Consider the following 142,038-nt stretch of genomic DNA (forward strand, 5'->3'; position numbering starts at 1 on the left):
CAACAAGGAACTTCTGCATTTAGTCTCATCTACTAAGCTGAGCACAAAAATACTAAATAGAAAAACAATAACAGATACAATACAGTGAGAGAGACTCCATTGGACTCATGGTGCTGTGTGTGTTGTAGTGACACATTTATCTCTTAAGGTAGATGAAAGGGTCACTAAGGGCCATTTGGATTGTGAGTTATGGACCATGACATAATGTATTAAATATTTCTATTTGACTAAGACCCTCATAGAGTTGTGTGTTTTTAAAACAGTCAGCCAGATGAGACGAGGGGGCTTTCAGCAGCAGTGGCGTGTGACGGGACGCTGTTGGGCTGCTGACAGTTCGGCTGTAGATACACACTCTGACAGAATATTTCCAGCGGGACCAGTAAACATAAATGTCCAGCAAAGTGCTCACTTTCTTACCCTTGAGTTGATGATTAGATGTAGTTTAAAAGTCTCAGACAATATAATAGTGTTGATGACTATGTTATAGCCAGTCCATGTTTTACCTGTTTAATACCCTTTTAAGGTTTATCAGGATCTAAAATGCAGTATTTTAGCAACTCTTAGCTAAAGCGTTTTTATATTATTGGAACAAAATATGGAATTAGATCAATTATGCATATTTTCAATGCTGGAGAAGTACTCAGATCCTTGCCCAAGAAACACAATGCTTTAATAAAGATTCCTGTTGATGTGTTTGACTCTTTCCATCAGTCAGGCCTGGAGAGATGATTCAAAGAGCACGTAGTTGTTGTTTGTCTGTGTGATGCTTAAAAATTCAGCATTAACTTCTGCTGTCATAATCAATATTTGGCTTTAGAAGCTGGTGATTGCCCTCTTGTGTTACTGTGGCAGAGAAAGCAGTATCTTTGATTGTTACTGATTGTTACAAAATTGTAAAGTTGTAATAAAGCAAAACTCTAATCCAGAACAATACTTCAAATTAGTTTCATTTTGTCCTGCCTGTTCAGAAAAGTGCACTACTTAAGTAAATGTATAATGATTTAACCATCAGATCATTTTCATTCTGAATCTCTTAGACTCTTTAGGCTGAAACCTTGGGAACAGGAGGGTCGTCGGTTAACGTCCCGTTGCGGACCAAAATACAGAAGTTGGTCTGGTAGCTGGAGAGGTGCCAGGGCACTTCCCGAGCACTGCCGATGTACCCTTAAGCAAGGCACCGAACCCCCAACTGCTGGTGCACTCCCTGCATTGAAGTGTGTAGCAGCCCCACTCTGACATCTTTCCACTTATGCATGTCCACAGGTCTTGTTTGTGCATGTTTGTAATTTGGGCCTATGTGTGTGAGAAGCATGTCACTCAATAACAGAGATACCTTTTTATTCCTTTTTTCCTCATTTAATTATTTTTACATTATTTACATCATTACAAAATGTTGAAAACTCAATAAGCATATTGTTGAACAGTAAAGAAAATAAGACTCTTTTAGACAACCATGTCTTATTCATCACTCCTCCACCTCCTCCTCTTCCTCTTTGTCTAATAGGGATGCGTATTCTGCTTCCTGGCCTGACCCTGGCCCGTCTCTCATTAACGCTTGTACATGCTTCCATGAACCCTGATGTGGGCCTTCTTCACGGTACACGAGATAAGGCAGTGGTTGTAGTGATAGGCCTTCTCATGTCAATGTTATCAGGGAGGCCCCATGAATGGGCCCGCATAGTTTCAGTGAAAATGCAACAATAACACACCTATCATATCTATTCCCTCTCTCTCTCGCTGTCGGGACGAGTGTGAAGGATAAACTGTCAAACTATCTCACAGAGATCAAGTTCCGAAGCACAACATCCAGCTACAAAAAAAATCACTGAGCAAGATATTGCTTGCATAGTAGATACAGTACATTTACACAGGAGACAATTACTCCAGCAACTGTACAAGGTACATTCTCCCAGTCAAATTAGATTGTTTTTATAATGACAGCCAGACTTTGCTGAATGTTGTTTAAAGCTGTGTATCAAAAGCAGCTTACATGAAGTCCAGTTTCTTCTCTCCTGCTTTGCCACTCTGTTGCCCAAGTTCTTACCACCCTGTAAACACTGGCAGGAAGTGATTTCACTAAGTGGATCTTTTTCTTTCTGTGGAGGAGTCAAACTCACATATCCTCAGGGAAGAGACCTCTGACCTCTCTGTGCAGTCAACCAGGAGGCTCCTTCTCCGTGCTCTCGTTTTCTCACTATTTCCCTCCCCAGTTCACTTGTTTTCCTACTGGAACCTCCAACTCAGTATGCATCCCACAGAACAACACTGCTGGCTTTTCTCACAGTGTTACTGTGTTGTTGATGGAAATAATGACAGGTGAAAAGGGGAAATACGACTAATTCTGCAGGAGAATTGAGTTTTCCCACTGTTCGGGACCCCCATCAGGATTGTATGAGCGTGTGTGTGGGAGAAGGAAGAGAGACAACTTATGGTTGCAATTTGAAGATGCTTTTTTTAGTCGCTCTTAAATGTGGGAAGTCAAAGTCATTGAGCCTGCGGCGTCTGTGGGAAGGCAAGCCTGAGATCTGGGAGAGAGGGAAGTTTAGATCTCCTGGTGGAATTCTCTCACTTTCGACTAAGGGGGGCTTTCGGTTTGTGGGGCCCTATAGGTTTGTTGAAAGTTAGGAACGCTTATTTACATTAGATTGATTCAGTGTGTCACAGTAAAGAGGCAGGCATACAAAGTTAATCGGCAGGAAACGGAACACGCAGCCCACGCCACATGCAGTTCTCTGTAATGTGGGAATCCTGGACCACATGATGCTGTAAATGCTGGAAGAAGGCCTGGAACAGAACCACAGATTATAGTTTAACCAGGGGGTAAAAGTCAAAAACCTTTGCAATTTGGTGTGATCTCGCTGTGTGTTTTGAGTGTGAAAGAAAAAGAGCGCGAGAGAGGAGTGAGCAGGGGAGAAAATAAAAGAGACAGAGACCATGCATGCAGGCTTTTAATGGTGTAAAGAACATCTTAGCCTTTCGTGCTGGTTCCCAGAGTCTGAGCCAGCTGGATGGTTGCTGTCGAGTCTTTGCTCCACAGCTGCCCTCCAAACTGATTAGAGAGAGAGCTGGCTCACTTCACCAACAACCATTGTGCCCTTCCTTTTCAATCTAAACCTGAAGAAAATCTGCAAATACAAAAACAGTTACCTCTGTGCTGTTTTTCTCATTGTATTGCACTTTGAGGATATCACATTTGGCCGGACAATGAATCCTTGACATGCTCGTGAGTGATTGCCGTCTGTGGAGTTAGCATGCTATGAGTTTGTAAACAGAGGGGATTAGTGTGAAAAATGATGCAGGGGGAAATGCAACTTCAATAGAATATAGTTGACAGATGTGACAGTTGACCAATGACATTGCTGAAATAAATCCGTTGTGTGCATGACGTTTTAAAAAGTGGCTGAAATGCAATCTGCCCATCTGTACAGGGGCCAGAGAGCCGTCTGCTCTCGCCGGAACACAACACGATGAAAAAGAGCATCAAATCAGCGTGGTAATTCACAGTAAATCCTCTTAAAAGACTCCGTTCCTTCCTGTCACTCACACACATACAGGGGTCACAACCTCCAGAGTGTGTGGCTGCAGAGGTTTTAAAAACCAGAACCAAAATGTCACAGTCCAGCCATAGGTCCCAAGCTGCGGCATAGGAAACAAGATACCAGCACAACGGACCTGCTGTGGAAAAAAAAACCCACACAAAGGGGGTTTCAGTCTCAGGCATGCAGATAAGGAGTCATGCTGAGAAGGGAACGTGAGTTGAAGTGATGTGAAGGTCACACAGGCTTTGTTGTAGAGAGCAAACCTGTGCACAACTGGGTGGCAGCAGGTGGGGAGCAGATTTGGTTACCTGGAGCGGAAAGCGTTCATGATTTCAAAGTGCAGGGCAATTGTCCTTGCCAAACAATAAAGAGGGGAAGGACTGGCTTTAAACTTCCAATGACACAAAGTCCATCGGGCACTTGAGTCGGCTCTTGTGATATATTGAGTTTGATTGATTGATTCTAAATTGATTCTAAATGAATAAACCCAATTTATAAATTTAAAATTACATGAACATTACAGACAACAGATGATTATTTGGGGCGGCAGTATGGCAGTCTGTAGGGAATTTGGATGGGAACAGGAGGGTCGCTGGTTCAAGTCCTGGTACAGATCAAGTGTATGGAAATTGGGACTGGATGCTGAAGAGGTGCCAGTTCACTTCGTGAGTAATACCGAGGCTGCTCGTGTCGCCAGTCCTTGTACAGTCTCCTCACTCTGACATCACTCAATCAATGCATGTCTTCAGGTCCTGTTTTTACTTTTGGGTCGACTTGTAACCAGCATTTCTCACAATAACAGAGTGACAGGTTGTAATTTCCCTTGAGATCCATAAAGGGTATAAAATGTAATAAAATTAAAAAATAATAAATACCTAATCGGTGAATACATTTAATAAACATATTGACTTTTCACATTGCCCTTACAACCTTTGTAATGTGGCAACAGAGTAAATTATGCATTTGTCAAGTTGTGGTGGGACTCTAATTTTCAGGCTCATGCTCTGAGTCTTTCCATGACATGTCCACTATCAGCGTGCATGGTTGGTTTCAAGTTGGCTAATCAGATTCAGCGTTGGTCAAGTTGTGTTATCTGGGCTGCCACGGTCCACCAGTCCGCCCATTCTGTGAGCTCTTAGTGGGAGTGCAGTTTCCATGCAGTCATGAACTATAAAGGGGAAGTCGTGTTGGTCTCCTGCAGTACTGTGGGAAAGTGCAGCTCTTGCTTCTTCTGCTTATTTGGACCAATCTGGTTATAAATGGACATTCACAAGCAGGCGGCCCTGCAAGGACAGCCCAGAGCGCTCCAGTCACATTAGCCTCTTTAATATGCCCTATCTCAAGAGACCAGAGTTCTGGGAGAGAGGTGCTGGGGGGGCAGCATTTTTCCATTCAAGAGAGCAGAAAAAACACTTCTATGTTTTGAGTGGACTTTTAACCAATGATGTCTACAAAAGTTATTTAGACTGGTTTTATGAAGCAGTTAGTCCCAAGAGCTTTGTGTTTGTCAGATTTCTCATTTAACCTTTCCTTTTCAAGAAGTCTTCCTTTTCCTGTTACACTCCTTTATATATATATGTCTAATAGTTTATGAATGTTTTATTCAGTGGTTGAGAGAGTTCAAGAATATTGTAGTCAAGTAAGAAAATAAATTATATCTCTCCTGTGAGTGCAGTGCAAACCAGAGTTTGACTAAAGGAATACCTTTGTAATAAGTTGCAATGCAACAGGAAATTTTGGATGTTATGTGGAATCATTACTCTCGCTATGATCCTGGACTTTCATTTATCAGCCTATGAAAATACTTTTCCTTTATTTGGGTCAGGCATCAATACGAGTCAGGCCTTTAATTGTTTTCAAATAAATCCTGTACAGAGCAAAGATGGGAATGACTATTATATCCAGAATCAATACCCAAAAGAATACTAAACTATACACAAATTTAGAACATAGATAAACAAATTAAATTACAAATTATTAATTTCATCTTGTTTTGTTAGACAGCCCAGGTCAACCTGCTGCACTGTAAGGAAGAGAGACACTTATATAATCACTAACGATGGCTGTGCTGGCCGATGGAGCAGTCAAAACACATAAATGTCTTTAGTGGTTTAAAGTATTTGACATGGCGGTAAAATTCTGTGTATTATAATTATAATTTAGTGTGAGAGATTGATTTACAAAGTTAGTTCAATATTAATATTCATATCTGAACCAGCACAAGAGTTGTCCCCGTCCCTCCTGTCATTCACTGAGGTCTACATTTCTTTAGTATTTATTCAGATCATCATGCAGGAGACGCTGAGAGGCCGTGCTCACATCCTGTAGATGCACACACTCATATGATTCTCCAGATGATCTATAACCTTCTGTCTCACACTGCTAGCATTATTCAACATGTCTTGGATAGATGTTGAAGTGCATCTTTATTTTTTGTGTTTTGTTTTTTTTATCCTCGTATGATTTCAAAACTAAATGCATAGAAGCTTCTAATTGAAACCTAACTTTTTTTTTGTCAAAACATTCACCAACACCAGGCTAGTAAAAGAGAATGGTCTTTTAATTGGAATGGGCTTTAATTTGAAGTTTTACTGGTACAAGTATTTCATACATTTGATCAAACCATGTAAACAGCTCTACTGAAATATTGTCTTGTTTCAAAAAGGCCAACAGGTGGATTATTGCTCCCCAGTGGAAGGAAACATAATCTTTCCTGTCATCCTAAAGACATATGCTGAAGCCAAACTGGCTGCTTAAATGTGGCCAAGGATTCACTTAATTGACTTCTGGATCATCCTAAACATTACTGGTGCTTTCAGATGGGTCCTTGTTTGAGTCTGGCTCGTCCATCTCCATCTTCAGAGAGGAGCATCAGCAGCAGATCTTCTCCAGATCTATCCATGCTCCTGCTGTCATTGTACGCTTAAGCCAATCAACTTGCCAGTTTCATACAGTTAATAGAAAGCTTGGATCTCATTTTTTCCTTTTTAGTTTGTATTTGTTATTCTCAGTAATGGATGCTTTATAGAATGTAGTAACAATACTTACAAATACCTAGATAAAAGACAATCACTCATTCTAAAAACTACACAAAAAAGCTACTCAACTACAGTAAATATAATTTAATTTTACTTTTCACCCCTGGTTTTATTATTATATTTACATGTTCTTACTTTTGCGCACTTGCACAGTCTCACACTGCAGCCCTGTAGGACTGTTATGAAGCCAAGTGTTCTTGTGCAAGATGCATTCCTGGACCCCCTAGATCACCAGAGACATATTCCATATCATTAGATTACAGGCCTGCTGAGGTCAGAGCACCCACAGAGGAGCTTCATTGTTATGTGTGGTGACAGATCAGAAGCCAGTGGGTGGGGATGGAGTGGGTCCTGGCCTCTGTTCCTGGCGAGGGTTCAGATTGGACCCACAGCTGCACAGAATCCTGGGCTGAGCTGAGCCCTGACAGGTGCTGCATTAAAAGTGCCCCGAAACCGCTTTCTTTGGCTTAACTGTGATCCGCTCTTGCAGACGCCCGTGGAAGGACACTGTCTTCAGCATGCTGTTAAACCCAACGCCTATCTGTGACCAAAGCAGATTCCAGCATAAGGTCAGCTTGTAGAGGGCGCCTAAAGACCAGAAGGATGTACTCGGGACAGAGGTGGAAAAAAAGAATGACACATTAAGCAGAAAAGTGATGCTGGAGCAGGGATAAGAGTTGATCTAAGGTTCATCTTTATTACTTTTTCCTGTCTCGTTTTTTAGATGTCTGACTAGGCAATGTCCCCTCGGAATGATTTACCTAATCTCTTGCTTGCTTTTTCTCCCTTTCCTAATCTTGTTCACAGTCTAATTTACTCCAACTACGACTTGTCACATCAAGGCAGCACTGAAGCTATGGAATGACAAAAAGAACTAAGAACAATTCCCCAGTCTTCTGGAGAAGTTTTGTTCGTGTTCCTAGAATCCCTCGTTTGGATGCAGTAGTTGCAGCTGTCACTGTCGCTCTCTCTCTCTCTCTTGCCTGGCGCACAACAGCATTATACTTTTAATGGGTGATTAGTGTCAGATATCTGGCTTTTGCCGCCTGGGCTTGAACTGTGGGAAATAGTCATGCTGGTTGCACCTGATGGCCTCAGTTTAGAGTTTCCTCCAATGTAAGGAGGAGCAGAGGGATCCAGTGCACACAAAACTCCGACTTAGAAGATCAACTCTACAAAATGGGGTTTCATTAGGATAAGGGCAACTCTGCCACTCAGCTGGAGCCTCTCCAGCCCTCACTGGGCAAGGGGCAGAGAAGACCAATCATATTCAGCCCCAAAACCCCCATTTTCATTATAAGAAATGACAGTTTGGCTATCCTTCTCTGTTTAACAGAAGAGGCCTGCCAGGAGTTATTGTGTGCATGCAAGGGTCAGTTGAGGGGAATGTTTTTTGGCTGTGCATGAATTCATAGCTGATGTCCATGATGAACAAAACCCAGACCCCCTAAAAAATGGAAATAGACACTATTTCAACATGGTCTGTTCATCATAAGGAAATAGAAGGGGCATTGTTCACAGTCCTGTGTGGCAATTTCTTTTAGTTTCCTTTTCGTTTTAAGCACAAAAAAGTAGGAAACTGTCATCATATAAAGCAGCACTCTTAAAATATGTGTCTTTCCTTTAAAGTTTACGTCTCACTTGAGATGAAACAATGGTGTTCCATTGTCTTTCTTAAATTCAGCATTCAACAACTGTCTGAAATAACTGTCTAAAAGAACAATGACACAGATACTCTGCTTCCACTTATCTACTGTATCAAATTGACTGGATTTGGCTTTCTCCCTTTCAGTATTTCGCAAGGATTTGCAAACACAGTCCTCCAGTGTCTCCCTTGCAGCAGTGGTACATGATGAGGACCATGTGGAGCAGCTATGAAAGCATCACCAGCCAATCATCTGGAAGTGGCACAACTGAACAACCAACAAACAAACAAACAAACAGATATTAACAGTAGAGTGAAGTAATGCACATGCTGATTTTTTTTTTGGCGCTCGGCTCAATAACTCTCTTTTAAGCTTCTCTCTCTCTCTCTCTCTCTCTCCCTCCCTCCCTCTGTTTCTGACTATACTTGCACAGCAGCATGTGAATGATTCCCCTCGCCGCAGCTAAGAGCCGTGGGTAGACGGCTGTCTGTGTGACGGCTGTGGTGTCCTCACTAAGACAAAGAAAACTTGGCAAGCTGCTAGGCTGCGGCTGGATCAAACAGGCCTTGTTTATTGGACCTCTCCCTCTTTGCTCTGTGCTCATCAGAGGCTGTGTATGAGACTGCAGTCTGAAGTGTCTGAGAGATCTGCTCACTCCTCGAAGACGGGAACCACTCAGACCACACACAGGGCCGCTTCATCGGCCACAAAGGAGGGCCAGAAAAAGAAGCCGACACTCTGTGCATGTGCTCTCTTTACGACTTCTTCAAGTTGCTCAGTTTAGATCTGCAAAACAAATATCAGAAATCAGACTGATGACAACATCTCTTCCTTCTAATTTTTACATATTTATTTTAGTTTGAACCACAGTGACCTATGGTTTAAGTTTTCCTTTCTACAGTTTTTAGCTCCCCTCATCAGCCCCCTGCCTTCTTTCTCTCAGTCCCTACACTCACTCTCAGAACAATGTCCTCGCTCCTGCTCTGTGTTTTCCCATGGTGCTGAGCTGGAATGTGTGCCTGTTGAAGGTGATATATATTCGCTATCAGGCAGAGCGAGAAGACCTTCATTACTCCGCAATGCCGATAGAGGGAAAAGAGCCGAGGTTAAACACCAGTTCCCAGAGGCATTATTCAGCAGCTGTCAATCTGTGTTCAGAGATGACATCTGAGAGTGCTACAGTTAAGGCCCTCAGTGGTACATTCAATAACATGACAGCAGAAAATGGTGGAGAGTGAGTATGATAAGTGAGAGATAATGATCAGCTTCATAAATTTGAGTTTAAGATCAGGATGGAAGATCACGTATTGACAGGTTCCTGTCTTATCGTCACATCTATACTGTTGGGTTCCCAGGGAGTCAACAGCACTCGAGGCTGACACACGTTCAGCTCTTAAGATTTAAGGAAAAATGTACAACTTTAGGGAAGAAGAGATCGGGGTGCCTTCCCCATCTGTGCCTCTTTCCCCTGAATGTTATGTGTTTGACTGACGGACAGTTTTCATTCTCCCACACGCTCCTATTGCTGCCCTTGATTCCCACGCTAAGCACCAACACTGATGGGAAAGACAAAAAAAAACAGGGAGACTCTTAAATTCCAGGAGTCATGTTTTGTACAAGTTTGTCACACAGGATTTTAAAATTGAAAGAAAGAGGGTGAAAGTGGTTAGATGAAGGAAAAAAAGTAAATGTAATTAAAGTTTGACCAGCTCTGGAAAATTCAAGACATGCCAAATACACACAGTTGTCTTTGTTTCTAGGTTTGATTAAATACATTTGTTTTGCAAAGAGAAAGTTAGCTTTGAAGGAATTGGAGATAGAAAATGAAGCCATCACCTTTAGCTTTGTTGCAGACTTCTTAGAAAAAAAACACGGCCTCAATGACTTTTTTTTTTATTTGAGCAATTGTTATTTTTGGCTGTAAAAGATTGTGGAGTGGTTGTACTCAGCAGTGACACAACTACATCTACAACCATAAATTGCACAATCAGGTTGATTTAGACATCATTTTTGGAAAAGACAAAATATTGACAAATATATCTTCAAAATTTGCCAGAAAATGTGCTTCTTGTGCACTCCTCTTTTTGCAGCACAGGGCTTTTCTTCTTTCTTCTTTCAGCGACTTCAGAAATGACTTAAAAAGGTAGAAATGCCTCAAAGAAGGAAAAGATGTTCATGCATGCTCAGTCAAGGCCACAGAGCTCTCTTATCTTTCCCTCATCAATCCCAGCAGTGAAGAGCAGCTTTTCCCACACAGAGTCCCCTCATCCAGCAGCATAAACAAATACGCACTGCCTCTCATCAGCTTGTGTTACACACATAGACTGTCTAAACAGTGGTCAAAGCCGCTGAGACTCTAACCACTGGTTTGTCATTTGCCTTCCAAAGCCTCAAGTTTTGCAGTTTGGCCATCTACCATGTTGGTTTCTCTAGCTAGAAATGTTCATTTTTGGACAAGCTGGTTACGCAGGCTAAATGATCAAATCTATCTTCATAAAAACAGTATTTGCCTGTGGCCCTTTCATTATACCTGACAGATGCGTAGTCAACCATTATATAGTATGCCCCACAGAATTAAAATGTTTTAACAGGGTCAAAATTCTGTAGCTGTTAATTTATTTGATTAAATAAGCTACGACACCCCGTAGAACAAAGCTCACTCCTGGCACACAAAACAGCTCTAGCAACTCTAAATATCAGGTTGTCTCATCACCATGGCCCACCTATTCTCTGCCAGCAACAACACTGATTCCCATGCAAAGCGAGGTCACTAACAAGAGGACTAGAACTAACAAGAGGTATGAAGACTGAGTAGGGTTACCTGTCAAGTACATCTTTGTAAATTCATTTACATTTAGGGTATGTTAGGGTAGATTAATTAGGGGGGCAACTTTAGTTTAGTTAATTCACACAAACAAATAAAAATTAACATATGTTGATGTTTTAATTAACATCAAAACATATTCAGGTTGGAAGACCGACCAGGCTATTTCAGTTACAGTAACACTGATAGTGTTGGATTGGACATCTGCAGGGTGCAAGACAAAGTTGCCATAAAGCTAACCAATGGCCCAAACAGAGCATGTGTTTCTGTCATCAGGAGGATTGTATGCCCTGTGTGCCTGTCACTTCAGGAGTTCTTCTTGCTTTGAACTAGCCAGTGTTCAGGCCATAGGCCCCACAACAAAACATGAGATGAAACAGCTTTTAGCCTTGTTAAAGCAGGGGCTTAGATTTTGTGTGAGGCACGTATGTGTGCATAGAAGACCAAACATCCAAATAACTTAAAACACAGAGACTGAAGCAATTAACCCTCACCTGTTTGAAGGTTTCACTCAACTGTGTCAAGGTCAAGACTATTCGTTTCGAATATCACGTTCATTAAAATCCGAACACTGCTCTGGGTGTAGTTCTAACTTCAAATGATACAATTCAGCAGCAATGTCCGTATGTAAGACATTATTTTCTTAGTTATTTAATTATGCTTGCACAGGTCCAAAAGCCAATCGTGGTATTTTTCAACCTCACCACAAACTAATTCAGCTGCCTGCTTCAAGGCTTCTTTGTCCAACACATGACATTATGGGGAAAAAAGTATTTTGCAAGGGCTTTGCTGAAAAGGAAATCCAGGCATTAGTCACTCAGGCCCCTTCAGTGCTGTCACAGGAGGGACTTTCTGACTCAGGATAAATGAAAGGATTGCTAAGGACTTGACAAATGTTGTACTTCTTTGATGTCTTATTCTGCCGTGTCAGATCTGATCACTATTTAAACAGTACTGTACATGCCTTCATTTAGCCTTGATTACAGCAACCACAGAGGTGGTGGAGCCTAATTGAAATGTGGTTTGCTTCATTAGGAAAACTATTACAGATCCTGAAATTCAGCTCAGCTTCTCTTTGCAATTTTCTTTATTGTCTGCTGTGTTTGAAATGTACTCCTACTACCATATCCAGATCAATCCTACACACTGTCACTGAGAGTAAGATTACACATGGAAAAGTTTGAGTTGAGGGCAGAAGCAGCAAGCTCTAAGGAATGAGTTCCTTACCAAGGACTCAGGTTTCAGAAAAACTTCAAACAGTCTGGGACTGGAGGCCAGTTTGCATAAAACCACAAAAAGAGCATACCCCATGTGAAGAAGAGAAATTTTCTTGTCTATGAGGGCGTGGGCAACCCACTTCCCTTATTTGCGACCCCCTCACTCCTGTGCCTCAAGCCCCACTTTGATTGCATTGACCCTTTTCCTTCTTGTTCCCCTAAGGCTGCGCTTATTGTAGCGATGTGGGGCTTCAGTGCTTCCTCCTCCCTGTTTGTCCTTCAGGAGCTTGGGGGGACAAGGGAATTAAAACAAGCTGTCGAAACAGCACTTTCATGGGAGTGCAGGTCAAAGAGACCCCCAAGATGGCCTTTCTCATATACGAGGGAAATCCAATTTCAAAGCCCACAGCTAAGCAGAAAGAAGTCTGTCATCCACAAAGATTTTCAAAGAAATATTTAAGTTACACTAGTCCAACAAAGGCTAAAGGGAGAATACGTTGTCGCTGAACAGCTATAACATATGGATAGAAAAATGTGATGGTGTGCAGCAAATCGAAAGAAAACATACAGTTGTCACCTCTGACAAGACATTGGGAATTTTTGGTGTTGTTTTGGTGACAATCTGAGCTGTTTACAGTATATTCAACATGTTATTATTGTACCATGTCTAAGTGCATGTATGTCCAACAGGAGACAGGAGAAGACAAATAATTCAATTGGCATCCACTAAAAGAACGAATCCTAGTAATCATGTCCCATAACGAAGCCAATAGTGTAATTAGAGGTTAGTACGGAGCAGATTGTGGCCCACATCTAGGATCCCTGTGGGACTTGTTGTCTCAACATGTTCACCAGAGTGTGAGAACCTTTGCCCATAAGCACACCTAAATATACAGAGTCGCTTCAAATACAGAACCACATCAAGATCCTACAAGACAAGTTTTATGTCAAATGATAGAGTTTATTTCTAAAAAAAATGCCCAAATCTTTAATTCAATTTCTGTCATAGTTGTAACCTTTCATTGGCAACCCAAACACAGAGTTTTTCTGTTTCCTTGCTGGTTTGGGTATGTTGGGAGGAAGCCTGGGCACTGTGAGAAGCAGCCGAGACATGGGATCTCATGACACATAGTGCCATCATCACTCTTTGCTTTGACTGAGGGCATATGAATGAATCAAGCAACAGGTGATTCCAGGACTGTTTTTCTCCCTAAAGCAGCAGGTGCCTACCAAAGTCCAAACAACCCAGCAGGAGTCTTTGCTTTCCAGTGTGAGAACCACAAAGAAGGTCCAAGTATTCACTGCCTTCTGACATTTCCAACACACTGATCCCATTTTGATAGAGTTTGGCTACAAGACTGGTAGATTTGAAAACAGAGTTTGTCTATAGATCTCTCTATCTTTCCATAAATCATTTCTTAATGTTTTAACTTTTTTGTTTTCAAGAAAAAGGGAGCAGAGCTCTCTGTGCCAACAGAAAGTCACGAGCCATTAGACAAGAGGACAGTTTTTCTCTAATTATTGGGGATAACCTATTTCATGTACTAACGAAAGGTTGTTTTATAATTAAGTGAGAAGTAAGAGAGAGATGAAAACATTTAAATTACACACATTAGCACAGACTGGATCTTAGTATTTTAGGGTGCCCAAAGGGTGTAGGTGCATTTCTCCATAAGGATCACTTAAATCGTTCTGTTTTTACTGCTGGGGCATAGGGTGACCATTCCCTATCCTGTAATTTTGTCTTCATCTTGCTTGCCACAGGTGTTCTGTTAAGAGTCAGAGCGACAAACTTGGGAAGGGTGATAGGGGGCATCAGTGCTCTTCGAACACCCCACCCCCACCTCCTTACCCTGCTTTGATGGCTGAGGGTTTGCAGGGCCTGACAGCTGCTCTTAAATTAGAGAGTAGGAGAGAACACGACAGGACCAAGGAATGTCTGGATTGTCTGGATTGCCTTTCTCTTCCGTAGTGTCCTGGGAAGATGGCTGCAGCTAAGTAAAAGTTTTGTCAGGGTGCAATACCTAATCCAATACATCGTATCTATGCAGAATACATTCCAAACCTAATATTCTCAACATTCCTTTGGAAATACCAGCCAGCCCCAAAGCTTCAGGGGGGCAGATATGCAGGCGATGAATATTAGAAGAGTGATATGACTGAACAGCAGGGACAGATGAATTCAACAGTCATTTGTGTCTGGTTTACTGGTGTCTGCCTTTAGTCCAATAGTCAGGCCATCCTGAGGTGAATCCTCCTCTCTCATGCATTATCACACCTCCTTCATTAGTTGCTGGGGAGACAGTGACCAGGTCACCAGGGTCAGTGTGGCCAGAGGCACGGTTGTAAAATTGCAGAGACAAAAAAGGCAGCCACAATAATGGTGTAGTGGCCATTCAGGAGAAATTAGCACTACACAAAAACCTAACCACCCAGGAAAACAACCTTTACCTAAAGCTGCAGGAAACTGGGAACACACAGAAGACAGGCAGTGAGGGAGGAGCATCTCAGAGTTTCCAGGCTGCAAATCTTAAGGTCTTGCACTTGTGAGAGGCTCACATGAGGTGGGTGAACATAGATAGTAAGGCCATGAGAGAGGAAATGGAGGGACAAGAGATTGATAAAGTGAGGACAAGAGGATAAGAGGAGAACAAAGGAAGGAAGAGAGATTAAAGGAGAGGGCTGAGAAGTGAAGCCTGATCGGACAGCTGTTAGAGCTACAGTAGATGGAGGTGGCTAGAGAAGATGTGAGGAAGGAAGAAAGAAAGAAAGACACTTTTATTAGAGCATAGAGACACAAGCTTCCAGATAGTGAGAGGGAGGTAGGATCCAGCTGTCATGCTGATTTTCTCCTCCTCCTCCCAGAGACCAGCATGTTGTTTTTCTTCAATGTATTTTAATAAAAGTGGAATTACTTCAAGCCCTCCGCTCAACTCCGCCCCTGGCTTGGGTGGTGTGGAATGTCTACTGCTGTCATCCACTCCCTCTACTCCACATCCAAACCTTTATGAAAAGGGCTTCAAATACAAGACATTTCCATTTATAAACTCTGAACAGTGTCCAGAGGTTCAAGTCAGAGCATTGCTATTCCGTACATATACCACACAAGTGAAGATTGTGTGTTCAAGACAGATTCCCAACAACTGGAAATATCTTTTTTTGGTTGTGTTTGGTTTAGGTGAGGGGTTGCGCTTTTGTAAAGTGTGCAGTAGAAGGACATCCCTAATGGTATCTGTTTATGTGTTGGACATTTTGTTGAAGTAGCACATGAGTAGAGTGGCATATTTGCTATAAAAAAAAGATTAAAAAAGAAAATATCAACCATCCCTGTCACTGTGAATTCTACAATTAACTCCATTCACATATTCCTTCAATCTGACCTTAAAAGTGTTCTTTTCTCTTTTGCCCTGTTTCTCTGAAGAAATTGACAGGAAGGATGTATATCATATGATCCTGACAACAGTAAACTGAATGAATTCAGAATTCATAGTCCATGTTTCATTTCAGTATATGACTACAGAGCAATTAAAACTGGATTATCCGCATATAAATATTATTTCAGTGTTCTTTCTCAACCAGAAAGGCTAAGAAGATCCTGTCAAAAGAGATAATCTATCTGAGTAGTTTCTGGCTGAGCGTGCAAGAACGTTGTATTTTAAATGAACTCCAATCACAGCGGTCAACAATCCTTGAAGAGCTTCCTTTTAAAGACGGCTGGTCAGCCCTCAGGCACAGAGCACTTAAGCCATGTCGGCCTTTAACACTTCACTCTTGTCGAAACCTGTCTTATTTCATTACTTCTTAGTCCAAGTGTGCCTCCAAGTTAAACCATTTCAGTGGGGTTAGACAGAAGGGCCATTGGCTTCCATGATGGATTTAGTGATCAGACAACAAACCAAGCAGGCCTCTTGGTTTTTGGCAAGAAATCAGTATTATATTGGATAGCATTGGCAAGATTCATGCCAGACACTCACAAATAGCTGCTGTCCATCTATCGAGCCAAACCATTAGAGAAGCATTCATCAAAAATCAGACAACAACAATCATATCGATTGCTTACCAATTTGCAGTAAAACATTGAAAGAATGAAAATGTTTCTTGTATCTCAAAGGCAAAATGTCCTTATTTTAAACCACATGCATGTGCAGATGGAGCTGATTTATTTGGGGGGTGGGGGGTAGGCAGGTACAGGGTAATTATCCCTTTCTTGGCTGCTTTAGTTGTAATTATACCTTAGTGGTGTACCGGCATTGTTAGTTATGGCTGCTGTTTTGATTGCGCACTAGTCAGGTTTAGTGTTTTCTCCCTGTTCTTTTCTTAAAGAAGCTCCTGGCTCAGGAGGGCTCTGCCGGGACACGTAGAGGCACAGGTGGGGTTGCGGGTGCAGCCTCTCTCACCTCAGTGTGTAAGTGTGGGAACCTCTCAACCATCAGTAGTGCACGAGTAACAAGGACCCTGAGGGAGTGTGGCGTAATCTCCTCTAACGCTCAGTCAGTCAATCTCTTACTTTAACATTTACTTAGAAGACTGGGTACACTCGTGCATTTATCTCAATCAGCACGCATTAGCAAACAGCAATCTTCAAATGAAAGCTCCTTCTTAATTCACGTAACACAGACTATTTGTATTGTAAATACAGTCAAAGCCATAAAATCATACCTTTAATGTTTCCATTGTTCTCAGAAATGACGGAATTTTGCTGAAGGTGCTTGCAGGTTAAATCACTGAATAAATGATGAATAAGATTAGGCCTATCAGCATCGTGGTTAAACCCTGTTTATGAAATGCATTTCACCAGATTGAACACTTTACAAAAGCAGTTGACTGCAGACAATTTGAACACATTATGTTTGAGTAATATCTTTGCCTCTTGTCTAATTTCAGATAAAAGATCAAACAAAACTCTGGTGGCTGGCAAAGGGTAACACAATTAAATATTGTATGTATGTTATTTGCAAAACCATGATCAACAGAAAACTATAAACATGAAATTGTACACATTAACTGGAGTATACTGTGTCCATGGAGAAATTTGATGTGTAATGTGGTCATCCTTGTCCAGGAATGTGAAGGAATGACAATAAATTGCTCTTCTAATACAGATTTTATAGAGCTGTGTTGTTGGGGTGGTTGGGGGCAGTGGGCTGGCAGCTGTTGCTGCTGTGCGGGGGCCCTCAGGTCTCGGCCTACCCCTAATGGCCAGACCAGCTGTCGTAGTTCTGTCTGTAGTAGTGCGGGGTTTCAGGAGGCGGGGAGGGCATGAGAACTTCCACCCCCCTGTCCTGGGGGGCGGGTCCCCGCCTTGTCTGCCCTCCTCTGAAAGGGGGTGATTGATGGCGCAGGGTTGACACCATGCTTCCCAAACAATTGACTCAGGAGGGACAGAGGATGAACAGAGAGCTTAGGACCCCTCCATGTCTTTCTCTTTTGGTTTTCAGAGGCAAATGTGGGATCAGTTGCAGTCATAACTCAGTCATTTTTCTTGTCTTTTATTTGACAAATTTGGTGAAACATATGCCACTTGTAACATTTTCAAGGCTGTCACCGGAATAATTCTGCAGAGAAAAAATAATTATTTTTGGCTTTATTTGTCAGATTAGATGGATTTGAACATGGTTTTGTGAAATGGCTTAAATGACCCCTCTGCCTTTTGTTAAGATAAGCCTTCTTGTTGAAACAGGCCTTCAGTGCCCTCTCTCTTATACCAGTTCAATTAATCCTCACCACAGAGTTGAGATCTACGGTAACTCCTGCATGGAGTGGTGCCCCCAGTCTCAAGCGTGTGTGTCTGGTCATCAGCGGTTATCAGCACAGAAGTCTCAGCACAGGGCCTGCTAACACAGACCTGACCTTTTGCACTACACTCCAGGATCCTCCCTGGTTCCCTTTCAGCAAGTCGCCAGCACCTCCGTTCTCCTTCAAGATTTACAGCTCCGTGGAGGGAGAGAGGAGGTGGAAGGGGGGGCTGGGAGAGGGGGCACTGTCCGGCAGCTGTTCGCAGTGGTCTTAAGTAGCTATTTCACACGGAAACAGAGTCATAGCTTTCTGAATTCCTCCAGCTGGCCAGTCTCCAGCTCTGTCTGAAACACATTCCTACACAGAGATGTCTACTGCACTCTCTGCCTTCCACAGTCACTGCATAGTGGACCATCCTGTGTCTCACTCTTCTGCACCCAAAATTGATTAAAATCCAAAAGGTAAGAAAGAAAATAAAATTTCCATTTGGAAACATGACTTTCATGATGATACGATCTTTGAAAATAAGTAATAAACCTTGACAAATTCCATGAGAGACTGTATTGTCCCAATGTTATCTAGGGCAACAATTGAGCGAAATAGGTAAAATTCTATGTCCCCTCTTTTCAGTGTCCTTCATCTCTGCAGAGATCCAACTTGTGTACACATACTGGATTTAATAGCCATTTAGAGAGCTTGTGTGAAAGTCAAACACTTTTTCCCACAATCCCAAGAAAGATCCATCATTCTCATGTGTTTACTTTAGGCAAAAAGCCCCAGTCTTTAAGTCAGAGTGTGTGTGTGTGTGTGTGTGTGTGTGTGTGTGTGTGTGTGTGTGTGTGTGTGTGTGTGTGTGTGTGTGTGTGTGTGTGTGTGTGTGTGTGTGTGTGTGTGTGTGTGTGTGTGTGTGTGTCCTAGAGAGGGAAGGAAAAGAAGAAAAAGATCATGGTGTAACAGGATACAGGAAGAATGAATACACACACAATACCAGTAGAATCCTTTGTTGTTGTTGTTTTTGTCTTTGTGTGTGCACGTGATGACAAATTAATTGATGAGAGACTGGGAAGGACAGTTTAAGCAAGCACAATGTCCTTCTTATTAAGCACACAGAACCAGAAATTTTATTGAAGTAAAGTTTGAAGACGTTTGAAGAGTCAAAACCATTGATGATATTTCACGAGGTAACTGAAATAAAACCACTTTTCCATTACAGCATCAAAATGCATAAATCAACATACCTCCTTGGAATATTAATTTAGGTTTTTTTAAATATTGATAAAATGAACATAGAAACCACAGAGATTTCTTTGCTGTGTTTTTTTGAGTAAATCATTTTTGGCAGATGTGAAAAGGGGCATAAAGAAACACGTGTGTAGAATCCTGGGAAAGGCAGAGGTGTTCTTTCCCAATAAAAATTTCCAGCCAACCAGAAACAAAGAAGAGGTTATCTTATCACTGAGAGATACAGCAGTGTGTGTTCTGTTTCAGGGGGTGATGCTTGGGCCTTTGTGACGAGCACAGACAACATCAGAAGTGTGCCTATACCATCTCCTCAAACCTCAAAAGCCAACTGCACTTGAAGCTGCATAATAAAGAGATCATACAATTATGAAGCAACGATAAAGGAGACAATCGAGATCATCGTGCTAAACACAACGCTGCAATTGGCCCCGACATCTGTCCGTAGGGGGTCTCTGCTGCTGATTGGCCATGACCAGTTTTGTAGAGGGGCTTCTAATCCTCTCCACACTCTCTGTGGGTGCTCTTAGGGCTTTTCCCACATAAATCAGTCTGGCCTGGGTGGTAAAGTCATCACGTCCACTGTGTCCACAAACACTGCCTGTTAGCACCCCTATCACAGGGAGTGTGCAAGCAGCAAAGGGGCCACGGAGCGTAAAAGAAAGGTGCTTTCTGACCATAGATTTAGGCTCTGACTGGCAACTTTACTTAATACTGTACTTTTGTAAGGAAAAAAGGATTATTAAAAACTTAATGATCTTAACTCTTAAGAATATGGTATCCAATCTCAAATTAATGGGCAACATTATGTTGTTGCTCTATAAAGTTAGCCTTTCAGTCTATAGACACATTTCCCAGCCTTAGTGCACAAGCAAGGACATTAAAAGTAGATATATTACTTCACACCTCACCCATGGGTGGTCTTCACTTAACGTCCTTTGGTCAGCTTTCACTCTTGACACAGCAAACATACAGTATCATTTAAATGCAGCCCACGATAAAAGCCTTTCTTGTTAGAAATAAGCGTCACTATAGTGCATGTTTTCCAAAGGTATCAAATGCACAATGGGAGAAATGACAAGCACTTAGTACAGCTGAGTATACAAAAGCAGAAAGGTGGTGCTACAAAGACAGTTTCTGCTTTAAAAGTGTAAACTCAGATGTCTTGATTAAATGCTGTCCTGCTATTTCTTCAGATTTGCTTCCACTAAGTATGAGCAATGCCAACAACTGTTCAAAGTGAAGTGACGCTCTCTGTCCAACAGAGAACTAAGTTATAAATCCTGACCTGTCACATCTTTGTTTGTATGATTGGAGTTTCCCCCTGAGTCCTGCGCGAGAACTTTGTCGCCAGGGCTTCCACTCTCACACTTTCTCTCAAACAAACAAAACATTGACTGATTTCTTCTGTGATGTGTGTGTGTGTGTGTGTGTGTGTGTGTGTGTGTGTGTGTGTGTGTGTGTGTGTGTGTGTGTGGGTAAAGAAGGCTGAGTGACAGAAGAGATAAAGAGACAAACATGTACCATGATAAAGAAATCACTACTTTTTAAAAGCTATAGTACAAAATACGCCCCACAAAGAATTGCGTTATGCCAAGTCATAATGCAGTTGTTCACACAAGATTAGGTTCACTGTTCTCTCTTTATTCCTGAAACAATCACAGAAAGGTCATATTTCCAGTGGGAAGCGCTGGAGCAATCACTTCCACTAACGAGATCCGAGAGAAAGAGGACAAACTGGAATTTTCTCATTGGCTCTTTATTTTCTGGAGTCAAGCGGCGCAGATTTTAATCCTCTCAAACAAAGCATTTCAGATGGTGAGTCAAGAAGATTGAAGGTCCTGCAGGCCTCTCAACAGAATTCTTTCAAAATCTGATTACAGACGGGTTAAGACAAATTCAATCAAAACAGAAGACTTCAAATAACTGAATTAGCTTATTCCTTTTTCTTTGTACTGAGTTCTTTTTTTAAGTGATATTATGTTGATTACTCTGGGCTCTTCAACAAACAGGAAGATACACACATCTACTATCTCCATGATAAAGTTTAATAAAGTCAGATTAAAAACACTTTCTTTGAGCAGTTTTATTGCAAAAGGTTGTTGATTGATAACAGCCTCAGTTTGGGATCATTTTGCAGTGAACACATTGTCAGACATGACGTCAGTATCTGTTTTTCAGGGAATGATCGTGGCCTTCAGATCTTCGGAGGAGGCACAGGAGGCATTTGTAGACTCTGAGTGCCAAGATAGCAACGTACAGTAAATACAACTGTCTGTCCCCTGAACACAGTGAGAAGTCTCTCCCAGGGATCTCGTCCAACTGGAAGCCAGTCAAAACACTGCCAACACCTGCCTGATTGAGCTGGGAGTGCTGCACTGCTTCCCCACGGGTGAAAAACATATTTCACAGCCAGACGGAAAAACAAAACAACTTGTTACAGCTACTTGTGGTAAACATAAACTCTATTACACCTCCCATCCTTGCCCTTTTAAAGCGTTCACTTGTTGCTGTAGTACAAGAAAACAACATTCACACATTTGAATTTGGATGGAAGCCTACAAAAAGTTTGCATGTTTGGTTGAGATTTTAAAGAGGATTTTCAAATAGTTGCAGTAACATCCAAACCTCATGGAAATGAGTGTTCAAATAAAATAATGCAAGCACAATGTAACAATTCCTGTTTGAATCATGTCAATGCACACTAAAAGCTGAATCCAGCTATTGAAAACTTTGCACTTCCAAACTTTCATCACACTGTGGGTGCCAAATTAAGCAGGTGTCTGTGAGGCTAACAAGCTCTTTTCACTAACCCCTATAGATGACGTCACATGCACTAACGAACCTCACTCCAAACCAGCCGGCTACATTCATGGCCCTACCCATGCCTGTAATTTATTCAAGGCCAGGAGAAGGAATATTGTGATGGAAAGGGGGAGACGGTGTTGCAGGGGCAGTGTTCTTGCATATTAGTGTGCTGCCCTCCCCTGCAGAGAGAAACTGTGTCATAATGCCGGACTCCTTTTATGATTCAAATCAAGGCTATTGTCTCTGTAAGCGACCGGCTCCGCTCTCTGCCACAGAACAACTAAGGCACTATACACCGGCTGCAGAAAATGGGTCCATTTCTATTGGCTGAGTGGTGCTGGCTGATAGAGCAGGACTGCAGCTTAGGATGTGGGATAACAGGAATGGCTGCACTCTCTACTATCATGTAAACACTTCTCACACCCTCTTATCTGCAACTCATTAACTGTAAACATACAAACAAACAAGAAGGCTTATACAGGACTGGACACATTCCAGCCAATTGCCATAATACAGAAGCTGCTTTTTCTTTAGCTAGGATTCCTCGTCTGTTTTCTTTTTTTTACAAATGCAAAGCTATTGTAAATATTGTTTTGAAGGGATAATCCATGTGTCAGTGTGTCAGCATGTCAAGGCTCTGCAGTACATTCCAAAAACAATTTCAGCCCACATGACTTACCATTGAATTGGTGAAAACCAGTCTACAAAATAAACAAAAACAACAAAATCAAAATGACTGAGTATATTGTGCATTATCCCCCCCAAGATTTTCCCAACCTCCAGAGAGCAGTTTGTATCATAACAGACCTCTCATCCTTCATGATTCACAGAATAAAAGCAAAAGTTCTCAAGAAAAACAAAGATTTTATATATAGCCCACTTTTATAGCCCTTTCTTTCTTTATGTTTCTTTCACTTGTAGAACTGATTTTTCCAATTTGTGTAATTTGTAACAACTTTAATTGCACTCTAACCAATACATGTATTTTCCTGCTGCCATTCTCTCAATCCTTATTAAGTAAATTGAACAATTCCCCTTTGGTGTTCTTGTGTGTGTGTGTGTGTGGGGGGGGGGGGGGGGGGACTTAATGCTGGGAACGGACTATCTCGCGTAGGGGTGAGCGAGAGAAAGAGAGAGAGAGAAAAAGAGAGAGGGAGAGAGAGAGAGAGAGAGAGAGAGGGGCGGAGTTCAGTAGACGCTGGGACAGATCGGGAAGAGAAACTTTTTCAAAAGTTTCAGGAGGTTAACCAAGAATCACAGCAGCCGTGGCCGAGCTGCGGAGGTATAACGGGATTGGAATTACGCTTTTCGGCTGACTATATGAAAAAATCCCCATCGATTTTGGAGCCTTTATTTTTATGTGAACTTAAAAAAGGATGTATTTCTACTAAAAGAGCGACTTGAAACGCTGGAAACTTTCCCACCGAAATGGAAGGGAATATTCCATGGATTATTTTTTCATTTTTATTGTTTATGCACCACTGCGAAGGTAAGCCTTGTTAATTAATTTGATCAAACATTACACGGCTACTGCTGTGCTATATGTTCATATGTAAAGTGGACATGTCTGGACAGCGCATCCTTTGTAAGGTTGCTAATAACTGCTATTGACTACACTCTACCACAACGAGCTATATTATTTTTTCTTCACTTCAATTGTTTTTAATCTTTATATCTACAAGTGATATGCTTACATAAATAATTGTCTACAAACTTTTCCAAAGCTCTGCTGGCAGCGCAAAATATAGGCTACTGGCAAAATGTAACGTAAACTACCAAATAGCCTTCAATCATCTCATACTGAAATCACACTCACACTGGAGTTTCTGTGAATACATCTCTGTCACACTGCTCCATGAAGAAAATTAAAACCTTCACTTGATGTTTATTTAGAGTGTTTTATGTTCAAAAGAAAAGACAGCATCTTTCTGCATTGGTTGGCTCTCTTTTGTTGGAGACTGCTCCTCCAGCCTCTTCTCAATTCTGTTCTCCTGTTCCCATCTCAACCTAAAGTGTGGAAGCACAATTTTAAAAGTTGGTCTGAGGAGCTTAGCCTCATACAGTGATGTTTTAATTGATATGTGTCCTAAATTGAATCCATTGTATGTGGAAGAAGGGGTTAACATGTTCGGGCTTAAACAGAGAGTGATGAGTCGATGTAACCCCCTCCCTTTTGAACAAAGACCTTTAAACAACTGAATATTCTTCTCCCTGGGAGCCCTTGAACAATGACTCTAAAATAATGTGAATAAATCCACAAAGACAACTGTCTTGCAAGCAGAAACAATCTCGTTATGTGAGTATGTTGGCTATCTCTAACAAACTAGATTATGAGCAAATAACAAACATACCATGGTGTGTCTGCTTGATGCTACAAGTGGCAAAGGCCTGCCATCTGGACAGACATGCTTGAAATCAGTTGAAAGGTTCATCTCCTATGTTCTATTACCATAATTTTCTACAGAGGGTTCCAAAATTAGTAATCCTATAAGGAATATTTTTTTCTGGAATTTGCAGCTTGTTTCATTTAAGATTAAAGTGGATGGCTTCAAATAATGTCAGTTTTCTTGGTATCTAACTATTGTCTTAATTTTCCACAGGATTCCGTTGCACGGATAAATACAGACCTTGTGAAAATGGGGGGACATGCTTAGATTCACCATCTCGATGCATGTAAGTGGAACTTATGTAAATATGTTCTAAGAGCTGTGTGCCAGAGTTTCCTTTCAGCGTTTGAAAGGCCTTCAAACAAAACATGTCGACAGTGTGTGTTAATGGAATTACACTGGCAGTTGTTTTTCTGTTGTTTCTTCTAAAGTCCAGAGGATAAATTATTTCACAGGTTGATACTTAGTCTGAAACAATCAAGGTGATATACCCTCTTTATTTTTTAATGTTTATATCCCGTTGGCTGTTCATTTACACAATCACAGGAAAATGGTGAAAGACAGGAGAAATTGATCTGGGCCAGTGCAGATGATAATCAACGAGCCTCAACATGTTTGGCTGCATGCCACATCATCTCTTGCACCTGTTACAAAAGCTTTGTCAGACATAAATCACAGCGTTATGTTAGACATGGCATGGGAAAATATTTTCTCCCATTTTTTCAGTTTTCACATTACTTTTTCTCCAAAAGTCCTAGCTTTGTGTTGTACTTTTACTGAGAAGGAGGATTAATGTTAAGTCTTTGAAAACACTTTTTTGAGGAATTGTCTTCATTTCCTGCCTGCTTTGGGCATTTTTCAGGCTTCACATCTTCTGACAGTGATAAGGCCTTTGTTTTTCAAATTTTGGCGGGGGGTTGTGTGGGCTCCCATTACAATGGTCAACTTAAATAGCCTACAGTGTCTTGCCCCGGGGTCATTCGTCCTTTTAAAACCCCTTTAGCTAGGGAAACATGCCTGAGTGTTAAGATAGAGGAGGAGATACAGTCCTTGGTAGAACAAAACGTTCTTGGAGCCAGCTGCTTCCCTCCAACACTGGGAATTTATTATTTTATTGGAGTTATTTGCAGTTTACAATGCTGCACGGGTCAAAGTTGGGCCAACATCATGGATTACCTTCCACTAGCAATGCTATGTGCATATCATTTTTTAAACATTAAAGTAAATGAATTGTCTCCAAAGTGATAATTCTGCAAATAGTAGCCAATACCATTAAACATTAGCAAATGTGTAACTCAGCTGCATGCTGGACAGGTAACCACCACCCACATTTTTTCAATCATTAGCTGGATGCATGATGGGTTAGTGTTGGGAAGTTAGTAAATGTATAATGTAACCAGATCTTTTTAAAAATTTCTGAGCAAATCATTTATTTCCAACCCCACACAGAATATGCACTTGCCTGCTAGTAGTAAAAATCGACACAACACTCTCAATACTCTAGCCTAGTGTGTACCTTCATCTGAAGATCTGTTGTCATTACATTAAAGGGGATGTATTGTAGGCTACTCAGAGACTCCATTAATGTGCCCTTCCTGTTGCTTCAGTGTGTTTTGCTGTGTACATGTATGTGTACATATGTTAGGGGTGTAGGGCTTAGGCACGTGTTCACCCCTGGTTGGTTCAGAGCCAAGAAAAAGAAGCAGTTAAAAGTGCAAAAGAAAGGAGTGCTAACGGAAAGGGGACATCAAATATACCACACTGTGTAGAAAGAGTCCCTTAGCAGGGCAGAGCAGTGAAGCGGAGCGTGGCCACATGAGAGTGGTCAGATCAGTCGTAGACAGAGGTGAGTGGTGGAGCCACCCCACCCCTTCTCCTGGGAGCCTACAGAAACAGGAGATCCAAAACAGCAGAAAAGATCCTTTCTTCTACCAGATACCTGCCTGTAACCCGGCACCATACGAACTGGGCGTAGGGAGGTAGAGAAGAAAGGCCACAGCAATGTGAGGCAAATAGAGAGTCGAGAGACAGAAACAAAATGCAGACACAGATACACGTTTTGGCATTTGAAAGGAATTTGGAGAACCAGGAGAAAACAACCTTGCTTGAAATGTCCGCTGTTCCACAGAAATACACACATTGTTGTGTGTAGAGAGTGTTCCTCTATTCCTGCTTATCCAACCACAGTGTTATTTTATTTTCTCTTCTAGCAAGGACCTTCTCAGGTGACATTAATACTGTGGCAGCTACCATTGTTACTGTCCCAAATACTGATATATCCTCTAACATGTTGGCAAACACAGTTATGATACTATACTCTATGACATGCAAGAAACCTTTCTTTGGTAAACTTTTCAGCTGAACAAACTTTGTATCAATATTTCACTGTTTTCAGTGAATTCAAAAACAGTTAATTCTTTATATCTAATTAACATTTTCATTCTCACCTGTTCTCATCACCTTGTTACCAGCCTAAACTGTAATAGATAAATGCTGCAACAGTTAGTCAGCCGTGAACTGAACATAATATAGATATGCATGCACAAATGTAACGACCACTGTATCCTCATCAGAGTCTGAGATGATTTTAAGAAATGTGTAACTGCAGTCGCAAACCATGGGCTTGTGTGGAAAGGGGAAATACCTCAAATAGGCATACTGAAAGTGTCATACATGTTTTTTCTTTTGGGGATTGTCAGTAAGAGGAGTTTGATAAGGATAAATGCTCTGGCGGGAGTTCGCTCTTACCAACATAAACTTTGGGTGTAAAACAAATTCAAAATAATGTTGCACTGTGGCCCAGAGTTTTGAACTTGACACTGAAGGTTGATAGTGTCACAGGGAGTGTGGTTTTTTAGGTGTGCAGTCATGATGTCTTGTCCCTCAGCTTTACCCTGTTAGAGAGGGCCACAGCGGCGTCGCTGGAGGACGGATAATTAGGCAGATTGAGAGGATGTCATTCAGAGGGGATCCAGCTGGAGGGATTGGGGGTAGGGAATGGGTATATGGAGGCTGGGAAGGAGAAGGGGGGGGGGGGGGGGGGGCAAGGGGGGCTGCGTAGAGGACAGCTGGTGGATGTTGTGATGGTAATCCAGTGAAGTCAGATCTTGACAAAGGGGAAGCATAGGGCCAGGTGCTGCCATTGAGCAGTCAGCCGCCCCCATACTGTGAGAGACAAGCTTGTGGAGGAATGAAGCCGGTAGCTCACAGTCCCTCTAGCACATGTTGCCTCTCTCACACTGCAGCGTCAAACAGGTCCACTTTTTTTTTTTTTCTATGCATGTTGTCTCAGCCCTAGGAGCTCATCCTCAGCCTCTGTCTCTGAACACAGTGGCAAAATCTCAGATTATGGCCAATTCCCCTTCCTCTCATGTCCTCTAAACTGAATGGAAATAAAATCACAGCTTCTCTGTGGATGGATCCAGTGGTTTCCTTTATAATATAAATATGTTGCCCTGGACCTCAGTAGCAGTTAGCACATAAATTGTGAGTGTTTTGTCATGTCCCTGTATCAACTCCCAGTCTCCTCAAGCATGAAAAAAGAGGACACTTGAGTTTGATGGGAAGCAGACAGTCCATAAAGTGTGGAGCAGCACACTTTCTTTTAAAATCTTTGTATTTTTAGACTGTCTCCCATTTTTAGAAGATAGAAAAAAGCTGTGTTTAAGTCACATCTTCTTTTATTATGAAGATTGCATTTGTCTGAACCAACCTTTCAAAGTGGGAAATGTAGCACCTGCAAGCTAAATTGTCAAAAACAGTTGAAAACTGCATTGTCAAGGAAAACACTTCACAATGAAGTGGAAATATGCCAATGCACATATTTACTGACAGACCGTAGCGAAGGGGCAGATTATATTGTTGGCTTAGTTCAGAGCACCTCAGGGCTAGTGTTTTCTTTGGCATCTTTACGGTGGATTAGAAAGGAATGCTTAGTAAGATTCCTCCTGTCCCTCTGGTGCGTTCAGGTTATTGTCCGTACCTCCCATCCATTCACCCTGGTAGCCCCCTCAGGAATGCCTTTAACAATACTGTCAGCCTTGTCTCATTGAAAAGGGGATGTTTGGAACAACTTGTTTGATTTGCAATTAGTTACATTGCAATTTTGTGAGGCCACATAACCATTATCACTCATGATGTTCTGACAGGAAGATTGAGCCATTGTCATTATAAAAGAAAGTAACTGAACTTTTACAGTCCCAGTGTGGTTAAAACCGACCAATAGAAGAAAGCTGGATTAACCAATATTAGATGAATTCCGTCACCATCATTGGGAAGAAGGTTTGGATTTGTTGTCCCTTCTTCTTTATGGGTTATGAGTGGTGACTGGGAGCTGTGGTTCCCAGGCTCCATCACAGGAAGTGGTGCCTTCTGACCTCCTTGCTACGCACATCCTGACTTATCAGAATGGCTTAAGGAGCTTACTGAGTGTGCCGGTGCCTCCATGCTCCTCAACTTTCCCATCTTTTGGCTCATTTTGTTTCACTCAGCCTTTACACTACATGACTGCAGTTGTTTCATCATTTTTTTATTTGAACTTTCATACTTACAAATGAAAAATTGGGTTCATACTCTGACGTCACAATTCAACAAAACTAAAACAGTGATTTTATATTTATATTCCATTTGAGTTTAATGTATTAATTAACCAAATTTGTGTGCTAAACAGACTTGTAAAGCACTTTTTTCATTTTCTGACTACTTTAGGCGCTTTTTACACTACAGATGTCATTCACCCGTTCACACCACAATCACACTGATGGCACACATGCTTCTATGTTTAGCAACCAATCGCCTTACAGTACTATTCCAATTTCAATTCACAGCACATGTCACCTGCAAAGCAGCAGGATCAGTTTGTAATATGGTGTCCTCTTGCCCACTTGCAGAGCAATTGAACCAGCCACAGTCTTGTTTAAACATATCTATAAAGTCTCATACGACGATGACTTCTGAAGAAGGCCTGATTGGAATAACTGAGGTCTGCCAGCAAAATTTCCCTCATCCCTCCCTCCCCTTTGGAAGAGGAAGGGATGGGTCCATAATTAAATGATTCAGGAAAAGACATTGACTTTTCCATGAGGTGCACTTGAAATCTTGCCCAGGCAGCACTTGGCCAATGTTTAATTATCCTTGTTTCATTTATCTTGTGTTTCGGGGTCTTAAATACTTAGCCACATGGAAACAAAACTAGAATGTGAAGCTATAATTTATAAAGTATTGTATTATACTTTCACTAAGTGTTTCATCAAGTGGGACTGACACTCACCCTTCTTTAACATTTTACTTTTACTCTCCATCGTGGCTGTGGACGGCAATTAAGATAATGGAGTCTCCTGCCATCACTTAAAACCTTTGCCTGTGCTCCTTAAACAAGTTGCATTCTTTCAGGACTGTTAGCATGCAAAAGTCTGCAGTCTAAGCCAATCTCTGAAACTGTTTCTGTTAATTTCAAGTTTTTCTTCAGATGCCGTTATGTCGTGTTGTCAACTGAGAAATTAAAAGCAACGCAGGCCATTTGAAGAGTCTAAAATATTTTGTTTTTAACGTCAAGGCAAACTGAAGACAATACAAAAGCAAAGCTGTTTTATTTAATCTTTCATGCTACGTTGGGTATGGGGTTGTTTAAATTTCAGTTTCAAAGTTAAAGGGAATCTGTTTCAGTTTAGGTGGTTGGGTGGGGTTTTTGTGGTGAAGTTCAGTGGAGAATGCTTTGACAGACCTCGTCCCTGGGATTCATGCAATGTGGTTATGGGCAAATGTGTTGCTATTTAAAAAATGAAGAGCAGTATTCTGCCAGATTTCTGTTGAGAATTGAGGCAAAATTGGTTTGTTGGTTTGATGGTTCTTTTCATAATAACTGAGTCATTGTTTCTCTTGGTGCAGAAGCACTGAGCATTTCTCACTGGATTTTTGATTTATGTTCTTTTATATGTAAATCTTAGTATTTTATATAAGATGATCTACTAATGCTGTTTTCCCTCCAGAGGAAGTTAAATGTTCTGTTCTTCACATGTTTAATATTCATGCTCCAGGGGTGCTCCTAAAAAACCCACTTGTAGATTTTTCAATACCTCATCGATTTTCTAAGTAGCCTACATGAAAAATTGATTTTTAAACTATAAGACATAACCTTACTTAATTACCATACTGAATTGGTCAAATTGCTAATTTCTACCTGCATATGTAGGCAATCAGTCCTCTGAAGACCTCCAACTGTCCTTATGAAACCCTGTCTCCCAACACCCCCTTTTTCCCAGTCTAGCTCTCCCTCACCATGGGTTACTGTTGCCAGGCTACAGCCTAGGCCTGTTCGTCCGTGTAAGCCCAGGCCTGAAAGACTAGCTGTTTGGGTCACTGCTCCCCCCCAACACTTCATACAAAGGAGTTCTGACTACTTTAGCTCTTTTATTTGGGCCACAAAACGCTCCCCAACCCCCAATCTGGCTCTTTGCTGAGAAAGGGAGAGCCAAGCTGAGGAGAGCAGAGCAGAGGAGGCTGTTGGAAGGAGGGGGATGTGGATGGGCTCTGGTTGGCAGTATGGTGTCAGTATGGACTCACATAAAGGGGTAGAGCTGATTCCTGCTTGCTTTTGGAAGGAGGGGTTTGGGGGAAGAGGCAGTGCTGTAAGAGGTTTCCCACAGACTAATATTTTTTTTTCTCATAACCCCAGGTTCAAAAGATTTTTTAAATCTTCCATTTGCTCTTGTCATGCAGCACAGCACTTGAAATCTTGCCCTGAGTAAAATGATGTTAGTCCTTTTATTGTTGCTCTTCCTCACCATTAGCCTCAGGAAATACCCTCTATGATTGGAGTACCCTTTCTTGTGTTTCTTTGTGGAGCATGACTGTGTGTATGAACCGTGTCAGAGATTACAGCCTCTTTGTTCACAGGTGAGCCACCCTTTGACCTCTGGCAGAGTAGCTCCTATTGTTTAGGAAAGGATGAGCTCAGGTTACCCTGCATCAGTGACCCAGAAAGCAGGGAAACTGGACTTGTGTTACAGGTGACAAAAGTCAGTCAGTTAAATCAAATAGTTTTAGTCAGAACACTTCCATACCTGTTGCTGCAAAAAGGAGAAATCACAAAACACTGCTGATATGTCATATCTGAGTTATTTGCACTCTTCTCCATAGAAATGTCAATTGCTGTCTTTTTCTGGCATCTTCTATAATTTCTCTCTGGATCTTGTCTTTCATGCATTCACAATACTATCCCTCCTCAGAGGCTGGCACTGATTGTAAGTTTCTTTTTACATGTTTTTGGCTTGTAGTGATTGTTGCATGACTGCTGTGTTTCAGTGGTGCCATTGTTTAATGATTTCAGAGTTAAATGAATTATAAGTGCATGTGTTTGTGAAGTATGGCCACATTTCTTGAGTGCTGTGAAATGGCTTCAGTGTGTGACTGCATGTGTTGGTTACTGGGATTGTCTCATGAGAGAAACAACACAGTTGTTTTGACTTAATGTCTGGCAGGAAAATGGTTGCCTACATCTAGAGGTGCACTGACAGATGTGGACAGATGCATGGTGCCGAGGATGCAGCTGGCAGAAGTCCTCATATGTGTTGACACAAAGAGATTACCCTCTTTTGCCATCCCTCTGCTGCACTCAAAGACCTCCTCCTCATCTGCTGCACTCTCTTCCTCAGAGGTCAAAAGTCAGTACTCACTAAATATGACTCAGGGGCCCGTTGCACAACAGCAGACTGCACCTGCCCTTCACATCCTTTACTAAAAAGGCTGGGCCCAGTCAAGGCACAGTTCCTACCATGCTTTTCCCAGAGGCGGCGGAATTCACAAGGTTGTAAAGAGCCTGATAAGGAGACTCTAAGGTTCATAAAGACAAACGTGCACGTTTCCAACAGTCTCTTTTCACTGATAGCACTCAACTTTTGTGTAATGTGGGAGTCACATTTTGGCAATGAGACAAAAGAATGTGTTTTGCCTGGTCAATTTAGTGTGCATTTAAAAGGAAGGACAAATCATTTATCAGGCATACCAGCATCATATCACTCACAAATAAGCACAAACACATTTACACTAGCAAACACTGAAAAAAGAAATTGCACTTTGATCTCATTCTTCCCAACATTATCAACACTCTTTGTGTTTTAGTCCCTTAAGTGCAAGAAAAAAACATGCATTTGGACACACACTACTTTGTGGAACTAATTATGCAGGAAGTTGGAATTGTAGTCAGAAAACAGTATGTTTAGATGTCCTTATGCTTTCAACACCTATCAAATCCCCACAATATGCTCAAGGCTTTGACTGCCAGCCTTTGTGGTGATTTCAGCTCAATACGCAACTTTTTTCTCTGTCCTTCCAAAGCTTCTCTGTGTGCCACATAGTGTTCAATTTTTTAGTGGCACCCGAGATTCCAGACATAGTCAATTTGCCTCTAAATAAACCCAGCCAAGCCATGACAAATAGCCATGGGGACCAAGGGTGGGGGTTGGGGACGGGTGATTGGGTGAGTCTTTGGCTTGCTTGTTCATCTGTGAGGTTGCTAGGGCAACAAGGAACGCACTAATGTGTGAACATACTGTTTTCAGAGCAAGGGACGAGGGATTACAGGAAATATGACATGACATTCTTTATGGACCAGACCACTGTCTTCTCCTTTTGGTCCCACTCTCAACAATTCTACCTTCGGGTGACATTCTCTCCTGCAGAGCAGCCCCACCCCACGCCCTGCAGCCTGAGTGACATTATCATCACAATTAGACGGGGGACCTCTGACATCTGACCTTTCAGCACTTGGGGTGGGGGGGGGTTAAGCTTGCGTTCGTGGGGGGAAGTGTCGTTGGAAGAAGAGTAGCTTCAAAAACTGTGAAAACTCTTTTAACAACTAGTTCCACTGCTGATTTATCAACTCTCAGATTCACTATAAAATTGAAACATGGGCTTTTTAACTTTTTCTTCACTGTTGTCCTTTACAAGCTGGGAAATGTCTAGGGGTCCAATGAATTATGTTGTTTGTCTTAATTGTGATACCTTTGGTTTAGGTATTGGCCAAAATAAAGTACACTTTTACCAGTGTTTTAACTGATAAGCTGTACCCCTTACTGCATGAAAAAGAGTGAATTATTCTTCCAAATGTATGTGAAATGAGGCTCAACTTCAAACTGTCTTTCCTAACTTTGTTTAATAACTTTAAAAATCTTGTAGATAACCAGTCATTTGAGTTAGTATCAGACCAAGATTCAATATTAGTATTGGATGAAAGATGCAAACAAAACTGGCAAAAACTATCTGAAAAACTCATTGTTGATCCTGCCCTGGGGTTCCTCTCCATGAGAAAGAAAGTGCCCAAGGGCAGGCCAAACCCCGTCATCGCTGCCTTGTCATCAGCATCAAACAGCCTGTTTGAAGAGGGGGGCTTGTATCCAGTCAAGGGCTCCACTGTGGGTGTAGAGTTACCAGCTCACAGTGGACCCCTTCGTAAGTGAAAATCTTGTCTAAGCTTTCATAGGACATCTCCACAGGGCAATATGTAGCCCTGTTTATCTGTTTATTGCAACTTTTTCTTGGAGCAAGTTAGGTCCATCTGACACAAAATCTTCCCAGTGTAGAAAGGTGTACATTATATGTATATATGTTCTCACACACAACAGCACAAGTAAAATATGAGCCATTATATGACCTGTGTTGGCAGATGTGTTGATCAATTTAAAAACTGTTCTGTCAGAACAAGTGAAACTGAACACAGAAAAACTTGGCTAAAAACCATTCTGCATATGCAAGCTGTTAGTGTTTCATCAAGTTAATGAGCTTTTCTTTTAGTATACATACTGGGAGAAGGATGTGTTCTTTCATTCCAACACCACAGCTGCTTCTTCCATTTGCTTCATGTTTGCTGTGTGTAGTCCTCATTTTTCTCATGACTATATTTATGGCAGTTGTTAATTTTCCAGACTGCTGTTTCTGGGTGTGTTCCTTTAAATATGAGTACAGAATAAGAGTTGAGGTGGGGAAAAGTGTAACGGTCAAAGAATGTAATCTGACATGGATAAAAGTTTGGCTTTCCATCTGGAAATTACTGAGTATGTGCTTTATGAAACCAATAAGAAAAAGAGAGATGGTGTCCCTACATCTTCACATCTTAGAGCTAGCTTGTTTGTGTGTTAGTGTCTTATTCCATGAACAGTGCAACACATGATTAGACTTTATGGGGTAAGCTGTGTTAGTACAAATTCAGTCAAGGGCATAAAATCATTACTCAAGCCAAAGAATGAGTCAGACGGAAGGCCTTGCCAAGGTCTCATTGTGCCCTGATTGTAAAATCTAAAACATGAGGAAAATAGGGCTACATTGGACTTCGATTGTTACAACTCGGTCTTAGTTGCCTGGCTTGTCAGTTTTTGACCCATTTGGACCCAAAGACATCCTAATGTGTGTTTTGTGTGTGTGTTTGTGTATTAATGTGTGCCATTGCATGAATTTTTTTTATTAGATGTCGCCCTGGATTCATTGGTCCTCTCTGTCAGCAACTGGATCCCTGTCATCGATCCCCATGTCTGAACGGAGCAGCTTGCAAGAGCCAGGTGGTCAATGGTATCCCACAATACACCTGTGTGTGCCAGAGAGGGTTCAGAGGTATGTATTTTGCAATTGGTTTTGATTTAAAGGTCATATCTGAGAAGGGAGAATGAAAGTTCTTAGATTAACCGAACACAATTCACATTTAATCCCCAGGCCAAGACTGCTCCCTCATTGATGCCTGTGCCACGAGTCCATGTGCCAATGGGGCACGTTGTGCCAATTGGAATAACCACTACAACTGTTCCTGCCCACCTGGCTTCCAGGGAAAGAACTGCCGCAATGACATTGATGAGTGCCGCAAGCCAGGCGCGTGCCTCAATGGTGGCCTCTGCATTAACACCCATGGGTCCTTCCGCTGCCAGTGCCAACCTGGATACAGTGGGCGCACATGTGAGGTGTCCACTCTGCCATGTGCCCCATCTCAGTGCCTTAATGGGGGCACCTGTCGACAGACCAGTGACCATTCCTATGAGTGTGCTTGCCTTCCAGGTAAGATAGCTGTCTATCATCATGTTCATAATAGAACATGTGCAAACACACACACACACACACACACACACACACACACACCCCCACACACACACACACACACACACACACACACATATAGACACATATCCACACAGAAAAACATCTTAAGTGTCAAAGTTCAGGCCTACTGTTTTCCCAGGCCCCAAGCAGTGCTTCAGAAAGACAGATTCCCCAGCCTGATGACGTAGCTGTTAGTGTTGTAGCTGAGATTCACTCCTCTCTCAGGTCAGCTTCCTGTCTGCTATTAATAGCTACAGATGGGAGATGGGATGGAGGGAGAGTTGGAGTAGTAGTCTGCCGGCACTCTGGAGCACTGTGCTGTGTTCACAACAGAAGGAATTTAGTTTATGGGCCTTCTGGTTTCCCACTAGGGAGCTGACAGGAAATATCTCTTGCCAGAGAGGAAGTCATTGAAACTGTGAGAGATTATAAAACAAGCAAACACTGAGGGGAGTGTGGACCTCTCAAGCAGACAGGAGTCATGGCTGTTTGCTGGCATCGTGTGGGAACCATCATAGGAAGATGTAAACATTCAGACACCCTCTGAACCTTTTTACTGCCCACATTGCCCTTCACCTCCTCCAGTGTGGGAAATATGACTCAAGGTTACACTTGGAAATGCTTAGAGGCTGGAACCAGGGGGACCACTGAGTGTTTAATAAACTTTCAGTGTTTGTGTGTTACTGTGTCTGTGTGTCATAACTCTGTCCTTCTCCATCTGTTTCAGGCTTTGAGGGACACAACTGTGAGAATAATGTTGACGACTGTCCAGGTCACAAGTGTATGAATGGAGGAATTTGTGTAGATGGAGTCAACACCTATAATTGCCAGTGTTCACCAGAATGGACAGGTAAAGCTCTATTAACCTAACATTTTAAATATATTTATTAATATAACAATATTGAGTTTGTCTGAGCCAATATTTTGTCTCTCACACCAGGGCAATATTGTGCTGAGGATGTCAACGAGTGTCTCATGCAACCAAATGCCTGCCACAATGGTGGAACTTGCTTTAACACCATCGGTGGTCATACCTGTGTCTGCGTTAATGGTTGGACCGGAGATGACTGCAGTGAAAACATTGATGATTGTGCCATAGCTGTTTGCTTTAATGGTGCCACCTGCCACGACCGTGTAGCGTCTTTCTTCTGCGAGTGTCCTGTGGGAAAGACTGGTAAGTGGGTTTGTTAAATGGCACCTGTGATCCTATTTGTCCTAACAGCTAAAGAATTAAACCTTGCATATATCTTTGTTTTGCCTCTTAACAGGTTTGTTGTGCCACCTTGACGATGCATGTGTAAGTAACCCCTGCAATGACGGGGCAGTGTGTGACACCAACCCACTTAACGGGCGCGCAATTTGTACCTGTCCTGCTGGCTTTGTTGGCGGTGCCTGCAACCAGGACATGGATGAGTGTTCAATAGGTACGTCTGTTTTTTGTTTTTGTTTTTTACAATTCTTAGTGAAGGGATCATATGCTCATATGGTCCGCTTTATCCTTGAGTGTGTTTCATTTAGTGATTCCAAACTCCAAACTTTTTCATGCAGGTGCCAACCCATGTGAGCATTTTGGAAAATGTGTGAACACAGAGGGATCCTTTCAGTGTCAATGCGGTCGTGGATATGCCGGCCCGCGTTGCGAGATCGACATCAACGAATGCCTTTCCATGCCCTGCCAAAATGATGCCACTTGCCTGGATCGTATTGGAGAATTCACATGCATCTGCATGCCAGGTAACATTAGGTTGTATTGTATGCCCATAAAACCATACAGAAGTACTCTGTTCAGCCCCATGCTTTTGACATGATACAGCATAAACCAGTAGAAAAGTAGAAAAACAAAATATATAAACTTGACCTTCTAATCTTAATATTCTATGTTGCCATACTAATTGTCAGTGTAGACTGTTATGCAATATATCCCCATTGATGTGGCAGCATTGAGGCAGTGCTCTACTCTCAGAGTACTATACAGCCAGACAGGGTATTACTTTGGACTAAATGGTGGTTTGGACACTGAGTGACAAAACACAGTGAAACTCTCACGCACAGTCCTACATGCATCCTGGGGTTGGGGGAACTATACAAATTAGAGCTGGGAGTTTGGTCTATAGGACTGGAAGTGAGAGAGGGCCAGCAGTAAGGGGGAGGAGTGTGCAGTGAATACTAATGAGTAGTGGAGTGGTGGGAATGGAGCAGAACAATAGGGCCCCTCTGTGCTCCACTTTGCACCCCTCATACACACAGAGAGGGAAAGAGGCCTTTTCCCAGAGCCTCTACCCCTCCCCCTTAATTTCCAGAGACAGGCTCTTCCTCTTCACCCTCCTCATCGTCAGCCAGCCTGGCAAGGCTCATGTGGAGCTGCTGATTATTTCTGAATCTACGCTAGCCTCTCCCCAGGGGCAGCCCACTGATCCACACTCTGTTTCACATCAATGACGAAGCCTTACATAGTTTACTCACACAAAGTGCATAACATGCAACTGGTGAATAGGGGAATTACCCATGGAGAGGAAATGCTCCACGGACAGTAGTGTGTGGTGATTTCAGGTCAGTAGAGTGGGAACACTGGAGATGTTCTTTTTACTCCATGCTGCAGATCAGCGGAGACCACTGGCCCATCTTAGAAAAGTTTCCCACAGTTCCGTACCCCCTCACAAAGAGCACAAACAATTACATGGACTCCATGTGGGCCTTGAACTGACATACCCCTGCATAAAAACTCAACATAGGGAGTCTACTTGAACTGCAAAATGTATTTGAATTCACTTTGAACTTCTGTCTTCCAGGCTACATGGGGACTTACTGTGAGATTGATGTAGATGACTGTGAGAGCAACCCATGTGTGAACGATGGCATCTGTCGGGACATGGTCAATGGCTTCACGTGCACCTGCCAGCCAGGTGAGATTTTAACTGACCCTTATTATTTCATGTGTTTATTTCTATCTATTGTAACAACTCCAACTCAGTGGCAGCAGCAGTGAGAACAAAAAGCAAAGTTTAAATGTCCCAAGCTCCAGACGAGGGAGGGTCAGCCTTGCTATGTCTGCCTGCTAGTGTGCAGAACCTCCACTCATATAGAGGACAGAACCAAAAGGCTGCCTATCCTCTACTTTCGCCAGAACAAAGACACTTTTGTGACCCTCGCCCCCCTCCTCTGTGGAATGTGGAAGGGACAGCAGTCTCCCTCACCCTGCCGTGGTGATGGTGGGGAACAGCAGTCCTGTTAATGAGATTCTTTTCCAGGTCCGCAATTTACATCTGGGACAGACGTCTCCCCTCCACCCCCCATCTCGCTTTTGAGTCGGTGGTGCTGATGCAGGAAGGGGTGGGGGCTCCCTAAAAGAGAAAACAATCCCACTGTCTCCTCTCCCCTGCCCCCTCCCCCATTTGCAGCCAAAGCACCAACACACAGACTATCTTGACACTGTTAATCAACTGAGCAGTGTGCTACCAATGCACCAATTCACCCCTGTCTGGGCACTGTGCCCACTTATTTCCAGCCTGCACAGTTTCTCAGGCTATTCAAGTTACAGATCTTCAGTATTACTACAAATAATAATGATGATAACAATAATAATAATAATAATAATAATAATAATAATAATAACAGAACAGAAGTAATTCAATATTATATCATATTTGTAGTTTATGAATATATTTTCAAAAATCCACCTTCTATGAACTACATAAATCCAAAACTTTTCAAGGTCACAGCCTTTATATTGAATTATGTTAGTGGTCATCTCAGCATCGGCCCAAGTGCACAGATGATGCATTTTTAACCAGTCAAGATGCTCCTAAACCCAACCTTAGCCCAGAGTCACTAACCTATCCTAGACCTCTGCCCTTCTTAGAAGGGACAGAACTGCCCTCTGACCTTAGCATGGACCCTTCCACTGGACTTCTTTCTGACCCTTCACCTCTATGTTTGTATGTCCCAGGGTTTACTGGCACCATGTGTCAGATCGACATAGATGAGTGCGCCAGCACACCCTGCCAGAATGGAGCAAAATGCTATGACCGGCCCAATGGGTTTGAGTGCCGCTGTGCTGAAGGTAAGGACTTCTCTACCTAATAGTTGTCAATCAATAGTTGTTAGAGATTTCTTCACAGGCAGAAGAGCAGATGATGCTTAACCACTTGTTAGGCTGTGTTGAGTGTTTTGAGATGTCAGCTATTTCTCTGGATGTCTGCTGGCTGTGCAGACTGCCTTGAGGCCCCTAATCCCACTTTCCCTCATCAGCATTAAGGATCATGGGGTCACTGACGACCAGCAGTTACCAAGAACTGAGTCTTGGTCATCACCCCGACATCTGTTCATCTTTTAAACCCCCACAGACAAAACCACCTTATGCTTTATCTTCACTTTCATTCCCTCATATTCAGTCATTTTCATGTTTGAAAAAAAGTCAAGATTCAGTGAGCTATCGTAAACTTTGTTACTTAGGCTGGATGTAAAAACTGTCTCTATTTACACATCGATATTTAACATGTTTGTGTGGATCTATGCCTATGAAATAGCCTGCTCCATTGTTTCAGTAGCCAGCTGCTTGGTATTCTCTGTGTTTGTGGGCCCCTTCTGTTAAGTGAAGTGGCCCTGTTTGACGTTGTGCAGTCTATTGTTCCTTCTGCCACTGAGAACAAAAGCAGGACTGGGGGCCTATGTAGGGCCCTTCTTTACTGCTTTACCAGACTCAGCACTGCACTACACACACTACACAAACTCAAATTTACTTTCCCAGAACACAAAAACTGTTTACATGGCAACCACAATGATCACAACACAAAGCCATTGAAGATTTTATAAACCAAAACAGGCAAAGGGAGAAAGTCTAACAAAACCATGTATGTTTAGGAAAAAAGGGCAGTTTCATGACAAACGGCTTGTAGGGAAAAGGGAACACAAAGGGATTAGATTTAGAAGGAAAACCATGAAGAAAAGCATTTTTCGTTTGAAAATTCAACAACAGGTTATCAGGCACCAAATGCTACTTCAGATGACTTGATAAGTGCTTTAACACCTATTTCCATTTATCTCCCCCTCTCTTTAGGTTATGAAGGGACCCTCTGTGAGAGTAATATCAATAACTGTCAGCCTGATCCATGCCACCATGGTACTTGTATAGACGGTATTGCCAGCTACACCTGTAACTGTGACGCTGGCTATACAGGCTATCGCTGTGAGAACCAGCTCAATGAATGCCACAGCAACCCTTGTCAGAATGGAGGCAAGTGTGTGGACTTGGTTAACAAGTACATCTGCCAGTGCCAGCATGGGACCTCAGGTAAGACAAAAACCAAACAATTGGACATTCACATTATAGCCTTTTAGATATAATTTTTTTTTAAATCCAACATTTACTACGCCTGTAAGATTAATCTTGTTGTAAGCACACACTGAAAATGAAGTTGCTTTCAAGAATGATAACAAAAGATCTAACACGAAAATGTTTTTTTTGTCAACCCAGGCACAAACTGTGAGATAAACTTTGATGATTGTGCCAGTAACCCATGTGACTATGGCATCTGCAAGGATGGCATCAACCGCTATGATTGTGTTTGCAAACCTGGCTTCACTGGTAAGACCCTCTGAAAATTAAACTGCAAATTTGAGATAAAAAAAAAAGAATCCTCATGGAAAATGTTGCACATTTTGATTTTGTCTTGCATCTGTCCTGCTAGGTCCCAAATGTAATGTGGAAATAGACGAGTGTGCATCTAGCCCCTGTAGAAATGGGGGTACATGTGTAGATGAAGAGAATGGATTTCACTGCCAGTGTCCAGAGGGCTTTAAGCCGCCGTACTGTTACTCCCAGGTGGATGAGTGTGGCAGCAGCCCTTGCGTCCATGGCTCATGCAGGGATGACATCAACGGGTATGAACTGTTACAACTTAAAATCAAAGTGATGCACATGGGTCAGTGTTATAAATGGGAAACTTCTGAATCATGACTGAACCTCTGTATTTGCAGTTACCGCTGTGACTGTGAGCCTGGATGGGTTGGAAAGAACTGTGACCTTGATAGAAACGATTGTTTGCCAAGTCCCTGCCAGAATGCTGGCACATGCATTGACCAGCTCAATGGCTTCACCTGCAAGTGTCGTCAAGGTTTCAGAGGTATGGGGGTGCACAACTCAAAGTAACATCAGCCTCAACATATACAATACAGAGATATAAACTTAAATATACACCACAAGCCTGCATTGTAATTATACATAAAAAGTATCTTACAGACTGTGTCATCAAATCATTCTTTCTGTAGTTTCCATCTGCTGTTTAGATCGATCATGTAACTCCCCCTAGTGGTGTGCTAATAATGTGTAGATATATGCACTAGCGTCAAACCAAGCCTCAGACAGAAAATTCAGTTCTGTAATGTATTTCTATTCTTGTTTTTCTCCCTCCAACAGGTAACCTCTGCCAGGTGAACATCAACGAATGTGCATCAAGCCCCTGTCTGAACAAGGGTACCTGTGTGGATGGTGTGGCAAGTTTCACCTGTCTCTGCGAACTGCCCTACAATGGACCCACATGTGCTGAGGTCCTTACCCCCTGCTCCCCTAACCCCTGTGCCAATCATGCCATTTGCAAACACACACCGGACTACTTGGGATATCAATGTAACTGCCAGCAAGGGTGGCAAGGTAAGGAAATGTTGTACTTGGAATCTCAGTGCCAGCTCATCTATTGTAAAATAATCTGTCTGGAGCCTTACAAAAGCCCTTACATTACAGATTCTGAGATTCAGTCTAATATTATTGTACCCCTCTCTACCTACTTCAGGTCAGATGTGTAACATTGATGTGAACGAATGCATCTCAAACCCCTGCAAAAACCGTGGGACATGTGCTAACACACGTGGAGGCTTCGTGTGCTCTTGTCGAGCTGGATACTCTGGGCTAACCTGTGAAACAGACATCGACGACTGTGCCCCAAGTAAGTGGTCTTGAAACTTAGCATGCTTAAATCTTGAGACTGTCTATTACTGTCAAATAAACAACCATATCCAACAACCAAATATCTCCTCTGGGGATCTATAAGGTATCTTATGTGCATTTACAGTACTTTACCAAAGTGTTTCTCTCCTTTTGTGTTATCAGATCCGTGCCTAAGTGGAGGTTCCTGCACAGATAGTGTAAACTCCTTCCACTGTAGCTGCCTGGCAGGCTTTACTGGGCCTCGCTGTGCTTTAGAGATCAATGAATGCCAGAGTTCTCCCTGCAAAAATGGAGGAACATGCACAGACTATGTTAACTCCTACACCTGCACCTGTATGCCTGGCTATACAGGAATCCACTGTGAAACCAACATCCCCGATTGCACTGAAAGGTGAGCTCATATATTTTTGAGTCATGGAGCATATCTCATATTGTACTGTGTAGGGGTTTATATATTCATCAATATTACTACTGAATGTTACATACAATTCAAATCCGTACTTTCTCTCATGTCCACAGTTCTTGCTTTAATGGAGGGACATGCACAGATAGAATCAATGGGTACTCCTGTACCTGTCGTTCAGGCTTCACTGGTTCCCACTGCCAGTACGAGGTCAATGAGTGTGACTCCCAGCCCTGCCTCAACGGAGGCATTTGTCAAGATGCTCTGGAGTCCTTCCGTTGCTCATGTCCAAAGGGCTACACAGGCAACCGCTGTCAGGTACACAAACCTTCATGGAGACTCTTAAACACTTTTGCTAATTCTTGACTCCCCATAACTTTAGTTTTTAATAAATAAATAATGACATTTTTCCATTTCACTATTGCCTATCAGACACCAGTAGACTGGTGCAGACGTTCATCTCCTTGCCAAAATGGAGGACGCTGTCGCCAAAAGGATGCTTCCTTCATCTGTGACTGTAGTAACGGCTGGTCTGGACGTTATTGTGACATCCCAAGGGTCTCTTGTGAGACAGCTGCCCGCCAGAGAGGTATTTCTATGTTTTCTCCATTATGACATTTGAACTTTCAGCCTTTATTTGTATAGTAAGTCATTAGACTTGAATTTTTTCCCAATTTTATTTTTTATTACAGGACTCCAGACAGATGAGCTTTGCCACCATGGTGGTCACTGTGTCAACACTGGGAATGCCCACTTTTGTAAATGTCCCTCTGACTACATGGGAAGCTATTGTGAGAGTCAAGTGGACCACTGTGAAGACAAACCGTGCCGCAATGGCGCCACCTGCAGGGGATATGTTGGAGGTTACCAGTGTGATGTAAGTCCTTACTGTGTTGATGTTGTGTGCTTCTCTATCAGATTTCGAGGAAGTAAGTTTTCACTTGGGTCATCTTTGTGGAGATAATGTAACTGCAATATGTATCATCACAGTGTATGCCAGGATATACTGGGCAGAACTGCGAGATAGAGATCAACGAGTGCCAGTCTCATCCTTGCCAAAATGGAGGCACCTGCATTGATCTAGTGGGACATTACATCTGCTCCTGCCCTCCAGGCACACTAGGTATGCAAGCAGCACATGTACAAAACAAACCTCTCTCAATCACTTAAGAGACTCAACTGTATGTTACTATAAGATGACAGAAGTTGTACTTAGTAATCCTCTCTTTTAAAGGTGTTCTCTGTGAGATCAATGAAGATGACTGTGCTCCACCCCTGAGGCCACGCAGTTTTCCTCCTAAGTGCCTAAACAACGGCACCTGTGTGGACAGAGTGGGTGGATACCGTTGCAATTGTCCCCCTGGATTCACAGGAGAAAGGTGTGAAGGAGACATAAATGAGTGTCTCTCCAACCCCTGCAGCCCCTCCAACAGTCTTGACTGCATCCAGTTGCCAAATGACTACCAATGTGTCTGCAAGCCTGGCTTCACAGGTTAGACCGCTCAGGGCTCTCTCTGGCCTCTCAATGTGAATTATCCTTGTTTAAAACTACTATCTGTAAACTGTTGAGCTTAACAATCAATGTGTGTTTTCAGGTCGGAGGTGTCAGAGTCGGTACAGTGTATGTGAGTCTCAGCCTTGTCAGAATGGAGGAGCCTGCTCTGTATCCAGCAGCTCTGTAATGGGATACATCTGCACGTGTCAACTCGTAAGTGGACATTTACATTAGGGTGTTCAAATCCCAATTTTGATGTTGTAGTTTTTGTTTTACTGTTTTTAATGTAGGCATTTGGAAAGTATGAGTCCACATTGCATAACTGGTGTTTTTCTTTAGGGTTATACTGGGCCAAATTGTGAAAGAAGCATGTCCTGTCGCGAGCTGTCCTGCTACAATGGAGGAAGCTGTGCACTTACCACAAGGGGGGCGCGTTGCACCTGTCTGCATGGTTATGGTGGGCCCCAGTGTCAGCATCGCAGTAACGAAGGCTGCTCCTCCCAGCCTTGCCGTAATGGAGGGTTGTGCACGGAAGAGACCAGCTTCCCGTTCTTCCACTGCCAGTGTGCCAGTGGTTGGACTGGTAAAAGGTGCGAGCAGAGCAGCGGATCCTCTGAGCCCTCAACACCCTCGTGCCCCCTAGCAGACTGTCACAGCAAAGCCAATGATGGGGTTTGTGACAAGGAATGCAACACATTCGCTTGTCGCTGGGACGGTGGTGACTGTTCTCTGGCTGTCAACCCGTGGGCCAGTTGTGCAGACCCTCGCTGCTGGCGTGTCTTCAACAACAGCCAGTGTGATGAATCCTGCAACAACGCTGACTGTCTGTACGACAACTTTGACTGCAGAAACAAGGAAAAAGTTTGCAAGTGAGTTACCTCTTAAACTTTAAACAGCATCATCCTTGAATGTACAATGCTCAGAAATCTGAGAAATGTTGGCTAATCTTTCTATTTGTGTCTTCTCCAGTCCAATATATGAAACCTACTGTATTGACCACTATGCCGATGGACGATGTGACCAGGGCTGTAACTCAGAGGAGTGTGGCTGGGATGGCTTGGATTGTGCAAAAAATGTTCCAGAAGACATTGCTGACGGTTCTTTAGTTTTGGTGGTCCTACTGCCTCCAGAGGAGCTTCTCCGCACCAGCACAGCTTTTCTGCAGAAATTAAGTGCCATCCTACACACAACACTGCGCTTCCGTCTCGACCGCAATGGAGAAGCCATGATCCGCCCCTATACTCGCCGAGAGGCACGCCTCAAGCGTGAGCTGCAGCCTCAACAGGAGGTCATCGGGTCAGTAAAGAATACAGTAAACATAAAACGTAAAAATAAAACCAAAATCTTTTTTTCACAACACTAAACGCTTGCCTTTCTTCTATTCCTGTAGCTCTATAGTGTACCTGGAAATAGACAACCGTCTGTGCTCTCAGGACCATGACAACTGTTTCCCTACAGCAGACAGTGCTGCGGACTACCTGGGAGCCCTGTCCGCTGTCGAAATGCTCCGCTTCCCTTATCCCCTCAAAGAAGCCCGTGGTGAGTAGGAAAACATGGAGAACACAGAGTGAACTACGTAGCTTTATAACTGTAGGATGTGTGTTAACTATGTTGTCTTCTCACCACAGGCGAAAGGTTACCACCTGATGTCTTCATCCCTGAATGGGGCAAACTGATGTTGGTTGGGATAGCGTCTCTCTTCGTTTTCGTCATCCTTGTGATAGGCATGTTGATTGCCCGCAGAAAGAGAGAACACAGTACCCTATGGTTCCCTGAGGGCTTTTTCCTTAAGAAGGAGCCCAGTAGCAACAAGAACCGCAGGGAACCCGTCGGCCAGGATGCTCTGGGAATGAAGTAAGTTACAAATGTGTTGATGTTGTTTATTTCAAATGAATGATGAATTTGCTTTCTTGTGCTAGCTTTTTTTTTTAACATTCTCATCTTCAAATAGACACATGACAAAAACTGTGGAGGAATCCCTTCTTGGAGACCACAGTGACCAGTGGATGGATTCAGACTGCCCTGAGGCAAAAAGGCTAAAGGTCAGTAGCACAACCTATATATATATATGTATATAGGTTGTATATAGGTTATATATATATGTATATATATGAGTATGAAATATTTCCAAATCATTTACGAACATCATTTCCAAATACAAACTAAAGTAAGACTGTGTGTAAATTTCACAACAAGATGATATTAAGTTCTCTGGTTCTTTGACTTCAGGTTGAGGAGCCCAGTATGCTCTCAGACAGTGAAGATGCAGTGGACAGCAGGCAGTGGACGCAGCATCACCTTGCTGCTGCAGACATCCGTGTGCCTCCCACCATGGCCCTGACACCGCCTCAGGGAGAGTTTGAAAGCGACTGCATGGATGTTAACGTCAGAGGCCCAGGTGGGATGATTTTCTTAATATGGTTAATATGATTTTTATAGTTGTGCACTTAATCGGACATTAAACTAAGACATGTCTGTTTTCATTTCCTACTAGATGGTTTCACACCACTGATGCTGGCATCATTCTGTGGAGGCGGCTTAGAGCCTGAGATCACAGAAGAGGAGGAAAGCGAGGAATGTTCAGCCAACATCATATCTGACCTGATCTACCAGGGAGCGTCACTTGCTGCCCAAACAGACCGCACAGGTGAGACAGCGCTTCACCTGGCCGCCCGATATGCTCGTGCTGATGCTGCTAAAAGGCTATTGGATGCTGGGGCAGATGCTAATGCTCAGGACAACACAGGACGATCACCACTTCATGCTGCAGTGGCTGCTGATGCACAGGGTGTCTTCCAGGTAAAAGAAAAACATCATCATATATTGTTTAATGTCCATATCAGTGGAAAAAATTTACAATTTATAACACATTTGAGCATGTATTAATCAAAATGTCAAACCCAACCTTTCCATCCTCTAGATTCTGATTAGAAACCGAGCTACAGATCTTGACTCCCGTATGTATGACGGCTCCACTGCATTGATCCTGGCAGCACGACTAGCAGTTGAGGGCATGGTAGAAGAACTTATCACTTGTCATGCTGATGTCAATGCAGTTGATGAATTGGGTAAGTGTGTGAACTTTTTCAACTAAGTGTTTGTCCTGATGCAGGTGTTGCTGTTTTATGCTAAGGTTGAAGTAAACCATTTGTAATCTCATTGTTTTGTCCTTTTTAGGTAAATCTGCCTTGCACTGGGCTGCTGCCGTAAACAATGTGGAAGCCACTGTTGCCCTGCTGAAAAATGGTGCAAACAAAGATATGCAAGATCTCAAGGTATGATATCCACTTGAACTGTTGTAACCAAACATTTGTATCAGTGTAGATTAAAGGGAGTTATATTGGTCCCTAACATGTTCTCTATTTGTTTGTTGCTTCGTTTTGCAGGAGGAGACCCCTCTGTTCCTTGCAGCCCGTGAGGGCAGCTGTGAGGCAGTGAGGGTGCTGCTGGCTCACTTTGCAAACAGAGAGATCACAGACCACATGGACAGGTTGCCAAGGGATATTGCTCAGGAGCGAATGCATCACGACATTGTGCAGCTTCTTGATGAGTACAACACAGTAAGGAGCCCCCAGGGCCATGGAGGACACCACCTCACTGGGGGGCACACTCTGTCTCCACTCATGTGCCCTCCCAGTGCCTTCCTACCCAGTTTGAAGAACACCCCACAGGGCAAGAAGAACCGTCGGCCTGGGGCCAAGGGTTCTAGCCTTGGGGGCCAACATGCTGCCAGTCTGAAGGAGTCAGTCAAGGCCCGCAATAAGAAGCTGACCTTGGACATGCAGAGTGCCTTACTGGAGAGCTCAGTTACGTTGTCCCCAGTTGACTCTCTGGACTCACCCCATGGGGGAGCTAGCAATGCTGGCTACATCACAAACCCAACTTCCCCTGTGGCGATGCCTTCACCAGGTCTCTTTCACTCCTCCATGTCAGTCCCAAACACCCCGATGGTACATAGTAGCATGCTGGAGGGAGCAGGCCCCTTTGCTGTGTCTCTAGCACAACTTAATGACCTCGGAGGAATGTCCTTACAGGGTCGTGTCTCCATGGCTTCAGATGTCAACCATGGCTATGTGCTGAGTACAGGCCAGATGGGGCTCAACATGGGCATGGTCAGTCCTGTTAGTGTGCCGTTTGATTGGCACAGCCGGATGCCCACTTCCTCTCAGTGTGGTCAAGTTGTGAATCTTGTGCAGAGTAGCCAGGCAGGCATGCATCCACAGAGCCCAGCCATGCAGCAACAGAACATGCTTCTGCACCAGCAGCAGATCTTCCGTAATGCCATGTTACAGCCCACTCCTGTTACCTCCACACCCACTATCAGCCCTGTGAAGCTTCCCTCGATTGCTGAGCAGCAGAAACAACAACAGCAGCAGCATCAGCTTCTAAACCACTCCATGGCCAGCCAGCAGGCCATGGCCCGCATGGGCACCTCCACGCCACCCACTCCCCAGACCTCCCAGCCCCCACCATCCTTCTTCCAGCAACAGCAGCAGATGTCTCAGCAAGCCTCTCAGCCCCAGCCTCCTGCTCAGCCAACACAGGCAGCTACATCTGCAGCCCAGTCCTCTCAGGCTCTCCCCCCTCAACCTAGTGGTAGCACGACAGGAACAGAAGATTACCCAACCCCTCCTTCCCAGCACAGCTACTCATCCGCACTAGATGCCACACCTAAGCATTACCTCCATTTGCCCAGTGAGCACCCCTACTTGACCCCATCCCCGGAGTCCCCTGAGCCCTGGTCCAGCCCTTCCCCTCACTGCGTCTCTGATTGGTCAGATTCCACACCAAGCCCAGCAGTTGCTGGTCCTGCCCAGACCCAAATTACTCAAATCCCAGAGGCCAATGGCAAGATGCAGGTGTTTGCATGAAGATCTCATGGGCCCTGCTTGAAAAGGGACCTGGGGTAAAAGAATTTGCGGACTGGCTCTTTGGCCTGTCTGTGTTTATATGTCAGCCTGTTTCCAAGATTTTCATTGGATTTGGATTGACTAAGTTTATCACGAGGACCGTCTGCTAGTGATTATTGCAGAGAAAAATAGTAAAGGGAAATGTGTGTTGTCTGAAAACAGCAGACAATTTAATGAAGTAATTCTGTCACAGATGGACTTGTTTTTTATTATAAAAAAAGTATATGAAGAAAACCAAGTCTTTCATTTCAAAGACTTTGGGATGCTCTCTTGAAAACTAACAAACGTTTAAAAAGTAGATTTAAAAAAAATGTTAAATGTTGAAGGGAATACATTTATTTTTATTTATTGTTTTACCTGCTTCTGTAGATGTTTTCACCCTGTTTCTGTCCTAGCTTGTTACGTAATATTCCAACCCTTCCTGTCTTATATGGACCACCAACATGTTTTTATTTAACCCGTATGTTAAGTGATTGTAAAGCAATATAATTCATTCTTCAGAAAAGTGAACAAACAGAAAGTGGAATTCCTCCTCTGATTGATATTTATCAAGGCAAACAAAAACTGTCAAGGATGATAAACTGAATATGGCAAATATTTATATAAAGAAGTGCTCAGCAGTAGTAAAACGTTTTGATTTGATTGAATTGTGGTAACAGATTACTTTCCATATGAGTATTATGCATAAGAATGTAGATGAGTGTCTCTGAAGCACTTCAATTGACCCGCCTCAAAGGGCAGGTGTGAGTGAAAAGTAGTTTAAATAAGATGAATTATTTATATGTTGGCAGCATTTTTCATATGGCCTTTCAAAAAATGTCAGCAGAGTTGTCACTGTAGTGCTCTCATTTCAACTGTACGTTCTCATCGACTCTACTGGACCGTTACCCGATGTGCTCTTAGCACTGACACAGCCCGTTTTGAACCTTAACCACTTTAAGAAACTGTTTGGAGCAGATGATTATTTTGCCTAAAAAACAGCCTTTCACTGCCCTTTTACTTTTGTTTTTGTTCTATTCGTTTTATACTCTGTATATTTGTGCAAACCATGGATACCTTTTTTTTAACATCGATCCAGATGTATTAAGCTATGCTTATCAGCTGCTATTTTATATCACCCTTCACTGCATTCCTCCATTTTTGTCTTGTGTGAAGATGTGCATTTCAACAACATCCGTGCACAAAGCAGAGGCAGATGCACACAGGTAGAAGTTTCCTATCTTGAGTCTGCATCGTGTCCTTTTCTGGATTAAATGGAAAAAAGTCTTGGATTATCTGTGACAGTTTAGGTTTTGTTCACACGCTCACGTTGTCTCTGGTGGAGTAGTGGTCGGGGTGAGTTCGTAGCTGCCGGACTGTGACTGCTTTTGCCCTGTTACTCCTCAGGGAGGTGTTTTATGGCATGCAGTGTGACCGTTTCCTCTGCATCGACAGCAGCTTCCAGTCCAGCGGCCAAAGAGTTGCATCTTAAGATGATTGTTTGAAGAGAATGAAGGAAACAACACTACCATGTAGTGTGGTACCCTTCAACCTTTTGACAAACTTCTGCGATGACGCTTAGTTATCCAACTCACACCTTCCTACTCTTCATCACCACCACTTGAGTATGTAGGATGGAGGTCATCCTCTCTTTAACAATCTAAAGACATTTCATAACGTTTATTGAAAATAGTGGAATTTTGAGGAAGTTATTTTTGCATTTTAATCTTGCGGCATCACGAACAGGGCATCACTTCTACTTACTACTTTGTGGTTACCTAACACTGCCCATGGCTGTGTCAAAGACTGATTTCATTTGTCATTTATTGTTTGATCCTGTTCACCATAGATTTAGCTCGTTTTGTCAGACCTGGGAAACTTGTTCACAATCCAGTTCACATTTTTTACAAGAAAAACTGCCTTTTTGTTTGTTGTTATTTCTATATATAATGTTGCTTTCAATTTCCCTTCCAGGTCGCACTAAGTGTTTTGTACATTTTAAACTCCCAACTTGTGTTTGTAAATATGTTTGTTCTGGTTAGTTCTTTGCTTGAGAAGTCTTATGTTTCTATTATGATTGTTATGTACTAAAAAGGACAAAAATAAAACGTACTTCATTTAGCATTCTTTGAAGCTGAGACTGTGACTGATATTTGATTGGTCTTATGTGTGTTTAGAACAGTCATAGACATTTTCTATCAATAATAATTTCTATACTTGTTTAAAAGTAGTTCAAAATCAGTGTACATACATCTTTCTACAGTTTTTCTTTCTACAGTAAAACATTTGTAAAATAAGTTACAGATAATAAAAACTGTAGGGAACTACATTTCTGTGTCCTTGTGTTCAATGATTTTCCATCTTTTAAAGAAAGATGCTCATTGATTCAGGTCCTAATAAACATAACCATTTCAATAAGCTGAAAAGGTAGTTAACTTAAAATGAATTATTCAACACGTTTGTTGTTTTGTTACTTGTTCTGTCCTAAACTGCAGCCCAACAACAAATACTGTTTTGTAACTCTCTTGTTTCATAATAAAAATGTGATTTTTGAAATAAGAGCTTTTGGTAATAGTGTATTTGACTTCTTTATATTCTCCGATGTCGACATTCTGCATGCAGACAAAGTGTTCAGCCTCAAAAGTTAGGAAATGGAAAAACACCTTCTGGTCTGTATGAGTCAACAACATGTCGTACACTCTACATGAGTTGTATTAGCTTCTGGATTATTTCATTAGATTGTTAGGTGTTCATAATATTATGTGAATCCAATGATGGTCTATAATATTAGACAGGTTGAGATTGACTAAAACCTCAAACATATGCTCCTCTGTGTGAATAAGAACTGATTTATACCTCTGATCTTATTTTCAAATGTTACCAACAGCGTCTAACCACAGTCTATCAGCCAATCAGCACGAGCGCCAAGAGAATCGTGAAGGCAGTATACTGCTCATGTGCCTTTAAACACAGACTCAATAAGTGATGATACCACTGTTAGCAGGTATCCTAATATGGATAACAATGAGTCATGGTTCTTAACAGCAATCTTGAAGGTTTTTCTGGGGCTTTATATGTTTAATTAAAATACTGTAGCACAATATCACAATACTCAGAGCAAGCCTTGTGCTTTAAATACAAATATATAAACACAAATATAATACTGTATAATACATATAGGTATTTATGCTAAAGCCTTCTGAATTATACGAGTACTGTATGTGTAATGCACATTATTTAATATCATAATATTGAGCCTTGTACATTTATTTTATTGAGCAAGAAATGGTCTGAGTACATCCCTACATTCAGTGTTTCAACATAATTCATAATCATAGTTTCATTTACAAAAGAAAAGTCAATTTCATAAAAGAGAACCCGTTTGCATTGTTCACTCAATTCCTATATAGTCACGTTAAATGTCTGAGAGCATTTCTGTCAATACTTTAAATCACACACAGTGTGGCACTATTATTGCTTACTTTACTAATGCAATAATAATATTCCATTTGTTGGAGGCCAAAAAAATGCAGTCCCATAATGAATATATTTTTTGATATTGTTAATACCTTGTTCTCGTTTCCAGAAAGTTCTGGGTTTAAACATTCACTGCTGTTAGTTTATAAGAACAGAAAATGGAAGAGTGCCTTTTACAACCTGTACAATACATAAGAAAGTTTAAAAAAAAAGGTTAGGTGGTTGCAAAGGTAGTTCATAAATAGTATGTGCATATTTACATACGATAAGGAATCAACTCGATTTTTGGATTCCCTGTATTTTGCAGACCACATCCTTCAGCCTGTGCCAACATTATACCTAGAATGTGTGACAATAGCTGTAGCTACAGTTAAATCACTATCTCCCTAAAAAACAACATTTACTGTCTGTGAAACTTGACAGTGAAATCCTCATCACTTTTTTGCTCTCCTCTGCAGCATGCGCAGCAGCCCGAGGGAAACATTGAACACTCTGTCATGATTAAAGGTCATCTTGTAGAAGGTGTCCAGAGACAGCCGACCAGTGGGGTCTGCATGCTTCAGAGCGGTCAGGGGCATGTAGAGACGGTTAGTCTGGCGACGCAAAGGAGGCTCCTTGGCCGTTATCACCTTAAGGGTTTGCTGTTGAAGAAAACAAAAACAGTTAAGGAGAAGCTTCCTTGTATTTCCCCCCGGACAAAAGTTTAACAATTGTAAGATTCTGAAATCAAACAGAAACATAACTTTCACTACTTGCCTCAGCCACTTCCTCAGGTGTTTGGCCCAGTGAGGCAAAGATCTTTTTAGAGTACGGCAGGTAAACTTCACGGAACATTTTTGCAGTCTCCTCATCTGTGCCTGATAGATCCATCATTTCGGCATCGTCGTACACTTTCCTCTCAAACTCCGTCACCACAGGGCCAGGTTCCACAAGAGTTGTCCTTGTGGCAGAGAAATAATAAAAAAAAAATACAGAGAGACAGAACACGGCCATTATGGTCAACAAATCTGACCCAGCAACCAGGAATTTAAAGTGTTTGATGTGGGGCGTGGCTGGACTAGTCACAGCAAATGTTTTTGTCAATGAATGTAATTACTTGATGTTAAACTTCAGCGCTTGTACTGCCAGACTTTCACAAAATCCTTCCACAGCAAATTTGGAGGCAGAGTAGACGTCATTGAACAGAAGCCCTGTGTGTACAAATAAGGAAAACCTGTTAACAACTGTCTTTCAGTTGCTGCTCTTGTAATGTCACTGACACAAACAAACGCACCTTGAATTCCCATAACGCTGCTCATCACCACAATATGGCCGCTCTGCCTGCGCTTCATGTCCGGCAGCAACTCCTTCACCAGCCGTGCCAGGCCAAAGAAGTTTGTGTCGAAGAGATCCTTCATGGCAGAGATACTTTGGCACTCCAGAGGTCCAATCATGCCAACACCAGCATTGTTCACTGTGACGTCAGAGTACCACAGATTATTGTAAGACTGAGATGAGATATGAACATCAATGTTTATGACATGAACGAGAGGAGACAGACCAAGAACATCCACCCGTCTGTCCGGCAGGCTGTCGACACACTCTCTGATGGAGGCTTCACAACAGGCATCTAACTGTTTGATTTCCAGCGTTTTGTTTAGGGAGTCACCTGCCGCTTTTTCCAAGGGTCCCCGCTTACTGAGGTCCCTCATTGTGGCAACCACTGTCTCAGAAAAAAAACAAACAATGAACACACCACATCTGCCATTAGCTCTGACTTCTATCATCTACTCTGGTTTTGGTTGAGTAGAGTCAATGGCTGACCTTTAAATCGTCTTAGCTCATCCTTGGCCAGCCGTGCAGCTACAGCCAAGCCAATGCCAGAGGAGCAGCCGGTTACTAGCACCCTCCTGGTTCCCATGGTGCTTTGACCTCTGACCCCAAGACTCAGGGGGACTCTGAGAGATCCGTTAAGATGCTGTTAGCAGGAGAGTTTAAAAGAAAATGACAATAAATATTAGAAAGAGAATAAATGTACAATCAAATCATTGTTTCTTTAAGATTAGTGTTTTAGTGAAGCTATGTTTCTGCAGTGTAACATCAGTTCATGATTGGATTGCACTGGATTATGGTCTAATGACATTGTAGTAATTGGAGAAAATGGGTATTTCTACATTGTTTTTTCAATGATTTGTTGGTGTGATTCCAAAAGTTATGAGTGGATGCTGGGGCATAGCAGCAGGTATTCTCAGTAGCTTTTATTTTGTCTTTGTTGTTTTGAACCTGTTGGTGTTGAAGTGGACACGTGTTTCTAACAGGGACACGATTCAATGACTAGTTTTTTACTTGGACAGAGAAATCAAAACTCCACAATCAAGCGACTGACTGAACTGTGTGATCCTCAGCTGAGGCCAGTTCAGGACTTGTTCAAAGATTATTTTGTCTCTAATCTGATTTAAGTATCTTGGAATGTTTAGCGGCAACAACAACAAGCTGAATGCTTTGTTCAATGGAGGCCCATACTTGAACCTCTACCAGGTATTATTGCAATGACTACTCATACGATTCATATGTTGAGGTATTTCACATTTTGTACACGATGCTTATAATAGGTGAGTGATGTAATGTATGTTAATAAAGAGCATGATAGACTTTATTACAGTGTATGGGTGAGCACTATTGACACTAACCCTATTGATGGTAAAAGTAACTTTAATTTGAACCCAAATGACATAAATCAAATCTCTTCCCTTATAAAGTGATAGATTCAATACAAAGAGAATAATATAGTATGTTATTATTTTGACTTTGTGACTTCAGTCCTACTTATTCTCCTCTCAGTAATCGTCATTTCGGAGCTGTTTTTACTTATGGTACGAACTGAAAGTCCAACTTGAGTTAAAGTCTGCATCACTTCCACTGCAGTTTGAATTTAAAGACGAATCTTGACAATTCTGTGAATTCTGCAGCACAAGTGGTAGTAAAGGTTTATAATCTAGATACAAATGAGGGACCAGCATTAAAATATCTGCTCTAATAACACAGATTATTACCAGATCAAATGTATTAAATGTACAGAAAGTCCCTTTCATATTATTATCATGTTGTATTGTTATCCTTGATATCGTAGCCCATGCTGATAACTGTTTTTTATTTCTAACCTGACTTCTTCAACTTTTGGATCTGAATTCAGCTTTTTGAAGTTGTGAAATTTAAATAAAGATTTTGGAATTTTGGGAGCTTGCATTTATTTTCTATCCCTAAAAATATTTGGGGTAGTGAGACCTTTAAAAAAAACTTGATCGTTGTCAATGAAGCTCATACACACTGCAACATGTCTTATCGTAGAAATGAATGAATGGAGTGGAGGGGAGAGAGGAGGGGGCTGCTTTAAGTCAAATATTTCAGAGCAGTCAGTTGGTTAAGTCTTTATGCCATCATTTGATTCCACAGAAGCTAAAAACCTGTTGAACACTAGACAATATAGTGTGTATGCATCAGATGTAAATACATTATTTCAATATTTATATCTATAAAAGCCTTCAGTCAAGAGCAGGACCAAATTGAACACAGACAGCAGAGACAACCCTGATGATGGAATGGTCACTATGAGTATTGCAGACACTCAGTCCCTGCAGTTCACAACATCAAAGTGAAGACTTAGAGGCCTGTAAGTCTACTTCAAACTAAATCCACCAACCTGTAGAGCGAGCTGTGCGTCCTCCCTCACAGAGATATGGAAAAGCGCAGCACTAAAGCCGTTCGATTAACTTCAGCTCAATGCTCAGAGAGGAGGGACGCATCGGGACACATCGACACACACAGGCTGCTACATAAGCCCAACGATTACCTAAATAGGACACTGGGCAGATTTAGTATGGGAGTTGTAGTTCTTTAAGCGACTCAGTTTAAAGCATATAAAATCCTGCTATGGGCTGCACTCCATTACAACAAGTGCTCCTACGTGCCTGTGTCCGCCACTAAAAGAGATTTTAAAACGTGTAGCATTTACAAACATCAATAATTAAAATAAGTGTATGTTTTTCTCAAACTAAAGAACAAGTTATAATGGGCTTTTATTGTGACCCCGCGGGAAGAACAAATTCTTACATTCTTACAATATCTTGATTGTGTATAAAATGTTTTAATAAGTTTCTCTAAGCATTGCCGGAGGTTTAGTACTGTTAACGTCTGTTTTGATCAGTTTTTAACTCATTAAACATTTTGCGCAATAAACTATTCATAAGTTAGGCCTATTCATTTAGTAGGCTATATTTCGTGTATGTTAATAGCGTATTGTCCTATAACTTTATAAAGTGTTGCACTTTCTCAATGTGACACCTTGAGTGCTTTTTATCGTTTGTACAGAAGATATTCAAAAAGTACAACCTTTAGCAATTATATGATAAAATCAAATTTTGATAGTCATTAATAATTACTATTATCAGTTCTAAGACCGTCATCTGGCTCACAAACAGATTATTTGTTTTATAAAGTTGTTTTATCTTGAAAGTATGAACCGGAACTGAATGGGACACATTCGTCACACATTTGAGTTATAGCTGTACATCTGGCTTGAGTATATTTCACACGTAAGATGTGATATGATATGGTATTATATTATATTATATTATATTATATTATGTTATGTTATGTGATGTGATGTTATGTTATGTGATGTTATGTTATATTATATCATATCATGTTATGTTATGTTATGTTATGTTATATTACATTACATTATATCATATCATATTCACTTGGACAAAGTTCTTAGTTTAGTCTGTCAATGAAATGATGTGAAATTATTATTATTTTATGTTTTTGACAATTCCCTTTGTACTTATGACATTTTGTTAACTGGCATTTCTGACTGTTTTTACATTTTAATATTTCAATAAAGTTTCTTAACAGAAGAAACAAAACTAAAAACATCTGACTTGACTTACGTGTTTTTATGCTATGGTTGTAAGGTATTTAGTGTCCAGGGCAGCAAAAAACTTCAACTCTTCCTGGCATCAAGGCAAAGACAAATCCATAATACAACTCAGAATACAATTCACATTCATAGTACATTTTTGTTCGACCAATCAGAGGAGGTTTTGGCTAACTTGATATAAAGCGATTTCATTTTCAGTGTAATGTAGTGGCAGTTCTGAATTGTTAATAATAAAGTAGGGAGGTAGATGTTAATAGTATTTCTGTTCTGTAGGAAATAATATTTACATTGTTGTTCAGTTGTTTATTGATATGCACTTCAACAATGGTGCCAAAATATATTATTAATACAGATGCATTCAAATTAAATTATGATGTGTAGCCAAGATGGTAGTATGAATTTGACACACAGTGTTAAATTAGACAGCCTAATAGCTTTTAAAATGTGTAAAATAAAAAGGATGGTAAGATTGGGCCGACCTGACGACAATTTTGTATCTTGTATTGCAGTTCCATACTTTCACCACTGGAGGGCAGTGAAAACCCATCATTCTAAATACAAAAAACATTAGTGAAAAAGATCATGCAAACCAGATAACGTTTTTTTATGACTCGTGTTGCATCTCCCCTCAACTACCACTGGAGGGCAGTAAAAACACATAATTATAAGTGCAATGCTGATCAGTGTCCTGTAAAGAATAAAACCAATGAGGTTGCAATCAAAAAATAAATAAACAGAAGGGTAACTTTGGCATGCTCAACGAGCAAATATATAATTTCTAGAAGGAGCAAAAGTTCCTATGACATCTAAATGAATATTTGAGTCTTTTGTTTCACCTCATAGTCTGGATACTGGCATAAATACTAAGAGTGGCACACATGGCAGACTGTTATCGTGTTGCAGCGTATCTGAAATGCTAATGGCGTAAACTACCAAAGTGCCCACAGAAGTAACGTGCTACTTGTTTTTGTTTTTTTTTACTTGTGTTTATTTGCGTTTCCCTTCCAATCAGACTTGAATTTAAGATCGGTAGGCCCTACCTATGGGTTATGCACAGTGGTTACTCTAAACGTTAGAGTAACCACTGTGCATAACCCATAGACTGTGAATATTAAGGCATAACAGGTTTGTTGCATTTTTCCACCTAATCAAGAACATGCTCTTTTGTGGACATAACTGTCAACTTAAAAACCTGTATTATGAATGCTCTCAGACTTGTGAAAATAAGGTTGTGTAAAAGTTGGACTGAGGCCCGTGGGGGAGGGTTTCATATACTAGGCTACTATGCAATGCAAGAGGAAAATCCTTTAAATGCTGCTTTGCTCAAGTTACAGTGCCCTTATTGAATGTTTACTGACTAAAGTTCTAGAGGCTGAACAGAAGAATTTCCAGTGCATTGTATATACCGTTTACGTTTAAATGTGCAGAACACGATGAAATTGCAATGATGAAATCAAGGCGCTGCAGTATGACCTTCAATGTCTTTATTGCGATGACGGAGTTAAGGCAGTTTTAATTATTTTGAAATAATAAGTCATTTTGTCCTCATCAATTAAAAATGTAAATGTGATTACTTAGGTAATTTACAACAGAATAGGTCACGTGAGTAGCCTACTGTTTTCAACATGTTCATTTCATATAATAATAATATTTGTGAAGTGTTTCGTCTGCACAGTTTACTGCAGATAGTACAAAGATGTTGTAACTGTAGCTTACTTCAGGTGTGTAGTAAACACATCACTGAGACCACAGAGTTTCAGAATGTTATACAATGTGACAAAGGGTTTTTCAAGGAAGTCCTTATACTAAAACAAACATTGCAGCTGATTTTTGTCACGTTGGAAAGAGTCTCCAAACTAATTTCTTATAAAAACAGAAATGGCATTTAAAGTCAAAAGTCAGTTCCTGCAGCTTTCCAACCTTCTTGTCTTCTGTCTTATCTCGTTTCATTTTCATTTATTCAAAATTGTTATTATACTATTTTTATTCGGTCATTATCAGATTTATTTGTTGGATTAATATATAAATAATGCATTTACCATCACCTCCTGAAACAGAATCCAGTGTCCACTTTTGACATAGCAATATTATAAAAGCCTGTTCACTTGTTAAAAAGTGTTTTGCGTGTAGCCTAACCCACCTATCATCTATCATACATGTGGGTGTGATTTGACCTTTTGTCTCATGGCTGAATGCATTTTTATGAAAAGGGAAGAAACTCTAGGGGGTGTGCTGTTTTGCCAGTACAAAGCAGGTATCATGTGGTCCTAGGCCAACAAAAGAGACAATACCATCAACTCTCTTGAGACTCTAGTTCTTAAAGACTCAGTCCATGTTGTCAGAACTGCCCATTTGTTTCTCCCGGACCGCATCGAGCTGCTGTCTTACAGGACATTATGTACAATATGGGTGTAAATAATCTGACATGGGAACTAGTTTCAGTCACGTTGTGGGAGTACCAACGTGAGCTGTTTTACCATAAAGTCTTCTCACCATTTGTACCACCTGATGTTGTTTAATCAGATAATTATGTTAAATTATATACATATTGATTATTCCTCAAAAGTTAAAATCCTACTTCCTTGTTTTTTGTGATCATCACATCAGATGAAACATGTCAGTGGCAAAGCTAAACAAAGGTTACAGTTTAAGAAGTTTGCTCTTTTCTTACATCTTCACAATCTAAAGACATTCAATAAATCACTACCTTTCAATTGCTCGTTAGTTTAGTTTGTTGCATTACTGTTTAAATCATTTTGTGTTAAACTGGAAAGTTGATACCATAGTTCCACAAAATACATGCAGAGATTTAGTTGGTAAATAAAATGACCAAAATGTGTAAATGCCCTTGAGACTGTGCCCTTAGGCCAAGTGAAATGCCTCTCTCTGTTTGAGTAACACTTCTCCAGTTTCTTGTGTCTGCTTTGGATCCTCATTGGCCACAACACTGTGTTTCCTGGCTTGTGTTATGGATTCAGGGTGTGACCAGTTTGCCTTTTATAACCAGAGTTGGAATAAATACTTGCTGTTGACCAGACTGCGAACATAGCATTTTGGAATGCACAGAACTCAATCCTCTGAAGCCATGTAAGTACTTCTTGATTGACTTGGATAATAATCTTTACAGAGAAATCTGCAAGTGCATAAAGTTTGTGTACGTGTGTTTTATATTTTGCTTGTGAAGTTTTAATTTTGGCTGAAAACACTTTTTATGTGTCTCTCAGGATTTTTCTTTCAGGGCTTGTTGGCATTCTGCTGGTGCTAACAGCCGAGGCCAAAGTTGGGTAAGAAGCCTCAATTTTGACTCTTTCTTTATGTAGATTTCTGCATTTGGCCAGCATTATAATGTAAAACGTTTTTAGATTGAAGTGTGTGTATTAGAGAATAGGAAGCACATCTACACAAGCAAAAGATGAAATAAGTGACTAGATAGTTGGAATTAAAGAGCAATTGAAGATATGAATCATAATGAATTCTACTCAGATCCTGGCACATAATTATTACTATTAACTATTACCTATCTATGACTGCACTTGTACCTTTTTTTAATAGTTTTCCTTGAATTAAACAGAAAGTCATCTCAGGGGAAATACTGTACTGAGACAGAAGAATGCCTGTTGTTTGATCTGATTTGTGAAACTGACTCATATGAGGTGAGCATGTCGTGGAAGCAAGAAAGCTTTTAATATCTCATGTTGAAGAAACTTTCATAAGGCCCACGTCACTGTGTTTGTTCATGTCCCACAGCTCCGGCACTACAGCTCAGTGAAATGGGTTTCCACCAACGAGACGGGCTATATCATGGACTTTGCACTAATGAGAGCATTCAAACGGCTGTTTGGATACATCACTGGTCAAAACATGCAGGGTGCGTGTGTTTACTACTTATTTGCATTTTTTTCATCTTGAATTGAAACTGGTGGGTTTAAGGGAAATCTACATATTAGAATAAAAGGTGTAGCATCAAACACAATGTAATAGTCCAAAAAACAACAATAGAAAAACGAAGAAAAACAACATTTAGAAGCCTCTGAAAACTGAGCCTTAAAAAGTCCCTTGACCTTACATAGTAATGACTGTAATTAGTTGTGGCTAGAGAGCAGAAATGGTTTGGCAGTTTAGTTGGATAATTAAGTCAGAGTTTTGGTTGTTTGTTTTTGCTTCATCACTTTGTGACATTTCCAAAAGTGAAAGGATGAATTTTCTTAATGTTCACTTTCAGGAAAAAAAATTGAAATGACAGCTCCTGTTGTTGTGAAAGTGATCGATCAGAAAAGCTTCTGGGAAGAACGTGTCTTCAGAATGAGTTTCTTGCTGCCAAGTGAACATCAGATGACTCCCCCTAAACCTACTGATGATAAGGTAATCTCTTCTGACAATCACGCTGAATTAAACTGTGACGTTGACCTTCAGCTCTGGCTGATTACAAAACGCTTCTGCCTTGCAGGTGTTCATCCAAGAATGGCCAGAGATGAAAGTGTACGTGAAGAGCTACGGAGGATGGATGACATGTTTGTCTGACAAAATGAAGGCCAGTAGTCTCTGCTCTTCACTTGACTTGGCTGGTTCGCAGTACAACAAAGAGTACCACTATGCTGCTGGCTATGACAGGTAAACAAGTCACAATCATTTTCACAATCATCAAGAAAAATTAATACATCAATAAGAGCAAATAACTTTAGTATCTGTTGATGATTTATTCTGTTCTTCTTGTCGTGTGTGTGCATTTGTCTCTTGCAGTCCAATGAAGTGGTTTAACAGGCACAATGAGGTGTGGCTCGTCGCTGAGGGTGATCCTGAATGCTCTTCTAGCAGTGAGGAAGAGTATTCTTTTTTCAATTGAATATTTTCAGTCCCGTGCGATGACAGTTTCCAGCAGTGAGTGGATCAGAAGATATGTCATAGCTAGCTTACTTCAGGTCTCATCATAAGTGTCATAAACATAAAGTTCCAGTGAGATCACAGAGTTATAATGTTTTTTCTTAATGTGAATAAACTGAATACACCAAGTGCTATCTCTGACTATGGGTTTATATGGGCTTGTCTGATGGTTTTTCTTATATAATCAATAAATGTTACCCCTTTGCATTGATTTCTTTTTGTTTGTCTCAATTAATCTCATTTTTTAACTGAACTCAATGTGTCTTAACTAAGTGGTTTAAGACTGAATTAACCATCTATAAAATACAAATGTTGCATTTCAATTTAGAACAGTGTTCATCTAAAGTGCCACCAGATGGCGCTATTTATTCATCACTTCCAGAAATACACACATTGCCGAGCACGCCAGTGACATCTGTTAGACTTTGTAATAGTTTTCATTCATGAAGATTTATGTCATAAAGACGCGGGACACAGTCAGAAACTGGAAGCTTAATAGAGCAGTGAAAATAGCAGGGAGACTTTTATTGATGTATGTTATGATTCATAAATAAACGAATGTACAGATGACATAATCATTCACCTTTTGAACTGCCCATAACATCACCGTGTGCCTCATCAAAGGAGCCTGTTGAAAGTCACTTTATATTTGTTCCCCCATTGGCTGGTTTTCAACAATATTGTCAGTGTGTCTAACTTTACTGATATAATTATGTTTATTGCTATACAAAATCTTTTTTTTTACTTTACTGGAATGCTTAATTAATTATTTATGTATATATGTTATGATATGTAACACTGAATATAAATAAGGACATTTACTTGAGCACTGTAATGGACAGGTTTGACATATTTGTCTGGTACTTTATGTACTTCCACTACACTACATTACAAGGGAAATTAATTTGGCAGTCCGAGTTCAACATGACTTTGTAAGTTAACTTTTAACATGAAGAATAAATGTTCAGCATATAGAACTAGTTCTTTGCTTAAGATAAACTCTGGCTAGCAAATGTTGTGGCCTTTGACCTTTGACTAACTAAAAAGACACATGCATTTGGGGACCCTATCAAGTTTCAGATACCTATCAGTTGTTATCGGAAATACAAAAGAGTGACTTCCCCTCTAAACATCTCTTATTGTCACATTCAAATAATGGCTTGGCAATAAGAGCAATAAGTGAATCCTAACTCAGGTCCAGGGTCCCATATGTAAAGGGGGGAAAATGGACTAGCTGTACGGACTGTTGGGTCGTTTATCTAGCTCCACTTCAACCAGCTAACACTTCAAAATTTTACTTCAGCATCAACAATCTTATAAAATCATAAAGGCCTATCATATATATGATCATGTACTGTTTTATTACAGCACCAGGTCTTTCTCTTTTTTGTACAGATATTGTTTTACTCATTGTAGAATTTTTTTTTACAGTAGGCTATTTGCTTTGCTCTTTTTCCACATATGCATCAATCCAGATGCTACAGTTAATAAAACAGACACTATTGCATGAATTAACTAGCAATCTGAACGGCTGTAGTTTTGACTGATATTAGCTGCACTCCTCTGTGGACTCTTATCTTATCAGTTGAGCTTCCCGGTGATACTGGAGTCATTTCTCTACAGTGAGGTTCCAGCAGGTAGATATCAGACTGTCTCCCGTGGAGGTGCTGGTTGGCTGTCTGACTTGCTGACTGACTGACTGGGTAGGAGTGCCAGTCAGGAGAGGTTTTATGACACTCACTACTGATCGAAGTCCACTTGCGGGCCTCAAACATCCATCAGTCCACCGGGGCTGTGGGGCCTGCTGCCGGCCTTTGTGTGGCTCTCCGTCTGTCCGGTCTTCTGATCTCTGCAACAATGAAGATCAGGCTGGCCTGACTCTGAAGCTCCTGCCCCATCAGCCAGAATGGACCTACCAGGTTATCGCCCACAGCAGACCCAGCCTCCTGGCCCCCACTCTGGTGACCCAGTAGATCCGCTAACTCTGGGAGGACCATCAACATGTGAGTACACAATTTAGATATTGCCCTTTGAGGCTGGTTTAAAAAATGTTGGTTTGATGTGTATATTGTTGTAAAGTTATAATTTTTTGGATTTTCTTATTGAAAAGTTGAAGTATTATTGTCAGATTTTTTTATTATAATATATTTTAGAAATCATATGGATCAAGTCCATATCCAAATCCACATTTAGAGACATAAATGCAAAGAAATGGTTCACTATCGTGCTACAGATATTGATTTCAAAGGCTAGTTCCTGTGGCAGTCATAACCAGTGATCTCTTGGAATTATGTAAGTGTCATATCTGTGATCATAGTCAAGCAAATCAAGGAGTGATAAGGTCCTGTCTGAAACAATAGGGATAGTCCTGCACTGCTCTATATTCTCTCAACAGCTGAGCAATAACATGTACTGGATGACACACTTACAGGTCAGCATCATGCCATTCAACCTCTGAGTATTCTGCTAAACTTGAACCCAATCCGACCGGATTTCTATTTACATTCTTGACACATTATTATCTTCTGTGTGGATGTCTTTAGATATCGGGGACATTTGCAATACTGCCAAATACTCTTACTATTACAAGAAAAGGAAATACAGCTAAGTGGGAAGGACCATAACATTTGGTATCTCTGTATTTTACTCAAATTAAAAAAGGAAAATGGAGAAGTGAAAGGGGAACATGAAGGAAGGTTTGAGCAGTGATTTTGTTTGATTTCAGTAGCTTGGCACATCGGCAAAACAGTCTCCATGAGTATTCACTTTTTTCATTTAACATTTCATATCAATTGTTGGTCATTCTCTAGCCGAGGAGTACAAGACAGAGTCAGACAGCAGACCAGAGTCAGCGGAGAGCTGTCCCATCTGTGGAGACAAAGTGTCAGGATACCACTATGGGCTGCTCACTTGTGAAAGCTGCAAGGTAAGGGACAGAGTTTGAACAGTTCATAAAAACATGTGCATTCCCTCTTGGGCAATTTTTGTAGCAACACCGAATGTCAGATTGTAGAACTCACCTTTTTTATTGTCAAACAAGAATGATGCATATTCTATATTTAGTATTGTCTTGTAATTCGCACAACAGGTTCACAGTCAGCCCTCTCTCTCTCTCTCTGTGCAGGGCTTCTTCAAACGCTCAGTGCAGAATAACAAGTATTATACCTGTGCAGAACAACAAAGATGCCCCATGAACCTTTGGCAGAGAAAACGCTGTCCTTCCTGTCGCTTCCAAAAGTGCCTGGCAGTGGGCATGAAGAGAGAAGGTACATTTAACACCTCTAGACATAAACATCGATACACACACTGATGCCTTTGTGATAGTTTTTTCCATTGCAACATGTCTTGTGTTCCACTGACTTGCATGTTTCTTTCTTACATATGACCTATCTATGAAGTCATAAACCATAGCTGTAATGACACAGATCTGTTTTTTGTGTGAAGAGCTAATATAAGCACTAAAATGGAAGTGTAATAAATACTTTCTGGCAATGTCTGAGCTATTACCGTTAAACCTTTGTTTCTTCTTTGGTCAACAGCTGTAAGGGCAGATCGTATGCGAGGTGGCAGGAATAAATTTGGCCCTCTGTATCGGCGGGACAGGCTCATAAAACAGCAAACCGTGTTTCATCAGGCAAACACTGCCCCCTACAGGATAAAGATGGAAACTACCCAGATACACCGGCCAGTAGCTCCAAATGACCTTCAACTAATGAGCAGTCACAGAAGTGATCCTTTTACTTCTGGTGCTTTTCATCAGTCCCACATTTATCCCTCTGGCATGGAGCAGTCTGGTATGCTCATGGACTGCTCTATGAACACAGACAGGGTGATCACTCCTCCGTCTCTGCCCTATCCTGGACTGTATCATCGCAGCTTCCCTGGGCACCTTCCGGAGAAACAAGAAATGCCTTTTAGCAACAGCCTGGCCTCTGCACACTATTCAGTGAATCAGTTTAATTCATTCTCAACAAGAAGCACCCCAGCATCATCCCCCTGCTCAACTACCCCTCTCTCCCACACCCCCAACCTAACCCATCACATCCCCTCATCGGCCTCTATCACACCCAACTTTCTAAGCCAGCTCCTGGAGGGGGACCAGGATGAGAGCCAGCTGTGTGCCAAAGTCCTCGCCAGTCTGCAGAGAGAACAGGCCAACAGGGGCAAACACGATTGCCTAAACACATTCAGTATCATGTGCAAAATGGCAGACCAGACTCTGTTTGGACTTGTGGAGTGGGCCAGGAACAGTTCACTCTTCAAGGAGCTCAAGGTGATGAATAACAACATTTTAATGAAACATAACCCCTGTCAGAAGAGCAGAAATCTGTCATTAGATCAACATTTCTTCTTTGCTGTGTTGGGTGCTCACATGAGATCAAAGCATAGGGAATTTTATTTTCAAACATGTCAGATCCATTTTTTAATGCTCCAAAAAGGTGGAAGACCAGATGGTGCTGCTACAGAGCTGTTGGAGTGAGCTGCTGGTTCTTGATCACCTTTGTAGACAGGTGACCTACGGTAAAGAAGGCTGCATATATTTAGTCACAGGACAACAGGTAAAGTGTGATGCTAACTGTGCATGTTGAGGAATTCTCCTTATAGTTATCTTTGGATATCACATTTTGTACCATGACCATCAGGAGGCACACACACTTTGATCACCCCTTTTTCATGATTCTGATGCAGATTGACGTTTCAACCATCATCTCTCAGGCTGGTGCAACATTAAGTGCCCTGGTATCGAGGACACAGGACCTGGTGTCCAAACTGAAGGCACTCCAGCTGGACAGACACGAGTTTATCTGCCTCAAGTACTTGGTACTATTCAACCCTGGTGAGCTTTTCCTAGTCTGATTACTTTAAAAAACTTCATTGGAAATGCAAAAGATGTAACCTTACAATCAACCTAGAACTCTAAACTCCAATAAACTTTGATTTGTGCAATGCATGCAGACTCAGGACACTTTAATCATAAGTGCTTTTACATTTTGTGTGTCTATGATGAATGTGTCAATGTTGTATTTATGTTTTAGATGTGAAGTCAGTGCAGAGCCGAAGGCAGGTGGAGCAGACACAAGAAAGAGTTAACAGGGCCCTGATGGAGCACACCCAACAGAGTCATCCAGGACACTCAGACAAGTTTGGCCAGCTGCTGCTCCGGCTGCCTGAAGTACGCAGCATAAGCTTACAGGTTGAGGAGTATCTGTACCAGCGCCATCTTCTGGGAGATTTGCCCTGTAACTCTCTTCTCTCCGAGATGCTGCACACTAAGCACAATTGAGAACATTCTGCTGGATGTATCAAGCCCTGGAGACAGAAGAGTGACAAAGCCTGAGTTCTGTTGCTGTAAATTGTGTTCCTCCTGTTTTGCACTAAAGAATAAACCTTTACTCTATTAAATGTGGCAAATTGTAATCAGGAACTGTTTAACAGCCCACAGCTTCATAAGTGAGGGGAAAATCATGTGATCCAGGATCAGCAATGAAGGGACTTATACTTAAGAATCCTGTGTCATGCTTCATCCACGTGTTGTTATTAACAGTATTACTATAACGACATAAAAGTCCAGTCAATGTTTTTTTTCCCCCTCTGTCAGCAATGTTGGACAGATTTGAGATCCAAGCACTACCAAGACCTTTTAAATAAGAGAGAGCCCCACTGTGTACAGCCAAAAGACAAATGCATCATTGAATAAAGAAATGTGTTTTTTGGACTTGTGTACTCCAAATATATTACTTAAGTTACTCAACCTATTTCCAGCACTTTCACATATTGATGTTATTTTTTCAGCTGTAAAATCTCTTTTAAGATTGTAATAAAATAAACAAAGCAAATGAGAAATTATTCACTGGGATGGAAAAAAACATAGATGATGATGATGATGATTTAAAAAGTTTTTTTTTATTTGTCTGGTCCAGTTGCCAACGGTAGTCAATTTATGAAATGAACATACATAATGTGCTGGCACAGATTTGATAACAGAAGAAAAAGAAAACAACATAAATGTTATGACAACTTCTATGAAATGAATGAGTGATTTACAACCTCAACCAAAAAAAAGACATAAGAAGGACCTGACACTAAACATCAAATGCACCATCTAATGCAAACCAAATAAATACACCTCTGGGTAGTGGGGATTTCTAAGTGAGAATTGCACAGAATCAAAATAGTGTTCAACTACCTCATACTAGTCTTTTACAAACATAAATACAAGCATCCAGTAATTCCATATGCACTCCTCCACTCACACTTTTAATCAATCACCTAACCAGTTTTCCTAATCGCAGCTCAAATTTTTATTTTTACATCCGTAATGGAATCTCAATCAAACAACACATTTGTTGGAGGCAGTCCGTGATTTGAGAGAAGACAGCTGAAACTCGCCAGCTGCTGTAGTGCTAAAGACTGCAAAGAAGAGATGGAGACCAACTTCCCACAGATTATGTAGGGAAATTGACCTGATCACAAACATTTGCAGGGTCAAGTGTTTTTTCCAAAAACCACGGATGCACTGGCAAAAAAAAAAAAAAAAACAGCTTGGCATTTATTTTACATTCTTCCATGAAAGAGTCTCTGGAGACTTTGTGGGGAAGATGAGGGCAGTTACAGTGGAATGATCCTTCAATAAACCCACTGTAAAAATGCCAGTGCACACAAACAGGGAATCATACAATATGAAACAAACTCCTTATGACCTAAAGGATTTATTCATCCCAGGACAAATGGTTCAGAAATTTTCACCCGTTCATTTTCATTCACTCATCTCATCTCAAACATCCATCTCACTAATGCTTAAGCAGCAGGCTAGCTTATTAGTAGCTTACAAAGGTCATCTTAATTTTTACAAATAATTGAAAAAAAAAATCAATGTAATCAGCATTCAGCATATATATTAAATCAGCATTGATTATCCTTTTCACACAGAGCTGTATCCAAGTAATGATAAATAGGATAAAGCCCTCCTTCATGTTTCCAGTATTATATTCAAGATACGCTCAGATAATGTATCACATGTTGAGAATGAGAAAGCAGGTGAGGAGAAAAACGTTGCATGAATTTCATTCTTTTGTCAGCTTTCAAGGGCTGAAGTGATTTGTCCAGCAAAAACATTTCAAAGTAGTATAAAAACATCCACATGTCTACAGCCAAAGGAGTTGGAATGGAGCAAAATGTACAAACTATGGGGCACTGGCAGTTTCAAGGTGTGCAAGTCCATGGACAACCACAGTAGCCACCACCAAGTGCAGCCCACAGAGAAACCATCCACTGTGGTATTTTATTAAAAAAACAACAACCCTGAATGGAAATGAGTGGTTAAGAGTGTGCCCTACATTCATACAAGTGCAGTGTTACCTGCCATTAACTTTCAGCTGAGATCTCCTATCAGGACTGAGAGGTGAGCCACTTGTCTCAGTAGATTGGAGAGAGAGTTAGCCCTGGAAGTAGAAGAAAAGGCAGCAAAAGGAAAAGCAAGCTGAATTTAGAGGGTCCAGAACTGCTCTAGCCCAATGTGCGGGCAAGGGCAGTAAGGTAATCTCCTCCTTACTTAACTAAAGGGTCATAAAAATGACTCCAGGGGCAGCGTAAGGCAAGACAAGAGGAGCAGGGTGCTCGGTAAAGAAAATTCTTCATCACAACCCGATCTGCTGTATTACATTTTACAATCTGGTGGACCAGGCAGAGCAGAAGCTCTCAAGAGACAAACTAACATAACTAGACTGGCTGAATGAGTTATTTATTGGCCTTCTCTTGGCATTTAGAGTTGACTGATTGTTTTTGTGGTCCAAGTTGATAACTGGCCAATAGTTTGAGTAGTCATGCGGTCCACTACTAGTCTAACTGGGTAACAAACAATCTTAAATGCCTCACTGGCCAAAGAAAAGACAATGAGAGACATGAGGTGGGGTTAGTTCCCTGAATGGTAACATCCCTACCCATCCTGGGTATGTCTTTATTTTGGGGTGCCCAGCTTCTTAGGAGTTCCCGGGCGCTTTTGCCAAAAATGACCAGGGATAGTAAAGGCGTCAACACTCATGGACATCGTTTTGGACGGGATGACAGTGAACTGCTTGCGGTCAGAGCTGTACTTGTAAATCGATTCAACCATCTCAGGTGCGATGATCCTGGGGCCAATCCCAGTGAGCCGTACCATCTCCTCGGTTTCAGGGTTCATGGTGTACACGGCCCTGAACTGGCAGCTTACGTCTCTGAACAGGATGAGGAAGTGGTTTGCAGCGCTCTTCTCCATTTCCTGAAAAGACAGAGACAGGAATAGCAGAAACGTGAGCGCAGGTGACAATAGAAATCAAAGTCACTTAAGGCCTTGTATGGGTGGTCTTATTCATGGACTCTGACACAGCAGCATGGCTTACCTCTACAATCTTGTTTTTCTGTGGTTCATTAACCTTTCCTGCCAGGCAGCAGCGAGTGATCGCATTATGGATGATGAACTTGTTCGACTTAAAGCTGGGCTCCTTGTAGAGCTTAGGCCCTGTTAGACACAGTATTTCCAAATGTCATTAACTCCACAAAACAATGCTTACTGGAATCATGCATCTAATCAATCAGATCATCCAGTTTGGAACATTTAACTCGCCTGTGTATTCTGGGATTGAAGCAGGGGAAGAAATAGTGGAGCCATTCTCCCAGTCCCTCTCTCCGTTCTGAGCACTCATTCGTCTTGGTGACATTAGCCGCGAGGGAGAATGTGAACGGCTGGAGGGGGAGGGGGGGGGGGGGGGGGGGGGGGTGGGCAGGAAATAGTTAAAGAAAGAAAGTCAGCTTTAGACCTTTGGGCTGTGTGTTCATGATAATGTTACATGCACCTTTGCCTATGAGTACAGCTCCCACAGGATCTGTAGTTTGTTCACAATTTAACATAAAGGCAGAGAATTCAGACCCTACAATTATCTGAGAGTATTTCAGGTAAGATGATCATTGACAGATGGCCAATATATTATTTAGAATTGTTACTTCAATTGATCCAATAGCAAGATGTCTATATTATACCTGTATACTGTCCAGCTCTACTTTCGTGAATTATACAAATACAATGTTAAAGATATTTTTCTCTGGGACATAAAATCTTGATCTTGACATGATTCTGTTCTGAACATTTTTTAAGCATTTATTTAAAAAAAAACACAATTATTACCTGGGGGACTTCCTGACAGTCAAACCTCCTGAGTCATTAGCCATGGATGACAGGTTCAAGGTTGAGTGGGAGTAAACCTTGTTCAGCCTGGTTCCTAAAAGGAGGCCGAAAAGATATAGTGATATAAATTATATTGAGAAACATACATGAGTGTAGGTAGAGTGTTGGTAAACACCAGGCCTCATTACCCATAAATCCTTTTGCAGGGCTATGGGAGAGGACAGAGTCGTCCCTGAACACAGTCTTGGGTCTCTGCTTCTTGACACCGCGAACTGTGGTAGGTTTCTGTCTCAGCACCTTGTCCAAGTCTTCCATGATCTTCAGCTGATGCCTCCTCTCATACTCCTGCCTAGTGAAGTCTCCTCTGCGCTGAGGAGTCCCCTCTGATGGATGTGCAGATGATGCTGGAGGGGTTCCTGGAGTCTGGGGTCTGTCCTCTCCTTTATTCCCCCAGCCCTCAATAACCATCCACTGAGGCTTGCTAAAAGAACAGAAAGATAATCAAGAAGACGTTCAATTTGTGAACAATTAATTATCTAAAGACTGAGGTATTAGACAGGGCAGAAAGTGAAAGAAAGAGTTCAATACTTCAAAAACATAATTATTATTATAGTTCCATTCCATTTTAATGTAAGATATGAAAGCCACAGTCCTCATTTGCTTATGTATGAAAATATTAAAATAAATAAATGTCTCACTTGGACTCTTTTTCCTTTTCCTGTTCAAGTTTTCGTCTTTTCAGCTCTTCTGCTCTCTTCTGCTGTTTCTCCAGCAAAGCCGCTCTTCGCTGGGCCATCTCATCTTCCGGGCGCTCCTTGTCATCCTTGAACCAGGAATGAAAAGGTTTGAATGTCCTGACTTTACGAAACAATATCTTTAAAATGGCACATGCGGCAATCATTATCAGCCACCCACCTTGAAAAAGAAGCCCACCCCTCCTTTCAGGTCTTGCTCTGTCCCGTCAGTCATTGAGTTAGAGAACACATCAGGTACTTGGTCATCCTCCTCCCTGTCTCCCCGCAGAGAAGACAGCGAGATCTCTATCAAGCTACTGTGTTTGCCATTCGACACTACTGCAGGGGCATCACTTTCAAAGGAGCACTCTGATGCAGCACCAGAGCTGCAGCCTCCACCTGGAAGATCTTCCTTCCTAGCTAAATGACCATGTGAAGGCCCTGTCTCTAGGTCCATGCTAAATATGCTCTGATCATCATTGGAGCCCACCTCTGACAGCACGTCATCTGCAGCAGGACGGGGAGTCGGGGTAGGCGTTGTTAAAGCAGTTAGTCCAGATGAACGTAGGTCATCTAAGCTGTCAGAGTCACCAATGGAGAATGATGACGAGGTCTGGACTTGTGATTGCCATGGATTGACGCGACGAAGGTGGGGAATGCGGTCCACGTTTTGTGAAGTATTGAGAACCCTCGATAGGGTTGGAGTCTTTAAATCCAAGGGACGATTGTGTTGGTTGTGTTTGGGGCTTTTTGGGGGCACAGATTGGGCTCTACGTTGGACTCGAGGAGATTTATGAGGAGTGGTGTGGTTTGTCATTTTGCGGGATGGAGATGGAGAGGAGGAGGCTGAATTTAAGTCTCGGGTGGATTCCCGTGATGCACGTGCATGGGAAGGGGCTGGTGTGGAGGTTTTAGGGCTGGCTGGAATGACCCAGGAGTTGTTGCTGGAATCTGCAGCTTTCTTCTTCACTAACTGGTTTTGCTGCTCAGTCAGTCGCTGCATGTCACTTTGCAGGGAGCTGAGAGCAGCAGTCAGCTTGGATACAGCATTGTTATAGTCCCCTAAGGGAGCTACCATTTTCTCCCCAGGTGTCCCAGAGCCCTTGTCTCCTGGTGTTCCTGCTTTTTCTTTGGAGTGGCTGAGTGGTCCTCCTCTGACATTGCCATCATCATCCACTGAGGAATGTTTTTCATCTTGTTCTTGTTGGTCTTCCTCTTCCATTCGAGCTAGCCTTTCTTCTAGAGTCAAACGGGACAGGTCTTCTTCTGTGGATGAGGTACTGGTCTGGCCATCCCCTCCTCCTTCCTCTTCATTCTGCTCTTTCTTTAATTGCAGAAAGGCACTCTTTCCAAGTCTTTGCCTATGCTTTGCAAAAATTGCTTCAATGCGTTTCTTCTGTGCTTCGATAGCTTTACGCTTTTCCTCAAGCCTAACACCCAGCTCAGACATTTCGTTATTGAGTTGTGGACTCTTGTTCTGGCTTTCTTCAGACTTTTGTGTCCATGTGGTCATCGAAGGGGAAGAGGGGTCACTGGCTTTGGGAGAATCCAAAATCTGTTTCTTTTTGCGTTCTGCAAAGCTAGTCATCTTCACGCCACTATCAGATGTCTCTTTGCCATTGCCACTGGCAGACTGCAAACCAGCCGCTGGCGTGGATGGCATTGACTGGACCTTAGGAAGGTCTTCTGACGCGTCAGAGTCCACACTTCCGTCTCTCAAGACTGAGTCATCATCACGTGAACATTCAGAAGTGTTTCTGGTGCGAGTGGGCTCCCTGGACTCTCCAGTTGGCCTGTACATCATACCTGAGCGTGTGGGGGCAGAGCAGCTAATGGGTGCTAAGTTGTTGTTATGTCTAGAACTAGCAGGATCATCAGGAGAGTGGAGGTAGAAGCCATCAGGAGCACCATCAGGGTGTAAACGAGGCTCCATCTTGCTCTCGTTGTGGATAATTTGAAGAGCTTCCTCTATGGTGGGCAATTCTCCAGTTTCACTTGCTGGAAGGCCATTCTCTTCTGCCATCCTTGGAATACTGGGTGTCTGAGTGGCCCAGGAAGCTCTCTGTGGACCATTGGGACCAGGGGGTTTACTCAGCAAATGGCTCAGGTCTTCAGGAGGGGTGAAGGGTACCCTGGTCATATTTTGGCCTGCTGGGTTGAGTTGGTCTGAGCTCACAGAGCGGGTAATCACAGGGTTGCCCATCACGATGTCCACATCACTGTCCAGGCCAAACGGAATGCTGAAGGATACTGCTGACAAGGGGCGGCTAAGAAGAAGAAAATCTTATTTTAAGTACCGGAACATTACAAAGAACTTTAAAAGATCGTGTACAAATGTTATTAAATATACCTCAGAGGTTTCTTGCCCCATGTCTTTCCAACTCCTTCTATATGAGACATTGAGGTAGACTGAGTCAGAGATCCTGAGTACAATGGGACACACACAGACACGTAAAGGCATGCACACCACACAGGGATGCACAAATCAACCAAGCAACACACGAGTAACACAAAACAAAATTCACAAAAAGTTTAAAATATCCATAACAAAATAATACAATAAGACAACACGTAAACAACTTAAAGACAAAGAAGAATCAAGGATAATAGGTGGAGAAAATGATACATGAACAAAACACTGACAAAGTCTTAACGTTACCTGATGCAGGAGAGGAGATGGGGAGAAAAGGCTTCTTGAAGATGGAAGGGGAAGTACTAAATGAAAAAGAAACCACATATTTAAAACCTACTCACCCAAACACTATGCTAGACTTCTACAAAAGAAAAAACAGAGAGAGCTTCTATACCTGTTACCACTCGGGTTTCTTTGTGCACCTGCTGTGGATCCACCTACAGTATGATAAAAAGAAACCCCCCAAAACACAGTGAAAAACATTTTCAATGTTATAATCATACTGGTCCGATTACACATTAAAATTTAAGAACACAAAATGAACAACACTTACATAACGTGTCAATTGGTTGAACAAATTCTGGCCTTTGTACTTCAAACCAGTTGAGTAATTCTGCTAGGAAACTCAGCAAGTTCAGCTAAAGAAAAAAAGAGGTAAAAGCAGGCTTCAAGAAAGGGTACAATTAAGCGTTTGTAATTGTTACAATGAGTCCATCACATAAGGAATATAAATATTGTACCTGAAGCTCCTGTGGGACATATAGCATGTCCTCCATTGCTAAGTGACAGCAGCTTCTCAGACAGCTGTCACAGAATTCCTTGATGAACTGCAGGTTGTACAAGCTGTCTGCTGCAGACATGGTCTCCTTCATACAAACATCTTACAGAAAAAGAAGACAAGTGTTATTGTGACATAAACACAACAAGTACTTACTGGTGGGGTTTTTATTATGTTTGTTGATACCTTCAAGTCTAAGCAGGCCAGGGCAATAGTAATGTATGACCGCAGCAACAGCACACCCACTGGACAGGTCTTTGACTTCATTCACCGCTGGAAAAATGGGCTTTTGTTTGGACTGTATTTTATCCTTCCTGTAGCGGAGCTAAAAAACACAAAAACAAAAAATAAGAATCAAATACTTCATAGTGACCATGGTGGTTCTCTGTCAAAGTCTTTATGTTTAGTATTTGATAAAAGTATGTTGTGTTAAAATAATCATCAAAGTAGGACTTGACGATATCGGATTATTTTTTACACCAAACTCGATTTACGATTTTACTTCCTTATAAATAAATATAAAGCTGGGTGTTGAATGACTAAAGGCCAAAGAAAGGACCAAAAAAAGGGTTACCTGTTTTTTAGCAATGAAATTCAACAAAACTAAGCAATCTGAATTTCCCTTCAAGGAAGTAACCTGCATTTCTGTTTTTGGGATAGATTGAGAGCTGTAAACTTGACTTTAAGGGCACTTTTCAGTTTTAGGTTACAGCACAAGTACAGATGAGGCAGAGCAACTTCAGCAAAATACTTTTTGCTGGGTGTCACATGTCTGGGGCCACCAAGCCACTCTGTAGGAAGTAAAAAGGGGGGAGGATGTTAACTACGGGATCCCAAGGGGAGCAGCGGAGTAAGTTAAAGAGAAAAATCTGGATTTCCATTTTTGAAAATCTTGATTTTACTCAAACCTGATTTATCTATTTCCCAGCCCTACATCAAAGTTAGGGTTTTTCCTAACAATGGTGTTTCACTGTCAAGTGTAAATGCATTTTTTCACATCATAAAATGTAAAAAAAAAAACAAAAAAAAAAGGTGTTAAATGGAACACATAAATGTCATGCTGATGGAAACAAGATAAACCATAGGTAAACCATTGGCAAATGCAAAATAAGTGATTTATTCAGAACAGAAAGAAAGAAAGTTTGGATAGAAGAAAGTGTAAAAGCTGAGAATCTCCAAAATGCAATAGAGAGCGAGAGAGAGAGAGAGAGAGAGAGAGAGAGAGAATGTTTCAGGTAAAACAGTATGAACAAACAGCCAACTGTCAGTGAAGCCAAGCTGACATGAAGCTAGACTCTGTAAACCCCCACAGCCAAGTGAACACAAACACCTCTGCAGCACAGAGGACCAGAGGAACCGGTTAAACATGGGCGTTTCAAGACCTTCTTGTATACCGATTGTGAATCATGAGCCACTCGTGTGTCAACAAACGACGCCTTTCACAACCCTGACCTGATATTTAGGCTGGGACGTGCACTTTGATGCAGACTGGGATATGATGTACAAACAAGCATTCACACACCAGCATATGAAGAAAATAAAAACACAACTGACCATCAGATATTTGCTGATACATTTGATGAAGACACTGGAGGGATGGAGGGACAGGGGGAAGAATCAGAGGAAAGGAGAGAACTTACAGGAACAAGTTTCCAGTACCAGCGTGTAGGACACTGTCAGAGAGGGGAAGGTACAGGAAAAAGAGAAAAGACAGGGCAATGGAGAACAGGAGCAGAAGGAGACTTATTAAGCCTACAGTTGAGGAACTAGACAAACAAGAGAAAGGGTTGTGATGAAGAACCTTTTTTGAAATGACAAGACAACCTTGTTGACGAAGCAATGACGCCAATCTTAGATTTTATTGTATCTATAAATACTGGGTGTAGCTGACCCAACAGCACTAACTCAACACACAGCTTGTTTTTGAGTAGAATGTGTGAATATTAACCACGTGTGTTTACACATTGAATAGAATGAGAAGGAAAGCAAAAAGAGGTACACTGGAAGTTACGTTTAATACTCACAGAGGGTTGAACAGGTTGGGGCTCTGTTAAAGCCTGAGATGAGTCATTCTGGGCTGCTTCAGCACGTTCCCTCAACTTCTGGTTTAACTGAGAGCATGCAAAGAAGGCCAATTACATAACACATGACAGATCAACAATGTATAATTGTCACATTTTTTTTTTAAAAGTGGGTCTGTGTTTCTTCTTCAAACAGACGGATCATCTCCAACAGATGTCTGAAGTAAATAAAAGCTATTTAATTCTGACAGTACAAAAAAGATTTGTACTTGACACAAGCACTGTTTGCATCTGTCTTTTTCCTCACCTCATTAACCCAGTTGAGCAAAGCATCCTCCCAGCTGGCAGCTCCACCTAGTAGTTTGGCAGAAGCACACGACTTCACCGCAGTCACCGTCTCCATGGCTCCTGCAGCCATCAGGGCATCTATGACTGCTAGGTGAGCACTCTGCATCAATCACATGGAAGAATGAAGAGGAACTGTGAGAGGGGTTACCATGTACAGTAAAGACCAGAGTCCAGACAGCATCAATCAACAGCCAACAAAATAATGCTGGACACAGACATTTCTACTGCTCTAGAGGGGCACCGTTTCCTGCAAAACAGAGATTACCTCTGACTGCGGCAGCATCATCTTTTTTTTTTTTTTTTTTTTTTTACCAGCAGCATCCTCTAGAGGTCACCAGACGGCAGCTGTGAGTCAGCAGAAACATTATTTTCAATAAGTAAACAGACACAGCAGTATATGTTGGTGAACTTTGGACCTTTGTTTGTACAATCATTAAATCCTGAAATAGGCTATGGACTGGTAATATGATAACACATGTCATTCCTCAGCTGCTTTACGTTTATTTGCCTTCTCTTCAGAAGTCTCTGTTGTCTTCCCTTTTGCTCTATGACTCATGAATAGCAGAAAGCAGGATCAAATGAGGTGTTGTAACTAGATGACCAGGAAGCACAACAACGAACAGCATTCACAGTAAGACACAAAAATGTTCTGTTGTTTTGGTTTCTGTAAGTGTTTATGTCGGGAAACCTAATGTATACAAAATCAAGTTCAGATAAAAAAAAAAAAAGTTCAACAATCAAACAAATACCTACACGTATATGCACATCTGACGTTCCCAACATTTCGTTCCGAGAGACATTCACATATTTTCTTATCCTTAAGAGACTCTTACGGAGCGCTCTAAATTGTAGAGCCCATTAAAATGCACCACAAACATTATCGGCTCAGCCAGAGAAAGCGTCTTAACTCTATAAACCGGTTAGCTCATTAGAAGTTGTGTTTTTTGCTTGTGCCAATGGGCCGCAACCAAATCTTAAGTATGTCTTACGCCCACACTGTTCTTAATGTGTCAGATATTAGAATAATAAAACATGCATTTGAATCATACAAACACACTAATAACAAATGTATCATTGTCTTTGTTCTTCATTTTACAATCATTAAGATGATCACAATAGATTGTAAAACTCCAAAACTTTCTACATTTAGAAAGCCTCACCCAGACACTGCCTCATTTCAAAGTCAGCATTGCAGGGCTTGATTGACTGAAGAGGACCACGATTAGCTAGTGAGGTTACACTTAAAACAACACTTCCACCTTATTAGGTCAATGTATTTAATGTATGATGCTTCTAGCTTCTATCTATATCCCTTTTTTTCCAATCCATTAGCAGTACTCACACCCCTCTCTCCCCTCACTAATGGCTAACAAGGTCCTTGTAAAAATAATGAATTCTGGTCAACAGAGGGGACAGACCACTCGTAAACAGCACATTCCTGTCATGGGGCCACTTTTCAAATCTTTAGTTTTGAGCCTAATCTGTGTAAATCAGTGCCTGTTCCCTTTTACTGCTTACAAATTCCACTTTAGTCGCCAGAGAATTCTTACTTTAACCTCTTGTGTTGCCTCAGATGGGGGCTGGTGGCAACCCAGCTGTGTGCTTTAGCCCTCTCTGCATGTCTGTCTAATCAACCCTGATGTAAAGTGCTGACCCGGGCAGACCTAGTGCTGGAGTGAGCAGGGTGGGCCATGCCAGCAAAGGCTTGTCAGATAGCATTGGGCCAAGCTCACTGGATGTGCTGCAGTCAGTCACTTGGAGCAGGGGTGGCTGGAGGCCTGGCTGGCCTGCCCTCCTGACAGTGTTGCCAAGACTGCCAAGGTGTCTCTGACTTCACTTGTCTGTTCAGTAGAAATTTCTGCAGTTCAGGAGGGGACAAATGACCTGTTTATAAGGTCCAGGACCTCTTGGAGCTAACAAAAATGAGACTGATTTTGATCAAAATTAAATAGAAGGAATGATTGTCAAACTTTAGGGCTGGGCACACACTCGTATAAAATATCAACTTTCATAATACAGTAAGAAGACTATAATCTGTGTCATCGTTTAAATGTGGTTAAAAATAATTATCCTAATCCAATCGGATATATTGTTCTGCATGTGTGACTAGTTCTGTTCAATGGGAACAGTTATTTAATACCTATATCACCTTTTATCTATACAATATAATGCTTTTAAATATGCACGCTCATATATTATCTTTAATAGGATTTCAAAGTCCTGTTCGTGACTAATCATTTTAAGAAGTGTTAATTTGATGTTTGCTCATAGATGGGGTTTTTCGTTTGTGGTCATGTGGCAGTAACATATTTTGCATTCATCCACAAAGTGTAATCATGGGTTTGATAATCACTGAGCGTGAAAGGAGACAGGGTGACTGACAGAAATAGAGGAAATAAACATGGAAGAACAACAGACCTGGGGAAAGTGGCCAGCCCTGTTGCTGTGTTGTACAGTGGTTATTCATAGGAGAATGAAGCTGGGTAATTCATAACTAAACAGGGCAGAATGACGGAGGGGGGGGGGGGGGGGGGGGGGGGGGGGGCTGCCGGTGGAGTTGCCGTTGCAGACCCAGGAGAGCTCGCTAAGCTAAATCACAAGTCTCCCTAATGAGAGGGGAGAGAGGAGCAACTCATGAACACCCAGCACAGAGCCTGCCAGGTCACCATAACAACCAACCATCTGACCCACAATGCATCTCAACAAGAGCCTGACCGCAGGATTGCTCGTTGCAATGGCTTAGCACCGACTCTCTGCTCAGACACATCCAGCTGGCAAACACTAAACAGTCCTAAAACCTCTGTCAGAAAGAGAGGAACAAATTATAGCACTTCAAAAAGATCCTAATGATGCATAACCATGTTGACGACTGAGTCTGCAAACAGAAACGACAAAAGCATCTTGAGGATCATTAAGTGAGATTATGATGGGGACAAAATCAGATTATGTCTGAAATATGACTTAACCCCCACCCCCCACCATGCCTGGTGCTTACTGAGGGGGAGACAAACAGGGGGATCAGGCAGGTCTGGGGCCAGGCAGGGGATTTAAGACTAGAGGTTCTCTCTAAACACATGGTTATATGAACATTTATATGTATATGCACCGGCTACTTTGTAAGCAGTACCAGACAAGGCCTTACACTAGAGTCCTTCAAGATAAGAGAGAACAACGTTAATGTTACTCCGCACTAGTTTGTGATCAAGGTTAAGTGCCTTTAGCAGAACAAATATTTTAAGATGATGGTTAGCATTTTGGATAGCATGCCATCTCTGTTTTCAAGTAAGTGTCTGACTGATGCTCACTTGACCAGAAACCAGTCAACACAGCAGTGAGATTTAAGACAAAGTGTCAGCCAGTGCCTATCCAAAACTAACAAGGGGACCAGGATGAGGGTTAGCTGAATTATGGCTACATGACTTACTCTGGGCACAAATGCTTAACCCCATCACTATTGACATCAAAATCAGAATGTTTCAAATGGATCCTTATTAGTCTTTTCTACAGTCAATCAAATTTGAGAAATAGATTTGATGTTGTGAGACATGTTTGTTGCATGATAAAACAGTGGTCATCTCTGGTGTGTCATCTAATCGTGGATGATGACGGCCAGTCTGCTTGGCAGATTATCTCTAATCTAGGCTGGGCCCCCACCAGAAGGACAGCTAGCATTGGAGCAAACGCACATATACAGCAAGAAGGGATTGGAGTAGCTGGAGTTAACATTGCTGAGCCACACAGATGTGCTATCTCCAGAGCTTTCCTTTCAGAGTTATCCTGAAACCTCCTGACCTCTGACCTGTAAAAAGAGTGGTGCCGCCTTGAGTAAGAGAAGCAGCGCCATAGACTGAGGGTTTTGAGAACTTCATTAAACATAGGGAAGAGAAATACTTATCTTAATGCAGATTTTACCAATCAACTGACCTACATTTAAAGTTTTAGGTTTGGTCACAATGTTGATGATAGAACACATTGTTTCTCTAAAAGTAATCAGTACGATGGAAACGTACAAATAGAGAGCAGGCTTTTTACGAGACACATTTTAAAATGATTTAAAAAGAGAAATATGATGAGCAATACTAAGAAAAACTCTGCAGACTGTACAACTAATTAGTTTCAGAACTGACCTGCTCATTTATATACAATGGAGATTAAATTGGAGTCACTTTATATTTGTTCCTGACCACACAGCTCAGAACATATTTTTCCTTCGTAGATATCTTTGAGTTTAACTATGAAACGTCAAGGTCTAGAAGAAGGGACAATAGCCTTTTTAATCCTGTAGAAGTAGTTTACAATTTAATTAAGATTATTATTATTGAATTACAATTATTTTTGTGTAAGTTTTGCAATGATATGTTTGTTTTTGTCCTACTTTGCCTGTGCAGATGGTGTGGTTATATGGGGAAGTACTTCATTGGTCCTATTTACAGCAACAACCCAAGCCAGAATCAGCTTCTTCTTCTTCAGGTCGTCTTAAACCTTATTCTCTGGATTTATACAGCTACATTTCATGACAAACAAACGACGGCAAAGATGTTCCACGTGTGATGCGCCAAGAGCAAACAGCCCGTTATCAGAGGTGAATGGCTTTTCACTAACAAGCATTACTTTAATAACATTGCACTATATGTTAGAATGTGCAATATGTACTTGTCTGATACATATTTGTGAAGCTTAAATATACAGTAGGGCTGCAGCAAATTGCTGCTGCTCCAAAGCTGTTTATCGGCCAAGACCCACATTGATGCTCCATCCTTCTAATGCTGCTGCAGCATGACCCAATTTCTTTGCTTGCCACACAGTAGCTAGTAGCTACAGTGCTAGTCAGCTGCAGACAGCAGCTTAGGGAGCAGAACAGGGTTAAGCAGTTACAGGACGTCTCCTATACCAGAGCAGCAAACAGCAACTGCAGTATTAACAGAACCAGCCAAAATTCAAGATTAAAGATTAGGATTTACAGTTGAGGAGGACCATAGTTTGGCCTGGAAGCAATCAGAAATGAGATGCAGAACTGATCAAATTCATGCACACATATTACGGCAGCATTACTGATGAATAAAGTCTACTGTGTCATTAAGGCCATTAAAAAGGTTCTGTGGTGAGGTGATGGTGTTTTTTTTTTTTTTTTTTTGCATAAACACTGCAAATATAACATTTAATCTTTCATGCTTTGACATATTTTAATATTTTGTGACATTGAAGTCAATGTTGGTGCATTGTTGTGAAATGGCATTTCTAGAAGTGTTAATTATGATGGTTTGGAATAAATAGACCTGTCTTAGGAGGAGTTTATGAGCTGTTATTTGACACAAGAGGACTTGTATGACATGCTTTAGCTGAAGATTTATAAAATATTGAAGTAGCAATATACGTAGTAAGAGTGCCACTGTGCTACTTTTATGGCTAGCAAAAACCTGAAAGGTTATATCATCACACGTAGAAAAAGATGCTGGACAGGTTTAGGAAAACACTGCTATTTAAAAAATAAATTCCTGTGAAAGCCACTTTCTCCACTCCGCTGGAAGAGAGCGAGAGAGAGAGAGAGAGAGAGAGAGAGAGAGAGAGAGAGATCAATTTCAGGGGTTACGAGCACAAACCAGTTTGTCTTGATTCAACTCACCAAGCCGGTCTAGGGTGCTCTCTAAAGTTTCACCAGAACTGAGTAGCTATTGTTCTGGAACTGATCCCGTTAATATACAGTAGTTAATCTAGACACTCCCTCTTTCTCCCACCCTGGAATTAAAGTAGTTATCCCTTATGTCACTTTGACTGCCCTGGTCCAAGCAGCTGGATCCATTCATCCTCTAAGATCAGCTGGTGGCAGGGGGGTGGGGATGGGCACAGGGTTGAATGTGTGAGTCTTTTTGATGCCCTTTAATCCCTGGCATCAAAGTAAAAACATGTCCCTATATCACAAAACAAACCCACATGACCGTTCTGCTTCTCTGGACTCCTTTATATTACATTTGGTTTCACAGGCGGAGACATTCTCTTTCTCAGGGTGATAGAGACAGTTTCTTCCCTGAAAAACAGTTCTCAACAAAATTGTATGCCAAAATTGGTTTGCTTGATCAACAACGTGTACTGTTGCCATTACCGTACCATTTTGATGGGTTTATGCCGAAGATCTGCATCAGTCACTGGTACATCCTGTTCTTTGGAGAGTAGGCCTCTCTGAGTGAGGAGCTGCACCAGGGCAGCATTGTCTTTGGGCTGTGCCTCTGCTCCAGTGCCACCCTGTATTAGGCTGTAGGTGCGACAGTAGAGCTCGGAGGACTGCAGGAGGCGTGTGACTGGAGGTTTAAGGTGCTCCTGCTCATACTGGTCACAGTAGAAGGGGTCACGCAGCTCTGCAGGTACATTCTCTATCAAGAGATAAAACATACAGACACAGTTAGTGAAGTTGTTTGAACAGAGATGCCAGTCCAGTAATAAGCTGTTTGAAAAACATAGCCAACAATATATAGAAGTGTACAGACGTAGTTCTTGATGTTTTAAAACTGAGAGAAAAAGCGCATTTTTAAAAGAGCAGTTTTTTAACATGTTCGATTAGGAATGGCCGATATGGCCTAAAATAAAATCTCAGATATTTTCACAACAAACTCGATTTCAAATTTTACTTGTTCTGGGTGTTGAATGACAAAACAACAAAGAAATTACCAAATAAGTGTTTGCTTTTATTGAATTTGATTGAACAATTGATTTAAAAAACAGGCAATCGGAATTTCCCTTCAAGGAACAATAAAGTAACTCGCATTTCTCTTTTTGGGTTAAAATGCGAGCTGTAAACTTGATAAATTTACTTTTGCAGTTTCAGGTTACAGCAAAAGTAAAGATGGCAGAGGCAGAGCAACTTCAGCAAAATACTCATACACACTCTGAGGAATACTCTGTAGGAAGTAAAAACGGGGGGAGGATTTTAAATACGGGGTCCCACGGGGAGTGACGATGTAAGTTAAAGAGAAAATCTCGATTTTCCACAAACCCGACTTATTGATCAAATTGATATATATTGCCCAGTACTATATGTTCTATTGTTGCATGCTTGAAAACCTGCTTTTTGACAGGTCCCGTGGCAGATTAAGACAGATGGTGTATTCCCTAAAGCTATAATCGTGAGTGAGAAGAGCAGAGCAAGCATCAAGGTCAGTGGGGCATGATGAGCTCAGAGGTTGTCATCTGCAAATCACAAGAAGCTCTGCTAGACGCCCCTCCTCTATTAAAAGTCTTGCTTGAGATTTATAGAAACAATCATTGAAAATGACCATTTCAGACCGTCACAAGGATCACACAAATCAAGTTATAAAATTAGCAACAAAATCAAAACAAAAGACCTCAACAGAAAATAAATGTTGCAACTTGCAAGTAAAAAAATGTTCATCTTCAAGAGGCTGGCTGTGTGTTCTGTTTGGACTGTTTTTTCTTTAAATACGATCACTGCAATCATTATCCTAAAAACAAACCAGGAAGTCCTCATGTGAAACTGGTTTCTCTGCATCCAGACAGAACCAGCAGTAAACGCAATGGCCTGTATCCCTGCAAACAATATTTGATTAGGCACTGTTTTAAAGGGCCTGTTGGAAAAGACCTTGAAATACCTGCAGTTTGCTTTCAAGGGAAAGAAATGTGAGAGTGTCTACGATTGTGCTCACCAATGTCAAAGGGGTTAATTCAAGGGAGGTTTCACTAAATTGTTGTATAATTATAGTCATGTAATGGGTCTACTGACATCAGACAACAAAACAAAACACCCAGCTTTAGAGTTTGGACAATACCCTGTTCTCTGTCTCTTACACTCTTTATGTATGATGACTACAGTCGTCCGTCACACCTCATGTTCTGTTTTGTTTGTGCTATGCTCCTGTGTGCTGAAACTACAATGCTTACTTAAGCACAGTAAACACTGTGACACATCAACCAATATGCACCTTCAGTTTTTGGTATGAACTTTTTCCTACAATGACGTGGTAAAAAAAAAAAAAACTTCCCTGAGAAGGCAAAGCAGGATGCAAATGTCACAACCCAGTGAGATGAGAGATCGATATGAGCCAAAACTCCCCATGAGAAAGTCTGGTCATGATCACTTGATCCGTCTCTTTGCTGCAGAAACAAACTGAGTGCAAATTTGAGTTAGTGGATCTATACACAGTTTCCCAGCTATGTTCTTGCAGATCGAATTGGTTCAAAAATCAAACAGAGTTTACAAAACTAAGCATAATAGTAGGTGGTAATGGAAAGAAGGACCAGGTGGCAGCCTTAAGGGCAAGTCCAGGCCCAAAGGAATATAATACCTTCATTATTCTGACAACAGACCTCCTGGGAAATATTATGATTAAAAACACTAGCTTGTTTGTTTGCATAAACTGGAGCAAGAGCCTCTGTGTCACTTTCACAGGTCACAAGGTCAGTGCTTATCTCTTAGTCAGAGTAAGATATTACAACCTAGCATAGTAAGCGAGCAGGAAGGTTGCTGTTCAAAAAGTGAGGCCCAAGAAAACATTGACAGCTTACCAACCTACGCACTAGGAAAAGCAAATAAAGGTTTTCTCTATGGGAGTGTCACATTGTTGTTCTTACAACACAAAAACACATTAAGAAAGATATCAGACCAATTTCAGTGATGAGCTGGTCATCATGATGTAGCTGACAGTAATCAACATACACAAAGAATCATGGTTGGAATCAGCAACATTAAACCAAGATATGGCTCCTTGGGGGTGGGGATTGTCAAACCAGACCCTGAGCTTTTCTCTCTTTGTCTGCATAACAGTTCAACAATCAGCTGTGGATTTCAAGGTTGTCACACTAAAAGTGAACATTAAATAGCCCTCTCTTTAAACAACATTGCTTTTCAATTAAAAAATAAAACCTGCAGAATTTGACAATCTAAAGAAATCAGGCTGCTAACTGGATCCCCTCAGGAACACAGCACAAATTAAGTCATTCACAAGAGTGTGCAAGGTGAGTTATAGATGGCTCAGGTCATGTTTTGACATCAGTCCATACCAGTCTCGTAAAAAAATCCTGTTTTCTGACCAATTTGTTGTTACAATTCCTTTTCTGAAGAACATTAAACAACATGAAGATCTCAGCTTTTTAAGTTTTTCCAAGTCCTTTTTTGTAAAATTGAGCTATAAACATCCATCGGTGTGGGGGAATAGATCAAATATAGAAGATTGTCTTCTCATGTCAAAACAAAGTACATAGTTTTGTTGCCCAAAAATGTAGTAGTAGTGAGAAGGCCCATGTCACCACCCTACTGTACATGGGAATTTGAGTTCATATATCAACATAAACACATCAGCTGAAAAAGATTCTTCTTAGACCTATGTCTACATTTTGACACTGTGCTACCGAATTTAAATGATAATTCTGCCTCATTTCAACATTTTTCAATGGCCATTTTCAAGACACTCAACAAAAGAGCATGTCTCGAACATATACTCTTTATATATTATCATTATTATTGTTTTATCAAAGAACAAAACATCGCCATGTGTTCAGAAGTCGAATGCACTTGCCGAAGCTGTATTTAAGGGTCAGTGTACACAGAACTACGACATATAGAATAAGGGTGTGATTTCAGTTCGGGTGCTTGAGAGGCTAAAACATTGGAGGAAAGAGTGACAGAGGGTGAGGATGCATTTCTTTTTCTAAATGCTCTTCCCTGCATGAGTGTCAAGTTAGTAACAAGCTCCCAACCAGATCCCTGTATACACTACAGTAACCTACTCTGACCTTGGACCTACTTGTTTGGTTCAGTAAATTATTTATTTTACAATGAAGTATCACATTATCATCTTTGACTTGTACTAGTCCTCTTAGTATGCCAATAAGACTTCCTGCCTCTAGAATAAATACTCCTAGCAGGTAACATCCTCCTCAGGTCCTTCTCTCTTGTTGACTCACCATAGTTACACTGATTGGGAAAGGATGAGTAATTATTCCAATAGGATTTCAGTATGAGCCCCATAGCTTTGTAGTTAGGTGGCGCTAAACATGGTACAGAGTAGCTTGGTTTCATAGATAGAAAAATGAATAAAGGAAATAATAATAAAGAGAGTGATTCACAAAAACAGGGAATGTTTATGGAGGGTCCAGGACTAAGAGAGTTTAAACCACCCTCAAATGATCCGTCAAGTATTTTGTCCTAGCAACTACAAGGGCCGACTGTAAATGATATAACTGTCAAACCACTTTACCTCCCCTCTAACAGTATATTTATCTCTACAGATATGTAGAGGCATAAAAAAAAGATTGTTAGACATTTGGACTGAACCCTTTTTAATCTACCAAGCGAGCCTGAAAATACAATCAGCTGAATAACGTAAATATCAAAATCATGTGATTGTCATTGTGATTATGTGTGATTAATAGTCAAATATATACACCGGTACTTGTTCATTTCTTTAAAAAAAATATAAAACAAGTAGGCTATTCACTAATTACAGTTTATAAGAGCCAGTCATAATGAAGCTGGTTCTTGTGTTTTACTCAAACATTATTTTAAAGGGCGGATCAAACAGTTAGAGGAAACCACCACTCAGCTGTCTGTCTATTACTAGGGCAAGTGAATTGTAAGTAAAGCATCAAGTCATTTCCTTATATAAAGAATGGTTATGTGTTTCTTTGGTGAGCTATTTTGTTTTAGTTTTTTGGGTGGGGGGGGTTATCTATTTTGTTAGCCAATAAGCCCTTGGCAGACCCTCATTTAAAGCCACAGAATTAAGCTACCATTCTAAAGATTAAACCTTCTGAATAAACAAAGGAGTCAAAGTGAAATATAACAACTCAGAAATCAAGTATGTGGACTATTGTCTGAAATTGTTTAATTGACCTAGAAGAGCTGAGGACCAGATGACCCAGTCTGGCTCCTGCTGTACTCTCTGTTGTTCCACCCATTTGAGTTTTTGGGAGGAGACTTATTATTGTCATATTGACTTGGTAGAAAACTACAAGTTTGTAAAAAACTTGACATAAACACAGTCCTGGTCCCCATGTTCCTGTAGCTTGGCGTGGAGAGTGACTTTGACCAGAGGGTGTGGTTGAGGTGCTAAACAGAGCACACAGAGACTGCACCAATCCATAGTCCTGGACTCAAGCACTGCTTGAAATTGCGTAATACACTAGCGGTATTTAAAGTAGTCTACAAAAAAAAGTTAATCCCACACCACTTCCCTGTCAATACTGACCATTAGACTCTAGGTACTGATTGACACATACAAGCCAAGAATGACAATGTGTTTAAGGTGAGTGTTTCTTTGTCGTATGTGGTGTTCTAGTTAACATGTGCCACCTAAGATTACTGTGAACACAGTGTCTTGTCATTGGACAACAGTGTGTCCTCTTAGGGTTGGAAGTTTTTGGTGTGTTCTCTGTCAGATCTAATCGTTACCAGATAGGACTGGCTTGAAAATAAGAAAGTCTGTTAACATCCCAGGGTCATAGCTAAAGCTGTTTTAAGACCTGACTAAATAAACATAAGGCAAAACTATTTTTACTGACACCTCTGCTCTGTTAAACTAAACTATTATCTTTAACGTGTTTTGTACTGTTGGAGGTTTCTCGAGTTTACAGATAAGAGATTGAAGGAGAAAAACTGAAACTGTTTTTTTAATTAATCACAAGTGTTCAATTGGTGTTGTTATCATTGACTTCTAGGGGCTGTCATCACAAGGAGTGAATAAGAATAGCTCTGAAATATAACTACGCTGCAAACAGCCTACCATAGCTGTCGAACCGGATTAAAAACATGCCCAGTAGCCTGAAATTTTGTGACTGGAGCCTGGCGGCTAGAAATACGACAAAATAGGTTAGCGTGATAAGGCCTAGGGAGGAGGAGGCCCGTGTCTCTGACACACATAAACCGAGAAAATGTGACCACACAATGAGTGAGAACAAATGAAATGTGTCTGAGTAAAAAATGCATACCGTGAATGGTCCCCCTTTCATATGCTGCCCTTTGTGCTGAAAATCGCTGAGCTTTACATCCACCATAGTTTCCCTACATGTATGTTCTTTTTCCGCTACAGAGCTGAACGGAATATAAATATAAGCTAGTGCTGGACAACAATAGGATGTTGATCTTCATACAACCTCTCTATGCAATATTATGACTCAACAGGCCTGCATCCTGAACTGAAACCTACCTGCACTCCCGTAGGACTTTGCCAGTAGCCATCCGACACTTGCGCATATTTTTGCTTTAGTACAGTCATACAAATCCAATGGCTTTATGTCTGGAACTACAAAAGTCTTCCTCATGGTAGGGGAGTCCACCATAGCGAGTCTGTACAAAAATGGAAAAGGGTGCAGGCAAAAAAAGTATACAAATATTCAAGAACTCATTCTTTTAGCCGACGATTCCACACGACACCGGGGCTGTGAATACGAATGTGAGTAGGTGATTTTGTCCAGGATAAATATCCGGCCCGGAGCTGCTTCCAATCGTGTTATGGTCCTTTTCTATTGAGTTTTAGCGACACCACCCTTGTTTAATTATTCTTTATGATCAGTCAGAGCCCCGACCCGCCGGGTTGTTCAGGAAAACCGGACTATTCCCCTCGTTTTTGCCCTTCTTAGTCCGCATTGCTGTGTGCTCAGTCCACTGTACGCAGCTCCACTGAGCCCCCACCGATGACTGACTACCTGGTGCTCCACACTAGCATCACTCGGTCATACCGCCATCCAATAGAAATTGAGCTCGAGCATTGAGGGCGGGATCTCCCTGTGTGAATACAGACAGCAGGTAGAGGTGTGGTGTGGGACTTTTGCTATAACTTCAACGCCCCCCCCCCCCCCCCCCCCCCCCCCTTATACACAGGTGAACGCCTGAGGGCCATGCTGCTGTGCACGTCAAAAAGTCCCAATAACAACAGTCTTATAGGCTACCGTAAACAACTTCTTATACATGTCACCTATTTTATAAATATATATATGCATCCCTTTGATGTATTAAGATCATTCACATACACACAAGAAAATAAATCACAATGTAAAAATACTGCATTTCCTGTGTAGGTCCGGATTTAAACACACACGAGTGTAATAGAAGTTTTATGAATCAACCTAGCAAGAGTTCTTAGAAATACGGTAGTACGGTAAAGTACCTTAAAATTGTACAGATGTAAAGCTGTAGTCTAAATGAAATATAATAACTTTTCATCAGTGAGGTTGACATCTTGTGTATTGTCTGCTTTGCCTTGATATTGTCAAATAATTATCTGGGCTTTTCAATGACAGAATCCCTTATTTTAGTTCCTCACAAACAGAGGAGGATGAAATAAACATCTGCATCGTTTGCTTGGAAATGAATATCATGGGTTTACCTTTTTGGATATTACGATCTTCGGTGGATAGCTCTGGGTAAAAAACAAAGATTACAATATCACTCCTTCCACAATAACCTTTGCAAACTCCAGCAGTTCAGACTATTAACAATGTTCTTGGAAACCTTCAAACAGTGCAGGTATTTCAAAACCCCCACTGTCTGCATGCAAAGAGCAAAGCATGTAGACCTAATGTACATTTGATGTTTGAAGTGCTAAGAGTCCAGTATTTGTTCAGCAGTGCAACAAAACAATGATTCAAATGGATCAAATGTATATCAGCTGCTAGTTAATGAAGTTATCGCAGCATCAATTTCAAAACCATGCAGGTATGTTCACCACCTACAGACATTTCTGCACATGAACAGCAGCCTGCAGTGTATACAAAAATGCTGCAGAGATTAAATTAGTTAATGTGCCAGTATTTAGTGTAAATCTTCACAGAAAGGAGATAGGACTTCTTCATTAGGAAAATAATTCAGCATTGTTTTTTTTTTACAATTGTGACTGAAACAGTTTATTTCCAATGGCTTTTGAAGTTGTTTTCTAGTGGAACCATCTGCACTGGATAACAGAAATCCCAAGAGTGCTTCATCACATGATGTTGCACAAAGTTCCAAGAGCACTCTATAAGCGCCCGCTGCAGTAACTTTGTAAGGAGATTACCTCTCAGCTATTTTGATCTAATTATGAAAGAAAGAATTTATTCCAAGTCAGTACTTTCCACAGACCTCTGTCAATGTGACTTATCTACATTACATTTATTGTTCAAAGTAGATACCATAGAAAGTAAAGTAGCAGAAGCATTATTAAAGCACATTATAAACATGTTTAGTTTTTCTGAACAAAAGAAGAGTTTTGTAAGACACTGGTAAATGTTACATCAGCAGTATGAGACTTGAATGCCAAGTTCATATTTATTCAAATGTTTATAGAAGAAAACAAACCCATTCCAAGTGTCAGATAAAAGTCAAGGCATTAAAGAGAAGTACATCCATTTCTATTACATTTCACATTAAAGAAGATTTTAAGATTGAAAGAGGCCAGTCTGTCAACTTGAGAAGTGCCAGTAAATAATGAACACCTAATCAGTGAGCCAAGTAAACACAAGCTACTTTTACAATAATGGAAAAATTAACTTTTGTAAATGACCATTAAATGCAAAGCAATTGGATTTTCACTTATTTAAAAAAAAGCAACAGGGCTCCTATTATTCTGTCTGTTCACTTTCTAATGAACACCTTTGCAAAAGATGCTGTCCTCATACAGTCGTTCAAGGGCAGCGCTTCATGACAAAAGTGTTTTCACTGTCAATTCCTACAAAATAATGTTTGGAAAGAGAGCTGAAGACCTCAGTTACAGCTGATATCAGTATTTAATAACAAAAATATACTCAATCACATGTATCATGAGCTACATACTTGAGAGAAACTGACTATCTATGGCAGATATTAAAACAGGCTCAAATTTTTTACATTTATTTTTTAGTAAGCACAAGCGCAATAATGTTTTTTATTTTATTTTAAAAATGAGCCGATTCAATGTGTATAAGAGTGAGCTGAAGAAAGTCTCTTCACTTAATTCAGTGATGAAGCTGTGAGAGTTCAATCCTCTTTAAGACCTCCAAAGACAGCAGTGGGTACACTCTTCTGTTCAAGTTGCACCTCTGTAGGCATAAAGGAGAATATAGTTAGCACATGCATGTTTATGAATACAACATGTCTGCTTCAATGTTCAAACTAACATCAAATCTTTCCGTTACACTGCTTAGTCTGAGCGACACTCACCTTCTGGTCCCTGGTTGTCATCATCATCCTCGTCATCGATGTCAATTTCATCTGGATTGGCTTGTTTAGAAAGCTCTGCCAACTCACTGCGAGAGGTGTCACTCCTGGATATATGCAGAAAACATTAGTCTCCAATTCCTTCAAAAAATGAAGTCGTATTTACAAAAGAATTAACTTTTCAATTGAGTGAAAAAAAATAATACAAACCTGACAAACAGAATCTTCTCTTTGGGCTTTGGTTTATCCTGTTCAGCCTCCGCAGCAATCAGCTGTGCTTTCTGCTCCAACATCTTCATATCATCAATTCCCATTTGGCCTGGAGCAAGATCTGACACTGGACATAAGAGGAGACAAAAGGTTGGACCAGCTGCATTGACATGCTAACCACAGAAACATGAGCAGGAATAATGAAGTTCATCATTCTCATCCATTTCAAGTAAACAGGCTGGACATTTAGCCAAATATGTAGCATGTGTATTAGAGGTCCATCAATTAATCATTTTGGCCTTTTCCTTGGAGCCAGTACGAAATTTTTGAATGTTATTGGAATACCTTGGCTCTGGTTGATGGCTATGCAGCCTCTCCAAGTCCCAACAGCCCATAAGTGGCAACACAATAGTGTTTGCATAAGGGCTTATACAATACACATAAATGCCAATATATTTAATTTTAAATGCAAGTTAAGTTCATTTAATTTCTATAAAAATGGTTAAAACACAGAACAAGCAGAATAAAGCATGGTGATGTTCAGATTCAGCGTCTTTCCAACACTTTTCTACGGACACGGCACGTCAGTGGAGTCTGATTTATTACCTCATCTTGTTTCTAGGTGATTTTTTCATGTTGGGAGGATAATATTCAGAGACAATTCATCCTGTAGAGCCCCTCCTTTCTAAAACAGTCTTAGTTTCCATTACATTCTTTCTGATTCTGATGCTCCACAGCATGCACAGAAATAAAAATCACCATATAGAATGTTTATTCCTTCAGATAGTTCCTTTCACTGTACGACTAGATAAGAAAGTCAGATTTATAAGTTCCTGTATTTATTTGAAAATATGTGTGCATGTGATCGGTTCCCGGTTATAAATTATTCCCTTTTACTGCATGTCTGAAAAGTGGCATTAATATCATATTAACCCCCTTTAACTTATCTTTCCCTCGAGAAGTAGTCTCTGGAAAATGGAAAAGTGCATAGTTTAGGACTAGCAGACATAGACCAGAAGAAACCTGGTTAACTGAAAACTGCAAAAGAAAAATCTGTGAATTGGGCACACACTGAAGTAAAGCACTTCATGCCTCACAACACCATTCTCCACCTGCTGACATGGTGATACTTAGATACTGGAGAATTTTATAACTTGCACAAGCTGATCAATTGAATCAACCTTACCTACTCTTGTCTGCCTTTCACAAGCCACTTTCGGTCCACCTCTAATATGTAGCTTAGATAAATATTATTTTTAACATTCCCCTTTTTTGACTAACAGCCACACACAGTTGATGGGACTGCAACAGCGGCTTATGAATTAGCACAAGTTCTCTTACCAGTGCCTGTGGAGCTTGTTATGGCCTTCATCATCTGAGAGGACATAAAGTTGACCTGCGTGTTGTATGTGGCCTGGACACTGCGTTTGATCCTCAGCATTTCTCTAATAGTGTCCTCGTTTCCATGGCGGATCTCAAATTCTTTCCACGTCTGCCAGAAATGTGCTGTCACCTGAAAGATAAAGTTAATAAATATATCGGAGAAACTCTGATGTCTAATATCAAATGTGGTGTTTTATTCAGAAATGGATCATCGCAGTAGGTTGCTTGTCTCACCCTCGGGTCACAGATTTGCGAGCAGTAGGAGTAGATTGCTCTCGCCCGATCAATCTCACCCAGTTTACTCTCCATGTCAGCAAATCGCAGACACATATCCCTCGCATGCTCATCAGGAAGGACCTGAATACATAAAAAGGTACAATTCAGATTGTATTATTTATTGAACATCTTGATGTGTGCCAACACTATTCTGTGTTGTGCAATATGTCACTAACTTATTATTACAGTGTGAAAAGGGTTAATTTTCTTTCCATCTCTACAAATCTAATTTATTATTATAATAATGTTAACAGTATGTGTCAAATTACGCTGTTAAAGCCGTTGTTGGAAATTCAAAGACGGTATAACCCAAGAAAAATATTGTACATATTTTCTTTTTAATTTAAAAGGCAAATGCTACGATTTTACGATTATCTCCAGCATTGCACACATGTTCTATGATGCTGCTGCCTTTGTAAAGCACTTAGTACTTTTATTTTCTATAATTTAAGGTCATTACTATTATAATTATCATATTTGTATTAATTATTTTAACTATTATTATTATATAACCAAACACAGACTAATTTATTCCAGAAGCAAAAACATGCTCAGATACTCATCCATTCTTATAGTACATACCTCAATAGATTTCTGGTAAATTGCTCTGGTATATGTGACTCCATAAATTTCAGCTGCTCTCTTGATGTAGATATTATACATTTGATGCTGCTCCCCAGTGTCTACGGCCTGTGTGGCTCGTTCATAGACAGCCATGGCATGTCGTGCCAATCCATAGCCCTCCTCCAACTTGGCATACAACAGATAGATGGCTGGAAGGCAAGGCAAAGTGTTACATTCTGTTTATATGTCTGTGCACTGTCTGCATGTTAACAATGCAATCCTTGTACAGCAACTTACTCTTGGCAAACTTAGCAGGGCAACCATCCAGGGCTTGTTCAAATAAATCTCTTGCTCTTTCCAGCTTCTTGCCACCATAACGATCAATGAACTTGGTGAGGTAAGTGTTCCAGATGTCATAAACATTCGGCCACCTGAAGAGAGCAATACCCCGCTCATATGCCTGGAAGTTATGGACAGAGACATTGAAAATAGGTTCTAAGTGAATGGCCTCAGAAGTGGACCAAGGAAATAATACATATGGACAGAAAAAAATGGATTGGTTAATAAGTGCGTTGTTATTACTTTGAAGCTTTCCTCAAAATAGTTGTGTTCTTCAAGGAACATGGCATAATTGATGATGATCTGCGGTGTGGCAATGCGGAGGTCAATAATGCGCTCATACACAGCTTTTGTAGACTGTGAAGAAAAACAAAACAAAATGGGCAAAAGATTAAACAAAGCATTTATAATACAACTCACAAATATGGTTGACAGTTTTCATTTATTGTAGATCAGGATTCAGAGATCATCACTAAATATCAAGGAGTTTAACCTTCCATGTAATGTACAGTATGTCTACTTTATATTTGTGGCACATATGTAGTAACAAATACTTGCATGTAATGAACTTACTTGGAAAGTGCCCAGGCTCTCCTCCAGGTCTGCAAGCATAGACCAGACCTTCAAGGACTTGTAGACTCGGTTTTGGACAGGCTCAGATGCATCAAAGTACTCAGCTTTCTTGGACGGGTTTGCTGTAGCTTTCTAGAGTCAAATCATAACAAAAACATACATATTACAAGTTTATCCACAAATCATTTATTAACAAATATAATAGTGGTATTCTACATTCTACTAAGAACGGTCATCATTTATGAGCAGGCACACAGTTTTACTAAATAAATGCAAGTTCTCCATAGCTGAGTAAATAACAAGTGCTGCTCCATAGATGTTTTTTTGTAAATCCTGTAATTTCCTAATCCTTAAACATGTGTGTGCTATGGATTTGGTCGGTTGAGAGAGAGACAGACAAAGCAACCAACAGTAGTGTGCTTTTTCTTGGTTAGTGTTTTGGTTAAATGATAAGCTTCTAAAAAAAAAAAAAAAAAGGTCTTAAATGGTATCTGAGTTTAAAATCCCCAGAATGATATCTCGATAAGAATACATTTTCAAAAAAACATTAAGGGGAAGAATACATTTCTCAAAGTTGCTATAGTTTCTCCATCCTACCACTAGATGTCACTAAACACATTGCTTAAATTTTCACTGAAAGCAACTATATAGCGTTACTGCAGATTGTTCAAGTGCCTCACCCTCAGTATGCGCAGTGCTTGATCATAGTTTTCATGCCGAAGCTCCATCTCTCCATATTCACACCACACTGCAGCAAGGTCATCCACCTGCTTGTAGTTCACCTTGGTAGCCTTCTCAAAAATGGTCCTGGCCTGAAAGACAATCAGTTTATGTAAGAAATATGATCACAGGTAAATTGCATACTGTTTTTTAGAATCTGTTGGAAAAGTCATCATTGACTTACATCATCCAGTTGCTCATTTTCCTCATAAAATTTGGCAAATGAAACCCAGAGAGAGTGAGGCTTTCCTGTTGCCTTCATTGGATCCACAGTCTGTACGGCCTCCGTGTATGTATTGATAATCTGCAGATGATACAATCAGCATGTTAATGAAGATGTTTTCCATATGTTTGTTTAATTTCACGTCACTGTCACTTGTCTTAAAAAAAAAAGTAAATAAAGGCTTAAACTTACCTGCCGTGGATTGCCCTCGTAGAGTTTTACACGCTTGTGCCACTCATGGACATTATGTGGGTTCTGTCGAAGCAGTACACTATTCAGAAGGAGGGGACGCCGGGCTATCAGTTGCTCAAAGCGGGCTAGTCTAAGCTCCATGTCAGTGTCATCTAGAAACAAGGAGACAAAGAGAAAGCTTAGAGGTCAAGGCAAGTAAAAATGGAGGACTATGGCCAGTATAAATAAATCAACACTCACCCTCTTCATCCTGCCCCATCTCAGCAGTAGTCTCCATCTTTGCTGCGATCATGCTCTCTTCAAACTGGGCATAACTATCAAACACTTGTGTGAAATCTCTCACTGTTACTACTGTCAGGATAGCCTCTTCATACACATCACGGGCCTTGGAAAGAAAAGAAACATTCATAACCATGGTAAGTAAGCCAAACAAGCTATATTGAGTTACATTCAACTGAGACAAACAAATCATTTAAATATAAAACAGAGGATTATTCTAAATGAGCAACTTTCAATTTGCAAGGAAACTTCTAAAAAGTGAAACGAATCAAAGATATTCAGAGGAAAGACACCTTCTCAAAGTGACCACTCCTGATGTAATAGTCAGCTAAAGAACACCAGAGTTTTCCAAGTTGGTCTGTGAAGCGAGTGAGGCCTCCTCTGATGATGGCTCCCACATTCAGAGAGGTCACCTTATCAGGGTTCTGAGAGATCAGGTCGCATAACTCGTGCCACAGCTGTCAAAGAAATAAACAGAACCAGGATTTAACTCTTTTTTTGTCATCTTAAACTACATGTGCATGTACTGTGATTTCTGCAATGAGAATAAAATCTTACTTGGTAGTTGGACTTGCCCTCTTTGGACACAAAGCTTTCGTCATTGACAACAGCTGCTAGCCGCACAGCTGCCTCATCCAAGCGTCCAACAGACCTTAAGTAGTCTATGTAATCCTCTGCATTCTCTGGAGAAAGCTACTTGGTGAAAGAGTAGACAGCACATGTTGAGACTCCTAGCACTCCTATTCAACATCAAATCTATGCTCTTGTATGAATTACATCTTGTTTCATAATCAACATAACAGCTCTGTATGGTATGCTGATTTACCATGGTGGATCAATTATGAAAAAATAACCTTTACACTAAAACAGTTAATACAGTAGCCTTTTACATTGCCTAAAGTCTTCATACACTCAAAGAATATATAATACATACAGATGAATCAATCCCCAATATGACATCAAATAATTGTTTTAATAAATTGCCATTCAGAGTACAGAAACAAGTATTAATATAATCAAGCGATATTCCCTAACATGAGATGCTGTTTGGAACTAGTGTGGTCACAATGCACTCACCTTAAGGTACCTGCGGTACACCCTGATGGCTGTTTCTGGCAGGGGCAGGTTGCGGACAAAGCGCAGATACAGAGGCCAGATTCGTGGGTGCTGAGTTACAGGAAGTGCTCTGAGTGCACGGTCAAATGTTTGCCGACTTCTTGTGATCTTGCACTGACCAACAAGGAACTGGCAGTAATCAAGCCAAATTCGAGGCATCTAGTTTAAAGGGGGGGGAAAGATTAGTTCAAACCTCTACAGACTACATTGTTACTTGTACAGTATGGCGCTCTCTATAAGATATTACCTTGTGCATGAACACCAGTGCCCTTTCATGGCAATTATTGACCTCTTCAAAGGTTGGCTCAGTGATACATTTCCCCTTGACTTGCTTCCGCCTCTCTCGCAGGTAATTGTACCACAGCTTATAGCTGCAAATCAAAAATACAAAACAGTCAGTCATCTAACTCAAAGTAATTGTACAACTCTTTGAAAACGACAAACAGTGCAGATAATTTAATTGCTGGTTACAGTGTTTGATAAATGCTGTATGTTTACACTGAAGTAATATCCATTGTACTGCGGTGGTTGCAAAATCTGAAGCTACAATAACCAGGTGTCCATTATATCTTAACTGTTATGTTAGTTACCTGCCAGGTAGTTCTTTGAGAGCCCGCTCATAAATCATGTTGAGGGTAGACTTTGATCCATTCTGTTTGAATTCAATGTAACGCATCCAGCACTTGACGGAGTAAGGGTTCCTAATAATCTCCTCTTCATACGGAAGATCATCGTCCTCCTAACACATTCACAAATCAGAAGAACATCAACACACTGAACTATTAAAAAGTGACTTTCGTTAATAACAGCGAAACATAACCAGACGTTAACAAAACGTTGGAAAATAATTACAAATACATCGACAAAAACTTATAATAATTCAGGGTTCGAATGCTAAAACATTATTTAGAAACTTAGCATTTTAACTCTGAACTCAAGGGCTTAAATATTAGTTTACGAAAAGCAATGAGCTAACTTAAACACTAAAGGGGACACAGCCAAGCTAGCATCCTAAGAAAAGTTAGCTTGAGCTAAAACTTGTTAAAAACGTAAACAGATCACAATATTGAGTAAAGTTAAGTAACGTACAAACATAACATCCGGTTTTCCGTTTAAGGAAGGCATATCTTGTTTCGATAGTGTGATCGTTCGAGTTGAAAATAAAAGCTAACTTTAGCTAACACTAGCTCTGCTCAAAGCGGCGTGTACACATCAACGTAACTTCCGGGCTCTTCTTCTTCTTCTTTTAGATATTCCGGCAGTTAAGACGCATCTGGGTGTAATACTGCCCTACATAGGTACACGGAAACCAAATCATTCTACATACTATCGATTCCTGAATACACTCATGTGGCATGTAAGAAATGAATAATTGATTTTGCGATCAGACGGTGGGTCTCATAATGATCAAGCAAAGTTTTAACTGAAAAACAAGATATTCCTACGTCTGATAACCAACAGCCCTACCTCTACCATTATCATAAATATTAATATTAATTCAAGAGCTACAACCATTAATATCAGCCTTACATGTCTTAAATATATTATAAATATTAAAAGTGAATCTTTTTTTTTTTTTTAAAGATTTATTTATTAGGAAAACAGTATCTGAACATATGAACAATATGAACATTTTGTGGTGTGTTTCAAACAGACATAAAAACATACAAATAAATAATAATAATAAAAAATAATAATAATAATACATGAATAAGCAGAGAAAATCTATACTTAAATAGATTTAGCAAGTGTACTTCTAATATACCCCATATCAATTAGGCAATTCTATATAAGTATAATACAACTATACTAATAATAATACTATTAACAACAGCATCAATAATTGTAGTAACAATAATTACAATAATAGTACGTATGCAAAGTAATGATTGAGAAAGAAATAAGAGAAAGAACCTATCCTTCACTAACTTTCTGCATCTCCATCTATCCCACTTTCCAAATAGTTTCAGCAGATGGCTGTTCATCATGAGTCTCTCTACATGTGGCTTATTGCTGTGCTCATGATGGATTAATGTTTGGTCTTTGTAAATAATATAACAAAGAGTACAGTCTTTTACAGTACTTGCTCTTTTGTAATATAATATAACAAAGAGTAAGATCTTTTACCTGCTCTTTTGTGAAGTGTCTTGAGATTACATCTGTTATGAATAGGTGCTATACATAAAAAAAAGTTGATTGATTGGTTGATTGATTGATCCGAATCATGTGTTTCCCTCTGTAATGTGTATTTCCTACATTATATGAAAATGTAACTGTTGATTGCCACATTCACAGAGCCCACTAGAATGTTTCCTAATATCTGCAAGCAGCTGGTTTAACACCAGGGCACCAGCCTCAGTAACTACATCCCTACGGTTTCCAGAATACAGGCTTCCTAACCATAGGTTGTATACTAAAATAGTGTCCCCCTCTTTATCTTTCTCCCAAGTGTCTTGCCACTCCCGCTCAAGACCTTCTTTGATTTTGCCTCTCTATTATGTTTATCCACGTGGAATCTTAACATCTATATTATCTAGTTTTAAAGCTGATTTGCAATCCTGCTGGCAACTTTGTTACCCATGAACCCAGAAAGCCAAGGATATCAGCGATATAAGGTTCACAGTTGAATTTTCCAACTCTTAACAAAGTCAGTATAATTAAATCAATGAGAATAGGTTGAGATTTCAATCTCCTATCTCTTAAGGACATTAGGGCTTCAGCTGAGTCTGAACAAATCCCTACTTTGTCTGGTTTAACATCCTCAATCAAGTACAAGGCCAAAAGGATTGCTAACAATCCAGTTGGGAGCACAGAGGTATTATTAGTAACTCAATGACAATTGTTTTTATTTCTAAACGTCATACACCCCAAAACCTGCTTTACCACTCTCTGTGTCTCAAAAGTAAATATAGGCCTATTAGTAAATATATCTTAATATGATTTCAATGATTTATGTAGATATTCATCAACCCAGACTCCTACAATACAATCCTTGTGTTGAAAAAGAAAAGATATACAAGCAAAATCTATATCAGGTTCTGGCATTATCCAAAAAGGAACAGGAGCCCAGCACACATGTTCTGCAATGAAGTCCTTTTCTATTTCCAAATATCCAATCCAGTTTGGTTGGTACATTACTGCCACCTTCTGCTCCTGGGTGTGGCCCAGAGATTTAAATCCTATCCACCAATCCAGTCTGTTTAATGAACTCAAAGAAACGTTTTCTGCTGACCCTACTCAACAGGCTTATTAAAGATTTTATAGTGTTTTCCTGAACTCCAATCTTCCGTAATGGGTTGTCTTTTTTGTTTAAAGTACATTCTATGATGGCACGTGTGACAGTGTCCTCAAAATGAGTGTTCACATAAACCAATTGGAATGCTCCTCAATTATTTTTAGTGTACTGTATATGTTGGAGTGACCTACCCAGCCTTATCCGGTTACAAATGGCCTCTTCTTTCCTTAAACCAAAACTGTTTGACTTAATGCTATCGTTTGATTTGTATAGAGATTGATCCCTTGATTCAGGATCCCATTCCCTTGCCATTCTTCCATTACTGTATTTAAAATGATTGCATTGATTCTGATTTGCTTAATGGGACTTGTAATACGCAAAGACGTACGCAGTGGAGAAGAATCATGAGACCAAACTCTGATTGTCTGTAGTTCAACAACGGTGCTCAATGTGCCCAGTATGTAAGACCTGGAAGATTCTTTATCGTTTGCACAGAAAATTGATATTGATTTTTAAAAGCTATTTGACATGAAATTATCTCACGATTTAGAAGTTTCTCTTTCATGTCACTGTACGGCTAAATCACCACTGTACATTGAGTGTACGTTTGCTCAACATACATACCCTTTGAAATTATTTTGTATCCTACAAAATCATGTGCAGGATATGTGTGTAGTATTTGTACAATGTATTCATTAACTCAATTTGTCAGTCACACAGGGTCATGCCCAGACTTTATTGACAGGGGTGGCCAAACTGTGGCTGTAAGAAACTCAAAGAAATGTAAGAAATATATGCATACCTCCAGTTGACAGGGAATATTTGATTTAGCGGCTAGTTAGCTTGTGTTTATTGGTGATGCAGATTGTATGTGCACTTGTGTGTGTGTGCGAGTGTTATACTTTGTTCTACTTTTGTCTTGGTCTTTTTTTCCCTCAGACTCCAAGTAATGCACACATTCATCTGCCCGTGTCTGCCCTGAAAGTGGAAACAATTAAAAATAAGAAATTAATGCAAGCCAAAAAACACAACATATATTGCACAAGTTCTGAATTCAACATAAGAAAGAACAAAGATAAGAGAACTATAAGAAAACCATCACGCTATTGCACAACCCATACAGCCTTAACTGTAACATTAAAACTTATATTTCTATACTGAACAGAAAGATTCCAGTACCACACAGACATCCCATATCTGAGGATACTCTCAAACTAAAACATAATCTTATCACCATACATGTTGAGTCTAAGTAAAAAAAGTCTAATCAAGAGCTCAAATTATCAACATGGGGTTTTCTAACTAAACAAGTTGTACTACCTGATAACCTGTTGTTGCCTGCTGTAGGAGTTGACCTGCTAGATTGTTTTATCATGAATGAAAACTGAATGTGATCCTCAGTTCTATTTGCATCAGTCTTTTTTACATGTATAACAAGGTGGTTAGCCTCACACCACTGATACTAGTTTAATACTTCAGGGACACAAAAAGAAGTCTAAAGTCTCAACTCAAAGTAATTACAAATTTACATGCAAACTCCAGAACACTGTCTATTTTGCAAATTTATGTTTCGGTAATCTCTCAATCAATTCATCTCTATTTGTGCAGCCCAAGTTCATAACAAATGAATTGTGAAAATGCTGTTAAGTAGGTTTGAATAACAACAGGTGGTATGGTAATGTTTTTTTTTATAACTATAACAATTACTGTAACACAATGTTAATACTCAGATAAACATTTGGACAGCTGTCAAAAGGTCATTTTATTTTGAATCTAATGCCAACAATGTCTCAAACAGAGTCACATAGTTCTTCTAGGACATTTCGTTTCCATAACAGCAACAACATCTAATGTAGCATAGGGATAAAGATCTTTGATATGTGAGTGGGACTTATTATAGGTCTTATCTCAGAGGGGTTGGCAAATGTTCCTTAAGTCCTTTTAAGGCAAGGGTTAATACCACTTGAACTTTATAGAAAGGGCCTTGCATTCTGTCATTCTGTTTAACTCAAGGAATATGAGATGTTGCAATGTACTGCAACCATATACCAGCACCACTTGGGTGCTTCTCCAAAATGTGGTTCCATATCTGGCTATGAACATATTTAATTGGAGGGATAAGTAAAGACAGGCTCTCGTTATGAAATTACAAAATCTTTCTAACATTAAGTCAGGATCTAATTTTGAGTAAATGTTTTATTTTGCCAAAAAATCAGTTCGAAAGTCCTGTGTATGTTTTGCAGAGCGTCTATTTTAAGAAATACTTTAGACATCACCAAACCACTTACACTTTATGAGGAGATCTAAAAGTTAGTCACATCCTTTTTTTAAACTTACAAAATAACCTGGCATACGACTCAAAGTTAAAGTATTTGGAGTGTTAGAGACTTTATGTTAAATATCGTCAACAATATTGGTAATATTCATGTTTTACTTGATTTTATACATTTTAAATGTGGTCAAGCTCTGACACTCAATACCAATGACATTTGAGTATATTGTACTAAGAAAAAGACATAATGGGTACAAAAACAGACCAAGACACAGCTCTCTATAGATGTTTTAAACATTTCATTATCAAATAAATCAAGTGTTGATTAAATTTTGCACCTTATCTTAAATAATGTATGATATAAAAAATACATTTTTTAAATTATTGAATGGGTAGTCATTTTAAATCTTGGATATAAAAAAGTGTACTAACCCACAATGTTACAGGATAGGTCTTGTTGACAGAGATGCTTGACCAAATTGAGCGGTGCACAGTTGCTGACCAGGCAGTTCCCGACTCTATAAAAGCAGCTACTCCAGACTCCTCTGAGAACTGACAGACATCCCAGGTTAGTGCTTTGTGTGCTTGTGCTCATCTGATTTAGTTTGACTAAGTTTCATTAATATCATGTCACTCTTTGTCATTTTTCTTTTTTCATATCTTGTAATCCTGAAGTAGCATTATTAAATATTTAAGATGTTGCTTACTATTGTACAGCAATGAGCAATGAAATGAAAAGCTTTACACTGAATACATTATTTGATATTCTTCAAACAATGAAACATTTTGGAATCACTAGAGAGGCAAAGACAATGGTCTTCACTATAAGTACTATTTAGCTGGGGTATTTATAGGCAAAGCAAGTTAAAGCGGTTTACTTGTTAAGCACATTTAAATAAAGGCATTTCAGAGTTATTTGCATCAGAATGGTGTTGAACATCAGAAAGGATCAAATAATATCCCTCGAGACAAATTAAATTAAAAAAGACCAACAAAAAGAAATCAAATATAAATCATAGCTGCAGTGCTTATAGATTTCAGAAGCTTTCAAATGGATTTAGATACATGCAGTTTGATTGAATCAGAATCAGAATCAGAATATCTTTATTTGTCATTTTACATGTACAACGAAATTTGGTCATTGCAAAAACCTTGGTGATTGCTTTACCCTTGTTTAGCTTAGACAGTCAAATATGTTTTTAATTTTTGTATCCTCTTCATCAACCATCTCAATCTTTAATAGAATCCATACAGCTGTGCAGCCACTCAGTTTGGATAAACTGAGGTATTACTTTCCACAGTAACATACCTCCATAATAATACATACAACACAATACAGTACATTCAAAGTAATTCAAACTCTTTTTACTCTCCCAAGTCCACAATAAGGTGCCATCATGAGCACGGACGCAGAAATGCAGCAGTATGGGCCTGCGTCCATATACCTCCGCAAGCCTGAGAGGGAGAGGATTGAGGCTCAGAACTCTCCATTTGATGCCAAAACGGCATACTTTGTGGCCCATCCTGAGGAAATGTATCTCAAGGGAAAACTTACCAAGAAAGAGGGTGGCAAAGCCACAGTTGAGACACTTACAGGAGGAAAGGTATGTGAACAGCAGCTTTGTTTTACTTTTTTGAACAGAGAAATAAAATGACATCCATCTAATTTAAGATGATTTTAATGCTGGCCTAGTTACACTGAACAGTTCTTTCCCTGCATTTCTTATCCAGACAATTACTGTTAAAGAGGATGACATCCATCCGATGAATCCTCCCAAGTATGACAAAATTGAGGACATGGCCATGATGACCCACCTCAATGAGCCCTGTGTGCTGTATAACCTCAAAGAGCGTTATGCATCATGGATGATCTATGTAAGTTTGCATACTACCTTACTAAGTTAATATGGGTTTGAGCAAGAGAATGTAACTTAGTGAAAACTATGTTTATGCTTTATATTACAGACCTACTCTGGGTTGTTCTGCGTTGTCGTCAATCCCTACAAGTGGCTTCCTGTGTATGATTCTATAGTTGTTAATGCATACAGAGGCAAGAAGAGAATTGAGGCACCACCTCACATCTTCTCCATCTCTGACAATGCCTATCAGTTCATGCTCACAGGTAGGATATTTTAATTTTAAATCTAAAAACAAAAACATACACAGCAAATATGATCTGAAATATGACTGTATTTAGGTCATATATGGAAATTTCATGACACTTTTTGTTGGTTTCAGATCGTGAAAACCAGTCTATCCTGATCACGTGAGTGATATACAATAATCAAATAACATTAGGGAACACTGATATTTATGGCTCAATAAATCCCTCTCTTCCCCCAGTGGAGAATCCGGTGCAGGAAAGACTGTCAACACCAAGCGTGTCATCCAGTACTTTGCAACAATTGCAGTGGCTGGAGCTAAGAAGGCTGAAACACCTGGCAAAATGCAGGTAAAAATGGGTTGCCTTTTAAGCAAAATAAGTTTGCAGTTAACAGAAATGAACATATACTGTGTATTTTTTTTTAATTCTGTAGGGTTCGCTGGAGGATCAAATCATTGCAGCCAACCCTCTACTTGAAGCTTATGGGAATGCTAAGACTGTTAGGAATGACAACTCCTCCCGTTTTGTAAGTGTTATTGGGGAAAACATATGCTTATGCATAAGCTCATGATATGACTTCATATCCACAACCATTCCCATAAAAACTTAAAACTGATGTGTTTAGGGTAAATTCATCAGAATTCACTTTGGAACCTCTGGCAAACTGGCTTCAGCTGATATTGAAACATGTAAGTAATTTTCTGCATTGTAATAAGTCACCTGTGTTTCAATTCATCTTAAATTTAGGTTTGAGACATTTGTTGTAAGACTGTAATCTTACCTTGATCTTCTTGTTCTTCCAAGATCTGCTGGAGAAGTCTCGTGTCACCTTCCAGTTGTCTGCTGAGAGGAGCTACCATATCTTCTATCAGCTGATGACTGGCCACAAGCCTGAACTCCTGGGTATGTGCAATCGACCGTAGTAACAACACTATAAACCAGAGTATACAATTTCTAAAGAACTTGGGCTGTGAATGCTAAATGCTGAAAAAGTTTTGCACTTAACTGTTCATGCTGTGACTGAAGATGTTGAGACATACAGAATAAGTAATGTATGAGAGATACTGATAATACTGTGGAAAAGCTTGTGCTAAATTGCTAATGTTGCATCTTGAATAGCTCAGGCTAAACTGTACTGCTGTGTTTAATGTTAAAAACAGTTGAAGGATGAATGATAAACATATATGAAGGTGATGAAGAGTGGAATGGAGGTGATGAAGAGGAAAGAGAACACAATCAGGATAAATGAGGAGTTGAGAGTAGATGAAAAGCCTTAAAAAAGTGCTGAGAAAGTGTGTGTGTTTGAGTGTGTCAACGAGCACTGATTAGCTCGTCTGGATCAGGTGTGTGTTTGAAGTGGTGAAGGTAAATGCTGTTTTACTGCTGGGTGACTCAGCTGAACTAAATGAATACCAGTTGAAATCACCACCTAAATCTCAGTGTGCCAAGTCAGTGTGAGCACCATGAGTACCACAAGGCCTTGATGAAGCAGTCATGTTATTTTTATGACATTAGGGAAATGTGGCCAGGGCAGCGATACAAAAAAGTCCTCTCCTCTGGTGTCCTCCTGAAATGTCTGCCAAAATGTAACATTGGAGTAAATGAGGAAGGGGTTGATCTTTCTGTGACAGTTGATCGTCTACTGGGAAAAGATTACATTCTATTGCTTTGATAAATGGTTAAACACAAGCAGCACACGATTACCAAGTTTTGACGCCTTTTTTGTGTATTCGAGGTAAATTTGTGGGCTCAGTAGCCGTTTTAATAGGAGGTGACAAAGATATGTTCATGAGCTTGTACACTTTGTTTGATGACATTACGTGCTCTAAGGCTGAAGGGCTGAATTAATTTTGAAACATGGACTATGTCAATGTTTGAATGGAGTTTCTGTGAGAATGTGTTAATGAGTTTAAATGGTTTGATCATTAGAAAAGTCAGAGCAGGATTGTCCTGATGAATATTGCCCTCCATTTTTTTAGTTTCGAGGTTGACAGATGTGGAAGGTTATGCGCACAAAATGCGTGTGAATGCCTTTTAGCATCCACAGCAACAATATCCCCTGGAAATTGACTGTGCTTTGTTTCTCATCTTTCAGAGGCTCTTCTGATCACCACCAACCCCTATGACTACCATATGATCAGTCAGGGTGAAATCACAGTCAAAAGCATCGATGATGTGGAGGAGTTCATTGCTACAGATGTAAGAATACAACCAAATATGTTGTGCACCTCATGAAGTTGAACAAATAATATAATTGTTAAATATTTAACATACCAATACATAACATTTCAGACGGCCATTGACATCCTGGGCTTCACTGCTGAAGAGAAAATGGGCATCTTCAAGCTGACTGGTGCTGTGATGCATCATGGCAACATGAAATTCAAGCAGAAGCAGCGTGAGGAGCAGGCTGAACCTGATGGCACTGAGGGTAACTGCTAAAATAATATATATTCATAATGCAAGTTTTGTGATGTGAAAAGGTAAATTACCTGAGGTAATGTGTATTTTGTTTTTCTATCAGTGGCTGATAAAATCGCCTACCTTCTGGGCCTGAACTCAGCTGACATGCTGAAAGCTTTGTGCTACCCAAGAGTCAAGGTCGGAAATGAGATGGTGACCAAAGGTCAAACTGTGCCACAGGTAATATATAAAAAATACTTGAAAAATAAAGGATTTGTATATTTTTTATGAAAATGCTCTTCTGAGAAATTAAATCCTTATTTTTAGGTCAACAATTCTGTCAGCGCTCTCTGCAAGTCCATTTATGAGAAAATGTTCGCATGGATGGTCGTCCGAATCAATGAGATGCTGGACACAAAGCAGCCAAGACAGTTCTTCATTGGAGTCTTGGATATTGCTGGTTTTGAGATCTTTGATGTAAGTCAGAAAAAAACTTACATCATTTATCATATATACAGTATGGATGGATACTTTATTCATCCTGGGGGAAATTCAAAGCATCCAGTAGCAGCTTACAAAACATACACATGCTATGAAATTTTACATCTAAAAACACTCACTGTGGGACTGCACGGTGGTGCAGTGGTTAGCGCTGTTGCCTCATAGCGAGGAGGTTACTGGTTTGAATCCCCGTCTGACAGGAGCCTTTCTGTATGGAGTCTGCATGTTCTCCCCATGCATGCGTGGGTTCTCTTCCGGTACTACGGCTTCCTCCCACAGTCAAGAGACATGCTCGTTAGGTAAATTGGTGACTCTAAATTGCCCGTAGGTGTGAATGTGAGTGTAGCTGGTTGTCTGTCTCTATATGTGAGCCCTGTGATTGACTGTCGTACAGTCCAGGCTGTACCCCGACTCTTGCCCAATGACAGCTGGTATCGGCTTCAGCCCTCCACGACCCCAAATGGGAAAAGCGATAAAGAAAATGGATGGCTGGGTGGAACACTCGCTGTCCCCCCTTCCAGTATTTAAACTGCATGAAAATGTAAAAGAAACCCTTACAGAGATCAAAGTATACCCGTAAAATAAAAGAAACTGACAGATACCAAGAACATTTAAATTAAACAGTGCAGGAAAATAAATAAAAACCAATATACAATTTGAATCCCAGATTAAAATTAGACCTATACAAATTAGAGGAGACAATATATTATATGCAAAATAAATTGATTATCTACCTGTCATCTGCAGTACAACAGCTTGGAGCAACTCTGCATCAACTTCACCAATGAGAAACTGCAACAGTTTTTCAACCACCACATGTTTGTCCTGGAGCAAGAGGAGTACAAGAAAGAAGGTATTGATTGGGAGTTCATTGACTTTGGTATGGACTTGGCTGCCTGCATTGAGCTAATTGAGAAGGTAAGTCAAATGTCTGTAAGTCCAAAGTTCTGGATTCATGTGCAAATGTTCACTATCTAACATAAAATATAAATTATCCTCAGCCAATGGGCATCTTCTCCATCCTTGAAGAGGAGTGCATGTTCCCCAAGGCCTCTGACACAACTTTCAAGAACAAGCTGCATGACCAGCATCTTGGAAAGACCAAGGCCTTTGAGAAGCCAAAGCCTGGAAAGGGCAAGGCTGAAGCTCACTTCTCCCTGGTTCACTATGCTGGTACAGTGGATTACAATATCACTGGCTGGCTGGACAAGAACAAGGACCCCCTGAATGACTCAGTTGTTCAGCTCTACCAGAAGTCTTCAAACAAACTTTTGGCATTACTGTATGCAACCCATGCTGGAGCTGAGGGTAAGAATCTGACCTCTTAAAATCAGTAATCTGTTAATTTATTTTTGCAAAGCTTGATACAAATGTATTTCATATGCCATTCAAAAAGACAGGGATTCAGTTGCATTTTTGCAACTTATTTTCAAAACAAGAAAACGTATATATATATATATATATATATAAACAGGATAAAGTGTTTTTTTTTCTCGGAGAACCATTACAAATCAATGTTTTTGCAAAATAATTATTGTCAGAGAATTATTAATGGTACACAAGGGTTTAGTAAGTTGGAGTGATGGACTTGGTCTCTTGGTCTCTTAGTTATCAGGAGCTGATGACTACTTATTCGTAATAAACTCAGTAAGGTTTTTATGTTGTGCCATAAATAAAATGCAATGTTATTAACTCTGTTAAACAGAGGCTGCTGGTGGCAAGAAGGCTGGTAAGAAGAAGGGTGGTTCCTTCCAGACTGTGTCAGCCCTCTTCAGAGTATGTACTGTTTAATATTTTTGGATAACAGTTAAAAATCCAATCTTAAAAGAATGAAACAATGATCCATTATCTTGTGTTGAAAATACACAGGAGAACTTGGGCAAGCTGATGACCAATTTGAGGAGCACTCACCCTCACTTTGTGCGCTGCTTGATTCCAAATGAAACAAAGACTCCAGGTAAGAAGTGGATGGACAAGCGTTGTCAGGGGGGTGTCCAGACTCTTTTAACTTGGGTGGCCAACCTCGGGCACCAACTTATGCAGAGGTGGAATGACGTTTGTGGGAACATGCACACAAATGAATGAAACATTCATACCCTTTCTATCCCCACTAATGTATTAGTTTGTTTTGTATTTAGTTTCCAATTTGTAAAAATGTAATTTGTCTTAGTTTCATTCTTAAGGGATTAAAAAACAAAGATGTTCATGCAAAGTAACCATTTAAGGGTTAGGGAAAACATTAGCAATCCATTTCAAGTTAGACAGTGTGCACAAGTTTTTCCTTGGAAATAATTATAGAAAGAGCAAAGTGTTTATGTACAACTGAAAGTACTTCCATTAGCAGCCTTTTGAAAACAGCCAGAATAGTTGCTTTTAACTAAACCCACCTCTGATTAGGCAAATAGCTAATCATAGATTTGGATTTTGGGATGGCACCTGGGGTGGCCAATGAGATTTCAGGGGGGATCCATGCCACCCATGGACACCTCTCTGGACACGCCCCTGAGCATTGTACAATTCATGTAACATTGAATTTTAAAGAAATGTTTTAACACAACAATGTTGCAATGTACAGGTCTTATGGAGAACTTCCTGGTCATTCACCAGCTGAGATGTAACGGTGTGCTGGAAGGCATCAGAATCTGCAGAAAGGGCTTCCCCAGCAGAATCCTCTATGGTGACTTTAAGCAGAGGTAAATCTTCAATAGAAGTAATTCAATGTAATCCATGGAACCAAGGTTTGTGGTAAGTATAAGTGACAATGTACATTTGTCTTGTAGATACAAAGTATTGAATGCCAGTGTCATCCCTGAGGGACAGTTCATTGACAACAAGAAAGCTTCAGAGAAGCTGCTGGGCTCCATTGATGTGGACCACACTCAGTACAAGTTTGGACACACAAAGGTTCATTTTAAGGGACAACATTAAGTTTGTGGTGGTTGTTTTGGATATGTGTTTGCTGAAGTTTTTTTAATGAAACAACACAGGTGTTCTTCAAAGCTGGTCTGCTGGGTACCCTGGAGGAGATGAGAGATGACAAACTGGCTGAGCTGGTGACCATGACTCAGGCTCTCGCCCGAGGATATGTCATGAGGAAAGTGTTTGTTAAGATGATGGAAAGGAGGTAGGATTGTTATATTGTACACTTCCCTCTACTACAAATAATTAGCCATATATTTACAGATATTTTTGTTAATTGTTTCAGAATTAACAATAAATCCATTTAATTTTCCAGAGAATCTATCTTTGCCATCCAATACAATATCCGCTCATTCATGAATGTGAAAAATTGGCCATGGCTGAAACTGTACTTCAAGATCAAGCCTCTCCTTAAGAGTGCTGAGACTGAGAAGGAGCTACATCAGATGAAGGAGAACTATGACAAAATGCAGTCAGACCTGGCTACTGCCCTGGCCAAGAAGAAGGAACTGGAGGAGAAGATGGTTTCCCTCCTTCAGGAAAAGAATGACCTGCAACTTCAAGTGGCGTCTGTGAGTAAGAAAAAATAAATAGTGTGATGAATATGGATATCTCTAACACACATACAAAACCCATATCTATCTCCAAATGTACTTTAGGAATTTGACAACCTCTCCGATGCTGAGGAAAGATGTGAGGGGCTCATTAAGAGCAAGATTCAACTTGAAGCCAAACTCAAAGAGACGGCTGAGAGACTGGAGGATGAAGAGGAAATTAATGCTGAGCTGACTGCCAAGAAGAGGAAACTGGAGGATGAATGCTCTGAACTGAAGAAAGACATTGATGATTTGGAGCTAACCTTGGCTAAAGTGGAGAAAGAGAAACATGCCACAGAAAACAAGGTTTACCCGGTTTACTAGCTGTACATAAACAACATTCAAATATGTTGTCGGATATATTGTTGCTAACTAACATGTGAAATGTGTTTAAATTACAACTTTAAGGTGAAAAACTTGACAGAGGAGATGGCATCTCAAGATGAGTCGATTGCCAAGCTAACGAAGGAGAAGAAAGCCCTCCAAGAGAGCCACCAGCAAACTCTGGATGATCTCCAGGCAGAGGAAGACAAAGTCAACACTCTGACCAAGGCTAAGACCAAGCTGGAACAGCAAGTGGACGATGTAAGGAACTATTATTTTTAGTTTGTGATTTTGCCCTATGATAAGTTACTTTTGAAATTTGATGCTCCTTTTAAATTTCTCAAATAATGTATCATTTTCTGTTATGTGACAGCTTGAAGGATCCCTGGAGCAAGAGAAGAAGCTCCGCATGGACCTTGAGAGAGCAAAGAGGAAGCTTGAGGGAGATCTGAAGCTTGCCCAGGAATCCATAATGGATCTGGAGAATGACAAGCAGCAATCTGATGAGAAAATCAAGAAGTAAGTTTTCTGTTTGTGTTGATTTATTAATCAACCTCTTCTCAGCATATCATACAAAATACACCACATCAACAGTCAGGCAATGTGTTGCAATTCTCTTCAAGGAAAGACTTTGAGATCAGCCAGCTTCTCAGCAAGATTGAGGATGAACAGTCGCTTGGTGCTCAGCTTCAGAAGAAGATCAAGGAGCTCCAGGTACACATTTGATTTACATAATAGACTCTGGGAATTATGAGGAATTTCTTCCAATCAATAAGTCATCTTTACCATTATATCTAGGCTCGTATTGAGGAGCTGGAGGAAGAGATTGAGGCTGAGAGGGCTGCTCGGGCTAAGGTGGAGAAGCAGAGAGCTGACCTCTCCAGGGAGCTTGAGGAGATCAGTGAGAGGCTTGAGGAAGCTGGTGGAGCAACAGCTGCTCAGATTGAGATGAACAAGAAACGTGAGGCTGAGTTCCAGAAGATGCGTCGTGATCTTGAAGAGTCCACCCTGCAGCATGAAGCTACTTCTGCAGCTCTCCGCAAGAAGCAGGCTGACAGTGTTGCAGAGCTGGGAGAGCAGATCGACAACCTCCAGCGTGTGAAGCAGAAGCTGGAGAAGGAGAAGAGTGAATTCAAGATGGAGATTGATGATCTCTCCAGCAACATGGAGGGTGTTGCCAAAGCTAAGGTAAGTAGTTGTTTTTAACTGACGGTATAACTTATACTTGAGTGTAGAGAAAAACATACAAACTTGCCATGATCATTATCATTTAAAGAATATAAAGTTATAACTACTATTGTTAACAGGGCAATTTGGAAAAAATGTGCAGAACTCTTGAGGACCAGTTGAGTGAGCTCAAAACCAAAAATGATGAAAATGTCCGCCAGCTGAATGACATGAATGCACAGAAGGCCAGACTGCAGACAGAGAACGGTGAGTCACCTGTGCAACTCTAATGAAAAGCACTCTGTGAATAGTTTCATCATTTACTATGTTATCTATACGCTTTCATTTAGGTGAGTATTCACGCCAGCTTGAGGAGAAAGAAGCTCTCGTTTCCCAGCTGACAAGGGGCAAGCAGGCTTTCACTCAGCAGATTGAGGAGCTTAAGAGACATGTTGAGGAGGAAGTGAAGGTAATGCAGTAACCACATTCTTCTAAAACTACATCAGAAATTGCAGAAATTTAAAAACCTCTTACGCAAGTTATAAAGTTGTATAGTGACTATTTAAGGTATATTATATTTTACAGACCATGATATGTGGGTCATTTAATATATCCTTTGTCATCTTGACAGGCCAAAAATGCCCTCGCACATGCTGTTCAGTCCGCTCGCCATGACTGTGATCTGCTCAGAGAGCAGTATGAGGAGGAGCAGGAGGCCAAGACTGAGCTGCAGCGAGGAATGTCCAAGGCCAACAGTGAGGTGGCTCAGTGGAGGTCCAAATATGAGACTGATGCTATCCAGCGCACCGAGGAGCTGGAGGAGGCAAAGTATGTATCCTTTGCATTTTTTCCTTAATAACTACAATTTTGAGTCATAAGTTTACCTTGCAAATTTTTTAACATTGCTCAAAAACAAAATTCCAGGAAAAAGCTTGCCCAGCGTCTGCAGGATGCAGAAGAAACCATTGAGGCTGTAAACTCCAAGTGTGCCTCTCTGGAGAAGACCAAGCAGAGACTGCAGGGTGAGGTGGAGGACCTCATGATTGATGTGGAGAGAGCTAATGCTCTTGCTGCCAATCTAGACAAGAAGCAGAGGAACTTTGATAAGGTAACAAAATATCCAGACAGTATTTTTCCATGTGAATCAAAACCCTGTTTTTGTAACAAATATTATAATTCATCAATATAATTCAAGGTCCTGGCAGAATGGAAGCAGAAGTATGAGGAGAGCCAGGCAGAGCTGGAAGGAGCTCTGAAGGAGTCTCGCTCTCTGAGCACTGAACTCTTCAAGATGAAGAACTCTTATGAGGAGACTCTGGATCACCTGGAGACCATGAAGAGAGAGAACAAGAACCTGCAGCGTATGTTCATTTTGAAAACCTCTTGTAAAACAAAAAATTGGGTCATCAAATTATAAAATTTTTAATTGCAATTAATCGCTAAATTTCAATAGTTGATCCTGATTCATTGCATTTTAAGCATGTTTAAAATTCAATTTTTTCACATAAAAAAATAAAAATTGTTCAAATATTATTTAAAATTAAACTCTTAAGCTCAGAGTACTTTACTTGTTTGAATTTAACCCTCCTTTTATTTTGAAATAAAGTATGGACCTTCTGCAGATTGAAGGTCACAACATTAACTTAACCACAGGAACTTGTTACGGATCAAAATCTAAATGAAAACAGGTTAAAGGAACAGTAAAAAGTGAAATGTTTGATGTCATAAGGTGCATATTACTTTTGACTCGTCAGCTGAGCTGTCTATGGGTTTAAAGTGAAGTGAGACATTCAAGGACGCAACAATGTCGATCTTTTCTATCACTGTGACTAAGCATGTGATTAATCAAGAATAAAAAAATGTATGCATTCATTTCAGACCTTAAGAAATCGTGATTTACAAGTTAATGCTGACAGCCCTAATACTATTGATTATACCTTCTCTTTAAAGTTTTTTTTTTCCTTTCCTGTAGAGGAAGTCTCTGACCTGACGGAACAGATTGGTGAAACAGGAAAGACTATCCATGAACTGGAGAAATCAAAGAAAATAACTGAGACAGAGAAGGCTGAAATTCAGTCAGCACTGGAGGAAGCAGAGGTACATCAATGTCAGAGGTTCAAAGGGAGATTAAGAAACAACACAGAGCTGAGTCAGACCCTGACATGGGCCAATCCAACCTTTTTTTTTTACAGTGATTTTTTTGGATGAGCGTTTTTGCCTCCAACATATCTGTTTAGTTTGTTATTACAGATGTAAGCCACTACACAAGGTTTCCTCTGGCTGCATATTTTTAATTGATTTAGGTCTGGTTGACCTTTTGTGATGGAAATATACAATATATCATTCTCTGAGAAGTGATTAAATGAAACAGACTGATAAAAAAGGGACCCATGATACATTTTTCTTCTTTCATATCACTGCTTATGTGATAGTATTTAAAACTGAATCCTGTATGAGTTATTAACTTTTATAATATTTGCTGAATTTAATCCAAGGGTACACTGGAGCATGAGGAGGCCAAGATTCTCCGTGTTCAACTTGAGCTCAACCAAGTCAAAAGTGAGGTTGACAGGAAGCTGGCAGAGAAAGATGAGGAGATGGAGCAGATCAAGAGGAACAGTCAGAGGGTGATTGACTCCATGCAGAGCACCCTAGACGCTGAGATCAGGAGCAGAAATGACGCCCTGAGAATCAAGAAGAAGATGGAGGGAGACCTGAATGAGATGGAGATTCAGTTGAGCCATGCCAACAGGCAGGCTGCTGAGTCCCAAAAACAACTGAGGAATGTCCAGGGACAGCTCAAGGTGAGTTTTATACTTACTTGGTCAAAACAAATAAAAACCTTCTACATGTAGATTGTTAATTTTTTTTTCTAATGTTGTCAGGATGCCCAACTGCACCTTGATGATGCTATCAGAGGTCAGGAAGACATGAAGGAACAGGTTGCCATGGTGGAGCGCAGAAATGGCCTCATGCTGGCTGAGATTGAGGAGCTGAGAGTTGCTCTGGAGCAGACTGAGAGAGGACGCAAAGTGGCTGAGCAGGAGCTGGTTGATGCCAGTGAGCGAGTCGGACTGCTTCACTCTCAGGTCCGTTTAAAATAACAAACAAGAGACGTATTTTTGGAATAACTATTCCTATGGCCTTTTTTTTTTAAAGAAAGGCATGTTTTTTTGATTCCTAAGAAAGTAATCTGGTCCAAGTTGACACAAATCATTGTTCTGTTGTTCTATTATTAGAACACAAGCCTTATCAACACCAAGAAGAAGCTGGAGGCTGACTTTGTCCAGGTTCAGGGTGAAGTCGATGATGCTGTTCAGGAGGCAAGAAATGCTGAGGACAAAGCCAAGAAGGCTATCACTGATGTGAGTTAATGTTCAAGGCTTCTTTTTATGTTAATAAACACAAAATGCTTAATAGCACTTATTCATTCATTTCAAGACTATATAATTTTAATTGCTTTCAACAAACATTAAAGGCCGCCATGATGGCTGAGGAGCTGAAGAAGGAGCAGGACACTAGTGCTCACCTGGAGAGGATGAAGAAGAACCTGGAGGTCACAGTCAAGGACCTGCAGCACCGACTGGATGAGGCTGAGAACCTCGCCATGAAGGGTGGCAAGAAGCAGCTCCAGAAACTGGAGTCCAGGGTATGCACAACACATAAAACCTCACAACCTATCATATTTTAAGACTGTGTGGAATGACTTCTACATTTATAACATTGCATTACATTTTATTGTACATATTACTAATTTAACATTCATGGCTTCACAGGTGCGTGAGCTGGAGGCTGAGGTTGAAGCTGAGCAGAGACGTGGATCTGAAGCTGTTAAAGGAGTTCGCAAATATGAGAGGAGAGTGAAGGAGCTGACCTACCAGGTAATTTCCTCTAAAAAATAAAAAACTACCTTAGCTAGTCTCTATTTCAATAATCTACATTTCTTTCTCTGTGAAACTGTGTCTCATTAGACCGAGGAGGACAAGAAGAATGTGGGCAGACTCCAGGATCTGGTGGACAAGCTGCAGCTTAAAGTCAAGTCTTACAAGAGACAGGCTGAGGATGCTGTAAGTCAGTTATGAAATATTGCCAGCAATTATTAATTTGAACAAATATAAATATAACTTTGTAATTGTAATTCCTTAAATATTTAACAGGAGGAGCAGGCCAACACTCACATGTCCAGGCTGAGAAAGGTTCAGCATGAGATGGAGGAGTCTCAGGAACGTGCTGACATCGCTGAGTCCCAGGTCAACAAGCTGAGAGCTAAGAGCCGTGATCTTGGAAAGGTAACTTTGTTGTTTGAGTGATCACAATAATGATCATGTCAATGTTGTCATGAATTAATGTGATACTGAGCACGTTTACTGTTAGTGGCATGAATAAATATGACATCCTAAATCGTACCGAGACATTTCATATGTGATAAAAATAATTTAAAAAATAAAAGTATTCCATAATCTGAATTGCTTTTATAATGAATTTTCTGTTCTTCTTTTTTAGTCCGAGTCAGCTGAGTAAGAGTCTTCATCAAGTTGAGGCCTTTCAACAGAGTTCATAAAATATGAACCAGTGGTTGGAGACTCTTTGACAATTCAATAAAGATGATACTTTTCTTCATCATCCTGGATCCTGTCTATTCATTTGTGGTGACTAATTTGCTTGGGTGCCCAGAAAAATATCCCAAACTAAACAGAGCAACCACCTTTGTTTAAGTCCCTTTTGATACGCCATCATCACCTTCAACACCAGTGTACTAATTCTGACATCAATCAATCAATCAATCAATCAATCAATCAATCAATCAATCAATCAATCAATCAATCAATCAATCAATCAATCAATCAATCAATCAAGCACTTTACAAAAGACATTACTCTTTTTTATATTGTTCATAAAGACTCAACACTAATCTAGCAAAGTTACCGTGTCAAGAATATATATGGTAATTTGTTATATCCACAATTTCCCAGTTTGGGATCAATAAAGTAATTCTATTTTATTCTATTCTATTCTATATGAAGATCAACAATTATTGGATCTGAAACAAAAAGAGTTAGAGACAGAGATTAGATTAGATGGCTAATATAGAGAACTAAATCAACATGGTTTTTCTCTTTGTACCTTTTCTTTGGATTTTTATTTATTTTAATTTTATTTCATGTTGTATGTATTCTTGTATGTTTAAAAAATTATATATAAAAATGTGCCAGGATGAACAAAATATGTGATGAAATATGACAACTTGTAATGTAGTACAACAGCCTGCAATAAAGTATTACAAAAAAAACATGGTTAGAAATGCACAAAAAAATAATCAGAATCTTCAGAATAGAAATATATCCAGGAAAATACTGCTAAAAATCTGCTTGAGAATGGAACAGATGTTTACATCTTCAGATAATATTCTTCCCATTTTAATGATCTATTACACTAATATTTTTTATTGATGATGAGTGTATATGATGCAATAGATTATTTTCTCCAGGATTAGAAGTGATACCTGTGGAGGTCTATATAAAACCTTCTTCCCTGAAATTAAGGAGGCTCTATAAGCCTACTTTATTATTTTCAATATTTGGAAATCGGTCAACAATCTAACTCTAAAAAGAAAAGGAAAGAAAGAAAGGTTAATTTCTCTCTAATTGCTAAAGCATGATGCAGATGGCCAGACAAAAGATCCTGTGAAATTGAATAATTTGAGACCACTGACATGATTGTGCTGTGAAGCTGCTATCTTGCTTTTAGATGAAAGCAGATCAGTCAACAAATAATTAATTTTGATCAAACCGGTTGTCAAGGAGGTCGATGTATAGATCCTTGCTTGTGTTGTATTCAGTCTCTGATGTTCTTCACTTTGGATAAAAGCTAAATGAGTTGTTGATAGATACCATGCCAGGCTCCAAATAGTCAAATGGCCCAGTGTGTCTTTAAAGGATACATATTCAAACTGATACAATTATTTTAGTAAAATGAATTGTGATTGGAAATTTACAAGTGGACAGACTTCTCGAGGCCTGGAGGGGCAAACATCAACTCATATCAACTCATCAACTCATATCGTAAACATATTGTCTATTGTATTTAACCTCTCCCACTACTGCCTTCTTAAAAGCTTATTAACAGAAAGTTTTTAGTTTTATTAGGGACTATAAACCAGAAAAATAAGACAGCCATATGTTAAATACACATGGTTTGAGTTTAAAATGCCTTCCAGCTCTGGATCTAAGCCTAAAAGCTTCATGGGTACAAAGACTCTTTAATAATCCCAACTGGTTTTCAACAAAGCATTTATTTTCTCTAAGTGATTCATTTGTAGAAAAATGTTATCCCATTTCCTCAAGTATCCCCACCTTCAATGAAAAATGTGCTCACTATTTTTCCAATTCTATATGCTATCTGTTTCAGTCTGTGTCACTAAAAGATGGGGTGAAGTCCAGACAACAGCAGGCTTAAGGAAAATATTTGTATTGATAACAAACCAGTATACTGGCCTCTACTTTAAAAAAAAAAACACATCTATGATGGGAATGACATATAGGCTATTGGATTTCAAAGAGACTTATGATTCTTTCATATCAAAATATGGGGATGTTACAAGTCATTGCTATGCACAGCTATTGTCTGTAATACCTTCACCTAGGGATGATGTTTGTCATTTGCATTTTGCATTATAAATGGCTGATGAACCGGAGAAATGTGCCATGTATGATTATTTCATGTCCTTTGAGAATGTTACTTCTCATCCATATCATTTCAAACCTACTGGGAAGATTTGATACTCCTCTTCCTTGTTTGAAAATGTTTCTGTTTACATATGAATCATCAAGAGTAGAAAATATGGCAAATAACGATGATCATAGTTGTAGATGTTGTGGTGATCAGAATGACGTCATCCATTTAGTTTGGTATTGTACTGTTGTTGCATCATTCTGGCAGCAGGTGGCAGATTGTCTAGCTGAACAAGCAATCACTTTACCGTTATCTTCTTTCACTATTATTTGGGGTTTCCAAGATGAGCGTTATTGAACAATATTTTAGTACTTTATATAATTTATATATTGAATTCTCCCAGAAAAACTCCCATTCTATCATTTTCAAAAGAAACTCATTTTAATAAAAATTCAAAAAATAAATACAAGTGCGATTGTGATATAATAACAAACCTGCTATACAGAGGCATGATTATCTTACGTTCTCAATAAAGTATTGTTTGATTTCTTCTGTTGTCTTACTGAAGATGTTTTTGACCTGAATTTAGGTCAAAAGCATTTTGACACTTATATGAACTGAAACATATGTAGATATGTATCTTTGTGTCTGTGTATTATTGCCTATGTGTATTTGATTTTAAATGATGTAGATGCAACCTTGACCCTCACAAGATTTTTTGAAATCATTAAAGGAAATGAAGAGAACATGTTCTTATAAATATGTATGGAAACTGAATTAAAAAAAAACAATTACATTTTCCTTTCTCAGACAAATACAATTAGTGGATCAAATTCTGCTTAGGGCTTGTAAAAAGATCTTGCATTCATGCAATGCTTTATTTGGGATGTCTCAGGGCGACAAATAGATAAAGGCTGCCAAGTCATGCAAGTCTTTGCACATCATCTCTTGGAAGACCTTGTCTTGGAATCTTGGAGCAGAATAAGGTCTCCACTCCAGCTTGGGATGACACCAATCCGTCAGCACAGTGGGCTTTTCATTGAAGTGTACTTGGATTTCACATCACTGTTGTATCCTCCATAAGAGAATATATAGAAACAGGATAAACATTCCCATGCCACACATGCAGCAAAAGATATCACACCACTAATCCAACAATGTGTATTTCTTTCCATGACAAAATATAGAACCCCTTAATATCACAGGACCAACATATAGCATCAAACATATTAGACCAAGTAAGAATCTGATTTTAGGTCTAGAATATTTAGCTTTGCAGAGCATCAAGGTGAAAGCCTATTTCCTAGCACATATCTAAAAAACGTCCTGACTGAATTTTGAATGCATTCTTTACTGATATCAAACAAGAGAGAAAAGGCGGTTCGGTTATTGTTCTGGTATCCCAGTTTCAGTTTTCCACTCAGTCATATATATGTATCTTCCTTCATTCAACTAAACACACACACACACACACACACACACACACACAAACTGGTGCATACAGGACAAAGCAGACAAATACATGTATTGAAGAAATGTTATGATGGTAACAGTACATTAACATATAAGCTATATAGAAAGCTGTTGGTCACATGGAAACTTAAAATTATCCCACAATCTGTTTAAATACATCCTTAGACTAAAACAATTTCTAAATAAGTTTAACAGTTTTAGATTGGAACAATTCACATTCTGGAATGATTTTAAGTTTTTCACGTCTATTTTAAGTAGTGTGAAATTTTGATTTGAAGAAATCATCTTACAGTCATGAGCCCCCAAGATTTGTCGGCATAATCCTGCTTCTTCAACAGACGTCACCTATTTGGTATCAAATGGAGCAACTAGGGGGAGAAATTAATTTTGCCCTCCGGGATGTACTGGGACAGAAATTCAGCCTGCTGCTTTGAGATGGAGAGGCCCTGACATTAGCACGCTTTGCACATGATACCAAATATTAGTTTATTCTCATGGAAACTAGTATTTCATGAAATCCACCATAAGTTAACTAGTGCAATTTCAGCACCACTCCACCAATTGCTGCTGTTGTCTAATTCAGCCATCAAGTTTAAATACTCAAAACCATTGGTACTCAGCCTCGTCCATATATGACTCATTTTATGCAAAAGAGCCCTACACATTGCACCTGCCAGTGTTTTTTTTTTTTGCTGGTTCTGCTCTGTTTTCCTCCTCCTCCACCTCCTCCTCCTCCTCCTCCTCCTCCTCCTCATCATCATTATCATCATCATCACCATGACTGACTTCAAGCTCCAAAAGGGAAACTGGCCTTGACAGCTAACAATTAATATTTATTTTATTTTATGAACATATTTTATAGGACTGCTTTGTTATTTAAAAAAGGTTAACAAACATAACATTAAATCAACATAAGAAAAGACAAAACAGGCAAAAAATATAAATAGTATTTATATTTGGTGTTGATGTCAAAATGTCAGACTACGTCTTGCACTAATTTCTGACTCAGTTCTTAGACTTTATGAACTACATAGTTTACTGTAGTGTTTTGAGACTACAAATCATAGCCTCGCTGGTCGCAGCATCATTATGCTGTCATAATGAATTAGTCTACTTCGGACTGATTGTTTTCTAGGCTATACAGTCAATAGGCATAAAATCATATGTATTTCATATATTTATTCCATATACACATTAAACAATTCAAAGTGAAACCGTTGCTTCTGGCGCCGGTAGGTTATTGCGCTGATGATGAGGCTCGACTGAGAAGCAGGACAGCGACAGTCGCTGTCCTGCTTCTCGATTTAAATATATTTAAATCTATGTGTCCCACGTGTGTGTCTATGTGTAAGTCACATCCAAGGTCACACATTAAAACTTAAGTCAACTGGTTCATGAAAACATGATTCTCCTGGTTTCAAAATCATTGTGAAACTGATGTATGTATGCCACTTCCTAAAACATCACTACCACAAAAAAAGCAACAGACTCAAAAGATCCATGACCAAACTGAGTGAGAGACACTGCTGATCAGGCACTCCCACCCTTTATAAAAGAGGCAGCTCTTGACTTCTGATAGGCGTCCAACACAGGTAAGTGTCTTAACTTTGACCTCAGTTTTGAATGCTATTGATTCATCTGTCAATTTATTGTGTATATTGTATACAGCTGTTTGGTAGAGTTCTTTTATAGTACTGGTCTTGAGATAATAAAATAAAACATATTTCTTAATAATCCATAAAAGCTTTACTAATAAGTTTATTCCAAAGTCTTTGATGAATCTAACACATTTAACACATGACCTCTCTCACCACATGTCTGATTCATAATTTTAACTTGGAAAACAATAGTATTTATATGATTGATGAGGGCAGTTGGGGTTTTGGCAAATAATTGAACTTAAATGAATCAATTTAAAGCAGTATGTATTAAGTTGGAAAAAAACCCACTTTTTTATCTTTACTGTTTCTGTTCCCAAATTGAAACAATCTCCCTACACTAACGTCTAACCCTTTTTTGTATAGGCTCTCTAGGCTCCACAGACTGCACTACTCTACTACTAAGTAATTATGGATTCTTCATTTTTTCAGTCTTAACTAAAGTGCCACCATGAGTACTGATGCAGAGATGGAGGCCTATGGCCCTGCTGCCATATACCTCCGGAAACCAGAGAAGGAGAGGATTGAGGCACAAACTGCTCCATTTGATGCTAAAACAGCTTGTGGCTGATGCTGATGAGATGTACCTTAAGGGAAAGCTTGTAAAGAAAAAGGGATGCAAAGCCACGGTTGATACAGATACTGGCAAGGTAGGTGATTAATATTAAAGATTTCAATCAATCCATCTTTATTTCTGTTTAAAACCTTTCTAAATAGAAGAATGACAGTCTGTCCATGACCATTTTCTCATCTGAGTAACACATTTAATGAACTGTTTGTTTATCATTGTATTTTTATCAGTTCATGCTCACAGGTAAGTCCTGTGTTACTTCCTTTTAAATGTTTAAAATGTACTTATAACAAAAGCTGCAAAAAAATAATAATAATGGCACTTTCTAAAATATGAATCATGTCTTTATTTCAGATCGTAAAAACCAGTCTGTCCTGATTACGTGAGTATATGAAAACCATAAACAGCTATGAAGGTAATTGAAAATGTAGTAGAATGGTAATATTGTTTCTCTTCTAAATCAGTGGAGAATCCGGTGCAGGAAAAACTGTCAACACAAAGCGTGTCATCCAGTACTTTGCAACAATTGCAGCTATTGGATCCAAGAAGGCCGAGCCTACACCTGGCAAAATGCAGGTAAAAATTGATACTGTTAATGCAAAGTTAGTTTATCAGCAGTCAGCCAACCCCCTGCTGGAAGCCTATGGCAATGCCAAGACAGTGAGGAATGATAACTCCTCTCGCTTTGTATGTATTAAAGGGAAAAAAAACACGCTTATGCATAAGCTCATGATATGACTTAAAACCCACAATCATAAAACTTTAAACTGATGTTTAGGGTAAATTCATCAGAATTCACTTTGGAACTACTGGCAAACTGGCTTCAGCTGATATTGAAACATGCAAGTAATTTTCTTTATCTTGATCAGTCACTTGTTTCAATTGAATTGATTACATTTTTTTTAAAGGTTTCATAAACATTTGTTGCCAGAATGATGTAAAAATGAACTATTCTATACTATTATTGTATTGCTGAGGAAAGGTGTGAAGGGCTCATTAAGAGCAAGATCCAACTCGAAGCCAAACTCAAAGAGACGACTGAAAGACTGGAGGATGAAGAGGAAATGAATGCTGAGCTGACTGCCAAGAAGAGGAAACTGGAGGATGAATGCTCTGAACTGAAGAAAGACATTGATGATTTGGAGCTAACCTTGGCTAAAGTGGAAAAGGAGAAACATGCCACAGAAAAAAAGGTGCATAAAACCTTGCTGTACATAAACAACATTCGACATTCAAATATGTTTGTTGAATTTTCAGATATATTGTTGCTAAGTGACATTAAAATGTGTCACCTTTAAGGTGAAAAACTTGACAGAGGAGATGGCATCTCAAGATGAGTCGATTGCCAAGCTAACGAAGGAGAAGAAAGCCCTCCAAGAGAGCCACCAGCAAAGTCTGGATGATCTCCAGGCAGAGGAAGACAAAGTCAACAGTCTGACCAAGGCTAAGACCAAGCTGGAACAGCAAGTGGACGATGTAAGGAACTAACTGTTTTTTGTGATTTAGAATTTTAAGAATGACCATTGTGTCTTTTAACTTCACATCAATTGTCTTGAACTTTTATCTGACAGCTTGAAGGATCCTTGGAGCAAGAGAAGAAACTCCGCATGGACCTTGAGAGAGCAAAGAGGAAGCTTGAGGGAGATCTGAAACTTGCCCAGGAATCCATAATGGATCTGGAGAATGACAAGCAGCAATCTGATGAGAAAATCAAGAAGTAAGTTTTCTATTTGTGTTGATTTATTAATCAACCTCTTCTCAGCATATCATACAAAATACATCACATCAACAGTAGTATATGTGTCAGTAAATCGTTGTTGTAATTCTCATCAAGGAAAGACTTTGAGATCAGCCAGCTCCTCAGCAAGATTGAGGATGAACAGTCGCTTGGTGCTCAGCTTCAGAAGAAGATCAAGGAGCTCCAGGTACACATTTGATTTACATAATAGACTTTGGGAATTCTGAAAGATACTTTTTCTTCCAGTCAATAAGTCATCTTTACCATTATATCTAGGCACGTATTGAGGAGCTGGTGGAAGAGATTGAGGCTGAGAGGGCTGAGAGGGCTAAGGTGGAGAAGCAGAGAGCTGGTGAAGCCTCTCAGAAGCAACTTCCTTCGTAAAATGATCATTCTTACATACCTCTCAACGTAAGTCAACAGTCAGCATTCTGATTATCACTGATAAAGATGATGACTTCTATAAAGAAGTATTCAATGTAGCTAATACTACCTTAGAGATGGAAATATTTACAGGTACGGCTAGTGTAATGTCACAGAGAAATTACACTGACAAATTCTAACATCTGCCACTACAGCCAATTAAGTCTATGCTCAAACTTACAATAGAGGTATGATTCCTGTTCTGGCACATATTACAGTCCAGATTACCTTTGAAAATCTGTTGACTTGCCACTGTTAGTTGTGAAAGGATATGGATAAATGCTGTATAGTAAAAATTGGCTCAGACAACTCAGGCTTATGTGCATAAGTTTAAATCAATCAGTCAATTGTTTGTGTGCAGAAGCAATTACTTATGATAAGAGTTCAAGGTTATTGACAGACGCAACACACAATCCTCGATTAAAAATTGGTGAAGTGTGGTAGAGTCGGTCATCTGATCATTACACTTATGTAAAGGCTTCTTCAAACACTTACTGTACAAGCAATGAATTCTAAATCCATTCCCTATACTCAACATTGACATTTTGTAAAGCCGGACATATAGCTTTGAAACAAGAGTCACACATAACTGATGAAATTTGCCATCTACACAGGCATAACATCCTCTGCACAGCCTTATATCTAGAAGTCTCTGTCATCAGTCAATGCCCACTGGCACATGAGGTCAGACTTGACCAAACAAATAGCACAAGCCCCGTACAAAATCGGATATACCCCTGACAACACATATCACACCATATTAATTTAATAATAGCTAACCAGTGCACAAACCAAAGCCAGTAAGTGAAATGTACAAAATACTTCAAAGATATCTTTGTTGTTTTATTACATTACATATTTTGGGGTCTTCATAAAACTAGACAAAGAGTTTTGCATAAATCATGTAGATCGCCTAAACTGGCAAGACCTAAACCACACTGCAATAGCTCCAACATAATCGTTGGGAGTATAATGTGTGCTATTTATGCAGAATTTTATAAGTAAATATATTTAATGTAGGTTTAATGTTGTGTTTTTACAAATAACACATCTCTAGGAGTTAATACAAGACTAATTTCATTAAGTTTCCTAAATCACATGTCTGACATTATTAATGAGTTCCTTGTGTTCACAGGTCATTAAACCCTTGCTACAAATAAATAACAATGTTTACAGCAAAAAAAAACCTTGTGGAAAGGAATAGTGTTTTCATGTGTTAATAATCAATAATTAAGGGGCGCTGGTGGTGCAGTGGTTGGTGCGCGTGCCCCATGTATGGAGGCTGTCGTCTCAAGCGCGCGGCCCGGGTTCACATCCCACCTGTGGCTTCTTTCCCGCATGTCATTCCCCACTCTCCCTCCCTGATTTCCGACTCTATCCACTGTCCTATCTATCCATTAAAGGCGCAAAAAGCCCAAAAATAAATCTTTAAAAAAAAATTAAAAAATCAATAATTAATGCAAATAGTATTCTTCATAGAATACAGTCAACCTTAGTATTGGAAATATATGTGTGTGCATATACACTGCTCAAAGAAATGAAGGGTATACCTCAATCACAAATTATATCTTGATGAATTAATTGTTCAAGTTAAAAATCTTCACTGAAGACAAACAACAAACAACAAAATGATGTAACAACAATCATCAACGGGTAGGTCAGCGCATCAGTTTGAAGTTGGATCCAGCAGAAAAACACTCTCAGCGTGACCCATTGCATGCAATCTTGACTTCAGTGAATGAAGACAGTAATGCTGTGGCAAAAGCAACATGGGTGTGGTTCAGAAGATGTAAACTTACATGAGCAAGACTCCTCACTTTGCCGACAGCAACCCATTGCTTTGATGGAGAGACACAGGGTGTGTGAGATACCCGCAACTCTACAAGCTGGCTCGGAAAGCTGTGTGTGTGCCAGGAACGTCTGTGCGCTCAGAAAGGGTGTTCTCGACAGCAGACAATATTAAAAATAAAAAGAGCTGTGTCATATTCAAAATCAGTTCAAAGCTGTTTTATTGCAAAAATGAAAGCCCTACTAGGTGCTCAATTGAATTAAGGTCAGGTTACAGTTAGCTATGACATGGAGGTCTGTTCGACCGCCGCAGGATATGCCTCCCCAGACCGTCACTGACCGGTCATGTTGAATGACGTAACAAGCTGCAAAATGTTCACCATGGCATCTCCTGACTCTTTCATGCCTGTCACATGTGCTCAGTGTGAACCTGCTCCTAGCTGTGAAGAGAACTGGGCCCCAATGGAGGATCTGCCAATTCTGGAGTTCTCTGGCGAATGCAAATTGAGCTGCACGGTGCTGGGATGTGAGCACAAGTCCCACCATTGGACTGTGGCTTCCCCACACCCACCGCCATCCTCATTCATTCAGCGTCTGCTAACCATGAAACGGCCTTGGTAAATGGACATCTGACAACTCAAAGTGTTTTTACATCTAACACCACATTCAGCCATTCACAGAACGTTCACACACGGATAGAGGATGCTCAATTTTGAAGTTGGTGCCTTCTTGACCGAGAAAAGGCAGAAAGTGTATTTTTGGCTCGTGGATGAAAGACACCAACTCCCAGAATGCACAGCACCGCAGGCCACTCCCACTAAGGTCCTCTACAGACATTTACTACAACACATACGGCCGTTTCCTCAACTGATTCCGAGATTTCTTCCAGAAGGAATTGGCATCTTGGAAATTCCTGTCAGAAAACAGACTCTATATCTGTGTCCATAGTCAAACATTGAGAGCACCAACACTACCAGTCCGCCCCAGCTCAAGCCGGCCCGGGCTCCTCATCCACACCACGAACATCCAATTCAAGCAAAAGACCTTCAAAATCCATATCAGTTTGAAGTTGAAACATATTTTTTTTTGCCATTGTCGGTTCTTATCAGCTTTCTCCATAGCACCTGTTAGCATAGTTACCAAGCAATATGGCGGACGTTGAGTTTCGATTCTGGGAGTGAGGTCCCACCCACTGATCTGTGATTGGTCTGTAGCTTCAGTGGTCGAAAATATGAGGAACTAGCGTTGTAGTTCCACCCCCGCTAACCACAATAGCCGCTCCTTTTCAGACTTAGAAATACAAAGATTTCCCTTCTCATGGGAAAATGAGGGCTGGATGCACGACCATTCAAAAATACTACCAGGTTTTGAATGATACAAAGCTTAATGCAAATGGGTGAAGTATCCCTTTAAGTGTCCATCAATATTAACTTGTCCTTTTCATACAGATTTGCACGCCACGGATAAAATGGTCGGAGCACTGGTTCAGTGTTTTGCCCAAGGAAACTTTGATGACTGCAGGAGCTGGGGATACAAGCCCCGACCTTCCAGGTTGAGGGATAACAGACTCTACCACTGAGCCACAGCACAGCTGTTCCTTTAATTATTTACAGTGAACACCAACCCAAACCCAGAAGAAGATTAGACTATATATTTCAGCTTAAGTGTTAGGTATGTATGCATCCATCTTCAAAAACCTCAGTAATTTGTTGGTTTGACTTCTGGAGGAAGTAAGAAGAGCAAAACTCAGATTTTTTGTTAATTTATGGATAACTCTCAGCAGTATAGTTTATCTGTCTCCTTGTTGGAACTAAGGGATAGTTCACCTCACAGCATCACACAGCACCATCAGCCCTTCCTCAAAGCTGTTGTCTGTGCAGTGATCAGACCCTATACGGGTTCCATCACATCAAAGTAACTAAGTAGTACCACTGGTCAGAGAGGGTCTAGTAATCAATTTCACTCAAGTTCAATCAAGGTTCACAGAATGAGATGGTGGCCATACTCTGCATGCTTCCCTTTCTTGCTCGAAGGCTTACTGCATGGCCCAGGGTCTTAGCACTCTTCTATGAGGGCTTAGGCCTGGCTTTGAGTCCATGCCTTGCATTGACAGAGATACAAATTCTAGTTAAGGAAGAAGAAAGAAACCGGTCTACAGGCTCGACCACCACTGCAGCCTTTGCAGTGGTGTGTTATAGCCTTGATTCACATCCACAGTGACCTGAGGTCTATTGCATGGTCATTAACATCAACGCTGTTAATTTGTGTTGGCCTCTGACCTTTTTTCAGTGCTGAGGCCTGAGGTAGACAAAACAGGCCTATGACAAATACTTTCTTACTTCCTTATTTCCCTGTCACCATCTCCATGGATATTTGTCTTTCTTCACAACAAACTATTCTGAGTTTGCAGCCTTTTTGAGTGGAGCAACAGCTGTATAAGAACATTTTTCCAAAACCCAACCAAAGAGAAGGGTGCTGAGATTGATCAATATGTGCTGCATCCTTGCTAATAAAAATAAAAGTCTTTAATCAGTATTATTAAAACATTTACTTGGCAATGGAATATAGCAATAGACCGCTCTACCCGTAACACACCTCAGTAACAACAAAAGTCAAGCCAATCATTTTCCTGTTTAGGATGTGGCTCCTGCTGTGTAGCTCCAGCTTTATATGTATTTTTTATTAAGACTTTATCATACCTACATACAGACATTACTTCTTTATTGAAATACATGTGAGGAATACATTATTTGAGAAAATAAATCTTTTTAAACATGGGATATATTGTTAACAACTTCTTAATGTGTCCTACAAATATATCTATGTCTTTATACCAAATACGAATCACTGCTCCCTCCCTTAGCTGGATTTATTTTTGACAGCGATAATACCTTGTGACCTGATGGAAAGATGGCATATAATAAGCCAAGTCATTCCAAAACTTGGAGATTATCCCAAATTTATCCTTAGATCAATTGTCAGTCAGTCATTCAGTCTTTCAAACTTTTCTGCTGTAAAACTGCATAAAATGTATTTATTTGGGCAGAACATTATTGGCATTTGTTATAAACATCCTTCTGGTATTAAATTATCTGAGCTGGCTATCGTTCTGAAAGTCTGATCCAAGGAGCTATTTAATACTTGCCTAGCGTTAATACTAAGCTTATGTCCTGTAACTATACACCAGTGACATTTCAGTGCTTCTCCAAATGTAAAACTCCTCCTCCTCTCTTGCTGTGATATCCAAATTAATAGGACAGTGGTGTCTACTTTTAACTGTGAGAGCTTCAAGTCATTTCACCCTCTAAATTATATGGAACAAATTAAAAAAATTATATTTTGGGGCGGAATCAATTTGCTACTTTACTCATTCAAATGTTTTGCTTACATTATGGAACTATTTCTCCAAGGGTGGAAATAAAATAAAATGTTTGAGAACCACTAATCTAAGGAAAGAAGGCTATTGTGTACTGTACAGATAGTAAAGGCCCTTGGGATACATTTATGATGACTGATGTTTGTACAATAACAAGAAAATAAACAAAGGAAATAATACTACTATTAGTTAATATTAATTAAATGTCAGATACACATGTACAGGTACAAAACAACAATGGCTATATAGATAACAAATTGCTTTGTTAAGATTATCATGTATATGGCACATCTAATGTAATCAACATCTTGAGGTTAACATTCTAGCTACGAGTTGTTGCAATTTAGTATTAAGCATACTAATTACTTTGTTTTGTTAAAGCTCAAGCGTTGGTATAGTGTTGTTGCAGCTGGAAAGTTATATACATTTAGATAGTGAGTGACTGCCATCTGTTGGTCTGGCAGCAGCTCATGCCACAGGGATAAGAGTGACTACTATTTAATCTGACAATGTATGCTTTTTTTCTGGGGTTGAAATATATTAATCAAAGGTTGGAGCATAATTCAAGCTCCTCTCAACCATTTGTACTCTACAAGATAAAAATGAAGAAAAAGATAAACACTTGCAGTTGCTTGGGTTAGAGGTGGTGATAATTTCGCAGTTTTCAATTATATGTAAACTTTTAGATCTCCTGGAGAAGTCTTGTGTAACCTTCCAGTTGTCTGCTGAGAGGTCTACAATACCTTCAATCAGCTGATGACTGGCCACAAGCCCGAGCTCTTGGGTATGTTATTAATTATAATAATGCTTTCCATTTTACAGCAGTACAATAACAAGAAAAGAAACAAAGCAAATAATACTATTCAGTCAGGATGGCCGAGCGGTCTAAGTCCACTAAGTGAATTGTACTACTAGTATATAATATGAATTAAATGTGAGATAGGCATGTACAGGTACAAAACAACAATAACCAACAGAGATCTAGTCCTCATTGACAGCGTAAGCCTTAATTTAACAGTTCTAGAAAAAAAATCCCTGGAAATTTCATGTGCTTAAAGTCTTGTCTTTCAGAGGCTCTTCTGATCACAACCAACCCCTATGACTACCATATGATCAGTCTGTGAAATCACAGTCAAAAGCATCGATGATGTGGAGGAGTTCATTGCAGATGTAGGAGCACAATAAAAAAAAAATAATATTGTTATAATGGATAATAAATAATAGTTTTTTAAATAAATACTATTAAATATATATATATATATATCTCCTGTGTAATGCAGACAGCTATCCACATCCTGGGCTTCACTGGCGAGGAGAAGATTAACATCTTCAAGCTGACTGGTGCTGTGCTGCATCATGGCAACATGAAATTCAAGCAGAAGCAGCGTGAGGAGCAGGCTGAACCTGATGGCACTGAGGGTAACTGCTAAAATAATAAATTCTTATCATGCAAGTGTTATGGTGTGAAAAGTTAAATAGGTAATTAGTATTTTGTTTTTCTATCAGTGGCTGATAAAATCGCCTACCTTCTGGGCCTGAACTCAGCTGACATGCTGAAAGCTTTGTGCTACCCAAGAGTCAAGGTCAGAAATGAGATGGTGACCAAAGATCAAACTGTGCCACAGGTAATACAAAAAATGAGTTGAAATATATAGGATTTGTATATTTTATGAAAATGCTCTTCTGAGAAAATAAATCTGTATTCCTTGTTTATAGGTCTACAATTCTGTCAGCGCTCTCTGCAAGTCCATTTATGAGAAAATGTTCTCATGTATGGTCGTCCGTATCAATGAGATGCTGGACACAAAGCAGCCAAGACAATTCTTCATTTGATTCTTGGATATCGCTGGTTTTGAGATCTTTGAAGTGAGTTGTTGAAAATTCAGTTTAAAAAATGAATTCCTAAATTGCCATGAAATTAATAAATATATTTATATCTTACAGTCCAACAGCTTGGAGCAACTCTGCATCAACTTCACCAATGAGAAAAAATATATTTTAAATGTTTCCAATGTTAATTTTCTCTACTACAAATTCCAATTCAAACATTTAATCAAATATTTTCTCAATCAAAAAACAAATTAATGATGGGTAACTTATTATATATAATATGTGCGTATATATATGTATACAGTTAAAGTTCTATAACTGATTAATGTTTAGCAAAACAGAGGCATCTAGTGGTGATGGAAAGAAGTGGTAAGAATAAGGTAAACTGTGTCTGCCCTTTACAGGGTATGTTATTTTAATTTTATTCTATTTATGTAAAATAAAAGGACTAATTAAACCTTGAAATTATGTAGAACTTTTATCTTTGATGCTGATCAACAGGAGAACTTGAGGAGCAATCACCCTCATTTTGTCTGCTGCTTGATTCCAAATGAAACAACGACTCCGGTAAGAATTGCAGGGAGAAGTTTTGTGAAATGTATGTAACATGGTATTTTAAAGAAATGTTTTAACACTCTTTATTCTTTTTTACCTACAAAGTATATCTTTGTAGACCGAGGAGGACAAGAAGAATGTAAACAAACTTCAGGATCTGGTGGACAAGCTCCAACTTAAAGTCAAGACTTACAAGATACAGGCTGAGGAGGCTGTAAGTAAACTTCAGGGATATGACCAATCATCTAAATTCATTGCATAATGTTAAAACTATACCAAATACAACTTTTGTTGCTAAGTCAGTAAAACTCCCATTTAACAGGAGGAGCAGGCCAATACTCACCACATAGTTTAGGCTGAGAAAGGTTCAGCATGATCTGGAGGAGGCTCAGGAACGTGCTGACATTGTTGAGTCCCAGGTCAACAAGATGAGAGCTAAGAGCCGTGACACTGGAAAGGTAAATGTAACTTTATACTTATAAAACAGTAAAGACTGGCATCATTACTTTCAGGGTCACCAATAATATGTTCTTAACATAATACTGACATATTTTAAATTGTCATTGATAAAAATATCTCCAACCAGTAGAATCATTAAATATTTTCATTTTTTCTTTATCTCAGAGGGTTAGTTTTAAACTGTAACATTTCAATGAACAAATATGCAAATAACTCAATAAAATTGTTTTTTTCTCTTACACAGTTTACACATGTTCTCTTTCTGATGACTAACTGAGACACAGCAGTGTTATTAGGTGTTGACGAGTCGGTCTAATGGCCTGTGAAACACTTGTTTTTTATTCTGTGAAAATACATGAATACATTTTCATGACATCCACACTAATTTTCTTATTGTGGGGCCTTGTATACCTTTATTTAGAGATAGGACAAGCGGATAGAGCCAGACATATATATATTTTTAATTATCTATCTATACCGCTTATCCCATTTGGGGGACCAGCTGCCTGTGGGCAGGTGGCAGAGTACACCCTGGACTGGTTGCCAGTCAATCGCAGGGCTGACAGACAGACACAAACAACTAGTCACACTCACATCCACATCTACAGACAATTTAGAGACACAAATAAACCTAATTAGTATGTCTTTTAACAGTGGGAGGAAGCCGTAGTACCCAGAGAGAACAAATGCACTGAGAGACCATGCAAACTCCACACAGAAAGGCCCTCTCTGAAGGGGAATCGAATCAAGAACCGTCTTGCAGGAGCAGTAAAGCTTTACCACTGTTCTGAGATTAATAACACAAGCAATATTTCAAACACATTAATAGTAAAATAGTAAAAAGGACTTAGGAACTGCAGTTGACTGTTGTTTGTTGGTGTCAATTTAGTGAACTTCACAGTTATTCAGGCCAATTTTTTAACTTTAAAAGCACATAAACAAAAGCCCCAATAAAGGCACATGCAAAAAGAGGACCAAAGTTATCATTCAAATTATTTTTGAAATATAAGAAATATTATTATTATTATTTAGATTTTAAGCAAACCTGCTATATCCTTTAAATACATTTTTATAAACTTAACTAGGAAGAAACAATGTATTATTAAGAATTAAGCTTACTAAGCACATTGCTTCACAGAATGGTATACAGTGCAAGTGATTCAATACAAAATGAATTTATACACAGTATACTCACATAGAGTTCAGTGGACTATAAAAGAGAAGGCATTACTTATTAAACTATAAAACAACTTGGACATAAAGGATATTATGAGTGGCACAAGCCAATCAGGTCTGATGTTGTTTTTTTACTGACAAATGAGCACACACTTGTAAATGCCTCTCCACTTGTGACCAGGCTACATCAATTAACCATCTCGAACAATATTTACAGTAATCAGGAAATCATATTTCAGGCCAACAATCACATTTCCAGGACAAGGCTCAGGAAGGTCTGGCATGAGCTGGATGTAACACAGAAATTCGCTTTCATCTCTGGAATCTGACTCGCAGCAAATCTCAATTTGCTAGCCTGAACTTTCTCCTGGCAGCTTGTATGTGGAGTTCAAAGCAACAATCACTGAGGTCAGGGTCAAGAATGAGGTCCTGGGAGTAAAAGGAGATGGAGACTCGATTCAGAGGAAGCCCTTACAACAAACTGCTGCGGCCCAGGCATCCAGAACAGCTCTTGGTAAACATTTTTAAATTAATTAAATTAATTTAGAAAAAATAAAATAATATAGGCTATAAAGAAGTTTAAGTGCTAAACAATGTAGGCTAGACAGGGGTGGTAACTGAGATACATTTTTCAATCTATAATGGCCAGGGATTCCCCCTTGTATCATTTCAGTGATTTTAATTCACCTAGAAAATCTGTCAAATGTATTTCACTAATTTAGATGACAGAAAGAGAACATGTCTTAATTATTAGGCTAAGCTTACTCTAAAGAGCTAGCTAGCTTTCTAATCTAACCCCCAAGTATCAAGCAGCTGTAACTTTACAGTTTGCAAGTTGATCCATTTGAGTGGTTTTATTATGTTTCTCAGCAGATAAAAGTGCTGGTATTAAGACCAGAAAAAAAACGGTTATCTTCTAACGTCGGAAAAATTTATCTTTTTAGCTAGCCAGCTGACACTATTTCTACTGTTTACAAAGTTAATTTAACTTTAGACTGACTTGTGACAGTTCAAGGTCACATAAAATATCGTAAGTCTGAATTTCAATTGAATAATTCAGGCGTGCTCAATAATTGCTCAAGTTCAAAGTATCCTGATGGTTACGTCGCCTCTGAGGTACAACGGGGGAGCTGGGTTAGCTCATTTGGTAGTGTAGGCGCCCCGTGAGTAGAGGCTGTAGTCCTGGTCATAGGCTAGTGGTTGCAGGTTTGACTCCGAAGCCTGAAGCTGTTTGGTGCATGTCAGCCCCCTCTCTTTCCTGTCATTCTACAGTCAGCTTTCATATAAAGACAAACGCGCAATAAATAAATCAATCATCTCTGAAGTAAAGAAAAGTTAACACTAATAGCCTAACCTAAAGTAATGTTTATCCTTCTTGACAAGTGGTTGTCTGAGATGATGGTAGGATTTAGCATTGAGTCAATGACCCTATTATAGTAAGACACTAGCTGTTGTGGTATGACAATTGGCTTAATATAAGCTCATAACCATTGTAGGAATTCAAATGCTGTAGTCCGTCTCTCCTGTGGCTTCTTCTTGGCTGGAGCGCTTAGTGCTCTGTTCCAAGAGGCCACAGTCAATTAATAGGAATTCTAATAGCACTCTAGATGTTTGACTGTACCTGCCAACAGGGCCTATTCACAAAGTAAGTGCTGAGTGGCTTATTAGAAAGACTCCTGTTAAAAGCAGGGCCAGAACGAAGAAAAAAAAAGTTATTGAAAAACATATAGCCTATTGATAAATTCCTTGAGAAATATTTTCTTGACTTGTTGTGGGTTTTTCCGCTGTCATAATATTTCCTCAAAAGTAACATTCAGTCCACTGAGGAATTTTACTTTAAATACATTAAGTATGAAGGAGAATCATTCAGGAGTGTTCAGAGGGATGTATGGCTTTTTTAAGGGTTCAAAACAAAATCTGTGAAAGAAAATCTAAAGGCCTGTTTATCAGACAGAAAAAGGAGGTATCACAACTTGGGATAGCTTTTTTTCTGAAAGGATCTGGGCAAGTGCAACTACATGACATTATAATTCTATCTTCTTTTGCAGTTTTTGAAGATTGATGTTTTCTTTCCAATGTTTTCTTGTTATATTTGTATTTATATTTCCAGGATTAAGGTTTCCATAGTATGACAACATGGTTGAATAAAATCACAACTTTATGGTGCATACAATAAGGTGCATGTCCCAGGTAGGAGAGATAAACTGATAGAGGAGGTTGTTGCCTCATGACAATGAACCCAAACACTCTGCACAGGAAGCACAGGTGTCATTTGACTTTGGGGGCAGAGGCTATTTATGTAGACACATTGCCATCTAGCTTGTTGTCCAGTTTTGTTCCAAGATATTTCAGGAGCTGACTTAAGCTTTGTTGTGCTTATTGACGTCTGCAGGGTAGTCAGCATGTTTGCACTGATGTAAATACCTTTGTTCAGGATGACAAAGAAACTATGAAATGGCCATTCCACACATCTGTCTATATGTCTTTAATGTTTGACTTGTCTGAAAAGGTTTGCATTGTTAAGGACTTTTGGTTAGAGCTGCTTCAGTGTATTCCAGACAGTTTCTGTACAAGTGCTACTAGGTGGCACACATTTTGTAGGGTTATTCCAGGTAACCACTTGCCTTTCTTTTGTAAAATAAGGAAATCAATGAGTATTATTTTAGATTATATATGTATAAACTAAGCATTTTCTCCTACATAGTTATTACTATGGATTTAGTAATGATCTTGTGAAATATATTTTAAGCACATACAGTACAGTAATCTTTGCTAAGGCTCACCTACTCCAGTTTTCTCGTTCCTCCTTGTTATCCTTTTTTTCTTCACAAATCATTTAATTTCATGTTAAAATACTTTGATAGGTTGTCAACTGCACAAACACTGAATACTGAAGCCATAATAATAACAGCATAAATAATGAAAACTTAAGAATCAAGAACACTTGACGTATTCCCCTGTTATTTATTTGCCATTTTACTCTTAAAAAAGAATCAAACAACAAAAGAGAGAGAGCTACACCAACATTACCTGAGGTTATCTTATGACTAGACTGTCAGGAGGAATCTAGCACTCTTTTAAGCCTTCTCAGGCTCCTCCTCACCAGACGTACTTGGCATGCTATATTTCAGTTCAAGGGGTTTGTGCCGAGGCTCATCTATAAGAATCTGCCAGACTCAAGGACATACAAAGGAGAAGATTGGTCGGGGCAATCTGTCCTATTTTTGTCTGTCCTCTGTTTTCCTAGTTTGGGGTGTGACCACTAAAAGCTTGTTGAATACAATTTGAGTCCCGTGGAGCATTTTGTAGCATCTGTAGTACAAAAATAGCAATTGATGTATTTCACTTCACCAAAGCCACCTTCAAACAAGCTGACTAAAAAAACAACTGGGGTCCTTTGACAGTAGACTTAGACACATTCTATTCAGGTTGGCTGAAATTATTGACAACCCAGTCTCATGTCAAAATGTGTAATGCCTACTTTGGTCCACAGCGCAAAACGTAGTAGTTTCACAATAAGGGCTCTAAAATTGTGACATGTCTACGTTTCCTTTTGCCTATTCTTTTGTATAGTTCACCCCCTGAAAGATCTAATAAAGAGGTCGCTCACAAGTGACGATTATCAATACGTCATTATTTGATGTCAGTGTCATGCGCCCGTTTGTAGTTCTTATCGCCGGCCGTTTACTTTATTGATTACATTTTCTGGTATTAATCTAATCTGCCAGGGGAAAACTGGGCAGTCACGTGACCTGAGGTATGCCTATACAAAAGAATAGACAAAAGGAAACGTAGGCATGTCACAATTTTAGAGCCCTTATTGTGAAACTACTACGTTTTGCGCTGTGGACCAACGTAGGTATTCCACATTTTGACATGAGACTGGGTTGTTATTGAAGGCCTTTGACCTTACTTGAATGATGCTTGCACAATGGCCCAAATGAGGTCACATGGATGACCTTTCTCAAAGTCAGTTCCTTTTTGAAATAAAGAAGGTTCTAGCTAAATTTAAAACTCAATAACACAATAAATCCAAAAATCTAGACTTTAAAATACACCACAATATGTAAAAAAATATGTTTTTCAAGAAGTTAAGTGGGATATGTCTTTCATCTGTTATAATACATTTTAATTTTCACTTACACCTATGCTAGATACACGTTTTATATGGTACTATTACAGGTCTGGTATCTCTGACATCTTGTTTATTAGCACAGGACTTATTTTGGGTCTTATCCTTGCCTAGATAGCAACTGTTCATCTACTCCTTTCCAAGGCGATATGTAATCCCTCTTCAGCTTTTATGGAATGGCACTCAGCCTAAATTTTATTTCAGACATCTGAGATGTGTGCTTGTTCTGCAACCGTATACCAGTGACATTTACATGCTTCTCCAAAACGTCCTGTGTCTGCCATTATGTACTGCAGGGAGATTATAACTAACAGCAAAGATCATTAAGGAGATTACATTTATTATTGAAACAAGTAGCTGACAGATCTGTCTGTTAATGAAAGTATATTTAGTGAATTGTAAACACTTAAAACCTGTGCTCATAATGTTCCAAACAAATATCATGTTAGAGTGATATCTGATGTTTTATTCTGTGAAAATATATACTCAAAATAAAAATGTAAAATAATAACCAGCAATACATTATACATCAGGAAAAAAGAGCCAAACAGACAGGTTTGACCCCATATGTCCTGCATTAAAGAAGAACAGTGACATCTGGGGGCTTCTCCAAACAAGGAAAAAAAGAATCATTGTAAAATAAATCCATACCATTGTATTTAACCTTGCTTAATACACAGTATTCATGATCACTGGATCAAGGTTAACAAAATAAATAAATAATAATAATCACATTCAAAAAGACTGATTCAGCATATTTCTGTTAAAACGCATAATAATTAAAGAAACTCAGCAATATTTCTATAGTGCGCATAGTGTATAGTGTTCTGTTATATTGAACAACAATAACATCAATCCTGCTCCTGCTGGATGTCAAACATTAGTAACTTTATAATGAAATAGCTTGTGAGTAATATGTCTGCAAATTTCAATATATTTTTACAAACAGGTTTAAAATAAAGTCTTTAATCACTTTTTATTTAAACAGACAATTTAGAACAAAGTCACTTGCACTATGCTTTTGATCACTGGGCTCACAAAAAAAATACCTACTGCAACAAATGTGTGTACAAGGCCATACAGTATCAATCAATGTAAATGTCAATGTCACAGTCATAGCAGCAACATGACAAGAATGCATGACCATACTGAGCAGGGCACACCTACTGAGGAGACAGTCCCTCCTCTATAAAAGCCTCTTCAGGAGTCTTTCAATAACTGGTGGGCTTCCAACTCAGGTGAGTGCATAAACTTTGATTTATCAGTATTGTTTAAGTAATAGAATGACTATGCTTTTGCAAAATGCAAATGATGTATACATGTTTGATGTGTTTTAAGATGTGAAACAATTTTTAACATCTTTGATTTAAGATCGTGTTGCCAAATTGGGCCTTGCTGAATAAAGCACAAGACAACTTAAATGAACAGTATTAATCATATACTGTAAAGTTATCTCATCCATCCATTACCTTATAATAATTTCCTGGTCTAAACATGTTAAGCAAAGTAAATAGCAAATTATATGCAAATTCAAGAGATTAATGTATTTATCTGTAGGATTATGTTTGATTGTTTATTTAGGATTGAAAGAACACACCTGACTCTATACCATCTTCTGTTGAGACCAAGCAAGGTAAATTAAAGTAAATTTCAGGTGAAAACACAAGTTCAAAACATCCTTTACTTGCCTACCAATAGAATGT

The 142,038-nt window shown here is 40.0% G+C and overlaps 9 protein-coding genes across 13 annotated transcripts in view; 6 read left to right on the forward strand and 3 right to left on the reverse strand.

Moving 5' to 3' along the window:
- Positions 1–23,277: 23,277 nt before the first annotated feature.
- On the forward strand, positions 23,278–51,572 carry notch3 (notch receptor 3). Its single transcript, XM_061027338.1, has 33 exons — positions 23,278–23,536; positions 24,648–24,720; positions 34,894–35,036; positions 35,136–35,471; positions 36,241–36,363; positions 36,454–36,687; positions 36,782–36,937; positions 37,062–37,247; positions 38,303–38,416; positions 39,460–39,573; positions 40,570–40,803; positions 40,987–41,097; positions 41,201–41,393; positions 41,490–41,635; positions 41,929–42,162; positions 42,302–42,454; positions 42,619–42,847; positions 42,976–43,177; positions 43,292–43,448; positions 43,552–43,736; positions 43,850–43,982; positions 44,094–44,351; positions 44,455–44,567; positions 44,694–45,223; positions 45,324–45,650; positions 45,745–45,893; positions 45,983–46,208; positions 46,306–46,396; positions 46,584–46,752; positions 46,849–47,153; positions 47,275–47,422; positions 47,532–47,629; positions 47,741–51,572. The coding sequence occupies exons 1-33, from the start codon at positions 23,476–23,478 to the stop codon at positions 49,223–49,225; spliced, it is 7,416 nt and encodes a 2,471-aa protein (XP_060883321.1). The 5' UTR covers positions 23,278–23,475; the 3' UTR covers positions 49,226–51,572.
- Positions 51,573–52,356: 784 nt separating this feature from the next.
- zmp:0000001048 (retinol dehydrogenase 8) lies at positions 52,357–54,702 on the reverse strand. The gene is made up of 6 exons (XM_061027339.1): positions 54,524–54,702; positions 54,261–54,422; positions 53,994–54,173; positions 53,817–53,910; positions 53,477–53,660; positions 52,357–53,361 (listed from the first exon to the last, which is right to left on the reverse strand). Exons 1-6 carry the CDS (start codon positions 54,618–54,620, stop codon positions 53,155–53,157), a joined length of 924 nt encoding a protein of 307 aa, XP_060883322.1. The 5' UTR covers positions 54,621–54,702; the 3' UTR covers positions 52,357–53,154.
- Positions 54,703–60,591: 5,889 nt separating this feature from the next.
- soul5 (heme-binding protein soul5) lies at positions 60,592–62,730 on the forward strand. Its single transcript, XM_061026811.1, has 7 exons — positions 60,592–60,725; positions 60,863–60,922; positions 61,210–61,291; positions 61,386–61,506; positions 61,861–62,000; positions 62,086–62,249; positions 62,379–62,730. The coding sequence occupies exons 1-7, from the start codon at positions 60,697–60,699 to the stop codon at positions 62,479–62,481; spliced, it is 699 nt and encodes a 232-aa protein (XP_060882794.1). The 5' UTR covers positions 60,592–60,696; the 3' UTR covers positions 62,482–62,730.
- A 1,524-nt stretch (positions 62,731–64,254) lies between these two features.
- On the forward strand, positions 64,255–68,235 carry nr5a5 (nuclear receptor subfamily 5, group A, member 5). 2 transcript variants are annotated; one of them, XM_061026964.1, is made up of 8 exons: positions 64,255–64,522; positions 65,330–65,445; positions 65,644–65,785; positions 66,059–66,792; positions 66,959–67,078; positions 67,236–67,356; positions 67,556–67,877; positions 67,956–68,235. In XM_061026964.1, exons 1-7 carry the CDS (start codon positions 64,426–64,428, stop codon positions 67,801–67,803), a joined length of 1,578 nt encoding a protein of 525 aa, XP_060882947.1. In that variant the 5' UTR covers positions 64,255–64,425; the 3' UTR covers positions 67,804–67,877; positions 67,956–68,235. The 2 variants fall into 2 exon arrangements, with proteins under 2 accessions (XP_060882947.1, XP_060882946.1); XM_061026963.1 differs by having other exon boundaries at positions 64,256–64,522; positions 67,209–67,356.
- Positions 68,236–68,403: 168 nt separating this feature from the next.
- Positions 68,404–90,622, reverse strand: camsap3 (calmodulin regulated spectrin-associated protein family, member 3). 3 transcript variants are annotated; one of them, XM_061026962.1, is made up of 18 exons: positions 90,126–90,622; positions 84,079–84,341; positions 77,933–78,073; positions 77,629–77,715; positions 77,245–77,277; positions 75,791–75,929; positions 75,567–75,706; positions 75,380–75,464; positions 75,221–75,263; positions 75,073–75,128; positions 74,764–74,836; positions 72,595–74,680; positions 72,378–72,502; positions 71,868–72,160; positions 71,680–71,773; positions 71,122–71,240; positions 70,898–71,016; positions 68,404–70,776 (listed from the first exon to the last, which is right to left on the reverse strand). In XM_061026962.1, exons 1-18 carry the CDS (start codon positions 90,256–90,258, stop codon positions 70,477–70,479), a joined length of 4,329 nt encoding a protein of 1,442 aa, XP_060882945.1. In that variant the 5' UTR covers positions 90,259–90,622; the 3' UTR covers positions 68,404–70,476. The 3 variants fall into 3 exon arrangements, with proteins under 3 accessions (XP_060882945.1, XP_060882944.1, XP_060882943.1); XM_061026961.1 differs by lacking the exon at positions 68,404–70,776 and having other exon boundaries at positions 70,906–71,240; positions 74,764–74,800; XM_061026960.1 differs by lacking the exons at positions 68,404–70,776; positions 77,245–77,277 and having other exon boundaries at positions 70,906–71,240.
- Positions 90,623–92,176: 1,554 nt separating this feature from the next.
- On the reverse strand, positions 92,177–100,211 carry xab2 (XPA binding protein 2). The gene is made up of 19 exons (XM_061026222.1): positions 100,053–100,211; positions 99,554–99,702; positions 99,211–99,334; positions 98,925–99,122; positions 98,406–98,540; positions 98,141–98,305; positions 97,809–97,953; positions 97,569–97,720; positions 97,338–97,457; positions 97,114–97,245; positions 96,434–96,565; positions 96,104–96,217; positions 95,819–95,981; positions 95,540–95,730; positions 94,916–95,038; positions 94,640–94,811; positions 93,299–93,425; positions 93,092–93,195; positions 92,177–92,970 (listed from the first exon to the last, which is right to left on the reverse strand). Exons 1-19 carry the CDS (start codon positions 100,086–100,088, stop codon positions 92,909–92,911), a joined length of 2,544 nt encoding a protein of 847 aa, XP_060882205.1. The 5' UTR covers positions 100,089–100,211; the 3' UTR covers positions 92,177–92,908.
- A 5,403-nt stretch (positions 100,212–105,614) lies between these two features.
- LOC132954598 (myosin heavy chain, fast skeletal muscle) lies at positions 105,615–119,107 on the forward strand. Of its 2 annotated transcripts, XM_061027192.1 has the most exons (40): positions 105,615–105,755; positions 105,849–106,074; positions 106,202–106,345; positions 106,436–106,592; positions 106,709–106,736; positions 106,814–106,922; positions 107,008–107,100; positions 107,200–107,263; positions 107,379–107,477; positions 108,670–108,773; positions 108,867–109,005; positions 109,099–109,217; positions 109,305–109,454; positions 110,226–110,396; positions 110,480–110,786; positions 111,184–111,254; positions 111,348–111,435; positions 112,054–112,171; positions 112,259–112,382; positions 112,466–112,602; positions 112,714–112,969; positions 113,057–113,299; positions 113,402–113,578; positions 113,691–113,836; positions 113,941–114,031; positions 114,116–114,505; positions 114,625–114,751; positions 114,835–114,953; positions 115,116–115,312; positions 115,409–115,592; positions 115,680–115,845; positions 116,457–116,581; positions 116,980–117,288; positions 117,370–117,573; positions 117,724–117,849; positions 117,963–118,133; positions 118,261–118,365; positions 118,456–118,551; positions 118,642–118,773; positions 118,988–119,107. In XM_061027192.1, the coding sequence occupies exons 2-40, from the start codon at positions 105,868–105,870 to the stop codon at positions 119,003–119,005; spliced, it is 5,811 nt and encodes a 1,936-aa protein (XP_060883175.1). In that variant the 5' UTR covers positions 105,615–105,755; positions 105,849–105,867; the 3' UTR covers positions 119,006–119,107. The 2 variants fall into 2 exon arrangements, with proteins under 2 accessions (XP_060883175.1, XP_060883174.1); XM_061027191.1 differs by lacking the exon at positions 118,988–119,107 and having other exon boundaries at positions 118,642–118,809.
- A 5,631-nt stretch (positions 119,108–124,738) lies between these two features.
- On the forward strand, positions 124,739–130,386 carry LOC132954376 (myosin heavy chain, fast skeletal muscle-like). The gene is made up of 11 exons (XM_061026919.1): positions 124,739–124,816; positions 125,089–125,101; positions 125,213–125,240; positions 125,323–125,434; positions 125,827–126,051; positions 126,158–126,334; positions 126,430–126,575; positions 126,693–126,783; positions 126,873–126,976; positions 129,248–129,333; positions 130,256–130,386. Exons 1-11 carry the CDS (start codon positions 124,739–124,741, stop codon positions 130,384–130,386), a joined length of 1,191 nt encoding a protein of 396 aa, XP_060882902.1.
- Positions 130,387–141,891: 11,505 nt separating this feature from the next.
- LOC132954597 (myosin heavy chain, fast skeletal muscle-like) overlaps positions 141,892–142,038 on the forward strand; it is an 11,495-nt gene continuing 11,348 nt past the window's right edge. The window contains exon 1 of the mRNA XM_061027190.1: positions 141,892–141,968. The gene's annotated coding sequence lies outside the window, so the exon portion shown is untranslated. The remainder of the gene's footprint in view (positions 141,969–142,038) is intronic.

This window comes from Labrus mixtus, chromosome 20 (genome assembly GCF_963584025.1).
Source record: "Labrus mixtus chromosome 20, fLabMix1.1, whole genome shotgun sequence".
NCBI classification, from domain to species: domain Eukaryota; kingdom Metazoa; phylum Chordata; class Actinopteri; order Labriformes; family Labridae; genus Labrus; species Labrus mixtus.

Coding starts and splice junctions, on each gene's coding strand:
- notch3 (XM_061027338.1), top strand. CDS start 23,476: ATGGAAGGGAATATTCCATGGATTATTTTTTCATTTTTATTGTTTATG. Junction 43,983..44,093: donor CTGCCCTCCAGGCACACTAG/GTATGCAAGCAG, acceptor TCTCTTTTAAAG/GTGTTCTCTGTGAGATCAAT. Junction 46,209..46,305: donor CAGGATGCTCTGGGAATGAA/GTAAGTTACAAA, acceptor ATCTTCAAATAG/ACACATGACAAAAACTGTGG.
- zmp:0000001048 (XM_061027339.1), bottom strand. CDS start 54,620: ATGGGAACCAGGAGGGTGCTAGTAACCGGCTGCTCCTCTGGCATTGGC. Junction 53,911..53,993: donor CAGCGTTATGGGAATTCAAG/GTGCGTTTGTTT, acceptor TTGTACACACAG/GGCTTCTGTTCAATGACGTC. Junction 53,362..53,476: donor CACCTGAGGAAGTGGCTGAG/GCAAGTAGTGAA, acceptor TTTCTTCAACAG/CAAACCCTTAAGGTGATAAC.
- soul5 (XM_061026811.1), top strand. CDS start 60,697: ATGCACAGAACTCAATCCTCTGAAGCCAT. Junction 61,507..61,860: donor CACTGGTCAAAACATGCAGG/GTGCGTGTGTTT, acceptor GTTCACTTTCAG/GAAAAAAAATTGAAATGACA. Junction 62,001..62,085: donor CTAAACCTACTGATGATAAG/GTAATCTCTTCT, acceptor TCTGCCTTGCAG/GTGTTCATCCAAGAATGGCC.
- nr5a5 (XM_061026963.1), top strand. CDS start 64,426: ATGGACCTACCAGGTTATCGCCCACAGCAGACCCAGCCTCCTGGCCCC. Junction 67,079..67,208: donor ATTTAGTCACAGGACAACAG/GTAAAGTGTGAT, acceptor ATTCTGATGCAG/ATTGACGTTTCAACCATCAT. Junction 67,357..67,555: donor CTTGGTACTATTCAACCCTG/GTGAGCTTTTCC, acceptor TTTATGTTTTAG/ATGTGAAGTCAGTGCAGAGC.
- camsap3 (XM_061026962.1), bottom strand. CDS start 90,258: ATGGTGGACTCCCCTACCATGAGGAAGACTTTTGTAGTTCCAGACATA. Junction 75,129..75,220: donor AGAAACCCGAGTGGTAACAG/GTATAGAAGCTC, acceptor TTTTTCATTTAG/TACTTCCCCTTCCATCTTCA. Junction 72,503..72,594: donor GGGTGGGCTTCTTTTTCAAG/GTGGGTGGCTGA, acceptor TCCTGGTTCAAG/GATGACAAGGAGCGCCCGGA.
- xab2 (XM_061026222.1), bottom strand. CDS start 100,088: ATGCCTTCCTTAAACGGAAAACCGGATGTTATGTTT. Junction 97,954..98,140: donor GGAGTGGTCACTTTGAGAAG/GTGTCTTTCCTC, acceptor TTTCTTTCCAAG/GCCCGTGATGTGTATGAAGA. Junction 96,218..96,433: donor AGAGCCTGGGCACTTTCCAA/GTAAGTTCATTA, acceptor TTTTCTTCACAG/TCTACAAAAGCTGTGTATGA.
- LOC132954598 (XM_061027191.1), top strand. CDS start 105,868: ATGAGCACGGACGCAGAAATGCAGCAGTATGGGCCTGCGTCCATATAC. Junction 110,787..111,183: donor AACCCATGCTGGAGCTGAGG/GTAAGAATCTGA, acceptor TCTGTTAAACAG/AGGCTGCTGGTGGCAAGAAG. Junction 117,850..117,962: donor CCAAGAAGGCTATCACTGAT/GTGAGTTAATGT, acceptor CAAACATTAAAG/GCCGCCATGATGGCTGAGGA.
- LOC132954376 (XM_061026919.1), top strand. CDS start 124,739: ATGAGTACTGATGCAGAGATGGAGGCCTATGGCCCTGCTGCCATATAC. Junction 125,241..125,322: donor AACCAGTCTGTCCTGATTAC/GTGAGTATATGA, acceptor CTTCTAAATCAG/TGGAGAATCCGGTGCAGGAA. Junction 126,052..126,157: donor AACATGCCACAGAAAAAAAG/GTGCATAAAACC, acceptor GTCACCTTTAAG/GTGAAAAACTTGACAGAGGA.